Raw genomic sequence first — 144,179 nt, forward strand, 5'->3', positions numbered from 1 at the left:
TGGTAATATTTAAGTTAAAAAAAATGTGATTACTGTATGCTTTGTAAGTTTGTGCTAGCATTTCTTAGCAGATCTGAATACCACTTTGTCAGCCAAGGGTGTCAGATTAGAGAAACAGCCAACACTTACAGTCACTCTGTCATGATTTAAGCACAAAACAGATGTTTTAACATTCTTAAACCAACGTAATCCTATTCAGGGTCACCAGGGCCAGAGCCTAAGCCGGCAGCACTGGGCAGAAGGGAGAAAACAGCTCTGAACAAGGTGCCAGTCCATCGGAGGGTCCACTCATGCACTCTCTTACAGGAGCTAATTTGGAAATGCCAATAAACCTAATCACCATGTCTTTCTGCTCTAGATAACAGAAATGATGAAGGACCTGAATATGAAACATTAATCAGAAAAAATGCAAAGGTCTTAAACCAGGAAATCAAGTCAATCTTACATGAAACCAAAACAAATGGCTAAATTGTAATTAAAATTTTGCCAAAGATTCAAATACAAGAAAAATTAAGTAGGAAAAACAAAGTGCAAGTTTCACAGGGATTTTGTATGAAACTCAGATAAAACATACAGTAGCTGCTCAAGTTGACCTTTAAACTCTCAACTTAACGAGGTCAGGGTAACGATCTCTGTGAACATGCCCCCATCAGCCAGAGGACACATAATAGCAATGGAATCCACAAAATGTCGGGGCCTGCTAAAAAAAAGATAAAATTGCGTTAGAAAGAGACATGTTTTAATTCTAACAGAAAGAATAATATGACTCCAAAAAGGGGTAAAAAATTATCATCATAACATAATCACAATTATTTTGACATGGGGACAATATGCAGACTCCACAAGGATAACAACAGTATGCTGGTTGTTGTGCTTTAAAAATCAAGTACTATGAATTAGTAGGCAACCAGGAGAAGAGGCAAAGTCAAAAACAAAGCAAAGATCAAAACTACTTGCAACTAAAACCAGAACATGAGACGAAATTCATAGTCAGAAAAAGGTCAAAAGATGTTTCAAGACTGAAGAATCAAAAAGAGTATTTTAAGCAAAGAAGCAGCAGGAGCATTTGGGGGAATCTGTGTACTCGGATACAGAAACAACTTTCAGCTGCACTTTTATCCTGCTGTGTTGTGATTGACAGTTCACAACTTCAGAGGACACACCCCTAGCAACGCAGGTGCTGTCCTAGCAACAGGAGCTCAAAGTAGTACTACTAATAAATAAGTAAAATAATCTGGGAAATGATCCATTGCCATCCATAACCATAATCTTTGAGGTAGAAAATGCCTAAATATTAAAACAGGGACCATCACAACCACCATAAAAAACTAACAAATACTGAAGATTCTAACAATGGTGGTGTTGGCCATGACATCATATGCACATGTTAGACACATCCCATCAATGTATACACCAATGTCTAGAAATGGCCACCAAAGCAGAAGTACAAAACAAAACTGAAACTGTGCCAAAATGAATAAAGTAAAAATTAAAAAAAGAAATTCTCAGATCAGCTAGTTTTAAAAACAAAATGTCTAGACAATATTAGAGCTTGTAGCTCGGTTCTAAACAATGGGACATTTTAATCCATTCCCTCAGAATGACTAAAGTGGTTTGAAGTCTCCAAAATGGCCAGGGGGGATGCACACAAAGGCAGCCTGAGATCCACTACCACTGGCTGGCTTCAGTCTATACCAGGGCCAAACTGCACTACTAAATTAAGGTTAAAAAATGTCTTGAAAAGAAATGGCCAAAAAACCCTGGGCTAGGAGACAAAAAGGGCAAAGAAAGAATCTGTATAAATAAAAGGTGAATTTCAAGAAATGCTCTATATAAAAAGAAAGCTCAAAGAGCAGAAAGGCACAAAAGAGTCTGTTTAAAAACAGAGGCAATCCAGTAACAAACGAAGTCTCAAAACACAATCTGAATAGATTGGTCAAAAACAACAGCAAGAAGGTCAAAAATGCAATAATTCAATAACAACAACAAGCAAACTCAACAACAGGCAGCACATATAATGTACCGACCACATTTAACTGCCTGGATCCTTAGGATTGATAGGGCGGAGGGCAGCGCCTGGTGGTGACTGGCAGGTGGCCCTGCCTCTTGGGTGCCACACACACAAGACACATGAAGCATATCAAAGGTAGCTTACATACAATGACGAAGAATGATACACATAATCAACATAAATAAAAGAATCAAGATGTCTCAAAAGAAACCTAAAACAAATTAGAATAACAGCTAGAGATGCGACACACAGTGCTCCTAATGCCAATTTAGGCCCACAGTCATGCCCTTTTATTTTGTAGATTTGTTTTTTCTATAAAGCACCTTTTGTCAGTGTATACTGTGAAGAGCACTATATCACCCACTCAAACATCGTAGAATGTATTTAGACAACTGCTAAAACTAAGGCAGGGTCCAACCCTGAATGTGGTGGCAGATAATTGCAGGGGACACACATGCCATCACTTGTACGACTTTGCTATGCTTGGTGCACGTGACAATGTGATTACTGTTCTTACTACTACTGCTAGTGCCACTAGTGCTAGATCTCAGTTCCTACAAAATTTTCTCATTACACTTAGATATTTCACCAATCTAGGAGGACCATATTTGGTCTTTATCTACGTCATGACCTTTATAGATATCTGAAATACTTGAAGGGGCTCTATGCCCTTACAAAACCCTTAAGTGCCATATAATAAAACAGATCAGTACACTTTTCAGTGAATAATAAAATTAGGGTATTTCTTTATATATAATACACTACCGTGGCTGTTCGTTAGTCTATCCAGGATTTGAAATCACCTGTAGCTCGTAAACTGTTTGACCTATTGACCTGAAATGTGGTACACATATACTACGTGACGTCTACTATTCGCTTTCGGGGTGACCTCCAAGGTTATTCCTCTTTTTATTTTTATTTTATTTTATTATAGAATCAACTCTTGGCAGCAGTCAGCAGGGCGGCCAGCAGGGTGGCTGTGTGGCACATGTATATGAACACCGTTCTCATTCCCTACCACCTTTGGCGTCACTTCCCCTACCTCTTCATATCTTAAATCATTCTTGAGGCAGATTGAAGATTTAAGTGCCAGCTTAAGTGAAAAATTAAAGAAAACATACTAAGTAATTGTAACACAAACACTGACTTAATCAGTTTTAATGCAAAAAGATGTCGACGGAAGAAGAGAAGAAGCAGTGGGCCGCTAGGGTGGAGAAAAGAAGAGCTGCTCAGGAAGCAGCAAGTGCATCAACCTCTGAGCAAACAAATGCTAAACGTACAGAGAAAGAGGGTGAAAACTAGGTATGCTCAAGTCAAGTGTATTCACTGCACGTTATCGTGCAGTGCGCCTTTACTGATAAATTATAAAAACAGAGTAGAGTACAGATAAAAGGGGAATGCTTGTGATGATGCAGGTTCAGCTTCATGCTCCCACTTCCTTTTTGGGAGCTCTTCAACCCAACACCGTTGGTAATGTAACCGGATGAGCTGGACAATGAGGACACCAAACAAAGCAAGGGGAAAGGTGCAATGTGCAGAAGTGCTTTTATTAAAAACTAACAAAATAAATCCAGTGTTGAAAAGAAAGTGCAGTTCTGCAAAACGTTAATAAATAAATAATGCATTAAAAACAGTGAAATGTGGAGGTTAAAATCCAATAAATAGATCCTTTAAAACAGAGGTTAAAATACTGCCAGGAGCGTTAAAAATCTTTGATTTCCCGGTGCTTTACTCTTCAAACTGACGCTTCTTCTACTTATCCTTCATAGGCCTTGCAGCACTCTTCTCCCTTAACCTCCATTCTGTTTTCTTTCTCTCCCCTCCGAATTCATGCTTCTCCTATTTATAATGGGTACGTGACACAGGTGTGGCGATTAGCAGTTCCCAGCATCAAATACGGATACGGATGATTCCTCACCTGTGCACTTAAGCGAGGAAATGCCTGCACCATGTTGCATCCGAGAACCGCTCCGGCCACACTACCATGCCCCCTCTTTAAGCTGCAAGTGCGGCACTTATTTATTTTAAAAACTTGCCTTTTATTCTGAGCTGCAGACCCACTATACCACAATGCTCCATATGGAGAAAGGTCAGCAGTGGAATCCCTCAGGAATCTGACTTTGGACCATTACTTTTTCTGATATATATTAATAACACTGATTCCAGTTATAGTTAGTAAACTTGTGAAATTTGCAGATGACTCAGAAGTTGGAGCGATGGCAGACACCGAGGAGGAATCAAAACGAAAACAAAAAGATCTGGACAAGCTTCAGAACTGGACAAACGCTTGGAAAATACAGTTTATTGCAGAAAGTTGCAAAGTGCTACATGTGGGCAAAAGGAATGTCAAATATAAATACAACATAATAATTCATTACATTTATATAGCACTTTTCTCAGTATTCAAATCACTATCCACACAGGGAGGAACCAAACCCACAATCTTCCACAGTCTCCTTACTGCAAAGCAGCAGCACTACCACTGCACCACCTGTTTGGGAGACACTGACCGACAGGAAGTAACCTCTGAAACGGATTTAGAGGCGTATGTTGACACAAGATTTTTATTGACTAAGCTGTTCACCAAAGTAATTAAAAAGGCAAATTAAATGTTAGGTACTGTAATATCATAAAAACCACTGAATTTAAGTCAGGGGATGTTATACTCAAACTATATAATGCACTCATAAGACCACATCTGGAGTTTTGTGTGCAGTTTTGATCACCAAAATACAAAAAAGACACTACAGCACTTGAAGCTGTTCAGAAGAGAGCAATAAAATGCATTCCAGGACTTAGGGACATGTCCTACTGTGACAGACTCAGAGAATTAAACCTGTTTAGTCTCGAGCAGAGGAAACTGTGTGGGGACCTCATCCAGCTATTTAAAATCCTTAAATACATTGATGAAGAAGATTCAGCAACATTCTTTCAGCTTGAAGGTGAATCACATACTCGAGGACATCAGTGGAAATGATGGGGAAGTGCATTTAAAACTAAAGCCAGAAAGCACTTCTTCATGCAGAGCTGTGGAACTCTGGAACAAACTACCGAGTCATGGAGTTGAGGCAGAAACCTTAACAACCTTTAAGAAGACTCTGGATGAGATTTTGTGACAGCTTAGGTATTAGGCAAACAAACTGGCTTGATGGTCTCCTCTTGTTTGTCAGTTTTCTTTTGTTCTTATGTAAATTACAAAGATGGCTTCTGACACTCATGACCAGTGGGTGTACATGTATTCCAGCTATAGAGTAAATTCTTACTAATATATCTCTCCTGTGGGACTTTCTCTTAAGCCTTCTCTCCACATTTGACCCATAATCCACATCTGTCATCCGCTGACAATTGCCCGACCCAAACTACTTTTAAAAGTCATGCCCTGTGACTGTTCTTGCATGTAACCTACATGTCTTTCATCAAGCAGACTTTTATGTTGCTCACCAAGTTCTCTCATGGGACTCTCAGAGCATCTGCAGCTAATTCCACACATGCAAACCAATGTAATTTGAGGAGTCTAAGCTTTGTTCTTCTTATTGTATTATAGCCAATGCATGGTACATCAGAGAAGTGGTTAGAACAGCTCCATAAATGTAAATGTCTATGTTGGTTCTTGCTAAACACAACTCACTCGCCGCTTACATCCCAAAGAAACTTTGTGTGCTTATCATTTTGGCAGCTCTAATCCGGTCACATTTCTTGTAATAAATTGGATTCCAAATGGGGTTGATTCCTACTTACTGCCCAGATCAGTTCATCTCTTTTTTGGAACTCTTTATGGAATTAACCAGATTAGAAAATGAATGAATAGACTATTGCTCATTCTTAGATTGCCCGTATCTGCTGGTCTCATGTTATTCTTGCCCTTAAGTATTTCATATTCCTCCCATTCTAATATGCCTATGAATACAACTATCAATTTTATTAAGACCTTGGATTTTGCTCATGATTGCCTTGGCTCCATCTTCTTTGCTTCTCTTGAGTATTGTCAAACGTTATCACTTGCAGCTTGATTTACGAAGTCCTGTGCTTAGCACCACTACTTTCAGATTCTGCTGGGGTCATCACGCTGTGTCAACACAGAGTTTTCTCTCCCATAATCCAAAGACTTGCTGGTTTGCTTAACTGCTAACTGTAAATTTTCTGGATGTACGTATGTTTCCTCAGATGGACAGGCGCCATGTCTAAAACTGCTTTTTCACCTTGTACTCAGGACTGGATTAAGCGAATTGGAGAATGATTTGTTGTATTGCGTTATGTTATGTCATACTACATGCATAGAAAATCTTTTACATCTACTAAAGTGAAGCATCAAAGGCCCCACTAAGTTCATTCTATGACAGCAATGTTGTTACAGTAATTGTTCATCCAAATTCTACACCAGATTCCAGATACTCCATCATGATTATGAATTAATGGATCTAACAAATCTTACCCAGCATTTTGGTTTCTCTCTTTTGGGTTCAGAACAGTCAAATCAGAAACATCCTGGCTACTTGCATAAAGCTTAGCGATAAAGTTGTTTTTCACAAGGGAAACCAAGCATTGCCAGCTCATTCCAAGTACTGTGGCCAGAATGTTTGATCAGTTCACCATGTCTAAGTAAGAAGTTTTGTGCTTATAAAAGTATTCACCCCGTCTGATGTTCCTTATTTTATTGCTGTTCAACATTGAACCACAGTGGATTTAATTTGCCTTTTGTTACATTGATGAACAGAAAAAGACTTTTCACTGTTAAAGTGAAAGACGATCTCTTTATCTAAGATAATTACATATATTAAACACAAAATATTTGATTGAAAAAGCAGATGCACCTTCAGCGGCCATAACAGTCTTGAGTTTGTGGACATTGACGTTCTTCCCCATTCTTCTTCATAAAATTGCTCGAGCTCTTTTTCATGGAAATCTTGTGTGACCAGACTTTGTCAAGTCCAGCCACAAATTATCAATTGGAATGAGATCTGGATTCTGATGCAGCCACTACAGGACTTTCACATTGTTGTTTTTAAGCCATTTCTGTGTAGCTCTGACTTTATGTGTGTGCTTGTTGTCTTGCTGGAAAACAAATCTTCTCCCAAGGTGCAGGTTTCTTGCAGACTGCATCAGGCTTTCCTTCAAGATTTCCTCATAATTTGCTGCTCAAATTTCACCCTCACATCCTTGGAGCATGAAGCTGCCACCACCATTCTTTACAGTGGAGATAGCATATTTGTGATAATATGCAAATACTGGCCTTGTGTCAAACATGATGTTCAGTCAGATGGCTAAAAATCACATTTCTGTTCTCAGTGGACCATAGAATCTTCTTCCAGCTGACCTCTGCATCTCCCATGTGCCTTCTGCCAGTCTTTCTGCACTTTTCTGAGCAGTGGCTTTCTCTTTCCCATAAAGCTACTATTGGTAAAACACGTGGACAATTGTTGTCTCTCTATTCTAATCAACTATAACTTCCTTCAGAATTCTCATTGTCCTCTGAATGGCCTTCCACATTAGTTGTCTTTTTGCACAATCACCATGTTTTTGTAAATGGTCTTCTCTAGGCAGATTTACAGCTGTCTCATATTCTTTCCACTTTCTAATAATTCATTTAACTGGACTTCAAAGGATGTTCAGTGCTGTGGATATTTACCTGTCACCATTCACTGACTTGTGTTTTTCAGTCAGCTTTACTTGGAGTTGCTTGAAGTGTTCTTTTGTCTTCATTGTGTTGGTTAGGCCACCATACTGACAAGATGAACCTTTCACATTCAGGTGTGTTTAGACTACAGGGAAATAAAACTGCAGACAGGTAATCTAACTCTGTGACTTCTTAAACCAACTGGCTGCACCATTGATGATTTAGAGTTGTCATATTAAAAGGGGTGAATACTTAGACAATTAATTACTTTGTGTTTTATGTTTTGACTTAATGTACACCACTCTAGATCTTTTTTCAATTGACATTAAAGAATCATGTTTTTGTTGATCAGTGTCAAGAAAGACAAATGAGGTTAACCTGTGTTTTGACAAAATATGAAAAATTCCATAGGAGTGAATACTTTTTATAGGCACTGGAATTAAGAAACCATACAGAAAACCTGATTACCAGGGCCTAGAAAATGGAAAACTGCTGTGAGGGTGGCTAAATAACACTGTACTGCTATAATGATGTCCCTAACCCTAATAATTTGTTTGTAGTATCATAGATTTAAATATCTAGATGGTTGTCAATTTTTGATATTTCAGAGATGATTGAAGAAAGTGTGGAAGCCCAAGTGTTATACTTCAGAGCTCAAACAAAGGAAGCCATATCAAAATCAGTAGATATTGATTTACTTATCAGGACTACAGCTGATGGCAGCTTCTGCTGAAGGTCCCTAGTGGTCTTCTAAATAATTCTGTAAAACCAAAGACTGCCTTGAACTGAATTAAATTTACTTTTAGTTCAGTGAAATAGTGGTGAGCACCACTTTGTAATGTACCCAGTATTTGGTTCAAATCCCTCATCCAAATGTTATTGGTGTAGAGTTTCTCTCCATGTCCCTTCAGAGATTTTCTTCAGGGTCATTTCTCCAAGGACAGGTGGGTTAGGCTAATTGGCAGTTCTAAATTGGTCCTATGAAGGATGATGCTGAGTGAACCCTGTGATGGGCTGATGTCCTGTCCAGGATTGGTTACCTGTCTTCTACCCAATTTTGTTGTGAAAAACAATGAGTCCTGCAACTTTGAGTTGTCATCTAAGAAATACACTGAAGTGGAAAGTTTATCTTAGAAATATTTCTGTTTTTTCCATAATGCATGGAGGTTGGGGTGTGTTCCATTTGCTCACTTTCTGATTTAATTAAATTTGTTTATGTAGAGTTAAATTTATCGTAGTAGTTTTTAATAAAGTTAGAATTACCATAGAACAGGATCAGGTCCAAATGATAGATAGATAGATAGATAGATAGATAGATAGATAGATAGATAGATAGATAGATAGATAGATAGATAGATAGATAGATAGATAGATAGATAGATAGATAGATAGATAGATAATCCATTCATTTTTTTAAACTTTTTCAATCACTGCATGAAGCCACAGTCTACAGTCAGAAGCTCATCAGGGATGCTGGTCTATCTCATGGCACACTAAAGCACACACCCACACTGGACCAATTTTTAGTAAACAATCTGGCACGTCTGAATAAATAATTGAATAATATGTTAATAAGCAAGACCAAGAAGATTGTGTTTAATATACAGTACTTTATATGGTCAAATATCTGTGGATATTTCATTCCAAAACCATTGATATTAATATGGAGTTGATAGCCTCCACTCTTCCTGGATGGCAAGATTTTGTAGATTGTCTGCAGGAATTTGTGACCATTCAACCAAAGATTTGAGTGGTCAAAGCCAAGGGATACAGGCCAAACCCTGAAAAACAGCCCAACACTATTGTCCCCCTTCAACAAACTTTACGGTATGCACTATGCAGTCCAGAAGGTAGGGTTCTCCTACCATCCACCAAACCCAGATTCATCCACCAGACTGCCAGGTTGTAAAGCGCGCTTCATCACTCACATTATCATCACATGGATTACAAGTGACATCAAGGGCCTTTTGCACCAGAAGAAAAGGGCTTTTTAAAAGGCGGTGATCAGCATGAGCTCAAGCACGTGCAGAAGGAACTCTGAGTCCAGCTCAGGGTGGCAAAGAAGCAGTACAGGAGAAAGCTGGAGCAGAAGTTGCAGAATAACAGCATGAAGGAAGTGTGGGATGGGATGAAGATCATCACTGGCTGCAGCTCGAAACGGGGTGCCGCCATCAAGAGAGACGTGGAGAGAGCACACCAAATGAACAACTTCTTTAACAGGTTTGACCACCCTAACCCACTCTCACCTCAGAGTACTGCATCCTCCACCCATCCTTCTGCTGATACCAGCATAGGAGAGAGTTTCCCCACCCACAATTACAGTAGCCCAGGTAAGCAAAGAGCTGAGGAGACTTTGTGCCAGCAAAGCAGTAGGTCCAGATGGAGTATCGCCACGACTGCTGAAGGCCTGTGAGTTGGAGCTGGGGAGTCATCTACAGTGCATCTTCAACCTGAGCCTGGAACAGGGGAGAGTCCAAAGGCTTTGAAAAACATCTTGTATCACCCCAGCCCAAAGGTGTCACATCCTAGTGAGCTGAATGATTTCAGGCCTGTTGCCCTGATGTCACATGTGATGGAGACCATGGAGCGACTGCTGCTTCACCACCTCAGGCCATAGGTCCGCCACGCCCTCGACCCTCTGCAGTTCACATACCAGGAGAAGGTGGGAGCGGAGGATGCCATCATCTATATGCTACACCGATCCCTCTCCCACTTGGACAGAGGCAGTGGTGCAGTAAGAATTACGTTTCTGGACTTCTCTAGCACCTTTAACACCATGCAACCTCTGCTCCTTAGGGATAATCTGAAAGAGATGGGAGTAGATTCATACCTGGTGGTATGGATCGTAAACTATCTTACAAACAGACCTCAGTATGTGCGTCTCAGGAACTGCAAGTCTGACATTGTGGTCAGCAGCACAGGAGCGAAGCAGGGGACTGTACTTTCTCCGGTTCTGTTCAGCCTATGTACATCAGACTTCCAATACGATTCGAAGTCCTGCGAAGTGCAAAAGTTCGCTGACAACACTGCTGTCGTGGGCTGCATCAGGAGTGGGCAGGAGGAAGAGTATAGGAACCTTATCAAGAACTTTGTTAAATGGTGCGACTCAAACCACCTACAACTGAACACCAGCAAAACCAAGGAGCTGGTGGTGGATTTTAGGAGGCCCAGGTCTCTCATGGACCCCGTGATCATCAGAGGTGACTGTGTGCTGTGGAAGACGAATGTTCTCTTCATTCCCTTGTACTAATTCATGTCTGAGAAGTAAGCTTTACGAAACCAAGTAACAGCATGCTTTGTTTTAGCAAACAGGAAAATATTTGTGCAAAGGACTCAAGGTCTGAGCATTCCACACATGAGTCTGCCTTATCACGTTTTCCCTTAGCTTACATCTGAACGCCATAACAAAAGGGGCCAAGAAATCAAGTTGCATAAGGGACATTGAAGGGGCTCAAGGATTGTGTATAATAAAGTGTTGACTGCTACATTTTATAATGATATTAAATTACGCATTCTAGGGGTATAAAACTGGACCCCACCCAACAGACGGGGTTCAGAAGAGCCCTGACGCTGTCATGTATATTTGATTGTCTGTGTGGTGTTATGGGTCCACAGCTCGTTGAGAAAAGGCCATTCATTTTAAATAAATAATCACCGCACCCGAGGCGGCTTCGTGAGGGGGGCGTTGTTGTTGCGAGCCGCGGGGCAGTCGTCGATGTGGGCGTTTCTCACCGTGTGCACAGGTGAGGAACTGCCCACATTCGTGATTGCTCCCGTGGCTAATGCTACAGCTGTGATGGCCCCTCACGTTTTAAAAAGAAGCGCGAGTCGGTTGTGGGTGGTGTAAGAAACGATCGGAGAGAAAAAGGAAAGGAAAGAGGACGGAGGTTACAGGGAGCGAGGAAGCATGCAGTGCAGGAGAGACAGACACGTGGAGCGTGCGTGTGGTGAGCGCGATCGAGCGCTCATGGGCAGCTGCAAGGAAGCTGGGTGTTAGGCCGACACCCAGGCGCTTGAGTTGAGGTTGCTCCCGCTGAGCGACCATGTAGCGGGAGTGATCAGGTGAAAGCGACGGGCCGCAGAGAAGCCGCGGAAATGCAGCGGAAGTCGGGAGGCTTGGTGGTGGAGTCCCCAATGTGTGCGTCCTGGTCATTGGTGGACATCAAGTCTCGGGGACTGGGATGAGTGCCATACCGGAGCCAGGGATCGGGAGGTCTTCAGTCTCGTGAAAGTGTAGAGGAGGGCAGCTGCAGAGAGCGTCTTGCCTGCTGCTTGGCCCATACGGGATAAGCAGGTGAGACGCTAATAAACGATGCACCGGATTTGTTTGTTTTTTTTTAAGACTGCTTCCATAAGAAGATTTTAACCTCTGGTTTTTAAAGGATTGTTTTTTCTATTGATATTGAATGAACTGCACTATTTATTGGAACACTGTTTTGCTTTGATGGACAGTTTTAAATAAAAGCACTTTTGCACTTTTTACCTTCCCCTTGCTGGAATTATTTGCCTCCACTGACTAGCTCACTCGGTTTCATTATCGACGGTGTTGGGTTCAAGGGTTCCCAAACATCAAAGGGAGTGTGGAGCCAGAACCCACATCGTCACAGTCTGCTTTTCTGAAACTCTTCTCACCGTGACTCTGAAAAATAAAGCTGCTTTATAACTGCACCTGCTGTCGGGTCTGAGATTTCGTCCACAGTGCCGAGAGTGCAGACCTATAAATACCTGGGAGTGCAGCTGGATGATAAATTGGACTGGACTGCCAGTACAGATGCTCTGTGTAAGCGAGGACAGAGCCGACTATACTTCCTTAGAAAACTGGCTTTTTTCAACATCTGCAATAAGATGCTGCAGATGTTCTGTCAGACAGTTGTCCTGGGGAGGCAGCATAAAGAAGAGGGATGCCTCACGCCTTGACAAACTGGTGAGGAAGGCAGGCTCTATTGTAGGCACAAAGCTTGACAGTTTGACATTTGTGGCGGAGTGATGGGTGCTGAGTAGGCTCCTGTCAATCATGGAGAATCCACTGCATCCACTGAACAGGATCATCCTCAGACAGAGGAGCAGCTTCAGCAACAGACTGCTGTCACCGTCCTGCTCCACTGACAGACTGAGGAGATCGTTCCTTCCCTACACTATGCGACTGTTCATTTCCACCCGGGGGAGTAAATGCGAACATTAATTTTATTTTAATTTATTTTTAACTTGCACTGAATTTATATCACTATTTAATTAATGTTGTTTTTATCAGTATGCTGCTGCTGGAATATGTGAATTTCCCCTTGGGGATTAATAACGTTTCTATCTATCTATCACTCCAGTGAACATGTTTCCACTGCTCCAGAGTACAATGGTGGTGTATGATGTTACACATAACAATCTTAGGCTGCTGTGCAGCTGCCCATCCATAGAAACCAATTTCATGAAGCAGATGTTGTGCTGATGTCACTTCCAATGGCAGGTTTAAACTCTGTTGTGAGTGATGCAGCACGTGATAGGACATTTGTATGTGCTGTGTGCCTCAGTACACGGTGGCTCTGCTATGCTGAGCTGTTGTTTCTCCTTTACACTTCCACTTCACATTAATAGCACTTACAGTTGACCGAGGCAGATCTAGTGAAGCAGAAATTTCATGTACTGATTTGTGGCAAAGGTGACATCCCATGATAATGCCATGTTTGGTATCACTAAGCTCTTCAATACAACCTTCTCTGTTTGTCAATTGAGATTGCATGGCTATGAGCTGATTTGATGTGCCTTTTAGCAATAGGGAGGATGAAATACCAGAACACAATAATATAAAAAGGTGTCCACAATATTTTGGCAGTACAGTGTGTACATAGGCAAACTCCTTCTTAATTCCTTTTTTTGAAACTAGATAACAGAGATGACTATTTCTTGACTGACACAATAAATCAGAAATGAGGAAGAAATGCAAAACTGAAAACAGGAATTGAAGTCTGTTTACGTGATTAATTCTAGCAAAAGCACACAGCCATCCAACTTCCCACAGGACCGAAACTGGGGGAAAGCAGCTACAAACCTCTCCTTGTGTGGGCATTTCAGTCCGACGTGAGGTGAAACTGGATATCTCAGTCATCCGAGCACTCCAACAGGACACAGGCTTTGGAATGCATAGGTTAGTCCTCCTAGCTTTCCAAGGATTGACCTCGAGGACAAGCAAACATTCAAAACAGTTAAAGTAAAAGCAGCAGTGGGGTGTCATTTGAGAGTGCTCTGTGGTGTGCTGGCGCTGACAGGCTACTCGACACTTTGCATTATGCCGGAAATATCCACTCTTTGAAGGCTCCTGGAAAAACGCTTGTTTTTATTTTCCCATATTTCATTTTGCAGTGTCTGTGAAAACTATTCAGCACCTTAGAAGTGAAAATAATACTTTGTAATAAATATTCACCAGTTCAAGTCAGTATTTATAGGTGACCCATTTACAGCCATGACAGCCTTCAGTCTGCGTACTCAGGTCTATATCAGACATCTACACACCACCATCTTTTTCGTTCTTGTTTGCAAATTTGCTCAAGGTCTGTTAGTCTGCATGGAGATCGTAACAGCTTTATTTAAGTCCAGGTACAAATCTGAAACTGGAGTTCAGCTCGGCCATGCCAGGACATTCCCATTGTTGGTTTTAAAGCCATTCCTGTGTAGTATTGGCTTTACAATTGGGGTTGTTGTCTTGCTGGGAAGCAAATCTTCTCCCAAAGTACAAGTTTCTTGCAGACTGCGTCAGGTTTTCCTCTAGGATGTCCATGTATTTAGCTGCATTCGTTTTACTGTCTACCCTCACAAGCCTTCCAGAGCCTGCTGTAGAGAAGCACCACCATAGCTTGTTGCTGCTTCCACCATGCTTCACAGAGGGCATGGTGTGTTCTTGAAAATGTGTGGTGTTCAATCATGGTGTTTAGTCTGTTGGTTAATTTTGGACTCATCAGACTATACAGCCTTCTTCCAGCTGACTCTCTCATGTGCCTTCTGACAAACTCTAGCCAGATATCCATTGTGTTTTTTAAACAGAGACTATGTCTTTGGCAGTCTCTCATAATACTGTGGTGGGTGAAGCATCTGAGCACCTGTCGATCTCTGCACAGTCTCCCCAATCCTAACCAATGTAGCTTGTAGCTCCTATAGAGTTCTCATAGGTCTCTTGGTGACCTCTCTCACTAGTCTTCTTACAGCTGTGCCATACTGTTTCCATTTCTTAATAATCAATTTAACTGGACTCCAAGGGATATTCGGTGATTTTAAATATTTTCTTTGTCTCCATCCCCTGACCTGTGTTTGTCACTCACCATTTCACTGAGTTGCTTGGAGTGCCTTTTGGTCTTCATTGTGTTGGTTAGGCCACCATACTGACTCATCGCAAGGTGGACCTTTCACATTCAGGTTCATTTAGACTACAGACAACTGAAACCCCCGACAGGTCATCTCCATTAAAATAATCAAACTGGCATGTCATATTTGAATACTTATTTGATTGATTATTTTGTATGTTATTATTATAAATCATTTAGATCACTTTGCATAGATCTGTTTTCACTTGGATAATAAAGGGTCTTTTTTTCTTGATCAATGTCAAAAAGCCCTAAATTAAATCCATTGTAATTCAAGATTGTATAACAATAAAATGTGACAACTTCCAAGGGGGTGAGTATTTTTTATAGGCACTGCAGGTACAGTGATGTACTCATTGGTAAGAGTTAAAAAAATAACTAAACAAAATCAAACTCATTTAACAAAAACTCTTTATTGCAAAATGAAGTTTGTTGATAAAACGTGACCACTTCTACTTCTAAGTCACGCTTTATGATTTAACATAGTTTGCATACAAAGAGATGTGACATGTGAAAAAAACAAACTACAATGCATACGTATATTTTAATATGTACAAAGAAGTGTATAATAAATAACACTAATACAGATGTGACATTTCAACAAATGAATTACTTCAACTTCTCCTTTTTGTTTCTTCCTTCAGTGACTTCAAAGCAGGATGAACATGAACAAAACAAGGCCACCACAGCCTGGGTCCATCTGCAAACTCTCAAGCGTTTGAATTTTAGTCTTGGATTTTGGATGCAAAAGTTTAAGAAGATAAAAAAAATGAAGGGACAGCACAGTGGCTCAGTGTTTAACACGTCTGCTGCACGGCTCCAGAGTCGGAGCTTGAACCCTGGCTTAGTTACTATCTGTGTGGAGTCTGCATGTTCTCCCACTGGCTTCTCTGATTTTCCTCCTACATAACAAAGAAGTTTGTGTATATTGGCAACTTTAAACTGAGTTGTCAGTGTGAGTGGGCCTTATAATGGACTGGTGCCCCCTCCACCTTCCTACCAGGACACGTTTTAAAAGGCCCATGCAATCCACAATTGGATAAGTACGTAAAACAAAAACAAACAAATGAACAAATGAAACATTAGCATCTTGTCTGCAATGGATGAGGGTCTGAGAAACTGTAGTATGCACTATGGCTGTCTCTATTTACTGGTCACCTTTCTTAAAAGGATGGAACGATTTTATAACATTACAGCAAAGTCAATACTGGACGAAACACTAACATTTTTGCCTGAAATAATTAGGTGTTTTCTACTTTAGAGAATGACGTATTTTATTTTGGTCCTGCTTAGCCTTTGTGCTCCTCCTTTGTCCTTCTGGCCGCATCTGCCTCCTGCTTATGTTTTCCTCTAGCTTTTGGACAACTTAAATCAGTACGCTTCTTGTGCCCCACTAAACTTGGTTCTGTATTGTTGATACCATTGCACATTCTTGCTAAAAACTCAAATGCATTGTATGTTTTAGCAACAATTGTTTAGACAGAAATCATGTATTAGTGTTTGCTAAAAAGTGCTTAAGAAGGATCACCAGATGAATCAAATATTGCATTGATTAAAAATGATAACAGAGACCAATAAGCAAAGTTCTTGGGGCAATTCAAAACTTGAGTACAAGTGATATTCAAATCCCAAATCCAAACACTAATTATATTTCCATGTAAGTGGAAATTTGGTGATGGGGTCAGAAATTTGCTATTGAGTCAAGTTAATATTCTGACTCTACCAAAATCAAACTTTCAAAATTACCATGGTGTCTCTATGTGTGCCAGTGGAAAATTGAAATAGATGTTCACTTCATTAAATCACAATTTTCATCAGAAAATAATGACATTTTTGTGCACTATGTAGAGATCCTGGAAGGTGCAAACTTTTCAAAAGAGTAGTTTCTAACATAACATATCAGCCTTGAATGTTGAGATTGATATACATTTAAAACTTGCAAAAATCTTTTTCTGAATAAATTCACCTATCTGTGTTTGTCTTGTCATGGGCTCCACTTTAGATTTACTTTATGTCTGTCCAATGGTAACTGCCATTAAAATTACCTGATTTAACTGGGATTTCTGCAGTCTACTCGGTTTAGCCGTAGCACCCACTGAGTTGTAAAATTTTTTGCACAGGTAGTTTTGGAGATAAATGATTTATTTAAATATACATGTACACACACAGAAGAAGACACAAGTGTACACACACACTCGAAGAAATTTATAAATGAAGATAACTGACGGCTTTTTTTTTTGCTCTAGCAGAGCACATGTTAGATGATGACGATGACGACAATGAAACAGACTCACAAACACACACACACGCTACAGCAGATCTGTAAATGTCGACGTGCTCAGAGGTGATTAGCCAGCCCATACTGATCTTTTTGTCCATGAAGCTTGTTTACTTCATTTGACCCAATGTGTTTAGTTTCAAAGTAAAAAGTATTTAAGTTGTCCATTACATTCTATTTCTGGTTCATTTTACTCTATATTTGTTTGTGTATATAATACATTTTATGTAAGTTAATGTACTTGATTCTATATTATTGTACAGTATAATCGGTTGGATCATATTGTATAATCTTCTGTGGAAGTGCCGTATGGACCATACTACGCCGATTTTTGTATTTTTCCCTTACGAATGACAGTAAACCTTTAGTCCTCGATTTACTTTAAACAAAGTGTGTACATATCTTCATGCGATCAGCCATTTTATATAGAACGACTGCCATGCTAACACAGATAGTGGCTGACTTCCAGTCATGTCATATCATGAGGAATAAGATGTATTGAACCCGTTAAAAGTTTCAGCATTTAATTTTTTTGCAACATTGAATCACAGTACAGTAGATTAAATCTGGAGTTTTTCCTTGTTTTGCAATGATGACTGGGAGAAATCTGCAGCGTCCACACAGAAACCGTTCCACACACACTCGATGCTGTCATGGCCACCAATGTTGCATCTACTAAACATGGACTTGAAAAGGGGTATATACACATGTGACGACCACTTTACAGAGATCGGCTCTTCACTTTGACATTAAACAGTGTTTTTCTGTTGACCAGAGTCAAAAAAGACAAATTAAATCCACTGTTGTATAACAATAAAATGCCAAAACTTCCAAGGGGGGAATACTTCTCATCAGTACTGTATGGAAGAGCATAAAAAATTTGTTTATATGGATATCTGCAGTAAACGTCTGGATTGTAACATTCCACATATACTGTATATACTGTGCGTGTAACTTTGGTCTCCCTGTCCAGATACACCTTTTTGCCCACATCTTCTTCCACCATCCAGCATCATGACGTTGGTTCCTGCCCTTTGTTCCTTGACAGGCGAGTAGACAACGGCATTGTGAATGTGACCTTGTACAGTGAATGCAGGATCAGAATTGAGATGTGTATCATATAAGAAATGATGGGATACCTTATACAGTATAACTATAAATATCTACTATGTTAGCAATTAAGAACATTTAAAATCAACAGTTGCAAACTTTGAATTAAAACCACAGAAATTTTTGCCCTCAATCCAGACTTTCAAGCCTTCATCACCCATTAGCTATTTTCAGCTAAACTTCAATTTTCCCCACAGCTTGAAAGCCCCACATGTGGCGGCTGCTCCGTTTTGCACATGCTGTTTGCCCTGTATTTTAATTCTGATAACACTTTATTTCTTACAAGCAGTCACAGAGGGAAGGCACGTTATGTTGTCAAATTAGAATGGGTGTTTGCAGCTTCATATCACCACAATCGCACATGGGGGCTAAACAGCTTTGGCAGTTTGCAAATCTGCTTGCACTTTGTTCTGATTTCTTCTTTCCCCTCAAGTGATGCATTGATGTGATGGCACACATGTTTCGAGGGTATGCAGATTTGATGTGTTGCGTTTTTTCAGAACACCAAGAGAACTAAAATTAATTTTAGCATTTGGCAGTTACAAATCAAGAAGGACATTAAGAAAGATGTTTATTCCGTGTGCAAACAGATCTGCATAGTGAAGCTGGATCATCTAAAATGGTCACAGCAGTGGCTGTGCTTTTATTTCAGTTCCATTAATGTTAATTAAAAATAGGTTTTGTGATCTGTGTTCACCAGGGGGGCTGAGGGCACCATTTAACATACTATACAGAGTAAAAGCTAGTGTTGTCCCAGTACATAAAAAGGGGAGCAGGCAAATTCTACTAACTATAAGCCAGTCAGCTGCTTGTCTGTCTTAAGTAAGTTACTACAGAAATGCTTGAGCAGGACAGATCAGGAGCAGGTGTATTAGCAAGTTGTCAACACTGTTTATCGATGGGTAAATCTTACTTCACTAACCTGCTACAAGCAACAAAAGGAAGCAACAAAAGCATCTGCTCAGACAGGAGCTTACAATATTATTTATCTTCAGTTTCAAAAATCTTTTGCTACTGTGCCAAATAACAGACAAGTGATCAAACTAAAAGAAATGTGAATTCAAGTGGCACTAAGTAAATGGGTGCAGGAAGTAGAGGGAAGAACATTTTGCTCCCATTTTGAAGGTGGCATCCATGAAGGATCAGTTCTGGGGGCTCTTCCCTTTCTAATTTAAACATAAATTAGCCATGGTAACCATCCAAAACAGATAATGGAATAAATGTAAGAATATGTGAAATCTCTTTCATATGTGTACCTTCTGCACCTTTCTTTAGTATCCTCATGTGTCTGAATCTCCCTTGACCAATACTCTGTCTCTCGAGTGCATTCCCATAAAACCTGTTCCTCAGACTCTTTGAAGACGGCTCTGCGCACGCTTCTTACCACTGTACTCCTCTTTGTGTGCCTCACACTCATACTTTCCTTTTTGATCAAACCAATTAAGTCAAACTGACCAGTTACACCTAAGCCAAACTGACCAATCAGAATGCTCTGAGACACAGGACACACACGCACACACACGCATACACACAGACCTTAGCTGTTTATTATATAGTAGATGATCTTATTGAAAATATAACAAACAAGACGCTAAACTAGGAGATACCCTAGAGCCATTAGAATCATTACAGATGGATCTGGACAGAATTCGGACAGGTAAGTGGCAGATGAAATTTGGTGTAAATAAATGTTAATTATTACAATTAGGAGGTAAAAGTGTTAGATCTGAATACGAAATGAGGATTTGAAGCTTCAAACTACACCTTATGAGAATGAATTTTATAGCTTTATATGTTGTGAGCAAACCTGTAATCTGGAATATTAGCTGTAATTTTGGCTTCTGTGTTACAAAAAGGAGGGAGCAGCACAACAGAAAGTCTTGGGTGCTATGATGGACATTTTGACTAATTTTCTGTATATTGTTTGCATAGATTACTTCTTTTTTACCTCTTTAATGATCCATTTCTGACATTAGCTTTTTCATGCTAGTCTCACGAGTTATTATTTTTTTTATTGGTATTTCCTGATGCAGATTTATTTAATTATCAGCATGACCATTTTCATCAATTTAGCTTTGTGGCTTCCAATGTGAACTTTACCTTCAGTGCACAATATTTGATGTCACCAGAGTTGACAAAGGTCAACGTGCATCCTTTAATTATCTGAGATCTTGACAGTGAAGGTATTCTGTACATTAACTTTTTAGTGTATTTATGGTATAAAAACACGTAGGTTTGGTTAAAGGTTCTTGGTTTTCTGCTCAGTGTTTAGAGTTTGACAAAAGAATGTTTTGATTTCACTGTCATGCACTTGGCACATTTTCTGAACATAGAGAAGAACGTCTAGGTCATTTCCAGAACTGCAAGGTATGAGCTATGAGCAAAGATTGTTTTTCAGGTCTAGCAAATGGGAGTTAAATGGAGACATAAATGAAAAGTTTTAACTTTTATAAGAAATTACAAATTCATCAAAGAGAACACAGTGCCATAGATGAAGCTGGTTAAGTGAACATTTTGGATAAATGTTAGAAAGATTTTCTTCACACAGGGAACCATAGATTTGTGAAATAAATTACAAAGTAAGGTGGTAGATGGTAGAACTTTGGGGACCACACATGGAATGAAGTGTGAAGTTTGGTGAATAAGAATTGATGAGCTACAATATGTTGGGCTGAATGTTCTGTTTTCATCAGAATTTTTCTCAAGTGTTCTCAAAGTCCATTCTTGGATGGTGGTGTAAGATCTAAAAACTGATGTTCCAAGCAGCTCACAGGGAATCACTGTGACCTAAATCAGAAATACAAATCGAATGAAGGCTCATTCACACCTCTGTAAAGGCTAAACTGTTTCATGTGTCCATTCATTCATTTTCAGAATTGGCTTGTGCTGGTCTACCAGTCAGGAGCTAAGTGGTGTGAGGGTGAAATAAACAGAGGGCGCACACATGCATTCACATCAGGGTAATTTCACTGTACAAGGTAACCAGTGTGCTCCTCTATCATGAAAGAGAAGTGGAACTTCATATACAAAACCCCTACAAACTCCACACTGAATTCACTTCAGCCAAGATCTGCATCTTCATTTTTAAATATACCTGAAAAAATGTTATCCTGAGAAGAAATATGCTTTCAGTCACTATATTAAAATGTCCTTATTAGAACACCCCTGAATTTCTGTATCTTTAAAAAGCTCTACCACAGTATAAATATCAAAGTCTCTTCTTGCATTGTTTAAAGTTTCCAGTAGACAATCCAATACAGTTTATTAAAGTGAATGAATTCCACTGAATAATGAGCAGCAATTGTAATAGTACTTCATTTCTTTAAAATATAAATTATGCCAAAGGGTTGTGAATGGTCTGCTTAAGAAGGAACCATCCTCATTATAAATAAAAGTCCTTATTACAAACAAAAAAAGTCAACTTTGGCCTTTCCCCCAAGCTATATTGGTTATTTGGTTTATCTAAGTATGCGGTTACTCACCCTGCACATCTAAAGCCCTAATTTTAATTAAAAGAGGCAAACATATCTGTAATTGAATTTTAATCTACAGTGATGTACATGGCATCAATCAATGAGCACATCTTCCTTCGAAATGAAAATTGCATGAACAGCTTGAAAGACCAGATAATCTCTTATCCATGCTGTATATGCGGCTTTGGCACAGGTAGAAACATCAGAGTGCTCAGAGTGTTCCTCCGCGATTTTGAAAAGCCTTATAAATACAGTGAGTAAAAAAAGCCCCCTCCAAAGGGAAAGTTTCACTTTACGTGGTTTCAGTAATTTCTTGGAAGGCCTTGGCATCTTGTGATCACCACCTTTAAAACCACGCATAACAATCACTGGAATTACAGAATTCCACCTACCTTGGTTGTTTTTACCAAGCAGTACTTACTTGGCTTGCTTAATATAGAAAATGACATGAAGCTTCTCATATAGAAATTTTCAAATCCCACTTTTCGAACAATGATTCTCCATCTATAACCTCAGTTAAACTAGGACATGAAAGACTGTCCATTTCTTGATTCTCTGGATTTGGTATGGATATTATTTCCAAATTAGGTCTTTCCACGTCCGCAGACTTTCTTTCTGAATTAGGCAAATACGACTGAAGTTTCTGTGAACCAGTTGATTGATTTTGTGTCCTTTGGAAATAAGTTGTTCCTTGTTGTGTTTGCTCATTTGAAGTAAACGGTATCACTGATGAGGTAGATGGTTCTTTTTCAAAAGGAAAACTGGTAAGCATAAGGCAGCCATTTTTAACTTCTGTTTGAAGAACCAACTGTCTTGGACTAACCATGATAGACCGCCAGTTACATTCGTTGTTCTGGGATGCATAGCATGGCAGAGAGATTTCAGTGGTACCACCGCCTGTTTCCCAATGATTTTCTTTGTTTGCTGCCTCCAGCACAACTTCACCATAACTGTTACTGCCTGAAGACCTTGTGCTTCCAGAGTTCATCAACAAGGGTTGTGTCTCCACTGCTTGAGAAAGGTAGGAGATTGGACTCTCTGGCTCAGGCTGTTTGGGAAATGCTTTTGGTGACTGTTGGGGTGGCAGTCCAGAGAGCAATGACTTGAAGGGTGGCATTGAGGGATCCAGATTGACAATTGAAACCTGATTCATTTGCTTTGGTCCATGTAACTCAGGGGGCAGCCATACATGTTTACCTTTTAGAGTCTGTAAAGAAAAGAAAGAGAACATGAATATGAAGTAATATGTCAGTTTATTTTTGTATAGTCATGCCTTTAGGTTATGCTATCTACTCAACATAGGGTCATAAAGTCGACTTACATGAACAGAACCTGAACCTGAGAATAAAGTCAAGCAATACCCTGTTATACCTGACTGGTCATTTGAGTCATGTTGTGCAGGTAGATTCAGTACCTGGGGTAGATCATACTGTAATCTGGAAAGCAAGCTTTTGTTGTCCAGCAAGCCTAAAGAATGTTCCGAAACTTGTAGATGGCCAAAAAAGCAGCAAATGAGGCAAAGAGTCTTATCAGTTTTTGCTTAGCAACACCACAGAATGGGCATGGCTAGGAATAAGCAAACTATACAGAGAGGAGCCTGAGGTGGAGAACCTAACACAATGAGATGGAACTCATTTAATATCATGAAAAACATTGCACTTCCCTTCTAATCTTCAGGAATTCTTACTTGTCACTTTGGAAACTAAATGGCACTCCTAGTGAGTTACCATAATTAACAGTCCAGGCCAGAGAAGCATTTTCATCAACATTTTATTAAAAACATCCAAAACAGGAGTAAGTTTTTAGGCTTTGTTTTTCCAGTTGGGCCCTGTGCACCATGACTTCCATTATAAAAAATCAGGACAAGCTATGTATTTTTTAAAATCTATATAAAACTTTGGGGCATAGTTTTGCATCGCAAATCAAATCTCTCTATTATATAAAATAAATCCTGGGACGAGACAAGACGTTTTAGCCTGGGACGAGATGTGACTTTTTCAGGGAGATACTTTCAAGTCCTGTGAGACAAGACTTTGTGCCAAGAGATTTAACCACACCTGGGGCTGGAAATAAAAGACAAAGAGTAGATGACAAAATAGAACGTTGTAAAGAATTCAAAAACATTAGCGCGATACACATGTAGAGCAGGTTAGATATAATGAAAGTACTAAAATTCGAAGTCTCAAAAAAATGAGAGTAAAGATTGCATTAGTGCAAACAAACAGAAACTATTACTCAGTGAATAACGGAACAGTGAAAAGAGGTTGAATATATTGTTCGGATTTAAACTTTAAGTCAAAGACTTGTAGATCGTCTAATTCGTGTTGCTATCAGGAAGAAGTAGTGTTTCTTCCTAATGCAGGGGCGTATACATGAGAATTAAAAGATTTGTTGTTTGGTGAAAGTGAAATCCATATACGCGAGCGGTAGAGACGCAAAGGGGGTTGGCAAGCAAAGCGGTCCGTAATAATAATAAATAGCACTTCAAACTGTTTTTCTCATTCTGCATGAAAACATGAGATGAAGTTTTTTCCTGACAATCAATACAAACTACATTGGGTAAGTAACATATAAGAAAATAAATAATTTTTGGGTGGAGTATTCCATTATATTCTTTAGCTAATTTTTAGTTTCTGTTTTTTAACATAATTATTGTTCTTATTCCTTTTTTAATTTTGATTATTTGTTAATTTAATTATCACCCAATAAACACCTACAATTCAAACATGTATTGGTGTTTGCTTTTTTGGGGAGGACCTTTATTGGTTTTGACTTTGCCCTTGGCGCTAAATCATAACAGTGCATGAGGGGCTATTCTGTTTGATACAGTTTGGAAAATTAAAGCATTACTCAAAGAAAGTACTGTTTTTTATGAATCCATTATTAAAAGTGTTTGCATCTTCTGTGTCACTGCTGAGAACAAGAAACAGGTAAGGGGAGTGGTGTGCACTGGTTCTAAAATGATTGAGTGCCTTCTCCTCAATAAGGGTTCACTTTATTCTTCCAGAGAGAAACATAAATTTATTAAGACCTTGTAAGACCAGTCACACCCCATCCTTTCTGTGTTCACCCTTCTTTCTGGTAAATGGCTATCTCTAATTTATTAAAATTGTTCACTTGCTAACATAGTTCCAAAGGCAGGTAGATAACATTGTTGCTTTTGGGATCTTACAAAATGCCTGAGGTCAAGACCCTTTAATCAAAAGTGGGTTCTTAATCAAAAATCAAATTTGTAATCAAATTGAACCTAGTATTTTTTTGGTTTTGTTTTTCTTTTTATATTTCCTAGTGCTAAACCATCAAGTGTCATTGTGTTGATTACAGTATATCAGCATACAGTATGCCACCACCTTTCAAAACAGCAGCAGCAGCAGCAGCAGCACACTGACAGTACACTTCTCATAGCCATCAGTTCTCATGGCTAGCAACAGGCACAGTTGCCATCTGCAACATGGTGGCACCCATAAAAATTATAATAAAAACTTAAACTGGTGATAAGCCAAATGATTTGTGCAAAATTTAATCTGCAGTGAATCTCAGAGTTTTGATTCACAAAAATAGATACATTTGAATTTCACTTTCAATGAAATTTGTGTCATTCACACAACAATGACATTTAGTTCCTGTCCTAAGGCATTTCATGAATTAATTCTGCATGTCATTTAGTATTTAAATAAAAATCTCTAGTGAGAAGAGTACATATCCACAAGTAGGATAAGGTCATTTACAAGGTAACAAGTAGGTGTTGGCAATGGCGAGTTTCTTTCTTTGTATTAAGTTTGTGATGTGATCAAGAGGCATAACTAGAAACGATTTTACCAGCGTGCTAGAGAATAAATGCATTACACAGCTGCAGTAAAATAACACAGGTAACCACAGAAATTTGAATGAGGTTTTAGGAAACAATATTCCTTGTTTTTCACCTAAAAAAATTTTTTTTTAAACCATCAAAAAACCCATTTCAGAGTTTTGCATTTAACAATTGGGAAATCATGCATGAAACAAATTTTAGTGTCAGTTTTGCAAAACATTATGCAAATCAGCGCTTGCCTATTTCACTCATCACCACTTATAACATTGAAGACAGCAGTAATAATTCCAAAAACTTCCACAAAGTGAATATTCTCTAATAATATACAGTAACAATAGACACAAAAAAACAATGAATCTAAATATTAAATAGAGTTAAACAAAATGTTCTTCAATGAGATCCAGGCACTACTGCGATTAGGACTTGCAGGCTTCATAGTGGCACTTTCCCTATAAGCTGTTGGATCAAATACTAATTTTAGACTCATCAGTGCTCATCTGTTGAATATGTTTTCAAATTTTTTGTTAAGTTGGTTGTTTGTAGGTGTTTGTTGTTGGCGAATCATGATCACTGGCATTCATTTGCTGTACAGTGCCACTGACAGTTTATTGTATGAGCATGGCCAAAGCAAATTTTATGTAACTAATATTTTTAAGCCAAAAGAGTAAAGAATTTCACACAACAGAACTGATGAGTCTAGACGCAGCGTTTCTAGTCTACATCCCCTGATCTGTGCTTCTCCTTTTTCATTCACAAGAGTCTACGATTGCCATTCACCATAAAACATTTCATACAAACCCACAAATCTACAGTAGGTTTTAAAATTCCCTTCTCACAAATGTATTAAATTTCTGCCAAGAATGCTTAAATGGCGTCTGTCTTTTTATGGAAAGGCTTCATTAATTAGCTGTGGGCTTTTCATGTGCTGTACATGAGGGTAATGAGGTTGGAGATGCCCTTTTGTAATACCTTCTATAGGGAAGAATGATGAATTTAAGAAGAGAAAACCAAAACAAGAACTGGCTGAAAAAGAACATAGTTGGCTCATGGCCCTAAATGGTATTGAGTTTTATCGACAAAAAGACAGTTGGAGGACTGGGTATATCTTAAGTATAGCACAAGTAGACATATTTCTGCTGAGAGTGCCACCCTAGATGAACTTTTTACTCTTTTCTTTTGGACCATAGAGGCTAGAAGATTGAGTTGCTGCTTCGACTCTCTTCTTTGACTCTCTTTATGACATTTGGCAAGTCACTCAACCCTCCTGTTAACTAACTGTAAAAATATACACTGAAATAACTGTAATGTATCTTGATCTCATAAGCCACCAAGAGTATGTGTGCCAACTAGAAAACTACAAGTAATAAAACAGTGTCTGGTCCAGATTAGTCAGTTAGGTTTTGGTGGCGCAATCAAAAGAGGAAGAGCGAGTCTTTGATACACAAGCAGGAGAAATGGCATAGGAGGCATGCTGAGAGTCACCTTCAAAGACGACCACCTGGACGTAAGGGGAGAAAAATGCCTTAAAAATAATGACAGGGTCTGAGAAACAGGCTTCATGTGAACACACTCAAGAGAAGAAGCACTGGTCAAGAGTGGTTCAGACATATAAGGATACTAAGGAAAGGCGCTGAAGGTACATGTCAGGCAAGAGATGGCAAATATTTTTAAATTATTCTATTACCTGTCTTCAACAGGTAGCATGACTAGGGTAAAAATAATTTTAACATTGAAAGTTTGTGCCATTCCCAGAGTCCAGAGATACGTATGAGGCAACAATAGCCATCTGTCCATTTTTTTCTCTCTCTCTTTTTGTTAGTCAGGGATTTGGGGAGCAGCAGGCAGGAACCAGTCCTGGAAGGGCACCTTATGTCTAAATTACAAATGCATAATTTATATCAATATGTTCTTCCCAATTTTAAAAAATCCCCTAAGTAAGACTTTTTACAGATAATTGCAGAACTTACATTACATTACTTTGGCTTATTGTAAAATACCAAAGCAGATACTGCCTTTATAAAGCAATACAGGACTGTAATATGGTGGGGTTATGAAGGAGATGTGCTACCAAGTCCAGCCAAGTGTCTGCAATTAACCTTCACTGAGCAGCAGCATTCACGTGGAAATGTATTACAGTATCATTTTGTACACATATTTTTAAAATGAAACAGTTGAAATCTTTAGTTTTTCCTTAGAGTTTTATTTACCTCCATGGTTTGCCAAAACAAAAGCTGGAAACTGAATATGAATAATTTCAGAAGGCTGCAATCTGGCTTGGACCAACTGTTTACAAAACCGAAGCACTCCTCCAATGAACCACTCAGGATAATGAAAGTCAATTGCTGATTGATGATTTACACACTGTGCTCAGGTATTGCTAAATGACAGTATTTAAGAGCTTACATGGCGAGCCGTGGTAATGAATGCAGACAGACAATTTCCTAGGAGAACAAAGCTTCCAACACGCTTAGCTACAAGCCCAAATCGCTGCAATAATGAAACTCATCAAAAGCCCAGCCATAGAAATCTCCGTTTAATTTCCAACATTCAAGAAAGTGACAATGTGCAATCAAATTCCCTAACAGGCACATGGCCGTTTGTTCAAAGGCATTTTAAAGGCTTTCTCCACTTCTCATTTACATAATATGGCACCATGCCCTGTTTTACTTTTTTCAGCCACTCATTCCTCATACTCATTTTGTTCCTGTCAGAATTGTGGGGAGGTTGTTTTTGAAAATTTCACTCAGATAAAACATTGCTGATTTCTTCAAAAGTGGAACATAAATAATTAGAGCCAACAACACAGTCGGTTTTTCTATTCAATTCCATTCCGTTCATTTTTGTGTAGCGCTCCACACTGAATGCAGGAGCAGAGCAATGCGACAAGTTATCAGGTAAAATGCAATCAGACTTTACTAATTGCACAATGAGTACATAAAGACATAAAGTACTTATTATGATCTAACAGGATGGCGGCAAGATCGGACGCAGCGGTTCCTCTCTCTCCGTACCGGTATGTGGTACTGAATGTGTGTTTTAGTGAATGTTTGTGTTCGTTATGTTTCTGTGAGTGTTGGAGTGAGTTGGAGCGTAGTCAACTGACAACATTGATTACAAGATACTGTCGCCATTGCCTTTTAAAACACAAAACCAAACATCACATCTTGGACCAGAGACTTACATAGACGCTTCGGGGCCTGGGACTTCTCCGCCGGACTATTACATCATCAGACTCGTCTGCTGTATCTAACCCAGAGAGGAGGCGTCAGAAGTGGTGTAAGAGAAAATGGAAGCGGGGCAAGTGTGGAGGCATCCAGGCTAGGCTAGCCGCTAGACCGTACAGACCTGCGATACCATCTCTCGTCCTGGCCAATGTAGGTTTACTAGACAATAAAATAGATCACATTCAGCTTCTGAGATAACAGCTGTGTTTTTATTCTTACAGAATCTTGGCTTAATGACAACATTTAGCTGGGCTAACATGCTATCAAGCCGGCTGAGTCTTTATGGAAGGAGGTAAGACTCACGGTGGGGGAGTGTGTTTTTACATTAGCGATGCTTGGTGCAGAAATACTATTGTTGTGCATAGACACTGTTCTCCACTGGCGGGCTTTCCTACAAGAGGAGACAACTCACTGGATTTGGTGTACACAACCTGCAAGGGAGCCTGCAAGGCCTCCCTTCTCCCCCACTTAGGTCTCTCTGATCACATCACCATCATGCTGAGACCTGCATACAGACACAGAGTGAGAACCATCAGACCAACACAAAAGCAGGTACATATGTGGCCAGAGGGTGTCTCCAGTGCTCTGAGGGACTGTTTTAGCACTACAGACTGGGACATTTTCAAACAAGCAGCCACTTATAATGACCACACAGACATTGAGGAGTACCTTGAGGTGGTTCCAGCATACATTGCAAAATGTACTGATGATGTCACCCATTACAAAAATATCACTGTTCGTGCTAATCCACAGGTCCACAGGTTACTGAGAATCTGTGATGCAGCCTTTAGGGCCAGTGACACTGCAGGACTGGCAACAGCCAGAGTCAACCTACCACGTGGCATCAGGGAAGCAAAAAAGCAGTACAGCAAGAAAATATCTGGACACTTTAGCAACACTAGAGATGCACAGTCTCTCTGGCGTGGCATCCAAACCCTCATTAATTACAAACCCCCACCACAGACGTGTGAAGGTGACATCACACTGCTTAACTGCCTAAATGACTTCTTTGGCCGGTGCGAGACACAAAAGAGCACACCGGCACAGAAAACCACCCACGGGGCAAGCAGGCCACACGTCTGGCCCCAGCCAGCATGAAGAGAACCCTTTCTAGGATCAACCCACGGAAGGCAGCCGGACAAGACAACATACCTGGTCGTGCTTTGAAGGATTGTGCTGAGGAGCTCAAGAATGTCCTTGCTGACATCTTCAACATCTCCCTGGATCAAGCTGTTGTTTAAAAGTCACAACCATAATTCCTGTTCCTAAGAAACCTCTCCCATCTAGCTATAATGACTATCGGCCCGTAGCACTGACTTCCACCATCATGAAATGCTTTGAGCGGCTGGTTATGCAGAGCATTAAGTCTATTCTTCCCCCCTCCCATGACCAGTTTCAGTTTGCATACAGGTCAAACAGGTCCATAAAGGATGCCATTTCTGCTGCTCTCCGTCCAGCCCTCACCCACCTGGACTCAAAAAACCCCTATGTACGAATGTTGTTCTTAGATTTTAGTTCAGCATTCAACACAATCATTCTCTAGCAGCTAATACAAAAACTCAGCCATTTGGGATTCAAGACCCCTCTCTGCAACTGTGTGTTGGACTTTCTTACAGGGAGGCCACAAAATGTGCAAGTCGGCAATGACACCTCTAAGACTATCACATTGAGCACAGGGGCCCCACAAGGGTGTGTGCTCAACCCGTTGCTCTTCACCCTGCTGACCCACGACTGTGTACCAATCTACAGTTCCAATCACATTGTCAAGTTTGCAGATGATACAACCGTGGTCAGCCTCATCATCAACAATGACGAAGCCAACTACAGGAATGAGGTGAATCAACTGGTCCAGTGGTGTAAAGACTACCATCTCTTCCTAAACATGGGAAAGACCAAAGAAATTGTGGTCGATTTCAGGAGAGTTCATTCGCAGCACCCCCCACTGACCATCGATGATGTAGCTGTGGAAAGGGTGAGTAGCACCAAGTTCCTGGGGATGTACATCTCAGAGGACATCTCCTGTTCAGATAATACCTCATAACTGGCCAAGAAAGCTAAAACCCGCCTCTACTTTCTACGCAAACTGAGGAAAGCACAAGTTCCACCACCCATCATGTGCTATTTCTACTGGGGCATAATCGAGAGCATCCTCACTAACTGCATCTCTGTGTGGTATGGAAGCTGCACTGCCTCTTGTAGGAAGTCCCTGCAATGCATAGTGGATGAGGCCAATAAGATCATTGGTGCCCCACTGCACTCCCTCAAGGACATTTTCCACACCCGTCTCACCCGTAGAGCCACCAGCATTGCTGGTGACTCCTCCCACCCCTTTTACTGCCTTTTTAGCCTCCTCCCCTCAGGCAAAAGGTACTGGAGCCTCCAGCCCGCTCCACAAGAGCTCTCAGGATGCTGAACTTTGTCCACTACCTTCCCTCCTTGCCCCCTGCCCCTGGACCGTACCAAGAGTCACTATCTACCAAGTACCCTACCTCAGCTGGTATTATATAAGGACTCAATATTACATCTGCTGCTAACTGTCTGTCTTTTTGTACATCTTATAAGCTACTCTACATAAAGCACTTTATCATTTTTTCTTTTTACTGTAATTGGCTTTTGCACTAATGACTATTGCACATTGTAAACAGGTCTACTTTACAAGTTCTAATGTTATTTATCTTATATGTTATACTTTATACTTTTTATATTTTATTGTACTACGAAGTTGAGAGAGAAACAGTATTTCGATTCTCTTGCATGTTCTGCACATATAGTGAATTGACAATAAAAGGCTATTTGATTTTTTGATTTTGATTTTTGATATCTAAATATATTATAGCTATAAATCTCTATTACAAATGTCTGTGCTTACTGGAGCGATTGTTTAGAACTGTTATATATCGTACAGTATCAAGTATGGGGTTTTGAAGTACAGAGAATCTGAATCTGAGGTCAATTTTTGTGCTTTTTGCTTCCTAACAAAGTTGAAATTTTGTTTATGTTTTACACAGATGCCCTTTTGTTTTTCGCCACAGGCGCTGAACAATGTGCAGGCTGTTGCCATGGAAGCCCATCTTGGAATTCCCAGGGTGCACTCATTGGTAATGTCAAACAAGCATTGGTATAAAGTTTAATTCCATTAATTACAGGGTATCGGAGCTGGATAGCCACTTTCCTTAGTGACTAACTAGAAACCTCTTCTTTTGAATTCCTGGTCTCGAATCTCCGCTCATTTTTTTTAACTCTGTATTGTGTTCAAAAGAACTATTAATGAACAATTAAAGTTACTTCAGTTTTTTGTTTTTGAGAAAACTCCCAAATGTGAAATAATGTCCAACTTGTCTTGATGTTAAGTTATGCAACATGTCAAGGTTTCTGGAGCTTTTAGCCCCCATTTCTAGCCCTCTAGACATGAAAAAACATTCTTTGGACCATAGGTTTAGCAAGTAATTACACTCTTATGATCAAGAATAAGCCAATAGGTGTCTTAAATAGAAATGATTGTAAGAATTTGAAGTTGTATATGCCACATCAACAAAACCCAAGGTTTCACTCCCTAATGGAATATGGTAGGCCAAAGGTACTCCTTTGCACAAAGATTTAAAAAAATGGGGATCAGTGAAGTAGACATTTGAAGTGTCATTTTCTGTTATTTCAATATTGCTGATCACAAATGTAATATTTTAGATTGTTTACTGGTGATCCTAGCATTCCTACTCCACTCCAAATAGGATACAAAAGTCAAATTTCAAACATTAGCATGTAGGGTTTCATTTTAGACAATTTAAAGGTCAGTGATTACATCCAGGATTTTATTTTTATTTTTCTATAATAATCAATAATATTTGGATATTAAACATTTAAATTGAAGCACACATTTTAATTTTTCAAACATATGACACAACTATTCTTATTTATTATGTACTTTTATCTCATGAATTAAATCGTTACATTTCTCATGAATACTCCAATTTAGGGTGGTTTAAGGTAATTCAGACTTTTTTGATTGTATATTGGGCTCAGATGAAAGGTTCTTTCATATTATGGTTATCACATCTTCTGGCCATTTTCATATTTTGAGCTTTGTCTCTCTTAGTCAGAACAGCAGTTTGAAAATGACTAACATAAATGGAGCCCAGCACTATTTGTCCATTAATTAATTGTTGAACTGTGGCCAAGTGACACTGGTGGAAATCACCAGCACTTTGGTCAGCGGCTGTTGTAGGTAAAGTGCTTTAAACATAAAGTTGACTTGAATTGACTTGACAAATCAACTCCCAACTTTTTCATCTTAGAAAAACTCAGAGGGGTCCACCACACCAACATGTCTGCATTCCATGTTCAATTCTGCAAAGAAGATGGCTGCCAAACTTCACAATCAAAACCCCGATTGCTCCAGTGTTTCATGTACCCATCAGTTATTTTCTGAATGTGCCCTTTATCTCTGTCTCAGGACACAGTGATGAACAAAACCATTTATTTTTATGCATTAATTATGGAACAAAGTAATAGGAATAAACATCTTTTTGGGGTCCCTTTAGAGTCTTGTTGCTACCAATGTGATGAAAACTTAGAAATTGTCATTGTAAGGATTCTAAGGTTCTGAAATGTGTAGAAAGCACTTCTGTGAGAATTCTGCATTTTTATTTAAATTCCAGTTCATTGTCAGTGTACATAGTACAATGAAATTCTTACTTACTGTACATGGCTCCCTCAGAACAGTTGACCAAAATACAATACAACAAATACACACACCCACAAAAATAACATAATATTGTATTTTGTATGGTGATTTCAATGACGTACTCTGTCACCATTTTGAATTAGAATTTTGATTATGGGAATTATTATTTTGTATTTCTTTCTCATGGCCATGACTGTTTATGGCTGGTTGTTCATTACATCATCAAGAGCAACAGATCATTGTGGTCTCAGTTTCTAATGCTATAAAACATGACAGTGCCCAGCTTATGTATCTAAAAACTTTAGCGAGTCAGTGTAACATGTTTTCACTTCCTCATTATGGGTTATAAAGTGTAGATCGATAGGCAAAAAAGGCAAATGTGTTCACTTAAAGTTAAATCTAGAACATAATAACGTGTGCAAAAAGTGAAGGTGTCTGAATTGAAAACTTCCTGAATCCACTGTCACACACTATCATACCTGCTTGAACTAATTCAGAGTCACAGGAGACTGCAGCCTATTCTGAGAGTATTTCAGATCAGATTTGTGTCCTGCTATTGCTCACAATTTGCCATTACCAATCAGCCTAACCAGCACATCTTCAGAATGTACTGAAAATAATGTGGAGGAAACTCCACACAGACACAGTTGTCTCAATAATGAACAGGTGTTGAACTGACTCTCAATGCATGAGGTAGCAGTGTTATTACCCACTGTGCCACCGCACTATTCTCCTAAGCCTCACCAATGTAATGAAAACACAGAAGACTATTGTTGTAAATGTTGCAGGTGTTTTTTGAGCCCCATTACTGAGTAAGTCTCATCAAGACTGGACATTGTGGTCTATAAGGGTGCATTCAGATTCCTTCTACACCCAAGATTTACCAATACAGGGAAAATGTAGGTGATGGCTACCGTAATGGACATGGGAGCTCTTAGAGCCTCATCCAAGCCTAGGACTCTCCCATTCATTTAATACTTAAACGCTGGCTTTTGCAATGGTTTTGGATGCTCTCAGAGTCTCTGTTTAAGCCTGATCAGTATAATAGTTAGAATTTGAGTGTTGCAATTGTTAAGATACCTTTAAAGTCTTTCTCAATAAAGTGGAGATTGGAGTAATGGTTGAGGCTGCTCTTACAGCCTTTTCTCTGCTTAATCCTCTATGGTATGATGGAGTCACAGATGTTGGCACCTGAAATTTTCTACCTAAGCCTGATCAATAAAATTAAGGCCCATAACTTAAACATTCAAACATATGAGAATGATCAAAGAGCCTTGTCACTGACTTTAGCGGAGAGAAACAAATTGGCAATATTTAGCATGATAAATGTTTTTGTAGGTCATCTTATATAGATTGTCTTTATTAATAAAATTGTTCTATGTTTTTTTTTTTTATATTTAAGCCAGCCATATAAAACATTTAAATTCAAAGTAGAAATGGACTGGCCAGCTAGTTTGGGGGAATATAGGTGGGCTGAGATGAAAGTACAGTCTAGTTGGGGATGTAATTTGGACTGAGTTGTGTTGAAACAGGATTAAATGAAGTAAGGAGTCACATGGCAATTTGATTTGCCATTGTTCCAGAGGAACATGAAGACAGGGTAACAAACACACTGTCTTTCTCTCTCTCTCAACCACCATATTCAGACAGGCCATGATGTCTCTTTAAGCCACTTCATCTAAGGGCAATGCTTAACCACATTGATTCAGAGGCCAATCATCTTACCAAGACAGAAAGCCACCTGGTAGTCTAAGCAAGATGAACTCATTATTACCCAGGTCATAATAGTATTATTTGGCATCATGTACTTGAACTCTGTTTATATTTTGGGCATATTATCTATAATACATAAACAAATGTATATAATTTTTCCCTAGCTTGTTCTGGTACTCTGTCTTGTTGCCTGAGGTTTTAAATGTAACATACTGTAGTAGGGCTATCACAGGGATCTAGGGAAATTTTGGTAAGATCTACATATGGGAATATAAAGGAAAGAAGTGAGTCTCTCTAGGACCCTGCCATGGCAAAAAACACTGACGAAGTCTCAAAATACATTGACAAATCAGAAGATAGGCATTGTAAATGGGGAATGTGGTAGGCCACAGCAAAAAGATGAAATACAGAAGATGAGTATTGTATTGACCAATAGTTCCATCAGAAACCAGGCAGGTCAAAGCATTGCAGTTCTAGGAGGACAATGAAGAACAGTAAAACATAAAAAGAAAGGAAAAGCAACCACTTACAGTTAATGTGTACTGTATTACAGACTAACTTGGCTAATGTTAGACAAAAAAATATGCAAATTAAATACATAGATAGATAGATAAATAAATAAATAAATACTGTAGTTCCAAAAATGGACAACAGAAAAAAAACAGAGATTACCGTGATCTTTTACTGTAAAGCTGGCAAGAAAGTAAAACAGCGAGTGGGCTTCGAGGTCCCATTAAGTATTTTCTATTTATAAAAGGGAGCCACCAGAAGGAAGAATATAAGGTGACTTCAGGCCCATACAAATCAATGCCAGTTGCTTAATACTTTTCACTTATGATAATAAGAGCTTTCTCTTTTATTCTGTATGCCTGCTTGTGCTTTTTTATGTCATTCTTGGCAGCTGCTCAGTCTCTCTATTGTTACATTTTCAATTCAAACAGATAAAGATTGTCTTGTATCAGGTGTTACACATCTTTATGAAAGTCATTTTTTTTTCTATTGTATATGCTAAGTATTTTAGTTCATTCACTCAAGACATATTTACCACTGAATTTACTTCAATTGAAACACTACAAATGTGGGATAAATATAGTGTTAATAAAACCCATCCAGACCCCAAGGTTCATCTATGGAAATGGAAATTTAGTAGAAGAACTGAGAAATTGTACAGACGACCCAGATTGGAAACTAACAGCAATGGGGTTAATGGAGTAACTGAATAAGGAAGGGGAGAAATTCAAAAGGGCAGATGATAGCAATGAGCCAAGTGGCAAATGTTAGTCAGCCACAAAGCATGCAGTGTTCCTAGTAGTGGTAATCAATCGTTTTATAACATTATTATGTAAAAAACATGTTGAGGGCATTGAAGAAGAAAGTTCTAAGTAAAAAACAAGAGAATATGTTTAGGAAACAGGAGAAGTCTTATTCACAAAATAGACTACAGTCTAAATACTAGAAATTTATTAAGGGAAACAATCAGCAAATCCAAAATGCTAAATAAGAAAATGAGATCAAAAGAGTAAAGCAAAAATTCCTAAATTATAGTCTGTGTGGAAGCGCCTACCTTTAAAAAAGAGGTGTATAATAATGAAAAAGACCCACAGCTCTGACACTGAGACATCTTTTATAGTGATCACGTTGTGATTTGTGGTAAAACAACATGGCATCCCCCGTGGAGAAAATGATATCAAGGCATGACAATGACAAAAGCAAAGTAAATAATGGCCAAAAACATGACCCTACATATAAGTCTATGTTTATGACAAAACACAAAAATAAGATCATTGAGAAAGAACCCTACACACACACCAAAGAAGTGTCTGCAAATGTTTGTTTTTTGTCAATTTCAAAGCAACTACTTATGAAGTATGACTTAAAATTGGGAAGGAAGGTGATGACATTGCAATAGATTTGTAGGAAGGTAGCATTAAAAAAGACATAGCAGCATCTGAAGCTGGGCAGAGGAGAGCAAATGTGCTTCGTACTTTGACAGGCCCAGGCAGTTGAAATTCTTTAGTCTTGAGCAGAACAGACTTTGTGAGGACCTAGTCCAGGTCTTCAAAATTCTCAGACTCTTTATACCAAAGAATCTCGTACTCGAGGACACCAGTGGACATGAAGGAGAAGTGCATTCAGGACTGAAGTCAGGAAGCACTTCTTTATGAAAAGACTTGAGGAAACCTGAAACAAACTACCGAGACATGGAGTTGAAGGAGAATCCATTACCACCTTTAAGAAGAATCTGGATGAGCTATTGGGATAACGTAGCTACTAAAAAAACAAATGAGCTTGATGGACTGAATGGTCTCCTCTTGTCTGTCAGATCTCTTATGTTCTGGGGCAGGAAGTGGGTGGCATTAGCAACATCTTCTGTAAATCAGTAACATAAGCATTTAAAATGTAAGAAATTCTTACCAAAGAATTTGGCATCTTTATTTTGACCTTCAAGTATCTGCTCAGCATCAAGATAGAAATATTGATCAGGAACACCAGGGAGCATGAAACAGCAATTACTGTTATGGAAATCCATGAGGTATCTATAAAAAAATATATATATTATTAAAAATTGAATTGTTCTTCAATTTGTTTGGTTAAGGTGATGGCCTGAGTAGACACTTACAGAGAAAAACAGATTACACTTTTCATCAAATGTAGTAGTCTCCAACTTCTCCTGGAGATTTCCCACATGTTTCTGGGCCATCCCACCAGTAGGTACACCCATGGAAAAACATCCGGTGGGTGTTATGTGCTACAAACCAACTTCATTAACACCTTACAATCCACAGAAAAAGCAGTTCTACTCTGAAGTTCTTCCATATCAATGAATTCTTACTCAATCATAGGTAGAAAGCCCAGAGCAGGAATCTAATTTGTGCACATGGGTCTTGTTTTTTCAGCAGGTTTAACTAAAGCTTGTGACCATGGGAATGTAAGTTGATGAGAATATTGTAAGGTTTGTCTAGGAGCCTAGTGCAGACTTCATCACCACAGCCTGCCTAATGTTTAAAAAACTTTCATCATTACATTCATTTGTTGGCCATCTTCACTGTCAGCTACATTTTAATTTATGGAAAACAAATTGCAGCTTCTTACCCCAGCCTGCAGGATGGCCCTTCTGCATTGGTAGTCCATACTGATGAAACAGGCAAGTGTCGATTCAGGAAGGTGACACTAATATTTGTTTCTTATGTAATTTTTTCAAATGTTAAACAAGAAACTAACTAATAATGATTTTTGAGGGTTAATGTTTTTTGGTGGGAAACAAGGCTGCTACTGAAATGAAGGCCCCATTCACACTCCTGTATTTACCTGCATCATCATTTTCTCTGGTACACAGAAAGTCTTCACGGTCAATCCACATTTAACTGATCAACAGCCTTATCCTAGCTCAGGATCTGTACACTTTCAGTAATTATTTTTATTTTTTATTTAAATCTTCTTATATAATACGCTACTGTGACTGTCCGCTCGTCTGTCCAGGATTTTAAATCACCTGTAGCTCACAAACCGTTTCACCTAGTGACCTGAAATTTGGTACACATATACTACATGACCTCTACTGTCCGCTTTCGGGGTGATGATTTTTATTACTCTTTTTATTTTTATTTTATTATATTGTAGAATCTACTCTCGGCAGCAGGGCAACCATGCGGTGCATGTGTACAGGAGCCGTTCTCATCCCTACCACCTTCGCCGTCACTTCCTCTACCTCTTCATATCTTAAATCATTCTTGAGGCAGATTGAACACTTAAGTGAAAAATGAACAAAAACGTACTAAGTAATTGCAACACCAAAACTGACTCAATCAGTCAGGGACGTTCTTAGGCAAACGCGAGCTACGCATTCGCATAGGGCCCCGACTTATAATTTTTTTTTTGTCGGGCTGTGGGCCTGGGGCCCCCATCATGCCCCTGGCACTGCATCCATCTGTGCCAGTCCCAGGAAATTCAGTTCAGTGCATCTCTTAGTCTTATTAACAATGGTAATTTATTATCCAAATTACAATCTTCACCTAAATCCCTAATAATATTGGCACGCCGTCAGTAACTTTGCCATATATATATATATATATATATATATATATATATATATATATATATATATATATATATATATATATATATATATATATATATATATATATATATATATATATATATATATATATATATATATATATATATATACTATAGCAAACGTTAATTTTAGAGATTCGTTTCGGATTCATTCAGAGAGATCCCCATAAAATCATGAAATATCCCTATATTACCGGCCTTTACCAGATCCAGAACAAAATCAATATTTTATCACTCTGCATTCACACAAGTGTACATGTAGGCCTACTAATCATGTAAGGCCTGCACCTCCGGGGCCTGCACATTTCTGAACCGCGTAGGGCCCCCAAACTTCGAAGAATGGCCCTGAATCAGTTTTAACACGAAAAGATGCCAACAAAAGAAGAGAAGAAGTGGACCACTAGGGTGGAGAAAAGAAGAGCTGCTCAGGAAGCAGCAAGCGCATCAACCTCTGAGCAAACAAATGCTAAACGTACAGAGAAAGAGGATGAAAACTATAAGTCAAGTGTATCCACTGCACGTTATCATGCAGTCCACCGTTACTGGTACTAAATAATAGCCACATGCATGTGAAATTATTGTCTGAAGATGAATCCAAACTCGAACTAGACACCTTTCTTCCTGTGTGAATAAAACTAAATTTGCTCAAAGTGAAATTTAAACCACTGGGTTTTGCTGTGAATTCAGTTTTGCACAAATCACTCATCGCTAGTTGTCCATAAACCACCATAATATTTAGTGAACCACTTTATTAAAGAATTTCATTATCTACAATGACAAAAAAATTTGAATCCTTTACTATCCATTTACCTAAACTTAAGGTGGTCTACACTGCTGGTTCACAGTTTTAGGAGACTAGGTTTGAACGCTGTCCTGGTTGCAGCCTGTTGGAAGTTTGGATGTTCTCCAGTATGAGTTTTCTCCAATGTCTTCCTACATGCCAAAGGTGTATAGCATAGCTAGAATTAGGCCAGGTATGAGTGAGTGTGGGCCTTGTGATGGACTGGGATCCCTTACTGCTTTGGTTTCAACTTTTCATGTAATAGGCTTCTAACCTCCACAATTCTGGCACTGGAATAAGCAGATGAAGAGAAAATGTTGCACGTCAGTATCAGTACGGTGATGGTAAAGCAGGAGGAAAGTATTTGGATGAGGCTTTCAGTTTTCCAGCAGGCCTACACTCCCTTCTTCACTTAATTTCAAAGTCATGGGTAGTGGCTGAAGAAATGAAATCGTGAAGTTCCTGAGCAGAGTTGCTAGACTCACATTCTAAGATGAAGTGAGAAGCCTGGAAAAACAGGAGGAAGTCAGGATTGAGAGGTGTTCACTAAGATGGTCTACACATGTCATTTGGCTCCTCTCTCAAGAAGTGTAGCAAGCAAGACTCATGGAGAAGAAATCAAGGACAAGCTGGAAAGTGCCCTGGAAGTGAGCTGAAGTGCATTCAGAGAACACAGGAATGAATAAATGAAGGTGTGCGTTCCTGAAATCAGATTAGCTGGGTTTAGTTCATGGATAAATGCATGGATGATTGAGGATATAATGTGAAAAAATGTAATTTGGATGATGCAAATCACATACTTCAATAACACCTGGACTTATTTCTGTTTGGCTTACTGCTTCATATTAATCACTGTGTTTTAAACAAAATAAAGAAGAAGCAACTGAATAACTGATGCTGTTTTTGCTTCATTGTATTGCAGATTATAAAAGAATAAGGCTTGGTAGTAAAAATCCATATTCAAATGCCACTTATCAGTTTGCTAACTCCATAAAACATCATAAATAAAACACATCATGAACAGCTCAAAGCAGCCTGACATGAGTGACATAGATTTAACATGGGCTTCTGCTATCACCCACCAAGAAACAAACCGGTGACCACAGCAGGATGACATTTTGGCTAATTCAGTCTGGCTTCATGACAAGTTGTGCATCTCCTGTGACCCCCTTTCCACTATGGAGCTGGCCCTAAAAATGGATCATTAATATGTACTGAGGCAGCTGTGGAACAGAAGGGAAAGTCACCTTACAGTTGGCCACTCCAAATTAATAACATCACAGGCGCAAAGCCTTCCAGAATTAAAGAGGTCAAGGGATGAGTATTTGTCTAGCAGTTGTATCATACAGAAAACAGCAGAGTCTCTCTTTATGCAAAGTTGCAGCACATGACCCCATTGAAATGCCAGCTTTTATGATAGTTAGGACTCAAGTCAAGATAAACCACTTCAGGCCTTTTTTACTGTTAATAATAGCTTGCAAATCCACATTTAAAAAAAACAAACATTTGGACTGTGTTTAGGAAGAATAATAATAATGAAAAAAAACTGTTCAAGTCCTTGCTTATATTAATGTGCTTGTCACCTAGGGCAGCCGCAAGTGACGTCAGTCCTACAGCATTCCATGCCATAGACCCATAGGTTTTATGGGTCCTAATCATAGTTCCTCGGACCTGCTGTTTTTCATATCCTCTCTGCTTGTGGTGCCTGTTGCCTGTGTGTCATCTGTTTCCTTATTAGACACAGACTTTATAAATGGTGGGGTGGGCTGTTTTGGTCCAACAATGGCAGCAACAGAAGGTAAAGATATCTACAGTTGCTTAATAACTCGACTTCCCCATACTTCAAGCTGTTAATTATTCCTTGTCATACATAAGGCCATGCAATAAGATCAATGGTATTTCAAAATGTTACTCATTCTTAAATAAGGAAGAGATTCCTTATTTTTTGAGAATGTGCAAATAATCACAGATGTTAGTATTATACTCAGGCAGATTTGGAAGTGAGCAGCAAATGGTAGCTCTAGAAGCCAGACGTACATGTCTTGAAGGAAAGATTTGTGATGAATATCTAGGGATAGGGACTGGTCCCCCTTGAAGTGCTTGCAAGAGAGATGACCCTGTGATGATTTTTGATTTGCCATAGCTTTTCTCTTGTCATTCAGGAACATATGGAGAGCTTTCACTAATAAAGTGGTTAGTAATGCTGCCTAATGGATCCTGTGGCCTGAGCTCAAATCCTCTACTTGATCATCGTCGATATAATGTTTCCTCCCTGTGTCTGTGCAGATGTTCCTAAAGATAATATAGTTGTCCTCCCACATCCACAAAGGCACATGTGGTAGTTTAATTTGTGACTTTAAACTGTGTCCAGTGTGGGTGTGTGTATATGTGTGTGCTGTGCAATGGACATGCTCCCTGGCCAGGTTGACCCATAGCAGCCACGAGAGCTTCCAGCCATCACGACCTTGATTTGAAGTAAGCCTGTTTAAGAATATGTATATGTACACTACCCATTAAAAGTTTTGAATCACCTAGAAATGTTAATGTGTTTGATAAAAATTGCATACTTTATCTTCAGATACCGATAAATTGATTTAAACATATAGCAAAGAATGTTGGTAATGACTATTACCGTTTGAAATTACTTATTTTTAATTTATTATTCACATATTACTGACTGCAAAGCCTGATTTTTAGCAGCCATTCCTTCCATGTCCTAATGGTCAACTCCCTTAGCTTATTCTTAATGAGTCCTGTATAAATGCTAATTGGTTATTAGAGAAATGTTCGTAGTTGCATTAGCACCGCTGACACCTGTTATTCAGTTTACTTGGAGTTACATTTGTAAGGTTCACCTTTGAGTTCAAAAAATGGCCAAAATTAAATGAAATAAAAAAATAATAATTTCAACAGTAATAGCCATTAACACAAATGTTATCGTTTAGCTGTATTTTTAAATCAGTTTAATGGTATCTTCGTAAAAAATGTATAATTTTCTATCATAAATATTGGTGTTTCCAGGCTTTTTACTGGCAGTACATGTATGCATGTACATATTGTGAAGGACAGCCGGGTCCCATGCCCAGCAGGGACGCCCCTGCTGCTTATGCTCCGGGGGAGCCGCCATGGGCAGTTCAATACCTCCCCCGGGACGCTTGGTGGCAGTCTCCCTGGCTGACGGTGATTCCCCATGGGAGATGGAGTCCTCCACAGCTTGGTTGGGGCCCGGGGTGGCCGCTAGGGGGGGTGCTGTCTGCTTCCCACAGCCCGGCTGGACGAGTCTTCAGCCCCACCCGGAAGTGCAATTAGGACCAGGTGGTTAATCACCTAGAACGCTTCCGGGTGGGCTATAAAAGGGCCACCACTACTCGAGGAGCCAGGGTCAGGAGGAGGAGGACTAAGCTTGAGGAGGAGTGGTGGAAGAGAAGAAGGATTGTTGGTTGTGTTTATTGTGCTTTGGGACTGTGTTTGGGCTGTGTGGCACGGGGAAGACGTGTCCCACAGCTGAAGAAACAATAAAAGTCTGTGTTTTTATACATGCCTCCTTGTCTATCTGTGTCGGGTCAGGTGCCTATATAGCGCCTTTGTTACAATATATACATTCTAATGCAAAAATATGATGGTTACATGTCAGTAAGATCCCAGAGTCCTTCTATGGTAAACCAACCCCGCCCACTAGTACATGATCCCGCCTCTCAATCTAAGTGATTTGGCCACATTAACTACAAGGCAGTCATACGATGCATGGAGGTGTACAGATCTGAGTAAACTTCCTGACTAAAGTCCCTTTGCATCTTTGTATCTTCAGGGTTATCTTCAGAGTCTCAGTTTGTGAAGCTCTTGTTCTTTTATGCATTTCTCAGATGATTTCCATGTTTATGCCTTTACTTTTTTTTTTTGCTAATCATCTAACACTCCTGTCCAGTGGTTTTACATTTCATGGTCTGTGCCTTATTTTGACCCTAACTCTTCCCTTTGATTACCTCTTTTATTTTCTTTTTTATTCAAAGATACCAGCCAGCTCTGGGATGTGAGCCTACAGCTATGCCACTCACTGTTGCGTTTATTTATGTCACAGGTTATTTCAGACATGTACAGCTTGGCTTCTGCTTTCATCTTCGGTTACCACCTTTATCTTACAATTGGACTTCTTGTATTATAGAGGACATTATTGTTCTTGACCTTGTTATTCATCCATTCCATCAGTTTTCCAAACCTAGCCAAGCTGAAACAAACCTGGACATTGTCAGGCACACTTAATCACAATAAGCCAACTTAGTGTCATCAACCAAATTATTTTCCACATCTTTAACATTTGGGTGGGAATTGGAATACCATCAAATATTAACATGGAGTCAGTTCCACAGTACAAAAAAATACATCTTATCTTTGAGCTGAGGAATTTAATTGGAGAACCCAGAATAAAGGCCATGGTAAAATGTGGAGAATGGGTAAACTCCTCACAGATAATAACTAAAACTCAGGGCAAAAGGACAAAACCCTATGACTCTCTGCCACTCACTTCTGATACTTTGAATAATAAAACTAATATTTCAGTTCTGGTCAGGTGTATATAATAGAGAGTTTTTCATCATCTATCTGTTTATAGTACACCTCCAGTTGTCTGTTTTCATACAAAATCTATGGTTGTGTGTAGAACCTGTAGTATATTTTAACAAATTAGTAATGTTCTTACCATGTCTTTTTCAACCATGCAGTGCACCTTCCTTGGTCTTGGATCCTTTTCTCGCTTGCCTGACAATTATAATTAGGATATAAGGAGATTTTGTGCTTCAACAGACTCTTCTTTCTCCTTTCCATTCTCCTAGTCTCACTACACATGTCTCCTTTACTCCTCTAAATATCACAGGTTTGTAAGGTTGACCCTAAGCCCTTATGTGTTGATCTCCTATACTTTGACTTCTCCATCTGTTTTTTTTTTTTGCCTAAAACTCCATCATAGGGATCTTTCCACTTATTTATTGTTGGTATCCAAAATGCCTGGGAACAGAAGTATTTTGGATTTCAAATATTTTCCGATTTTGGAATATTTGCAAATACGTAATGAGATATCTTGGAGATGGGACTGAAATTTAAACACAAAATTTAAGTTTCATATACAAATAGCCTGATGGTAATTTTATACAATTTTTTTTTATTTAAATTTCTGCACTTAAAGCAGCAGCAGCAAAATACTTGTAATAAGCTTTTAAACAACAGCAACAATAAACAGTCATAGGATTTCAGTCTCCATCTATGATGCTTTGTTTTGATTAAGAGGTTAATGTACACAGAGAATGAGCAAAAAACACAGTGAGTGATGCATGATGGTCAGGCGGTGACTATGGCTGATAACAAACTCATGTGCCATGCAGCACTTTTGAACTACTATGCAGCTGTTATCTTGCCACTAACTCCCCCTCTTGCACGCCAGTTTACAAGTGTCATGCAGCTGTTTTTGCCCTTTGTTATGCTCCCGAATCTCCATTGGACACCCCATGGTCGTCGTCCATGAGGTGGTGCTACATGCTGTTTGATACTTCATGAAGGACCACCTGTCGTTTGTGTAGTGGTGCTTCGCATTGCTCAATATTCAAAGGGGAGATTGGAGAATTCGGTCATAAACAGTAAGTACCAGCTGATGTGTTGTTTAATTCCACTCCTCAGGAAAAAAATTTTAGGGAACATTGGTCTGAGTCCTAAGGCAAATGAGGTCAGGTGGGGAATTTTCTACTTGTGGTGTCATGTCGGTGCTCAAAAAGTTTTAGATTCCAAAGTTTCAGATTAAGGATACTAAACCTGTATTGACTTTTAGCTTGTCTCTTGGTTACATTTCTTGTACTCTACTTTTTTAGCTCTGGCTTCTGTTTTTGACGATGGCTTCCCATCAGCCATAATGAAACCCTCAAATTCAGTTCTAAACTTAGCTGATGTGGAATGGTTTAATATATCAAATCTTTCTATATAATAGAAATATTGATTTTCTTCTGCCAGACATGACTAATATGTGACACAACCAAGTTTTTGTCTTCCATAATTGCCACTAAAACTTGTTTCCATGCAATTTTGTAATTGTAAAATAAGAAATGCACTAAAATGAGGATTTAGGGTGTGTAAAAATCTTTGCCAGGATTATTGATCCTAAAGGGTCTCCTTCCATATGGCTCTACATGCGTTCATCTACCATGTGTATGCCACCAGTTCCACCTCCCACCTACTATTTTGTCAATCCAAGCCAGGATCTTTCCAGGGACTTGCTAGGATCCATGTGCCCAAACCAATAGACTTTAGCAGTGGAGATGCGCCTCTGAAGTGCTTGCAGGTAAGTGCTCTCTTGTTGCCCACCACTTTCTCTGCTCTACACCAGAGCATTTTTTCCCATTCTTTTGCACATGGAGAAAAAGTTTCTAGATGAGATGAAATATATATTGTGATGGATGGCCGGCCATTTATCCCGGCCAATAACCCCAAGCCGCCAGGTGGAGCCCTCCTTGCAGCGTGGAGGTCCCCAGAAGACCAGCAGGGCATCATGGACATTGGAGTTTTTATGCAAAGCCCTGCTGGATGCCGTGGGGGCCACAGGAGGGAGCTGCAGGGAGGACCGAGGGCTTCTTCGTGCCCTGTGACCCGGAGGTTCGTCACAGGAAGAGCGACGGACTTCTGGGTTGAAGAAAAGAGCTTTTACCTGACCCGGAAGTGATTGAGGATCACATGGACTGGGGATTGAGAACACTTCCGGGTCAGGGATTATAAAAGGGCTGTGGGAGCTCCCAGACGGCGAGCTGAGCTGGGTGGAAGGGTGGCAACGCGTCTGGGAGCTGGAGGATTGTGTTTATTGATTGTATTTGATTGTATTGGTGATTTATGAGTATTGTGGTGGAGAGTGTGCTTTGTGCACTGTGGCGACAAAATAAAATCAACTTGAGGACTTTTACCTGGTGTCTGGAGTCGTGGACAGGGGTTCAAGGGAGCGAGAGCGCACCCTATCATTCACAATATGTTCTAAAAATACAAATTTTGTTTGTGTTTCACAAGTTTATTTTGTAAAGTTTTGTTACAAATTCAATTTTTATGAATCATTTCTGACAACTGGATGACAGCATCACAATTACTCTGGCATCTTGAGAAAGAAGTAAGAAACTGATGTTCACGAGGTCCATAATTAAGATCTCATAAATGGGTAAGCAGCACCTTGGGAATAAAGTTCAGCTTCTTTTAAGAACCTTTCTCTATACTCACTGGCAAGTGAATTGTCACCTAAGCATTGCCAGAGTCTGAATGGCCAACATGAACTTTACAGGATGCAAGTACGCTTTGTGTATTTACTCAGAACTTATCACTCTACGAGATCTCCTACTCTGCTCTCCTTAGGTTTATTTTAAAATTGTCACAATGCACTTGTGACCCCTTGAATTGCCTTATTTGATTTTATTTCTTTAAGTGAAGGAACTGTAAAAAAGGGGAAAAAGAAACAAGGGCTGGTGCCAGGCTGCCTGCATCCCAGTGCCCTTTCCTAATCTTTATCCTGCGCTGGCTTTTGTGTCCTCTGGTTTGCTTCTTTACTCAACTCAGCCAAGTCAAACAACAGCCCACAGGAGCTCTTTTTATGATTCTTTACAAATGTTTAGCCAAGTCCAAAGTTCAGAGCCTGTTGAGTGTCTCTCAGGGTTAAGTGCCTTTCCTTAAAAAAAAAAAAACATTTGCCTTGAGGTGTACCAGCTCAATTCAGCTTCACTTTACACCATTATGAAGTACATTATATAATGTTAGAAGAGGATTTTTAAACTCTGAAGGAAAAAATGGTAAAGCTTATTACCACACTAAAAAAGAAGGTTAGAGTCAGCTGTATAGCCTTCATTAGGTGATTAAGCATAAGAATGAGCGTAGCTTCTTCTGTTGTCCTGTCAGATTTGAACAGTGATCCTTCATACGGTGAAAGAGAAGAGTCAGAACTCATAGGGTTGTAACAGGTAGAACAGGAGAAGCTTCTTCCTCTGGCTTGTTGGGTTTGTTCTCCATATTGTTGTTGATGAAGTATTAAAGCCTGGGATTGTGCAGACCTGATGAGATTAATGACAAAGGCAATATGTTGCAGAACAATGCAATTCAGAAAGTCTGCAGCTCCCGTGATGGTACCATCTGTCAGCACAAATTGTTGCTTCAGGGGATGTATGGTGAAATGTTGGACAGTATGAGCTTGAGGGATGGAGAAGTGGGCTCTTCTTATTTTTCTTATATAAATGTGCCAATAGCAATACATTTTTTCTGGTCTCTTTAGATACCATAATATTAAACAGTAGACATCCTGCTAATCTATTGCAGTATTTCTTGTAGAAAGTGTCAGACCATCCACATAAGTGAAACATAGAGATGACTTGAGGTTGTTTCCAGGAAAAAACATACACTTGTACACCTGCTTATCCAAACAATTATCTAATCAGCAAGTCATCTGGCAGCAGCGCAATGCATTAAATCATTCAAATACAGGTCAGGAGCTTCGATTAATGTTCACATCAAACACCAGAATGGAGAAAGATGTGATGGCTGTAATTTCAACTGTGGCATGATTGTTGGTGCCAAACAGACTGGTTTAATTAATTCTGTAACTGATCATCTCCTGAGATTTTCACAGACAAAGCTCTCCCAAGTTTATTCATCATGGTTCAAAAAACAAAATAAATCCAGTCAACGGCCATTCAGCGAATGGAAATGCCTTGTCAATGAGAGAGGTCAGAGTAGAATAGCTAGACTGATTCAAGCTGGCAGAAAAGCTACAGTACTCGGATAACCACTCTGTACAACTATGGCAAGCAGAACAACATCTCAGAATATACAGTACAACACGTCAAACACGGAGGCAGATGGGCAACGTCTCTCAGCCATGAACAAAAAGCTGAGGCTGCAGTGGGCACAGGATCTCCAAAACTGGATAGTTAAAGACTGGAAAAATGTACCCTGATCTGATAATTGTCAATCTCTGCTGAGGCACACTGATGGTGGAGTCATAATTTGGCACCAACAGCATGAATCCATGCACCCAACCTGCCTTGTGTCAAGAGTCCAAGATGGAGATTGTGCAAGATATGTTTTCTTGACACACTGAGGGCCAATCGATACCAATCAATGATCACTTGAATGCCATGGCCTATTTAGTGATTGTTGCTGATGATGTGCATCCCTTCATGGCCTCAATTTACCCATCTTCTAATGACTACTTCCAGCCTGATGATACAAAGCAAAGGTTGTCTCATACTGGTTTCATGAACACAACAATGTGTTCAGTGTTCTTCAATGGCCTTCCTGGTCACAACTTTGGAATCTGATAGCAGACATCCGAGATGTGGCAGGAGAGAGAATCGTAGCATGAATGTGCAGCTGACAAATCTACAGACATTGCATAATGCAATTATGTCAACATGGACCAGAATCTCACAGGAATGTTTCCAACATTTTATGGAATCCGTGCCACAATGAACTGAGACCCTACCCAGTACTAGTACAGTGGTCCTAATGATTTTCTCATGTAAATGTACATTTGAGCTCTAAAGATGTCTAATATAGAAGAGTTCACATCTCTTAATACTAGGGTGTTGTACCGTGTTAGCCATCATGAATGCAGTGAGAAGTCAAACAAAATGACACCTTTTATGGGCAAACTAAAATGATTACAATATGCAAGCTTCTGAGGCAACTCAAATGTTCTTATTGCCTGAAGAAGGGGCTTGAGTTGCCTCAAAAGCTTGCATATTGTTATGTTTTTAGTTTGCCCATAAAAGGCTTAATTTTGCTGGACTTCTAACTATACCTATAGATAGATAGATAGATAGATAGATAGATAGATAGATAGATAGATAGATAGATAGATAGATAGATAGATAGATAGATAGATAGATAGATAGATAGATAGTGTGGACTATGCCTGGCAGCTTATCCCGGCCAAGACCCCCAAGACGCCAGATGAACCCTCCCTGCAATGTGGAGATGCCCCGAATTCCAGCAGGGCGTCATGGACTTTGAAGTTGTAATACGCAGCCCTGCTGGATAACGTCGGGGCCGCCAGGGGACGCTGCAGGGAGGCACAGAGACATTTGGTTTTCCTACAGCCCGGAAGTACTTGCAGGTCACGAGGACGGAAGGAATAAAGTGCTTCCGGGCTGACAAAGAAAGAAGAGTTTTGATTTGACCCAGAAGTGCTAGGAAGTCTCATGGACTGCAGGTTAAGGAGCACTTATGGGTCTTGAACTATAGAAGGACTGTGGGAGCTCCCAGATGGCGAGCTGAGCTGGGTGGTAGAAGGGCAACGTGTCTGGGAGTGGAGGATTGATTATTGATTTATTATTGTGTTTCTTTGTGAGTATAGTGTGGAGTGGAGGGTGCTTAGTGCACATAATTATTATAATAAAGAATTATTGCACTTTTACCTGGTGTTTGGCGTGGTACCTGAGGGTTCAAGGGAGCAATAGTGCCCCCGACTATCTGTCACAATAGATAGATGCTGTTTGCACCTTCTCTTGTCTTTCATCTCCCTGACTTGTTCCCTCTTTCCCCTCCTAGATATGTAACCTGCTTTTTCCTTTCTCTTCACCTCCTTATGATGGCTACACAGCCAAAACACTGTGTTTCTAACCCTCTTTTCTATTTTTTTTTTACGGTCGGAATAATCTTTACCTTTTACTTTGCAGATACACCCTGATGTAGCCTTCTACCATTCCCATCTTTAAATTGTTTTCAAACTTCCCTGACTATTGCTACAGCTTCTTAACAAATCTTTGTCTCCTGTTGAAATGACTCAAATCAATAGCTGAATCTGCCTAAATGCTGTCTTTTAATGTCCCTTTATAGGTGCCTTTAAAATTCTCTTACAGATGTCTTGATTTCCTCTGACATGCATTCCCTTGACAGTCCAGCCTTTTCTAAGTTTGGGCTGCATAAGTCTTCTTCTGTCAAGTGATATTATTCACATCAGCCTTGCTAATCAGCAGGGAAATGAGGCCTAAATATATAAACAGTATTTGAGCCGATGAAGTGAATCCGTTCCTAAAAATTGAAAGGCAGGTTTACTCACACTAAAGCTTGGTTAAAGTTTCCTTCCATGCAATGGGCTGAGTGCATTTTAACATCTTCTCTAATGTGCTGTCTGTAGGACTGTCTAATGAAAGCTGCTCCTTGTGGCACCATTTCCATAAAGCAAATCGCTTGTCATTAAGTTAAGGCTGTGCACTGAGTTATTGAATTATTGTTTTTTAATTAATGTATTTTATTCACTGGGCAAAGCTCTCCCTCTCTGACCTTTTATTCAGAAATAATTTGTAGTAACATTAGACTTATAATTCATTTAGGCTAAATAATATAACGACCTATCTATTTTCTCTGTCTTCTAGTAGAGGACCAGTCAATAATGAGGGGAACAAAATGTTTTGAGTTTTGATGTGTGCTAAACACTTTTGGGGTGTGATGTTTGCAATGAGCAAATATTCAACCGTGAATAAATCCACACATCCATTTCTGATCTTGTTTAATCCAATTAGGGCAGGGTGCTGGAAGATACCTCAGCAGGAGAGGTTATACAAGACAGGAAAGATCCATGCCAAGCTACCAGTCCATCTTAGGTACACTCACACACCGTAGACCAAATACAAGAAACCAATTAACCTAACATACACATCTTTGAGACATGGGAGGACAACCCACAGAGACACCAGGAGAAACATTCAGATTTCACACAGACAGTACATTAGGAGCTAAACCCATTCACCTGAAGCACTAACCACTATATCAGCGCTTCTCACACTCAGCCACATTCACAATTTGAGAGTCAATGGTAGTGGTGCTGCCTTGCTGCCAAGGTTCAAGTCCTGGTTGCTCCCTGTGTGGAGTTTGCTTGTTATCCTCATATCTGCATGGGTTTCCCACAGTCCAAAGACACACATGTTAGGTGAAATCAGCGAAGCTACACTGGCCCCTGATTTGTGTTGTGTGTTCACCCTGTGATGGTGTGGCATCCTGTCTAGTGATTGTTCCTTGCTGGTACTGACCGTAACCTCCCCATGACCCTGCTCAAAATAAGCATGTTTGGAAGATGGATGGATGAATAAATCTCATAGTCAAAATAGCTGATCTTATTCTATATTCAGAAAAGCGCCTTAATGTGTAATTTATATTTATACAAAATTTACAGATATTTAAGGTGTTTTTCACACTAGTAGTCCAAAGCAGGAGGTGATTCATTACTTTGTTTTAATTATCAGTTAGTTTGGTTACATTTTACACTGAAAACTTTGAAACCCTTATGTATTTATTTTTCTTTACCGATAAATGTAACTTCATTTCTCCTGTACTTCTATGCTATTTTTCTGAGGTTAGAGATTCCTTATAAGTCTATCTATCTATCTATCTATCTATCTATCTATCTATCTATCTATCTATCTATCTATCTATCTATCTAATCTTACCCATTTTAGATAAGACATTTAAGTATCACATTAAAGATATTTCAGTCCTTTGTACTGGTACTTTGTTGCATTAATAATGAGTGTGTTTACATGCACACAAATAACCAGATTATGGTGAATTACCCATTTAATACAGAAACCTGTTTTTTTTTTTTTTTACAAATCCTCATTTACATGGGCAAGTAATTTTTTGGAGATCACCTTTTTCAAAATGGTCCAATGCCTTTAAACTGCACAGAAAAGAGTTAAATGTCATCACTGGCTATCATGAATCTGAAAATATGCATGATGCGTGTGATATCTTTCTTATGTTTTATCAATATGTTTAATCAAATGTACTCTTTATTTATAGGTTTCTGTTTCCAGAAGGCATGCAGCGCATTTTTTTTTCGAGAAGGACCCGGTATGTGTGCTTCTTGCCTTACACCCAGGGCTGCTAGAATACTTATAATGCAGCTATTTTCCTTCAATGAGATAAGTATTGTGTTACTTTAAAAGAAAATTGGACTATGTAACATGTGTTGTGTTTACTGAGATATCCTACTCTTCTCGAGGTTGTGTAGCTGAGTTTAGATATACAGTAATTCCTCCTCAATCGCGGGGGTTGCGTTCCAGAACCCCCCGCGATAGGTGAAAATTCGCGAAGTAGAAACCATATGTTTGTATGGTTATTTTTATATATATTTTAAGCCCTTAGAAACTCTCCCACACTGTTTATAAATATTCTCCGCACAGTTATACAGTAAACCCTCATTTATCGTGGGTAATCCGTTCCAGACAGATAAATGAATTTCCACGAAGTAGGATTCTTTATTTATAAATCTAATATTTTCACAGTTAGAGCATAGAAAACCTGTTTACGACCTTCTAAATACGTTTTTTAACATTATTAGAGCCCTCTAGACATGAATTAACACCCTTTAGTCAAAAGTTTAAACTGTGCTCCATGACAAGATAGAGATGACAGTTCTTTCTCACAATTAAAAGAATGCAAACATATCTTCCTCTTCAAAGGAGTGCCGTCAGGAGCGGAGAATGTCAGAGAGAGAAATGTAAACAATCAAAAATCAATAGGGCTGTTGGGCTTTTAAGTATACGAAGCACCCGCGATAAAGCGGCCGCAATGAAGGGATCAATGTGCAGGTAGTCTTTCAGCATTTTTTAGAGGAGCGTCCGTATCTTCTAAGCAAACAGCCTCTGTGCAAACAGCCCCTCTGCTCACACCCCCTCCGTCAGGAGCAGAGGATGTCAGAGAGAGAGAGCGAGACAGAGAAAAGCAAACAATCAAAAATCAATATGGCTGTTAGAGCTTTGAAGTGTGCGAAGCACTGCAAGGGAAGCATATTGTATATCATTGAGGAGTTTTATTTAATACGCAATACATGCTCTGATTGGGTAGTGTCTCAGCCATCTGCCAATAGCGTCCCTTGTATTAAATCAACTGGGCAAACAAACTGAGGAACCATGTAACATAAATTAAAAGACCCATTGTCCGCAGAAATCCGTGAACCAGCAAAAAATCTGTGATATATATTTAGATATGCTTACATTTAAAATCCGCGATGGAGTGAAGCCACGAAAGTCGAAGCGCGATATAGCGAGGGATCACTGTATACATTCAACATATCAACATAAATTCAGCTTTTTCTAAAATACTGAGACAAATGTCTGACAGGACAGGAAATAATGCGATCGCCTGAACATTTGCCTCTGGGTATGTATTTTATAGATGCTTCTACTTGTAGCTACTGAAAGTTTGTGTAGAGGTAACACATGTGCAGGCTGACAGAGTGCAATAGACATGTGAAAACTACAAAATCCTTAACAGCAACCCGGTTAAGGGTTTACATGGCCAAATAATTGGGTTATTCACAGTGAAATCTGTCTCTTTTAACCAGATTTGTCAGAGGATAATAACCAGATTTTTCTGACTGGACTAAAGGTTTAACATGGCAGTTCAGAAGTCAGGTTTGAGAATAACGGAGTTATTGAAGTGCATGTAAACACACTGAGTGACTGTTGCCTTATGTTTTATTTGGTGAATGCCCAACAAGTCAAGTAATGATACAAACATATAAAATAAGGACAATAGTAATCATCCAAAAGCCCTTAAACAACTAGTAAAACACAAAACCATTTACATATATACACTACATTGTCTCCAAACCGCATACAAAATTGAGGAGTACAGGCCATTAAGTCTAGAATAGCTTATTCATTAAGTGTTGCCCTTCAATACATTTTCTGAACCTTATGAGTCCACTGCTGGGTCCTTGGGAGCCGAGTCATATTGAGGCACAAGCAGGCAGGGCCCAACTCTGAATGGGATTCTGGTGTCAACCTACCAAATTCATTCAATTACCGTTATCAAAGTGGCATGGCACAACTATGACATATAAAATGGCAACATGGCAAGAAACACACAGAGTGTCCTAGTGTACACGTAGCCCTCCATCATGTGCACTTTGATTCACTTTGCCTATTAGTGCTTTTGCCCTACAGAATATTCAATCAAATTCTTACCCTCCAGTGTTGTGATGCAGAAGTATTTGGGCAGGCTTGTCTTGCTGTAGGATCTGCTGTCATAGGTCACCACTCCACAGTATTTTGTTTCCGGAGAAAGATTTTCAATCTCAGATGTTCTGTTTATCTTTACATTTTGCTGGTGATAATCAAAAACATTTTTAGAAAATGTTATTAGCCCGAACGCCTAATGTGAAGTCATGCAGATTTCAGTCATTAAAAATCAACTGAAGTCCATGAATACATTCAAAGTTTCCAGATTAATAGCTGCAGGCTGCCAGCTGTTTTAATATCATTTTATCATCTTGTTACAACAAAACTAATGCTATAAAAACAGGTCCTTGTTATCAGAGTGTTGCGAATAATGGGTTTCACTACCAGAAACATTAATGATAAGAAGTACATAAAAGAGCTGCTCATTTGGAAGAAAAGTTCTTAAATGAAACTCATCATGTAAAGCACAACTTTCTAAGAATTCAGTAAATGAATTCCCTTGTTATTTAGCAGCAGTAGCTTGTTTTATACCCGTGTGCTGACCATCACATAAACATTCATGTCGAACTATCAGCCTACATGCACATCATGATGTTAGTTACCATAGTTTACACTTCTTTAAGCCACTTTTTGAAAATGTGTCTTTTAATATCCAGGAGAGAAAGGATTATCTCCAAAATCTGTAAAATGTCGGACACTTTTCATTCATCATCGTTGAGCACTGTCTTCAAATTCCAATCGAATAAAGCCCCAGCATGGCTCCCTTGGCTTATATGATAAATTATAACTGCAGTAGGCTTTGAGAGAATTAAATGATGTCCCAACCCCTGATGTAAAATTCATGTTTCTATATATGTGATGTATTGTGTCAGTCTTTCCACGTAATCATGTTTCTTTTTAAAGTGCTCAAGGATAAAGTTTGGAGTTGTAGTTCATGATGCCTTTAGAAGACATTAAATGTCAGGGCAGCATGAAGAAAGATGCGCAGAGGTATGAAGTGCAAATGCAATGTAAAATGTAAATTCTAAACTTACCAATTATTAAAATATGTTTCACTGAAAAACTTAAAGGATATGATTTTTAAGTCAAACTTATTTCTTCACAATCATACTGTATATTAACATGCCATGTGAAGTTAAAATATTCTAAAGTGAAGCATATTTTATAAATTGAAAAAAAAAACATAATTAGCCCACTCTTTCATTTTACAATGGAGCTTATGGGTACCAGGATCCCACTGTAAGTAAAAGGCATACAGTTTACCAAAAATATCTGCTTTTTCAAGCCACAAATATTATCAAGTATTGATCCACATATTTCAATACAGTGTATTTATGTCATTTTGAAAAAGGAAAAAGAAAAAAAGGCAAACTATTCTTGTGAGATTCAGTCATTTTAAAAGGAAGATTTGTCACAAATCTTCCTCCACAGAACCCTTTTGAGGCCAGGAATGTGGATTTCCCATGGAAAGTCAACACCAAGTGCCATTATTGCTATTGAATTTAGGGGTGGCTGTCATAACTCCACCCACAGCGCCCACCGTGATCAGACAGGGCAGGAAATGTGTCTTTGAATCGAGAAAATAGTGCCAAGAATCTGTGATAAAATCTGTTACTTCCAGTTCACTTTTGTTGTCCCAAGCTTCCCTCAGAAACACAGACCCTTTGCTATGTCTAAGTGTACGTAGCCGGTCATTTCTAAGGTCTTTTTTCACATTGGGGCCTAGTACTTAGCTCCATTATAAAATATAAGGACAGGCTGGTTATTTTTTTAAAATTCATAAAATATGGTCCTGCGGTGGGTTGGCACCCTGCCCAGGATTGGTTCCTGCCTTGGTCCCTGTGTTGACTGGGATTGGATCCAGTAGACCCCCATGACCCTGTGTTTGGATTCAGCGGGTTGGAAAATGGATGGATGGATGGATGGATAAAATACGGTACACTTTAGCTTCATGTAGCAAATTAATATATACCGTGAGGCCGAAAAAAATACCTAAAAACATCAAAAATGCTGAACTTATCCTTTAAATCTACAAAACTGCTTAATTTTAAAACAATGAATGTACTCAAATTCATTTATAAATATTTCTTTTGGCATCACAGATCATTGAAACACCAGGATGCACACTAAATTATGAAGATATGAACATGAAAAATTATATTTTCTTGCAAAACAATTCAGAACTTTGTCCTTTTTAAAATTCCTTACCATGTGATTGGAGAACTTCACATAGTATGTAATGTCTTCGTAAATGCCGTCCAGTGTTTGTTCCGTGTAAGGAATCCAAGGAAGCTGTACTGAAAACTTTATAGATCTCTCAGTTGGTATCACGGTCACATCAGGAGGGCCAAAGTTTGCTGAAAATAATTTAAAGTACTTACTCTTAAAATCAAAGTAATTATGCACATACATTTTTTAAGAAATAACATGACCAAAAAATGTCCTAGTTGTAAACTGCACTTTTTCTGGTTACAGAATTGTGGGAAAGTGGAACCAGTACTAGTGTCATTGGACACAAGGCAATAACTGTCCTCACATGGGTCACCAGCCCACCATACAAATGTGCATAATCATGAGTCTATAATGGGTGGGCAGTGGGGGCAGCTTACTTGGGTGTCGCCTGGCCCTTAAAAACACAGTTGAAGTCCTTTGTTGCAGGGTCTCCACAGGTTGCCAGAGTGAGAGCTGTGGGCTTAGTTCTGATCTCACAGAAGTAATTTACAGTTAGGGTTATAAAGAACTACCTGCCCCATACAAATAAACGTGCAGCCAGGAGGTTATAGGAGGTAGATGAAAAAACTGGATGTGGAAGAGAAAGGCCAGAGCTGGTGAAAGAGGTAAGGGAGATGACAATAACAAGTATTTCAGTGGTACCTCTGGCTGAAAAGAGCATAAGGCAATCCTTTGTTAAAGAAAGGTGCAAATCTCTCTCGATAGGCCTTGGAGGACTATAGGGTATTTGCTTTCCATGTTACTCATGGGGTCTACTCTTACTTTGTACAATAAACAAAGTTTTTAATTTTGTTCCTGTCATCTCTTTGGCTTAATTTCTATTTACTCAAGCGCACTCTTAGTGATCACACACATGGAAGTAGGTACTGTGGCTTAGAGAGAAAGTTCTGGATCCAACTTTGGAAATGACTCCAAAGAGACAAGCTTGGGAACGGGGCTAAAAGAGGCTATTTTGGATATTCATTCACACACCACCAGCAAAAAGAGAATACCTTCAAAAGTTAATATTACAGTCCCAAAGTCACTAGGTATGAAGTGTATTCCTTCATGTTCAATGTAAGCTAAGGAAAATGGAAACTTTTGTATATCTTGCATGTGTACAGTAGGCGTTCTACTAAATTTTTAAGAAGCCTTCATCACTATTAAATAGGATTGGTGTAATGTGTAGTCTTAGTGGGCACTGGAGGGCAGTATGGTCTGGTGGTCAGTAAGTTTAGAGATGGTTACTGGCTGCATGATTCATTCTGTTCTTGGCCAACAAGAGACTTGTGGGTGGAACTCTAAAAGGAGCTAAAGTACTAAGAGCAAAGTAAGGGATGAAGACTGAGGTCACTGCTAGGCATTATTTTGCACCCTTGATCAAACTTATTAGTGCACCAACCGACTGTTTGGTAACCAGCCCGTACAGCTAGGATTCCCCACTTTATTATCTGCGCCCTAGGAAAATCCCTAATTTGCCTTAATGGTGGCACTGGGTTTGCTACTAGGAAACTAAGGAGGGTGATTAACTTTTCTATTAAGATTAAACAGTATGTTGTTATACTAAAGATGGCTAGCTATCTCAGATGCTGGCCTGTATTCTGTGTTGGATGTGCATTTATTGTGCTGGCAAATTTCATTTATCTTCCCGTATTCCTGCCCTTGGATGTAGATGCATCTAAAAGAAAAAAATAATGACTGAGTCACTGAGGATCCTGTACGGTACTGTTGCCACCATCATAAACCCAAGATATAAATCTATTAGATGTTTTTAGAAATTATTTATTTTCTGTGATTTCTAGAACATATTGTGGTGAAATCTGGTATGAGCTTCTCTGATGGCTATCAAAGTTCAAGTAGCAGAATGTTAAAGAAATAATAAAAATAATTACATCTGAAAAGAACAAGTTTAGCACACATTAGACATGAAAAAGTGGTTTAAAGTACACCTGGAAACTGTGTTTCAATTTGACCAAGAATCTCAGACGAAAAACCCAAAATGTTTCGAAATCCAAAGCAGGTTCATTGTGTAACTCAGAGAGATATACAAGATGGTCAGGAAATCCAAAACATTTGCACATTGTCCTTAAGAAAGCACCAGATTAAAGACACTTGGATTCTGAACAGAAGCAGACTTACTTTCACGTTTTGAATTAAATCTTCCTGTTTGCATGATCTGTGTGACTGTGTCCGAAACCATAATAACTTGAGCACAATAGTCTTCATTATAGTCTTGAGTTTCCATGGTCAAGTTGCACGAATGTTCTTTAATTTGGTAACATTCAGGTTTTTCTTCCCACTTCTTGTTACCATACCTAGAAAAGACATTCAGATTTCTTTATTGCATTTACAAAATCAAACTTCAGCAAGTGGCAAGGAATGAGTCAAACAAACATTTATTCATGTATGTTTTTGTTAATTTATTTATTAATCAGGTTATTGGCCTTCATTTTATTCATAATTAAAATTTGTCTCTACCACAATCAAATATCAAGAAAAAAAAACATACCTGTATACAAGTTTTTGGGTTTTTTTCTCATTTACACTTTTCTTCATAGTGTTCTTCCCACTTTAATGATTAGTTATAACTTGAATAGTAAATAAATCTTTCTGGCTGCAGCCTGAGCCCTGACCCTGGTCTTTGCTTGTGGGTATAATTTGCCACTGGTCCCTCCCCTTTCTATCAGTTGCTAGGAAACATTAATTGAGCCACAATCATGTGATGTGAGTAAGGAAGATAAAAGAGAGAGCCTGACTGGAGCTCAACACTCAAGCATTGTTCCTGTGCCTCTGTGAAAGCCCCTGTTCCACCTTAGTGTTCAAGTGGAATTCACCTCTCAATCTCAACCAAAGTGTAAATATGGAAGGGTTCTGAGGGGACTAAATCTTGTGGACCTCCTGAAAGCCTGGGGGAGGCCCATGAAAATAAAATTTAAAAGCATGTTATACAGTACTAATAAAAATCACTTGATGCCCATAACTGATTTTGCAAAGAAATATTGCAGCAAAGTGCAGAGAAATCTTTGCCAGCCACACTGGAAGGGGGTGGTCTGTGAGCTCTTCTTAAGGTGGATGGACTGAGATGAATGTGATGCTAAATATTTTACTGGCAGCAGCCAGCAAGCTAGGAAGAAGAGTAGATCCTTTAAATTAGGAGACTTCAAGTAGGAGGAGACATATACTTTTATGTACAAACAATAAATGGCAATGCCATGGAGGCGTTAGTGCTTGTCAGTATGGGGCATCATGTCAGTGATGATGAACAATGTAACAGCAGTTGCTGATACCGTGATACTGACAGTACTCAGCTTGGTAAAAACATAAGCTAACTTCTTCTTGTTCCCTGTTTGTATTAGTTTTGGAGGCATTTCTTGTGGTCCATTAAAATGAGAAAGCAAAATCACCAATCTTATTGGGCTATTAGAATACAGTAACAACAATAAGAACAACTATTTATTTATTTATTGTAATAGCCTAAAATCACACAAGAAACACTGCAATGGGTTTTAACAGGCCCTGTTTTTTGACATTCCCCAGACTTGACTCCCTAAGAAGACAAGAAAAAACTACCAAAAATAACCCATGTTGATATCTTGGGAAAGGCAATTCAGAGGGAGAGAGACCCCCTTCCAGGTAGGCTGAGCGTGCAAGGGGTGTCAAAAAATGAGGTAAATACAACACTCAAAACAGAACACAAGTTATCCTCTTCACAGAGCTAGATGAAGAGTCTATCATTGCCACCTCAGAAATACAATACAGTAGTGGCAAAAATAGATTACAGCACTCACTAAATACAGAACTATCACATATGAGGATACAGATTTGTTCAAATACATAAAAAAAATAGGAAATAATTAACATAAATGAAAAACAACAATAGCCGTCCATCTGCTAATAGCAGAACCAGAATCAGTTTGTAGAAAAGGAGTCAGACAAGCCAGACACAGTCAGAGCTCTGGAGACCTTGGCCAACAAGCAGCCTCCTCCATACTGGACATTAGACAGCTGAGTCAATGCTGGGCCAGCCATTCTGATGAAAGGACCCTTCTACGCAATATGGCCTATAGGGGACACTCCAGCTCCCCAAACCCAACACAAGACACAAGTCCAGCACAGCACACAGGGTTTAATTTAGCGGTGGAAAACTCTTCCCAAATGTTTCCCGCCTAAACACAGTACAAGAAGCATAAAGCAGCCCACTATAAAACTTTGTCTTCTCCTCTCTCTCTTTCTTTCTATCTCTCCCTTGCTCTTTTACTCTGCCTCCTCCTTCCTCCAGCAAGCTTCATTCCTCTTCCTCCCAACATCATTCCTTCCATCCTCCTGACTGCAGGATTTTAATTCTATTGCAGACCAGGCTTGTGTACATTCATCGATTTGTGTCAACATCTAGGTTTTTATAACTTGCATATTTGCCACCCTGTAATAAAACTGAAAGTTGGGTAGTGCCACGCCCCCTTCTGTCTAAGGTCGTTGTAGAGTCACCCTTTGTGGATGTTTCGATTTCCCAATGAATGAGGTTATGATTGAATCTAATTTCCTAAAAAAATGGTTTGTTAACATATATAGGGATGCTTTGAAGTGAAAACAGAAGCTTGGGAAGGATGTTCATCTTGAATTGCTTTTTTATATTTTTGAAAACCCTAACTCTGTTAGACCAGATGAACTGTGACACAAAAAATCAAACATTTAGTAAGCTGTGAAATGTATGTTTAAGTTCTTTTTAACTTAAATGATTTGCCTCTCTTCCCCTCTTACAGGCTCCATTGAACCATGCTTACACTATTGAATTTATGCCAACAACATTTTCTGAAATGTTAAGACATATCCACCCATCTATTATGGTCCAGATCAAATTTATTGTCAGAAGTACACGGTACAGTTACATTTTTACTTTATACAGTCTTCAATAGACAAGTGACAGTGAGGCAGTGTCAGCAACAGACATTGAAATCAACATCATTGGGTACAATAAAAGTAACATCAGATAATGTATACAAGAAATACTCACACAGTGGCCGGTGTAAGTAGCTAATGAGTATCCTAATGACCAGGGGATACAATTTGTCACCAAATGTTAATGATCCACAATGAAGAGCCTAGGTAGAGTGTGTTATGCATCTGTTCAAAGGTATTTGTATTTTATGTTTCATTGTTTTCTTTATTTTATTATTTTTATGTTATTTCCATCAATATTAATCATTAATTGTCCAATTTTTAAATTCTTTATTTTAAAGATTCCTTTATCTAGGGTGATGTACAATACAAAGCAAGTTAGGGTGTGCAATATCAGTAACTGGAAAATACAAAATTCATAAGCAGAGAACAAAAGTAAAAGACAAAAAGTGTATTATCACAAGAATATATATTACGGTAGAACTCAAAACCAAAGCTGCTTGATGGCTGATCAGATCAGCACAACTGAAGCGAACCACAAGGAGTGCAGAGACAGATAGAAAGTCAAAGTAACCCCATGAAACTCTGAAAATAAGTGTGTCTTCAAGAGGTGCCTGAACATCAGTAGATTTGAAGCAATATGGTTAATTCAAAGCATGGGAGTGAGAATTGCAAAGTGTCATTTAGTTTTAATAGATTTAATGAGAGAACAAACAGTGAACAGACTGGCAGAAGCAGAATGGAGACTTCTTGAAGGGAGTTAAGGAGAGCCCAGAGACTGAAGTCAGAACCAGAACTATGTACTACACTAAATACAGCAGTGTAAGAGAAGCTTATCCAGGCCACAAGTTAGTACGTTAGGTCAGACAAAATGCAAAAATGGAATCAAATTCTGAATCTGCTAATGCATTGAGGAAGGGAATAGAGAACTCAACCAGATCACAGCATAGTTAAGATCAATGGGGGCATCAACCTAGTAATGGTGCTGCCAGCCTGTCACAGACCACCTTACCTATATGCAAATACTATATCTGGATCAATTTAGAGTTATCAGTTAACACCTTTGAGATTTTGAGAGTATCTAGAGAAAGGGCACACATACACAGGAAGAACCTGCTAACACCACACAGTATTTTCCCAAATCCTGATTTGAACATCAATGTTCATATTGCTTACTACACGTCACTATTGCTGCTACTTCTTTGTCTTGTCTTTGCACAAAGTCTTGTCTTGTTTGTGTTTTAATTTTAAATTTAATTCTATTTTGAATTTATTAATTGCACTTCATGTTGTTACACTTGTATATGGTTGAGATGACAATAAAGTTCGCTTTGACTTTGACTTGGGACTCTGGTGCTATAAGGCAGTAACACTAACCACTACACTACTGCGCCACCCTTGCAAGAAATGGAAGTTTTTTTAATTTTATTACATAAAGAACACTATAGATGATGAAAACATAGCTGACATACAATTTCATTTGAGAATCTTAGCTTCTGAAGAATTATCTCATCTGCAATTACATCAATGAAGAGCCTAATGGGAAAAAAGCCCATCAGAGTAATACATTTTTAATTTTCACTTAAATCATTTAACATAAATTATTAAAAATGCACTTTTGTGCTGTATATGTCTTCACACCACTAGACACACTGGCATGTAAAAGTTGTTTTTATAAATAGGTTTATAATGAAAAATCTTTTCATGTAATCTTTGTTAATTGTGTTGCATGTATTAAATGACTAAATATATATAAATGTTTGTATAAAAAAAGAAAATAATTTAGACCATCAAGTTCGTTTGGTTCACTAATAGCTAAATTGTCTAAATATTGAATTCCATTTCTATTCAAATGTTATCAGGGCTTCCACTTTACTTGATTCAGTAGGTGATTCCAGATTCCTACCATGCTTTGTGTGAAGACGCTCTTCTTGGCTTCAAACTAAAATGCTTTTCTCCTTAACTTTCACCCTTGCGCATGTGAGTTCCTGTTCAGTCAGAAAGATTTTTCTGTAATATCAATGCTTTAAAGTAAGCTAAAGACCTGGTGAAAGACATTAATCTGACCAATGTGATTTTTGGCTAGATCTGGAACTGAAAGTGAGGCATTTGAACAGCAGATGAAGGCACTAATGAGGGCTTAAATTAAAGATAAATAAACTGTAAAGATGATGGTTTCATCCAAAAGTCAAAACAGCAAGCAAATGAAAGCAAAATGAAAGACCAAGGTCCATCTATTCATTATCCAACCCACGATATCCTAACTACAGGTTCACGGGGGTCTGCTGGAGCCAATCCCAGCCAACACAGGGTGCAAGGCAGGAAACAAATTCAGGGCAGGGCGCCAGCCCACCGCAGGGCACACACACACACACACTAGGGACAATTTAGAATCACCAATGCATGTATTTATTTTAAGCATTTCTTAAATTATTTACTCATTTTTAAATAAAACTTTGTAACTGCAGTATATTTCTGCATGTGTGATTATAAAGAAGGAGAAATTTTTCAGAATACAAAAATAAAATAAAATGCCACAATAGGATAAATATAAACAACAGTAATCTTTCCACCCATTTTTTCAAAATTAAAACTGTACATTGATTATGAATTCTGAACATGTATATACTTTGTCCAAGGGGATTATCAGTAGATGAGCTTACAGAGACCATGCTTTGATTACAGTAATCTTTTCTGCCTAAGAGTAAAGTGTTCACCAGGTTTCTGCTATCTATATTTTTGAATTTCCAGAACATGTCAGGCCATTGGTTTTGTATTAAGACCAAGATCATGGTTTTAGTCCAATTAGTATATGAGTAATCATGTGACAGACAGACAGACAGACATCAACATGTTGTGTGTATATATATATATATATATATATATATATATATATATATATATACACAGTGGGTAATGGAAAGTATTCAGACCCCCTTCAATTTTTCACTCTTTGTTATATTGCAGCCATTTGCTAAAATCATTTAAATTATTTTTTTTCCTCATTAATGTACACACAGCACCCCATATTGACAGACAAAAGAAGAATTTTTGAAATTGTTGCAGATTTATTAAAAAAGAAAAACTGAAATATTACATTGTCCTAAGTATTCAGACCCTTTGGACCCAGGTTGGATGGTAAACGTTGGTGGACAGCCATTTTTAGGTCTATCCAGAGATGCTCAATTGGGTTTAAATCAGGGCTCTGGCTGGGCCATTCAAGCACAGTCACAGAGTTGTTGTGAAGCCACTCCTTCGTTATTTTAGCTGTGTGCTTAGGGTCATTGTCTTGTTGGAAGGTAAACCTTCGGCCCAGTCTGAGGTCCTTAGCACTCTGGAGAAGGTTTTTGTCCAGGATATCCCTGTACTTGGCCGCATTCATCTTTCCCTCGATTGCAACCAGTCGTCCTGTCCCTGCAGCTGAAAAACACACCCACAGCATGATGCTGCCACCACCATGCTTCACTGTGGGTACTGTATTGGACAAGTGATGAGCAGTGCCTGGTTGTCTCCACACATACCGCTTAGAATTAAGGCCAAAAAGTTCTATCTTGGTCTCATCAGACCAGAGAATCTTACAGAGAGTCTTAGTAAACTCCATGCGGGCTGTCATGACAGGCCACTCTGCCATAAAGCCCTGACTGGTGGAGGGCTGCAGTGATGGTTGACTTTCTACAACTTTTTCCCATCTCCTGACTGCATCTCTGGAGCTCAGCCAAAGTGGTCTTTGGGTTCTTCTTTACCTCTCTCACCAAGGCTCTTCTCCCCTGGTAGCTCAGCTTGGCCGGACGGCCAGCTCTAGGAAGGGTTCTGGTTGTCCCAAACATCTTCCATTTAAGGATTATGGAGGCCACTGTGCTCTTGGGAACCTTAAGAGCAGCAGAAATTTTTTTGTAATCTTGGCCAGATCTGTGCCTTGCCACAATTCTGTTTCTGAGCTCTTCAGGCAGTTCCTTTGACCTCATGATTCTCATTTGCTCTGACATGCATTGTGAGCTGTAAGGTCTTATATAGACAGGTGTGTGGCTTTCCTAATCAAGTCCAATCAGTAGAATCAAGCACAGCTGGACTTAAATGAAGGTGATCTCAAGGATGAAAAGGAAAGCACCTGAGTTAAATATGAGTGGCACAGCAAAGGGTCTGAATACTTAGGACCATGTGATATTTCAGTTTTTCTTTTTTATTAAATCTGCAACAATTTCAAAAAATCTTTTTTTTTGTCTGTCAATATGGGGTACTGTGTGTACATTAATGAGGAAAAAAATTAATGTAAATGATTTTAGCAAATGGCTGCAATATAACAAAGAATGAAAAATTGAAGGGGGTCTGAATACTTTCCGTACCCACTGTGTGTGTATATATATATATATATTAATATACTGTATAGTGATTGGCGGCCACATCCAACTGTATGGAAGGACTCGGAGAGAGAGCATTGGCAGGGCAATACCTCTCCCCCTGGATGTTAGAGGGCTGCTGTGGCACCATGGATTCCCACAGGGTATGCTCGGAGTTCGAGTCTGGCACAGCCCTGTTGGATTCCATGGGGACCACAAGGGGGAGCTGCAGAGCCCTTCACTAGACTGACACACCATCATAAAAGGAGCAACCTCACTCCATTCAGTGAACCAGAGCCGGGAGGAGGTGGATGAAGCATGCCCGAGAGGGAGTGGAGGTGGAAGGACTGAAAGGGAGAAGAAGAAGAGAAGAGAACAGAAGAGTAAAGAAGAAAAGGACTGAACTGAGACTTGTACTGTGGTGCACTGTGCTGTGATCTGTGGAGCAAGAAAAGTGGCTCCCCTCTGTAAATAAAAAGTGTGTTGTGTGCCTCTGTCGGTCTGTTTGAGGTTAGGGCAGCTGTACGTGCCCTGGTGGTCCACTATATATATATCCAGCAGACCCCCGTGACCCTGTAGTTAGGATATAGGGGGTTGGAAAATGGATGGATGGATTAATTAAAGACTTTAAGCGAAGATATACATTGTTATAAAATCAGTTTTATTCCTTTTCTTTCCCATCATAGACTATTTAATTGTTTATGTTCCAAATAATAATGCAAAGAAGCCTCTGAAAGTTATTTAAGATGTCTTAGCAATAAAAACCTTCAGAAATGTTCTGTGTGTCAAAAGTCCCTGTTAGTTCAAATCTTTGGGTGTAGAATTTTGAACTGGAAAGCAGAAGAGAATATAAAAATAAATGTTCACACAGAACTGCAAACACAAATGCTGTGGTGAGAAGGATAAAATCACACTCTCTGGACAAAATTAATCAGATCATAAGAGCTGATGTTAGAGTTTGTAATATTTTCTTCAAAAGGTAGTTCATGTGCCTTAAAAACAAGGACTGAGAAAATCCTTAAAAAAAATGGTGACAAGCTGAGTAAGTCACGAGCACAGGGTGAACTGTTTGCCTGTCAGGCCAAGCGTAATTCAGTTTCTTAAAGGAAAGTCTTTGTCATGACTTAATTTTCCTCATTTCTTGTAGTCTGCTTTGCATAGAACAGTCACTTCCTTGTAAGAATTTCCCCTGACATTCCTTTTTCATTCTAAGGAGCAAATGTGCAGCATGGTGTCTCTCCATTAAGATGTTTTAATATAGCCTATCATTATGGCTGAAAAAAAATGCTGTCCACATATTTATAATGTCCTATTTTTTTTTCTATTGAACATCTGGAGCAGCCAAGGGCTGAATGTAAGGGAAATCCCTAAATGAGTTGCCATTTTCTTTTTTTTTTTTTATTTATTAATTTTATTACAATCAATACATAGCAATCAAGTTTTACAAAAAAAAAGAATTATGCTAAGAACAGATCGATCCCCACCCTTGAGAGAGAGAGCAAGCCAAACGGTGTAAAATTTAAGGCTTTTAAAAATACCTAAATCAACAAATTCTCTGTGCTTTATAAAATCATTTCAAAATATTACTGATTAGATCCTGCCATGTTTTGAAAAAAGTCTGCACAGATCCTCTAACTGAGTATTTGATTTTTTCCAATTTTAAATAATATAACACATCAGTTTCCCACTGACTTAAAAGAGGAGAGTTTGGGTTCTTCCAGTTTATCAGAATAAGTCTGCGTGCCAACAGTGTAGTGAATGCAATCACAATTTGTTTGTCTTTCTCCACTTTAAGACCCTCTGGAAGAACCCCAAACACAGCTGTTAATGGGTTAGGAGGGATTGTGAGTCCAAGACTGTCTGAGAGGTAATTAAAAATTTTTGTCCAGAATAATGTTAATTTGGAGCAGGCCCAGAACATGTGACCTAGTGAGGCTGGGGCTTGGTTGCAACGTCGCAGGTTGGATCATGCCCTGGAAACATTTTGAGAGTTTTAGTCGAGACAGATGTGCTCGATATATAATTTTGAGTTGTATAATTGTATGCTTTGCATATGGAGCTTGAGTGAATTCTCTGCATTGCTACTTTCCACTCCTTTTCTGATATATTAATTGAGAGGTCATTTTCCCAGTGTCCTCTTGGATCTTTGAAAGGAAGGGATTGTAAAAGGATTTTATATATTGTAGAGATGGAGTCTAACTCCTTGAAATTGAGCAATAATTTTTCCAGCGTGGATGAGGGTGCAAGATGAGGAAAATCTGGAAGGTTCTGTTTAACAAAGTTCCTGATTTGAAGATAGTGAAAGAAATTTGTAGCTGGAATGTTAAATTTGGAATGTAATTGTTCATAGGATGCAAAGACGTTGTCTATATAAAGATCTCTAAGCAAGTTAATTCCAAATTTTTCCAGATATTAAAAACTGCATATGTTTGTGAGGGTTGAAAGAGGTGGTTCTTTTGCAGGGTGCCACAGAAAGAAGCTTCTCCGTCTTAAAATGCTTTCTACATTGGTTCCAGATTCTAAGTGAGTGGAGCACAATTGGGTTATTAGTGTATTGCCGATAACGTGTGTTTATTGGAGCACAAAGCAAGGAATACAAAGAAGTACTGCAGGATTTTACTTCTATTGCGGTCCATGCCTGTGTATGTTCTTCTATTTGTGTCCAGGTTCTTATCGACTGTATATTTGCCCAGTAATAAAACTGGAAGTTAGGTAGAGCCATGCCGCCTTCTGCCTTTTGTCTTTGTAGGGTCGCTCTTTTGATGCGTGGATGTTTAGAATTCCAAATAAATGAGGTTATTGTTGAATCTAATTGCTTAAAGAACGATTTATTAATGTATATTGGTATGTTTTGAAATAAAAAGGAGCTTAGGAAGAATATTCATCTTAACAGTGTTAATTCTTCCAGCTAGTGTGAGATGAAGGGTTGACCATCTATGCAAGTCTTGTTTAATTTTTTCCATACAGACGATAAATTTTGTTGATAAAGAGCTTTATGTTTACTTGTGATGTTTACCCGAGGTATTTAAACTGTTCTGCAATGATAAAAGGAAGGGTGTCTAATCTAATATTATATGCTTGAATTCACCGGAAAGAGTACACTTTTATTCAGATTAATTCTGAGACCAGAGAGCTTTTGAAATTCTGTGAGTGCTGCTAAGACTGCAGGCACAGAATTTTCTGGGTCCGATATATACAGTACCATGTCATCTGCATATAATGAGATTTTCTGTTCCAGTCCTTCTCTGCTAATCCCCTTTATCTGATCAGTATTTCGACAATGTATTGCCAGTGGTTCAATGGCAATTGCAAACAGCAGTGGTGACAAAGGGCATCCTTGTCTTGTGCCACGCTCTAGTTTAAAGTAGTCTGAGCAAATGTTATTGATGCAAACTGAAGCTTCTGGGTTAGTATACAGTAATTTAATCCATGCACAAATGTTGGGCCAAACCCAAACTTCTCCAAAATAGTAAAAGGTATTTCCATTCAATCATGTCGAATGCTTTTTCTGCATCCAATGATAATAATATTTCTGGGGTGTTTGATTTAGTTGGTGAGTATATTACATTAAACAGGCGTCAAGATTTGAAGATAAGTGTCGGCCCCTAATAAATCCAGTTTGGTCTTGTGATATTATTGAGGGAGCACTTTCTCCATCCTTCTAGCTATGATTTTAGAGAGTATTTTAACGTCGTTATTCAGAAGTGAAATTGGTCTGTATGATGCACATTGTAATAAGTCCTTATTTTGTTTTGGAAAGACAGTGATTAGTGCTTGGCGAAAGGTTTGTGGAAGAGATTGGTTATCTCTGGCTTCTGTAAATGTTGCTAATAGGAGGGAGCTAGCTGAGCGGAGAATTTCTTGTAAAACTCTGCAGGGTAGCCATCAGGGCCTGCTGCTTTTCCACCTTGGAGTGACTTTATAGCATCCAGTAATTCTGATAATGACAGAGGTTTATCGAGCTCCTCCACACTAATAGCGTCAATTTGTGGTATCTGTAATTTATCCAGAAATGCATTAGATTGTATATTGTCTTCTTTAAACTCAGTAGTATATAGGGATTTATAGTAGTCTCTAAAAGTGTACATTATATTTTTGTGTTCGATGATTTTATCTCCATTCGTGTTAGTAATTACGAGATTGCGTTGCACTTCTTGCTTGTGAATTTGTTGCGCTAAAAGCTTATTAGCTTTTCTCCATGTTCATAATAATGATGTCTGGATTTGTAAATTAGTTGTTCGGTTTCTTTAGTTGTCAAGAGGTTTAATTCTGAATGTAGAGCCTGCCTCCTCTTATGTAGAGTCTCGCTTGGTAGTCTGGCATGTTCTTCATCTATTTTAGTAATTTCGCTTTTTATCTCTGCTACTTTCTTCGCTCGGATTTATTTCTGTGGGAAAGATATGAGATAATCTGTCCTCTTAAGAAGGCCTTAAGAGTTTCCCAGAGTATTCCTGCAGAGATCTCAGGGGATGTATTTGTCTCTAGAAAGAATTCAATTTGTTTGGATATAAATTCAGTACAATTCTCGTCAGCTAATAGAAGCGGATTGAGACGCCATCTGGGGTGAGTGTATGGGGCTTAGTAATTTCAGCTCCAAGATCATCGGAGCATGGTCTGAAATAACAATAGCATCGTATTTACAAGATTTAATCTTAGGCAAGAAGTTATTATCTATAAAGAAGTAATCAATCCTTGAGTAGCAATGATGTACTGGTGAGTAGAAAGAATATGTTCTTGAATTTGGGTTTAAAAACTCCAGGGATCTGATAAGTTGTGATCAGTTATAAACTTTGTAATTATCTTTGCGGTGTTAGTTGCGTTCCCCTGTGGAGGAAGTCTTATCTAAAAGTGGATTTAGAACACAATTAAAGTCCCCAGCCATTATAAGTTTATGAGTGTTCAGATTGGGAATGGATGCAAATAAATTTTGTATAAATTCCTTATCATCAACATTAGGTGCATAAACATTTATCAAAATCATTTTACAGTTAGATAAGTCTCCCATGACCATCACATATCTCCCTTCAGGATCCAATACTACATCTGATGCTACAAATGGTACTGTTCTATGTATGAGAATTCCCACCCCTCTAGTTTTCTTTGTAAAACTAGAATGGAACATTTGGCCAGTCCAGTCTTTTTGCAGCCGGAACTGATCCTTACTTAGTAAGTGGGTTTCCTGTAAAAATACTATTTTAGCATTTAGACCTGTTAGGTGAGAAAGTACTTTCTTTCTCTTTAATTCGTGATTCAGGCCTTTAACATTCCAGCTTACGAAGTTAACTGTCCCATCATGGAGACACTGATTCTGAGTTTTTGGTGTCATATTATAGTCTTAACTGGAAGTGAAATAGTTTAGGTCTTAATTTCCTATTCCCCCAAGAGTTGTTGCCATGCAGCTTATTATTACGTTGATAGTTATAATTATAAAGATTGAGATGATAGATTAGATATAGATCAAGCCTGCTCTCTTTCTCTTCCCCCCTTAACCCCCCACCCTCCCTTTTTGCCTCCCCAGGTGAGGCTAAAACCCACTTCATGCAGTCCCAGTCCTCTGACATACCCAGAGACACAGCAGAAAAAAAAGCAGAAAAAAAATGCTGTCCACATATTTATAATGTCCTATTTTTTTTTCTATTGAACATCTGGAGCAGCCAAGGGCTGAATGTAAGGGAAATCCCTAAATGAGTTGCCATTTTCTTGCTGGACACATGCATTCAGTCACGCACACAGGTGATTCATGGCTTTCTCATAAGTAAAGCCCCAGGATTATGAAAAGATATTAATGCTAAGAGTGAGTTTGGGTGTCACTGAATATCCAGGAATGGATGGGAGCCTCATTCCAGATTGTTCCCTTGATGCCCCCAGAATGCTCAAATAGATAAAAAAGAAATAAAAAAGAATGGATGAATTTTTCACCATGGATGTTATTTCTCATTATCAAGGCCTTACAGCACCCCACTGTGCCTTTAACAAATGTTACACACGCATTCTCATTATTGTGCCTTAAATTAAAAAAGGTTTGTCCTAAAAAGAACAAAAGGAAGACTGTCTAGGAAATGATGAATGAGTTTAAAGGAGCAGACAAAAAATATGGTCAAAACACAGTCAGTGGTTCGATACCAGAAGATTAAAGGTTCAAAACAACAAAACCAAAGCTTGAGTATAAAAATCAAAGATCAAAAAGAGCAAAGCAAAGAGTCCTAACTGATACTAAAAATCCTTTCCATTAACACTAATTGAACCAGGAATCGCTGTTTGTTTTTTACTTAATCCAAGAACCTGGACAATGAATACTATGGGTTGACATCTTTTATACTCTCAGGAAATGTGGTTATGTTGAGATGCTGACATCGGTCGCTGACAACCATGCACACAATCAGATAAAGGCAAATTACAAACTGAAGCCAAACTTGAGGAAAAGTCCAGACTCGGCCACCCTACTTAATCTTAACTGTCTTGCCTCACTTCTACACAACCTTTCTAGTTGATGACAACAAAAGTCGTAAACAAGTCAAAATAAACGTTTTGTAAATATAAAATGTATATTTACAAGCTGAAATGTATTATTTACAAAACAATTTTTCAATCTCGAAATAAAGGCAAATATGTACAGAGATAAAAATAAAGCAAACGTAAATCAGTCCGACGACCCTTTCCTTTACTATCAGTGCATTGACGTGCACCTCAGAAATCCAGTTATTCACCGAAACCTGATTTCTAAAATGCCACGTAAACCCTTCTTCTGGTTAGAGAAATCGCATTATTGGCCTATAAGAAACCTGATTAACAGAGGTAGATTAACTTGGTTATGTGGGCAAAAAACATGTTTTTGTTAAGGATTTTGTAGTCTGTTCATGTCTGTTGTACTTTGTCAGCCTGCACATGTGTTACCTTCACACACGCTTTTAGTAGCCACTGGTAGAAGCATCCACAAAATACATTACCAGAGGCAAATGTTCAGGCGATTGTGTTACTCCTTCCCCTGTCTAACATAATATGTCTCAGTATTTCAGAAAAAGCTGAATTTATGTGGATGATCTGAACATGCAGTGCTAAGATCAGCAGCATAATGTCGGGAGCAACGTTAGGATAAGGAGCATTTTATAGTTCGATTACTTTTTAAAGTAATGAGTAACCAAATGCAGTACTTACCTTATTGAAGTAAAAATACCTGCCTTGCTATTATTCCAGCAGTGTTGGCTATAAGGCAAGAAGCACACATAACTGTACTGGAGGTCTAACAGTCAAGCAGAGAAAAGCGAGCTGTGTGAAGTCCAGTAGTAGAATCATATATATAAAGCACCAATTCGACTAAACATATTTATTAAACACAACAAAAATATCAAAGGCCATCATGTTTTTTTTATCCAGAATCATGATGGCCAATGGTGATGTTTAACTCTTTTTAGCACAGTTTAATGACATCGGACCATTTTGACAAAGGAGAGTTCCAGAAGATTACCAAAACAAAGATTTTTAAGAAATCAGGGTTCTAGTTTCTCCAAATGTATTAAAATATACAGTATATGATCAACATTAAAATGAATGTAAAGATTCATTTCCAGATGACAAAGTAAACTGAACTCCAAATCCTCATAACAAATCCATCTATATGGAATTGGGTTCAAATCCTGACATCAAGTTTTCAATGGATTTGCATGTTTTAAGCGGCCTTGGAAACGATTTGACCCGTTTGCAGTGATGTGTGTGTGTTTGTGTGTCGAGATATGCATTTGTAAACACTCAAACTCTTCACTCATTCATTTTCCCTTTTTCAGATGCATGATAATGCCGCAGCATGCTCTATTCCCATCAAATGAATATTCACTTATGAGGACGCTCAGGTTTTTAATATTATATGTACATTGAGAGTTCAGGAAAATAATGGGAGAACAAATGTTAGATTAATGTTTTACAACTATTAAGTAAAAAAGGAGCGACACATTTACTTTGCTTGGTAGCAATCTGTAGGCGTACTTTCTTTTCAAACCTTATCAGGTTATGTGCACTTTACTCGTGCTAATTTAACACACAGGCTTTACTGTTTAAACCCTCTTTTTTGAATATGATAGATCTTTAAGGCCATGCATTGTTCAATTCCCCCTATTTGTTTTCTAAGTTCTCTTAATCCAAAATGGGGAATGTTGGGAGGCTGGAGCTGATTTTACTCAAATTTCTTGCCCTGTCACTATTGAAGGGGTGCTAACAGTGTCGGCCATGGGATTTATTGCGAAAGCAGCTGGTAAACTGTTTGCCTTTTGCACATGTATAAAGCATTCAAACTGTACAAAACACAGTTTACATCTGTATAGGTAAGCAACACAACAAACACCATAATAAGCAACTCTGCTGTGTCAGCTATGGTTTTCTTCTATGAAGGGTGACCAATCAGGAAATGACACATTGTAATGAGCAGAATCCAAATCAGAGCGCAGTTAGAGTCTATGATTTCAAAACTGTACATTTCCGCCCGTCCACACTGAAACAAAGAGCTAGTATTTTCAGAGGTACATGCATCTGGAGAGCATTTTCAAAAGTCTCCTTTTTCAGGCCTAAGAACATCAAAGTAGTGTGAATGAAAGGTGAAAGCAGTGACTGATTCTGCAATTTTAAACAAAATTGTAGCAGTGTGGTTGTAGCCTTAGATTATAGATTTTTTTCTCCAAGGATATCAATCAAGTGACTTGTGGCTCGGGGTTGTCTTATCCCAAGGTACAGATTTGCAGACTGCGTCGGTTTTCCTCCAGGAGTTCCCCATATTTTGCTGCATTCATTTACCCTCACAAGCCTTCCAGGGCCTGTTCCTGAGAAGACTTCTCATTGCACAATGCCACTATCACCATGATTTATGGTGGGAATGTTGTGCTTTTGATGTTTATCTGATGGCCAAAAAGCTTGATGATTGATTTAACTGAACTCCAAGGGATATTCAGTGACTTAGACATTTTCTTGTCTCAAACCCCTGACATGTGCTTTTCAGTCTTTTCCTTGGAGTGTCCTATTGTCTTTGTCTTTGTGTGAGTTAGGCCACCATATTGTATCACCACAAACTCTGCCTTCCAGACATAGAAGCATTTAGAATATGACTAATTGGAACCATCGACAGGTGACCTCCATTGAGATAATGATGTGACTTCTAAAATCAGTTGGCTGCACCAGTTGATTTAAGGGTGAATACTTATACAATCAATTCTGTTGCATTTTAAATTTGTTAATTTCTTAGTCAATTAGACTACTTTGCAGGAATACGCTTTCACTTTGGCATTAAACAGTCTGTTTCTGTTGGTGATTGTCAAAAAAAACAAATTGAATCCAATGTTGCATAACAATAAAATATGAAAACTTCTTCCTCTCTTCATCTTTCCCCACATTCTTGGTGGATTGATGTGCCGGATCAGCCTGCTCCTCCTCACCAGTCAAGATCTTTTCCTTCAAACTTTTTTACTTTATCCACCCACCTCCGCTTTGGTGTCCCTCACTTCCTCTTCTCCTGGTCTTCCACTTCGATTTTCCCCACATATTCAGTGTCTCTCCTCATCACACGTCCATACCACTTCAGCCTAATTTCTTGGATATCACTCCTACTTCTTTTGTACTTCTGATTGTCTCATTTCTTATTCCAACTTTTTTTTTAACTCTGTACATTCATCCCAACTTTCTTATTTCTGCCACATCCAACCAACTTCTTCTTCTTTGCCCCCTTTTTTGATCATGTCAAAGCTCTTTATATCATTGCTGGTCTTACCATTGTCTTAAAAACCTTACTTTAAGCCTTAAGGCTTCGATCACACAATGCTCCTGATATCTTCCTCCAGTTATTCTATCCACACTTCACTTTATGGGTTGTCTCTGTATCTAATTCTCCGTCATGGCCTACCACTAATCCTAGATATTTAAACTTATCCACTCTTTTTAGTAGCTCTCCCTGTAGGCTGGCTTCTGAATCCTAATCATCATTAAACCTCAAATCTTCTGTCTTCATCCTATTTATTTTCAGTCTCTTATGTTCCAAATCCCTTATTCATTTTTCCAACTTCCTCTCCACTTCCTCCTTTCTGGTGTTACACAATGCAATGTCATCAGCAAAAAGCAGGCACCAGGAGGATTGGCCTTTTATCCCCCGAGTCAACACATCCATAACCAGACCAAAGAGGTAAGGACTTAAAGAAGATCCCTAGTGCAGACCTACTCTAACTGAGACCTTGTCTGTTACCCTAAGGGGGTGAATACTTTTTATAAGGACTGTTAACAAGCCCAAAACCACTTCATCTAGTCCAGGATTTTGAGCACATACCATTTCTCGATGGATTGCCATTTTTTGGGAGAGCCCACCCATCCACAAGTCCATAGTGCAGTATGAAAATGTTGATAAGAATATACATGTAACAATTTCACATAATGACCTCTGTAAACTATCGATCATAAAATTCACATCATACACAATTTGGCTTATCTTAAAATCCACATTACAAGTACAGTTTATTTTCCCCTAAATAGATCATTCATTTCTGGCTGTTTCCTTGCTGTCCTGGTTTTACATTGACTTTGCTGAAAGAGTTCAAAGCAATGTGTTTTCTTTTTGTTTACTTTGCTTTAAGCAAAAATCAACTCACTTTATTTCCGACCGGCCTCATGACTCAGATATTGATGTTTCCCCACAAGGTGGAACACACAGGGACAGTGAGTAATTACAGGTCTGGCGTTTCAATTGAACTTCATGGTCAATAACCTAAACTAGCATGCTATTGTATTTCCTGCACTAGATGCCATTTGCATAGCAACAGCTATTCAAGAGTCTTGTTGACGTCCCCATTATCCTGTCCTAATTAGAGTTTCTGCTTGGCATAAATGCATTTTCATAATTAATAGGTAACCTTTAGGAAGGCTTGCTTATAGTTTTATTATACTGTTAGCTAATTAAATGAAATGCTTGTCAACATTTATAAGAGAGCTAGCATTTGTGTGGCAAGAAACAACTGAAATGTTCCTCACTGAGAATACTTTGAGACAGCGATGGTACTCATACTTGTCATTACCATGACACGCAAGCACGTGGCATATTGTGGCTTAGATTTAATACTGTAGGTGCATATTCTACTGCTGTTTGACTCTGGGCTGCTGAACTATACACGTTAAAATTCTGCTTAATTCATAACATCACATTGTTTAGTTAGAAAACAGCTGTTAACAATCAATGAACATTGTATTAATCATGCTATTAATAAGATTAAATTTGCAGTAGAAATAATGAGAATCATGAAATATATCATTGTCTTTTTGTCATTGTTTTAATCCAGCTCCGGGTCGTGGGGTTGATGACTACATTAAAAATACATCTGCCGATGTTATCTGGTGTCATTGAGTGTTTTCTGTCTTTCAACATCACTCATCCTAACCCAGGAAACCTAGCCAGGGTTACTCAGGCACAAACATCTGTCTAAGTAACATTTGTCCATGGATTACTCGTATTCATCAATAGCCCCCTTGAGGTGTTCTCCACTGCTGCTCTAATAGATCTGATGGCTTTCCTCATGAGTGCTCCCAGTGATACCTAGTGTTATGTACTAGGGTGTCCCAAAGCATAAAACCTTGAACGATGACTAGAAATGCCCACTAAAGGAAGAAACCAGTCAACTCCCAATAGTCTTAAAAAAGGGCAATGCAGTAAATTCACGAGACTGTGGGTTTTCCTTATCCTTTATAGGGCTGAGAGTAGTCCACTGCAGTGATGGGCAGGTGGTCCTACCTCTTGGGGAACCAACCTCAAAATACATGTAACATAGCAGAACACACTTTGGCACATGAAAACTAAATAATCCACAAATGAACAAAATGGACAAAACAGACAGAAATTAGACATTTTAACCACAGTAGGGAGGAACCTTGTCTGAAACACACCTCCCATTAGACTGAATGCATTATAGGGGGAATAACCAACAAAGTTTCATGTTCAGACATGGTTCACACCACCCCTGTCTCTGACAGTCTTCAACCAAATCCTGATACTTGGCTCACTTTCCTTCATAGACTTCTTCCATTCTGTCATCGCACGGCATTGCCAGTTCTAACATTACCACAGGCCTTGTTGTTTCTGACAGCATCACAATGCCTAGCTTGAGTGTTATCATGGTAATAAGAACCAGAAAAATTAAGTTGCTTGCCCTGGTCAACCTCTGATGGCTTTCTGAGAAATCGTAGTTATTTCCTTTCCTGAAGAAGCACTGGGTGGTGCAGCCTGTAACAGAAGATGACCGTAGAGATGTCCCCAGCTATTGCGTTCAGCACCTGATCACGGTGCCGAAGGTCTTGCACCAGTACTGTTGCTGAGGATGTGCCCCAATTCTCCTCGCTTCACACACATTAGACAACAACAGAAGGAACTGAATGGACTAACAAGGACTTGGTAGATGGATCCAATCATGAACTTAGCAAGATTGGATTCAGCCTGTAATAGCTAATTATTAAAGTAAAAAGTTACAGAGAGCTGAAGGCTATTGAAGCAGGTGAAAGCTAAGAAACCACCCCTGGACACACGTGTACACATACACCCACTTTCAGTTATACAGGGATTTATTGTCCCCATTCAACCAAGCCTGTTCTTCATTGTAAACTGTATTGTAATATAGCAGTTGGTCATAGTGTTCTGCAAGAAATAAAAAATGACTGATTCCTTCCATATATTCAAAGATCACAAATTAACCTGACTTGTATGTCTTTGCAGATACAGTATGAGAGGAAAGTTCATGAAGACATAGGGAAAATGTGCAAACACCAGACTTATAATATCAGCCACAGGACTTAAACCCATGGGGAGGTTTCTGTTGCCCCCCTGTCCGGAACTCTCTTGGTGACATCTCTTGTATGAAAAAAAAAACAAAAACAGAAATGTACAAAATCCCAGATTTGTTAAATGTGTCCAAGTACTAAGTAGGAAACAGTAAAGACCTGATGGAACAGGAGCTGACAGAAGAGACATGTATTTTACATTTGACCTGAAATGTTTAAATTACACAAGAGTGGATCAAGTAAATGTATAAATTATGTAGCCAAACTGATCTAATTATCTCATCCACTCATTATGTAAAAGATAGCCGAGTATTCACTTCATTGTCACGACTTGACAGTTTAGCCTAGACTCTGTTACACATCTGTTTTTTAATGCTTCCTGCTTTTTACCTTAAATTCCCTTTCTCTTGTGCTATGCTGGCTCTAGCTTTCCATTCTAATTTAGAAAAGGACAGAACAAATCAGAAAATGTTGAGACACTTTCACATTAATAAGCGTGTTGAAATATTGTTCATCTTAATTAGGCATGCTGGCATCCTGATGGAGGTGGCAACCTGGCAGAAGATGGATTTATGCTTGTGTTTTTTTTTTTTTTTTTTTGCTATCTGTTTACAACAACAACATTTATTTATATAGCACATTTTCATACAAAAGTAGCTCAAAGTGCTTTACATAATGAAGAAAAGAAAAATAAAAGACAAAACAAGAACTTAAAATAAGACAACATTAGTTAACATAGAAAAGGAGTAAGGTCCGATGGCCAGGTAATGATGTTAATGACATGCCAAAATAAAGAGAATGATCCACCAGATACACTTGCTTCTCAAAAAATAATTGTATTTAACACATGAAAATGTATTGTGTAAATAAAATGTTCATTGACCGCAGGTGCCAAGCTGGCAATCATCTGCCACACACTACTGAAAGCAACCTTAATTTAAAGGAGACTTTTTCTCTTTCTGCCCTACATGTAATGTAGACGATTGTTATAATGTTGTTTCTTACTTAATTTTTCTGATCTTCTAAGTGAACATTTGTTTCATTTACCTCACCCATTTGGGGTTTTTGACCATGGAGATAACTTTTTCTATGTTGTATTTTTTTTTGTTTCACCATTTATTGAAGACCAGTAACGGCGCACTGCATGATAACGTGTAGTGAACACACTTGACTTGAGCATTCCTAGTTTTCATCCTCTTTCTCTGTACGTTTAGCATTCGTTTGCTCAGAGGTTGATGCGCTTACTGCTTCCTGAGCAGTTCTTCTGTTCTCCACCCTAGCGGTCCGCTTCTTCCCTTCTTCCGTCAGCATCTTTTTGCATTAAAACTGATTAAGTTAATGTTTGTGTTGCAATTACTTAGTACATTTTCTTTAATTTTTCACTTAAGCTGACACTTAAGTCTTCAATCTGCCTCAAGGATAATTTAAGATATGAAGAGTAAGGGGAAGTGACGGCGAAGGTGGTAGGGAATGAGAACGCCACCTGTATGGACGTGCCACGCGGCCGCCCTGCCGATCGCTGCAGAGAGTTGATTCTACAATAAAATAAAACAAAAATAAAAAGAGGAATACCCTTGGAGGTGAATTATCACCCGAAAGCAGATAGTAGATGTCACGTAGTATATGTGTACCAAATTTCAGGTCAATTGGTCGAACGGTTTGCGACCTACAGGGGATTTAAAATCCTGGACAGACAAATGGACAGCCATGGTAGCATTTTATATAAGAAGATATTTAAAATTACTTTTAAACTTTTTCACAGGCACTGTAATTTGTTTGCTTGATGCCTCAGATATGAACCAGAATTTTGCATCAGTATTATGATCTTAGAGCCCCAGTAGTGCTTGCCAGAGGGGGATATCACTTGTAATAAGAGCAAGTGCTGAATCTTTATTTTAAAACTAGGGGCTTTCGCCCCCTGATCGCTTCGCTTGCCAACCCCTCCAGCCTGAGCTACATGCTAGCCACTTCGCCTCTCTGAAGCTCGTATGTGGATTTCACTTTCACCAAACAACAAATCTTTTAATTCTCGCAGATAGGCCTCTTCATTGGGAAGAAACACTACAGTACTTTTCCCTGATGGCAACACGAATTAGATGATCTACAAGTCTCCGACTTAAAGTTTAAATCCAAACAATATATTCAATCGTTTTTTGCTATTCCGTTATTTCACCAAGCAATAAGTTGTGTTTGTTTGCGCTAATGCGATCTTTACTATGATTTTTTTCAAATTTTAGTACTTTCATTTTCTCTAACCTGCTCTGCATGTGTATTGCACCGTTTATAAATTCTTTACGACTTTCTACTTTGTCATCTAGTATCTGACTTTTATTTCCAGCCCTGGATGTAGTTAAATCTCTTGGCACAAAGTCTCGTCTCGCAGGACTTGAAAGTATCTCTCTGAAAAAGTCTCGTCTCGTCCCAGGATTTTTTTATTATAATAGAGAGTAATTGTTTATTGCACACAAAAAAGGAGTTACTAGCAAGGGCAACCTAAGGCAAACAAGTCCCAGAATAGAATACAAGGTCAAATACAGGGCAAACAGGTTACAAATCCAATAATTAACAAAAAGCACAGAAAAGGACACAAGTAAACTCACCACTTCCTGGCACGTTTGATGTGAACCACCAGGAACTGTGGGAGACCTTCTGGATTCAAAGGGTGGAGAGCAGTTCCTGGCAGATGGCCCCACCTCTTGGGGACCACCCACAAAACAAAGACTAATACACATAAATAGCATAACTCAAAGAACCAAACTTAAACATAAGAGACATCAAACATGAATCTGAATCTCAGCCGAGGAGGAACCCTTGCTGAGACATGAAGACATGACAGTCAGGGCAACAGGTCATCCCCAATGACCTTTCTGTGTCTGAGATTGCAAATATTCTAAATTTCTTTGTTGTTATGACCTGCAGTTTTTTAAAATTGTTTACAGTTTCTCTTTGGCCTCTAAAAATAATGAAATTGTCATTGTGGAAGTTTTAGAGATCAAGGAAGTTGGTTGTAACATTGAGTTTTGTATATGATGCATTTTTAATGGTGTTTAGAAGTAAATACTTTTTCCCACGGGGGAATTTTATTTTCAATAGAGGTGTCAGTTGAGCACCCATAGTTAGGGACGTGTTCACGGGATGACTCATGAGGCGGAAACATGAAGTGTTCATTGTCAAAGATTGTGTTATATCTGCGCAAAGACTGAATTTAAGATTGGACCTGGACATAGAAGAGTAAATACGAAAAGGGCCAAAACTGGAGATTAAAAACACAAGCATTAAAAGGCAAAAGAAGGCACAAAAATCGTGATCAAATATTGAAAGGAAAATGTCAGAACCATGAAATGTTCTGAGAATTTGTTTAGAAAAAGCTGCTTTAAAAAAAGGTTTTTAATCTGCAACTAGGATAAAGAAGTAAATTCCTTTATTATGTTATGTTGTTAACCGAATGTTATAACCTCCAAGGACACACCCCTAGCACCTTGTAAAGTGGTCCTAATGATGGCAACCAAAAAAAACGATTGTGAAAAATACAAAATATGACAAAACGGTCTAAAAAATACGATAACAGAAATGCAAGGGAAGAAATATATAAAAATAGAAACAGAAACCAAAAGCCTAACAGGTTATGGGTACAACCTAATACATAGCGTTTCCTACTACCTGGTGTTAAATTCTTTTCTGCCCCTGAACTAAGATTTTAGCTTTGACTCTACTCAATATTTTGAGGTTTGAACATTTCTGCTATGATTCTCTACTAAAGGTTTTTGTCTCCCATTCTGAGCTATGCTACTAAATCTTGTCTAACCATTTTTGACCTTGTCTACTTATTTTTTACGATCAGCCTTCTTATTACGCCTCTATCCAAAATGACTGCTGCTCTGTGCAGTCAGTATATATGTACTTCTTGAAAGAATCTTTGTTTTATTTTGATCTCCCGGTTTAAGATTTTTGCTCATCCTTCTGACTTTGACTTTTGACTCTCGTTTAAATGTTTTGATGCTCGTGGTGATTTCCCGGTTGTAATTGTTGCCTAACTCTTTACTGCATCTCTTCTAGCATTTCTCGCTGTTAGTGTTTTATTCCTAGCAGAACAAGATTCAAGATTTGAAGATTCAAGACTTTATTTATTTATCACATGTATACACTCAAGGGGATAAAGTGAAATACAGCTCAGTGAGCAGCCTGTGCACTTAAAATAAGAAATATACATTAAAAATAGATATAAAATATTAAACGGTGCAGAAGGAGGTATAATAATTGTTTGATTATTTTAAATTAATAAATAATAGTTAAAAAAAAACAATATCAATAATAGATGACTGTTTTTGCAGTTTTGAAGAATGACTGACAAGATGACCATTTGTTATTTTTATCTCCTGGGACTGAAGTTCTTTCTGTTCGTGATTTGAGGCAGAGGAGGCATCTGCCAGATCTTAACCATTTAATCGGACTGTAGAAATTGTGAATATTATTATTTGTACTTTTTCTTTATTTAATAAAATAGTATTAAACATAGTGCAAAAACAAAATATGCCAAAATGAAAGCAGCATCCAACCTTGGAAGCGAGCCATCCATTATAAAGCCTACTTGGACACACACACATACATCCACACAGTGCCAATATGAATTCTCCAATCAACCCTACCCTGCTCTGATTCTAAGGTTTTGGAACATACAGATTGCATGTTATGCACATTTTGTCCATTAATATTTTGTTCTTTTGCTACTTATTTTGATTGTTACTCTAGCAAAGCCATTTTGTGTCCTCAATGTCGCCACCATTTTGTGGTAGTTTTTTATTTTTGCGGTCATGTTGTGTATGATCACTATGCTATTGCTAGTCATGTAACACAGTGGCCACATGACAAGGTGTGTCATCATCTCCCACCTATATAAGAGGGTGGTGTGCTATCAGCAGCATCCAAACTTCTCGATCAGTGACTGTAGGGTAATGTGATTTTATTCTTGTGCTTTGAAGTGCTATTTATTATTATTACTGACCGCTTTGCTTGCCAACCCCCTTTGCGTCTCTACCGCTCACGTATATGGATTTCACTTTCACCAAACAACAAATCTTTTAATTCTCATGTATACGCCCCTGCATTAGGAAGAAACACTACTTTTCCCTAATAGCAACACGAATTAGACGATCTACAAGTCTTTGACTTAAAGTTTAAATCCGAACAATATATTCAACCTCTTTTCACTGTTCCGTTATTCACTGAGTAATAATTTCTGTTTGTTTGCACTAATGAAATCTTTACTCTCATTTTTTTGAGACTTCGAATTTTAGTACTTTCATTATATCTAACCTGCTCTGCATGTGTATCGCGCCAATGTTTTTGAATTCTTTACAATGTTATACTTTGTCATCTACTCTTTGTCTTTTATTTCCGGCCCCGGGCATGGTTAAATCTCTTGGCACAAAGTCTCGTCTCATGGGATATGAAAGTATCTCTCTGAAAATGTTACATCTCCTCCCATGCTAAAACGTTTCGTCTTGTCAGAGGATTTTTTTATTATAATAGAGAGATAATGCATAATAGATTATTGTTTATTATTTATACACACTTTTTATGTTGTTATAACTGAATTTTTATTCTATGCATTCTTTTATTTTGTTTTACACTTGAACTTTTGAACTCAGTAAAAGTAGCTTGTCGACCACAGAAAGAGGAAGTGTTAGTTAAGGCAGCAAACTGAAGGCCAAACTCTGAAAAATGAGTCTTGCCACCATGAAGATGAAAGGTCCAGACCTTAAATGGTAAACTGGAACCATTGTGCTGATATTTTTTGTCGAAATTACATGGACAGAGAGGGGCTGGGAGTATTCACTTTAACCCTGATAAGCTTTAAAAAGTCAGCTTCAAGCAGGAAGTGAAAAGAACCGGGAAGGAGGAGAAGAAACCAAGAAGACCCATAAAATAAGATGCAGAAATGTAACCTGAAGAGACTCAAAGTCATACACATTGGGTGTGTCAGCCAGCATCACCTATGACAGCTGCAGATATCACCAGTTTGTATTGTTGATTTTGACACACACATTTATGCTTTCACTTTTTGGTGCATTGTATTCAGGGTATTAGAACTTGTGTGTGTTATTTTGACTTTCATTTTTGACATTTGTTTTGGGCTCTGGGTATCCAGTATTTTTTGAGTGTGTGGTTTTTGACCCATGGCTCACACAGCTGAGTTTGAGTGTTTACCAGGAAAGAATAAGTTCAAAAACAATATAATTCAAAATCTTTAGGAAAATCTCAAGAAAGTGTAGGATGTGGTTAGCTTAAAAAATGTAGCTGCTGCAAAGTACACACATTATGTGGACCTCGATTTGATACATTTAAGTGCAGCAAGTAGAGCCAACAGTCAATGAAGAACTAAATGGGGTCTTTTTTTCTCGTTTACAGATGCAGAAAAAATGTAATAAATGTATCCTAAACCTTTTTAATTATGCTTCATTGTCTTAGGCATTATGTATCATGCAAGCAGCCATGTAAGACGCTGATTAATTCTGTGACATTGTAAGTTGGTTGAAGTAGCTAAATATCCATTACTGACTCTGAAGAAGCTCTTCAAAGTGGGAATTTTAAAGCATTACAATAATGAAAGAAAATCATACTGATTACTTTCCATTTGTATTTATGAGAACATCATAGCTTAAAACAACAGTCAGTATTCAAAAGCCTAGAAGTAAATCAGAACAGGATCTAATGAAGAACAACATTTTTCAGAAAACTGTTTAGAAAAATGTTTCAAATACCAAAAAAAAAGGATGATGGGAATAAAAAAAAACTGTTCCAAAACTTTGCTGTGAAGTAGTGTGGCTTTTATAGTAATGAAGATAATAAACTAACCATTCAAAATTCTAAAAAGGAAGTGAAATGCAAAAACAGTATCTGTAAAATAATATACCATTGCGCAGTATGTCTGGAAGGACACAATGCTAAAATGACTGCAGGTAAAACAAACAATTATTCTTTTACAATCAAATGGAAGTCTTTGCCTTGCATCCTTTTTAAATGAACTCAAATTGTACTTGAAAAGTTGCATTCGATCTGACAGCCCTAATACTTACCATCATATACGAGAGCAGACCAAGTAGGGCAGAATTGATTCAGCTAGATGCATGAGCAACATTAGCGCAGAGATACTCTTATTAAAACGCTGCTTAACATTAAAATCATTAGTAACAGAAACATTTATTGTGATACAGCCCATTCCTTGTCAATTAAATAACAACAACAACATTTATTTATATAGCACATTTTCATACAAATGATGTAGCTCAAAGTGCTTTATGTGATGAAGAAAGAGAAATAAAAGACAATATATATAAGAAAATAAAATTAGACAATACTAATTAACATAGAATAAAATTAAGGTCCAATGGCCAGGGAGGGCAGAAAAAGCAAAAAAAAAAATCTGCAGGGGTTCCAAGGCCACGAGACCACCCAGACCCCTATAGGCATTCTACCTAACATCAATGACCTCAATTAGTCCTCATGGTATTCAGGGTTCACATGGAAGAACTTGATGACAACGGTCATGTGGACTTCTGGCCTTTAATCCATCAATGTAGGGACATCACGGTGCTTTGATCAGGTGGTGGTGGCACAGATTGCGTAAGCCTGGATGGCTTATTTAAATTGGATTCTAATTTGATCTATTTTTTTTTTAATCCATTCGTTTCTGGGTTCAATTGAGCAATCCTGCAAACTGGTTCATTTGCACCAAGTATGAAGAAAGGACTCACGTTAATAAACTGATCTTTCTGTTGCCTGCTCTTCTCTCTTTCAAGCTTTCATTGCCATTCCTTCCTGCTACTCTGATTCAAGTTTGTTTCATTTTCTGGAATGTATAATTTGGCTTTGACATTTCAATTAAGTAAAAGGAAGACGCATTTTTTTTCTTTTTTGCTATCTAATGTTTTTTGGACTTTAAATAACATTAATGCACAATATAAATAATTACATTAACAGGTTTCACATAAAATAAACAGTCAAGAGAACACAATTGCAAAAGCAGTAATAAGAGTAAACATATACAGTAAGCCCACACCCACATATTTTTACCTGTTGAAAAGACTAAAAGAAAAACAGATTGAGCAAAACCTCGGAGGAAACGCCACTCAAATGCCAAACCACACTAAATCAGTTTTTAAGAAGCAGAAAAAGAAGAGCAACAGCAGAATTTTCATAAGAGCATACCATTTTGTAATATGTGAAGTGGACGACCCTTTGATTACTGCCTCTGAGAGTTCTAGGAGAGTAAGATTGAACAATGAAGATTGCCAAGAAGTGAAGAAGATATACACATCAGATTGCCAGCGAGAAGCTAAAAATGTCTTCATAGCTACTGTGCAAATACAAAAACAGCCTCCACTGGAGAGAAGTAAGAGAGAGAAAGAGACGAGAGGTCCACTAAGAGAAAATCCTAAGGAAGGGAAGCAATATTATTGTGAAGAACTGATGAGAGAAATCTAGCGATAGACAACCACAAAGTGGATACTGGGGAGGCACTCTCCAAACATAAACAAAAGGATACCCGGGATGCTCGCCTGGCAGAACGGACAATAGGGATCAGTGGCCAGACCCATGACAAAATGCTTTCCGGAAGTAAACTAAGTGTGATGACCAATCCTAAATTGAATGTCTTGAAGGTTGGGATTCTTAGAGAAAAATAAAATACTACTAAAAATAGATTTCCAAGAATGTGGGCATGTAGAGGGGAGGTGAAGCTGCCATAAAGAGACAATTAGTAAAGGTCGATATGAGGCTCTGCACAGACGAGTATATAGAGATTCCCACAGGTCTCAAAGAAGAGGATCAAGTGTTACAGAAATTATGAAGCGGCTGAGAAGGAAGACGATTAGGGATACATTGCAAGTTTTGAAAATAGACCTTAGTTGTAAGTAAAATAAAAAAAAGTGGAGGGTGTGATTCCAAACTAAGACCTCAGGGACTGAAATGGCTGGAGCCCAGTCTCATTAAAAAAATTCGACAAGAACTAAAATGCCAAGAGAGGCCCATGAGGGGAAAGAAATGGGACAAACAAAGACACGTCTAATGCTGGCTGGCAACTGGAAGACTGCTACTCTGATTCAAGTTCATCAGGAGCAGCCTGAACCATTCTAGCTAAAACAGAGGGGAGAAATGAAATGAAATCGGAGTGTGAATTGCTACTTTTGTTAAAATAAAAACAGTTTCTAAATTATAATTAATTTAATTTTCTAAATGTATATTCACCAACAATATTTTTGAGAGCCCCTGTCAGTCAAAGGCCCTTGGTATCACCCTAACTCCCCCTGATGGCACCACTGTTTATAGCCTTCCACTTTTAAGGTCAGATAGCACATACACAAATGTGTTGGGATGGAGAGGAAGAATGGAGTAGCCAAAGAAAACTGACATAGTGACAGCGATTGGACAAGAAATTCAAGTTCTGGACTTGGACTTGAGAGGGAGCAGTGCTAACCACTCGGCCAGTAAAGATTGTTAGAGAAGATCTCATGTGTTTAATCTGTTAACAAAAGTAAAAGGTCACTAAGCTGAAGACTTTAATAGTTCTTTAAGGAGATATGGGTTAAATAAAAACCATGAGCATGATATTTGTGAAAAGAAGTAAAATGCATAGCTACTAGCCATATCAAACGGTAAAGAGACATGTAAATCTGTCATCCCACTCTGTAATTGTGTAAAGCATGCATACTATTGCAATATTTAAGACATAACTACAGATGGCATATTGAGGACAAGACTCTATTTATGGAAGTGCTTTAGAAGAATCTTTAAATCTATTAGAATGATCCATATGTCTTTATATTTGGGCTTGAATCAAGAAAGCCAAAAAATATGTTTACTGCAAAGGACTTTCGTGGAGCATTCCACACAATGGTTTTACTTATCTTTCTTCTAATTATGAGATTAATCATTGAGCAAAGCATTGCAAGGCCTAAATGATATGCAGCTTTAAAGGTCATGCTGTCACTCGTGACACTGATTAACCATTCAGTCTGATTTATTTGTTAAGTCTGAAAACTAAACTGTTGCCTGTGGCCCTCTGATCAAATGTACAGTACGACACAGCTTAACAGGACTGAAATAACACATACAGGAACATTACAGGGTCTGACAAATATGAGACACATCACAGTTGTTACTAACTTATTCTTCCAGGTGCCAAAATGGTGGCAGGTTTATACAGACGCTTTGGGTTCTCTATCTGTTTTTCTTTGTGGTTAGTAGTTTTAACTTTTTTTAAAACAATAATGTTAAGATTCAATGTCATTTGGCAACTGGCTGGTTGCTATAAATTAAATAAGAGGATTTTAAATTGATTATATGTAGCCATTATCACAAACCTGAGCATCAGCTTGACTCAAATGTGACAAGCTGCAAACTTGAGAGAAGTAACAGGTAGAGTGAAGAGGATCTGAAGGCTATGTTAGGTCTTCAAAGCCTGAAAATTTAAGAGACTCTGAGAAATATAAAGTGGAGCATATCAAATGTTCCTGTAGTGTTCTAGTAGCACTGCACTCACTAGCTCCTAAGAAGCTTGTGGTGGACGGCCGTGGCACTTGTTCTTGTGGGACTGTATTGGGAAGAGTTTCCCATAGCTGAATAAAAGCCTGTGCTGTGTTGGACTTGTGTCTGCATCTGATTGTGTCGGGTTTAGGGAGCTGGAGCACCCCCTTGCAGGCCACACGCTCTTTTACACCTGATCAGAGAAGCAGCTTACCCAAAGACAGAAAGGGCTGGCTTGCCTCCAAATAATAAGGAATGTTCAATCACTTTCAAATAAGATGCCTAAAGTGCCTGTCACATCTCATGGCAGGTCACCATGTGTTCAGGTACTGTGACATTTTGTGTATTGCAGAGAACTGGTTTAACTTCTTATTTAAAATGCCATTTTAATGCTGGTTGGATTTCATCTGATATGATCAGAAAGAGTAGAAAAAGGTAGAAGGGGGACTGGACATCTCTGTGAATGGGCATGGTGTAAAAGTAAGCACATTACAATTAAAACTAAAAGATGTTCTCGTCATGTATTTCTTTAAAATAAACGTTCCAAAGTAACTCTGCAAAGGTGTATATATATTATTGGAACTGCACACATAGGGAGCCATTTCAAAGTCTGGGTATGGTCAGAACAGCACAATCCCAGTGTTAGGTAACACGGTCAGCATTCTCCTTCTCCCCCATCATCTACAGAAGCACAAGAGTAAAAGGTCCAACCCAGAAGTCCCACCTCTTCTACTCTGGTAGCTATTTAAGAGATTGTCAACCCAAATGCTGGAGGTCAGTACTGAACCCACCCCTGAAGAGGACAGAGCTTCTTCAGCAGGCTTAAGAAAGCCTTCTTAGGACATGTGGTTTCCAAATTATTGAGGTTTGGACTTCTGTACCTTGTCCCTCACTTTTCTTACAATATTTACGTATTCAGTAGATCTATTAGAGAGCAGCAAGTGAACTGTTCATTCTACTAGAGTCACTCTGACTAGGAATTGAGATTCCCCAGCTCATATACTGTACATATAGACAAGGAACAAATCTAAAAAGTAATAAATCATCCTAAGTAAACAACTTCTCACATGATTAAATCCACATCATCTTTTAGTTGAGGCCATGTTCCTTCACAGTAGTCCAGACATTGAAATATAAGTTGTCAAAATTCATCCACATTATTTCCCTCTTTGCATCATACATCAGACAAGTTACACCATCCTTATTAATGGTTATATTCCTCCTTCAACAAACAGGGACTCAGCCACCAAAATCATTCACTGTGTTACCAACACTTTAATAATGAACCATTCTGACCCTGGAATGGTGGTGACTTCAACCATGAGAACTTTGGTAAAAATAAAAAAAAAAACTTCCAGGTATGGGTCATGTTCTACTTGTGGACAAAACAAGTTGGATCTGCCTTATTTAAATGTTAAATGCCTTTAAATGAAAACCTGTGGTACAACTGAGACCCATATACGTGTTACTAGACAGCAACAACTTTCACTATTATCCAGGCCAGAAGTTCTTCTATGTGTTTGCTGGTTTGTTATATTATCTATGTTTCTTTAACTTCTATCTATCTATCTATCTATCTATCTATCTATCTATCTATCTATCTATCTATCTATCTATCTATTATATAGTGCCTTTCACATCTATCTATCTATCTATCTATCTATCTATCTATCTATCTATCTATCTATCTATCTATCTATCTATCTATCTATCTATTATATAGTGCCTTTCACATCTGTCTATCTATCTATCTATCTATCTATCTATCTATCTATCTATCTATCTATCTATCTATCTATCTATCATATAGTGCCTTTCACATTTATCTATCTATCTATCTATCTATCTATCTATCTATCTATCTATCTATCTATCTATCTCTCTATCTATCTATCTATCTATCTATTATATAGTGCCTTTCACATTTATCTATCTATCTATCTATCTATCTATCTATCTATCTATCTATCTATCTATCTGTCTGTCTGTCTGTCTGCCTGCCTGCCTGCCTGTCTGTCTGTCTGACTGTATTCCCATGTATTCCATTTGACTTTATTCCAATGTAGCAGGGCAGTGTAGAGGTTCATACCCTGGTCGATTGAGAAGGTTCAAATCTCCCCTCCATATTACCTCATCAAATTGTGCACCAATTGTGAACAATTGTACTGGAAAATAAAAGCAGAGATGAAAATCTGAGTATTATGTGGTCAGTCTGTGAGAAAAAAAAAAAAAAAATATATATATATATATATATATATATATATATATATATATATTTAGGTATGAATCTATCCCTGAAGAATGGTGGATGAACATGCAGGATAGACATGTGGACTTGTGGGCAAAATAGCACAGGCTCAATTCTCATGAGGTAGTTGGACTTGTGAGTAAAACATCACAGACTTCATTACCTACAACTTTAGCTGTAGGCAAAATGTAACAGACTCTGTTCCCATTAGCCAATTGATTAAGTTCAAATTTTGACAGGTTGTATTGTGCTCAGGTCATTGGACCAGTGGACAAGACATCACAGGCTTGTTCCTTAATAGGCAGTGGTGTTCATTCTATCTGCAATATGGAGTGTTGCCTACTTTCCTCTTAAAGCACACTAAATTGTTTCCCGTTCCTCATCGGCATTCATTTTGCACTCTCTTAGTTTCTTGCTAACCTTTCTAATATCAGTAGTCTATTGTCCTGGCTTTTACCCTAACAGTCGCCTAAGTGATCTATTTTTAAGCCTTTTTAAAAATGTCTTTTAAAGGGTTACACGATGGAAGGCTGCCCCAGATAATTTTCCGAGGGGTCATTTAGTGATTAGTAATATTCTGCCCATCACTGTGCTACTCAGGCTTTCATCCTCTTTTCTGCCTTCTTGATACACTACTGCTCGGTTGTTCCATTATGCCAACCCAAAACTGATGATAACATTCACTCAATGAGTGCTGTATTTGTGCTTTTGTGAAGGAATCTTTTGATGTACCACAAAAACCACTCAAAGCAGACCGAATGTAACTTTCTAACAGTTTCAAAACAGGACTGCAGCAAAGATTCAATTTTTAGAAAAATAGCAGTCTGTCAAATGATCACAGTTACATAGAAGCGGTGGTAGCAAAGAATGAACAGCTATCAACGGAGACAGGGAGTGTCACACAGAGGAGAGGGAGACTTCATAAGGAGTGGATGTAGGAAATAAGCTGCTTTTCTCAAATAGTCATGGTCAACTTTTTTGTATTATCAAAGCTAAAGAACTAAATACAGTCCAGTATCAGGCCTTTTTTTTGTATTTTATTGATTTTATTAAAATCAAATAATATTTCAAACAAGCAAGTCAAGTTTATCAACAAAGTCAGAATCCAGAGAAAGCACTCCAAAATAGTTATTGGCTCCATCCAAACACTGCAACTTTATAGCTGCGTTGCTTAAATATCTGTAACTCCCTGTAACTTCATTACAACAGATGGTCAGATGGCATCACAAACATTAACACAGCTTTTACAAATCCCATACCAAATACCATATAACAGGGACATATGCTTTGCAATTGTCATTCCAAGAGATGATACATGAAAAATATTTTTTAGTAATGCATTTTATTACTACAAATATTTTTGATGCACCATCTGTTGGAATGACAAATGTAAAGTATTTTATTATTATGTGTATTGCAAAATGTGTGCACATCCCATTTTAAATGGATATATAAAACTTGCTATCGCATGTGGTACTGAATTCTGTTAAAATTCCCATGTGAATTTAAACAGTCAGATCACTTTATGGTATGAACCGCTCATGAAAATATTCATCCAGAACTGTGGAAGGAAAACCCATGCAAAAATGGCGAGAACATGCAAACTCCAAAGAGACAACAACGGGACCCCAGATTTAAAGGCAGTCATATTAGCCAGCGTACCCCATTCCTCCCAGGCATTACACAGTTTATTTAATGAAAACACCATTGACAGACATTTGGGCTTGAACCCAGCATATGCAGGCTTAAAAAGTAGAACCTGCAAATAATAAGTAAGGCTTTATGACTAACACCCTCCGAAACGCACCTCATCAATCCCTGCCTCCCTCCCATCCACCTACCCTCCCCTCCTTATTTGCTGTTTATTGCCTTGGGTTCCTGTAAGTCTACTCATTTTCCTCTGATGATGATTCCTGGTAGGAGTCGAAAGCTTATGAATAAAAAACAGTTTTAAGATACTTAATTCATTTGGTTCCTTTCTGGATTTCCAACTATAAACATGCAAACCATATAACAGTTAATCTATACTAATAAAAGGCAAAGCCCTCACTCACTCACTCACTCACTCACTCACTCACTCACTGACTCATCACTAATTCTCCAACTTCCTGTGTAGGTAGAAGGCTGAAATTTGGCAGGCTCATTCCTTACAGCTTACTTACAAAAGTTGGGCAGGTTTCATTTCAAAATTCTATGCGTAAGGGTCATAACTGGAACCTATTTTTTCGTCCATATACTATAATAGACTTCTGCTCGATGGCCGTGGGAGGCGGAGTTATGCCTCCCACGTAATTTAGTGCCTGCCCATATAAGGCTGTCCGTCAGTGGCAATCCAATAGAAACACTGCCGCTAAATATTCATGGGTGAAGGACTGTGCTTATGCAGAGGAAGATGAGATGGTCAGGGTGGTGTTTGGCACAAACTCAGCGAAACTGCGAGAGAAACTTTTAAGTGCCGGGTCTTAGCTAACTTTAAATACAGCCGTGGACATTGCACGAGATGGCACCAGCACAGCTGGGAACCTTCGATGCATGTACACCAAGCGGCTCACATGAACTGACGCAGTGCACAGCCAAAAAGCAACAGTTCCAAAGAGTGCTGAACAAAAACACAATTACACAATTGAAAAGGCAGCAAAAAATATGAAGCGTCTGATACATACAAGCATATTCATAAATCCAACTTCTGCGGAAACAAAGCACATGGTGGAAAAAGTCAATGTCCCGCTAAAGGAAGACAGTGTAAAAAAAAAAAACCTGTGCATGCAGTGTGTCAGGTCTCAGATAAAGAAGAAGACGAGCTGTTTATTGATGCAGTAAGAAACGAATCAATGAATGAAACCTGTCATCTTTACAACGATTGACAAACACGGAATGTAACTTGAACACAACACATCCTACAAATACGAACCTGATTGAAAGAAATAATGATAATCAAATCCTTGATGACAGCAACACTCATAACACTCACAATACAATTACTGTATATTGACAATCATATTACATTATTTTTATAACTTCTTTAACACACTACTTCTCTGCTGCGAAGCGCGGGTATATATATATATAACCTCTAGCGAGGTTCGATTCCCGAGAGGGGGTGCAGTGAGTATGTACGCCTTATGACCCCAAAATTAGGGCGAAACACATGTTGCGTACTCTTTGCATTATTTCACAGTAAAACTATTTCTATATATATATATATATACATACATACATATATATATACACACACACATACATGTATATCAGCGCTTCCCGATTCATTTTAGCCTCACATCCCCTTGGTTTGAGACGTATGAAAAAATATGCGGTTAACGCAGAAACACAGATCACCAATTGAAGCTTTATGAATAATGGATACTTTATTCGCGATCAATGATTGTTTTGGTAAAGCCATACTCAGTGTAATCATTAGATGAACGGTAAAAAAGTAAGAGCGAGGGGAGGGTGACTTATTGAGGCACACAGGCAAAACCACAATAGCACGCAGGCTCGATGTAGTGCGCATCAACTCGATCTGAATTATGCGATCAAATTCAAAAAAATATATCTTTTCAAGTTCTATTTGGTCGACACAAATATCTTTGGTTGGAATGTAAGGCGAATTTACTCTTTACATTTCTATGGTGAAGAAAAAATTATGCAATGATGCCTACATTTAACTTACATTTCTACCAAAGATATTTCTGTTGACTAAATAAAAATTCCTTCTAGAACTTGAACAGATACGATAGTTCATAATACCCACAGCAGACTTGCACGTAAGAGCGGGAGTCATCCGTTTTAACAAGCAGCGTATTGCACTGATACGAAATAGCCTGCCCATTTAATTATTTAGGAATGGATAAATAAATTAAGATTTTGTACAAATAATGTTTATCATTTTTCTTCTTTGATGGATTCTGGCACCCCCAGCAACAGTTGCTCGCACCCCAAAGAGTGTATATATATATATATATATATATATATATATATATATATATATATATATATATATGTATGTGTGTATATATATATATATATGTGTGTGTATGTATATGATACAGTACTTCTCCGCATCGAAGCGCGGGTATTTTGCTAGTTTAGAATAAATACTCATTTATCCAGTGATATTTGCACACATGGGGAGAACATGCAAACCCCACACAGAAAACAATTGGATGTGTGATTTAAACACAAGGCATAGCATTCGTGAGGCAGTAGTGTGAACCAGTGTGCTAACATTCGGCCACAGCACCACACAGTTTATTCCGTATAAGTACGTACAGGCCTGTCACTTACTCAGTCATATCGCTTTATCACCTGACCAGTGATCAGCACACAACTCACCCCTTGCAGGTCTTTTATGCATTCAGCACGTCAACATGTTTGCCAAGAGAGCTGACCCTCACTTCAGTTTTGGGTCTATGTCCTTTTCTTCCAGTCACCCACTGAAATCTCGTGCCTGCTGGGCATAACACTTCTCACTTTTTTGAGCACACTGTTCATAACAGAATCAAGAAAAGTGTCATGCAGCTTTTCTGTCTGTAGCATGGCAGCACTGTTGAGTTCCCATGATTCACATGCTTTTGTTAAGCTTCAAAGTGCAACCAAATTTAATTATCAAAAACTTGATGTCCAGGCTGATTACAGCAAATGACGCAAATGTGCTGTCCTTGCAAAACACAGGGATGCCCCCCAAGATGTTGTTTCAGCTTCACTTTATAGAAAGTAGCCACCAGTTGTGAGCTGCACTCAGGAATTGTTTTTGTCTTTAATAAATGCTGAACCTGGAAATCGATTTGCTATTTAAAGCTTAAACAATACTATTGTCAGCACTGTCATGCAGTTTTGCTTTTGCACGTAAATGGGATGATGATCCAAAGCTGCAGCGTCACCTTGGCTACTGAGCTTGGTAAACAGGCAGAGTTCATGAGGTGTGCTACATACTTTTACAGCTGAGTATATTTAATCAGAGTATACCATCATCAAAGTCCTCAATGGATACTCAAGACAAAAAAGGATTATATACAATGGAATTGCTTGGTTTAAAATATCACATTTCAGGGTTTACTTTTCCTTGCCATTTGGTAACAGTAGAGCCGATTTTGCATTTGTCCAACAAGGCAGAGAAGGTAGAAACATTAACTGAGAGCCTTGTAGTTTATGAAAGCATAACTGATCCAACTTGTTCAGAAAAACTCATACATAAAATTAATAAAACATAACATTCTTAAAGCCACTTCTTTCGATTGAGGGCCAAGGTGGCCCCAAACCTATCCTGGCAGGACCAGCCACAACACCAGCTTCAGTTGTGGATGGGATATCTGTCCACTGTAGACCCCATGCACCTGTAACCCACCCAATTTAGAACATGTGGAGGAAAACTGGAAAACAGCAAGGATACATCAACAAGGACACGGCGAGGGCATGCAGACTCCACACATGCAATGAACAGACATGGGGTTCACACCCAGGATGCTGGATCTATGAGGCAGCAGGACAAATCTCTTCAAAACATGTATTTTTAACAAGAGACTGTAATTAACTGGTGAATTTTAAGGTCATTGCAGGAAAGTAAATACAAACTCCATGACAGTCCCAATAGGATCTCTTACAAAGGGTTAACTAAGGTCTTGTAATAAATGGCCAGCACCCAACCAACATAAGAGATAAAAATACTTCAAATAAAGTCTTGAAATGAGTAAACAAACACACCATTTGTAATAAACTGCTTAACCAACTCCTTAATAAAGCTGGCCAAGGCAGAATGAATTCACCTGAGAGCACCTAAAGCTGTCCATGCCCCCTCAAATCCACTTGGTCTTTCCAAATTCATAAACAGTGCCCACCTGTGTGCCAGCAAACGTACCCACATCAGACTCCAGATTGCCAAATACATAATCCCTGGCCTGCTCACATACGCATTGTGACCATGGTCAGCCACCTCTACTACAGATATATAATACAACTGGAATTCATGAAAGCAAAATTAGATAAATGCAAGCTAATACAGAAAATTGACTTCAGAAGACAAACCAAATCAGCGAAAACTGGCAGCTAGAGCATCTAATCCCCGAACCTGAATAAAAGTGAAAACAAAAACGATATGCAATTCAAAAGAGAAAACAGCTAAAGAAGTAACTGCTTCTCTTTCATTTTTTACTCTATTGTGATTTACTATAAAATGTGTAAACGTCAGACATATTAACCATTAGTTTATTTACAGCACACAAAGGAAATCACAAACGTGAGACTGAATATCAAGGTCGACCAGGTTTAATATGTTTGCCTTCAGATTCCTTTAATTAACTTTGCTTCTGATTGATGTTGTATAACAATCCATGCATCTTTTCAGCACACTTGCAGTCCCTTAAAAGTCTGGACTGAGAGAGAGGAGAGGGGTTGGGAGGATGCGCTGCACGTTGCCGCACCCACCGCACGACAGACCACCCAGATTGGGACCCGTGTGCAGCCATGCAACACCTCAGCGCCACACTGGAACGGTGTGAGGTTTTTTACAGTCTGGATTGTAATTGACACTAGGCAATTGTTAGGATGTCACACTAAGAATTTCAGGGCCAGTTAGTGTCACCAATTGACCTATGCATAAGACACATGCTTGGGATTGTGGGAGGAAACCAGAGTACCTAAAGGGAAGCACTGAGGTGAACAAGCTTTGCACAGCCATTGGACTGGCTGTGAATTGAGCTGACATGCTTGGAGCTGCAAAGGAGTAGCAGTCCTACTGCTATCCTCCTCTTAACTTAAGCTGGATATGTTAAAGTACATTTTTCCCATTGTAGATCATTAAAACATATTTATCTTACGATATATACTACAACCCTGTTTCCAAAAAAGATGTAACACTGTGTAAAATGTAAATAAAATCAGAATGTGAAGAACTGCAAATCATTTGAATCAATATTTTATTAAAAATAAAACAAAAACAACACATTAAGTGTTGAAGCTGAAAAATGTTATTGTTGTATGACAAATACACACTCATTTTGAATTTGATGCCAGCAACACGTTTCAAAAAAGCTGGCACAGGGCAATGAAAGAATGGCAAAGTTATGTAATGTAAAAATATAAAGCACACCTGGTGGATCACCTCACAGCTAATGAGGTTAATTGGCAATGAGTCAGTCACATGATTGGGTATAAAAAGGACAACCCAGAGAGGCGGAGTCTCTCAGCGGTAAAGATGGGGACGAGTTAGCACTCTGTGAAAGACTGCACCGGCAAATGGTGCAACAATTTAAGAATTACTGCGGTGGGTTGGCACCCTGCCCGGGATTGGTTCCTGCCTTGTGCCCTGTGTTGGCTGGGATTGGCTCCAGCAGATCCCTGTGACCCTGTGTTCGGATTCAGCGGGTTGGAAAATGGATGGATGGATGGATTTAAGAATTATCTTCCTCACTATAAAATTGCAAAGAACTTCAGGATTTCATCATCTGCAGTGCAAATGATTTAGAGAATCTATGCAAGGGACAAGGCTGAAAATCAGCATTGGATAGCCAAGATCTTTGGGCCCTCAGCTGGCACTGCATTAAAACCAGACACGATTCTGTAGTGATAACCACTGCATGGGCTCAGGAACTCCTCCGAAAATCATTGTCTGTGAAGACAGTTCATCTCTGCATCCACAATGTAAAGTAAATCTCAACCATGCAAAGAAGTAAGTACTGTATGTATAAACGTAAAACAGATACACTGCCATCACATTCTGTTTTTATTTATATTTTGCATGGTGGGCCCCCTACGTTGGAAATGGGTTTGTATATATATATTAACTTATATAACTATCTACCTACTGCTTTAATAAACTCACAATAATTTAGGTTTATGTAATAAAAACTAGTGTCCTGTTGCATAATGACACTTGATGCCTTTTGTAATTTAATTCTTCAGGTGCTTTGTCAATTGTCTTCCTTGATGGACGGTAATTTTTCACATAAAATTTTATCCCTATCAAGTATATTTAAAGAATGAAGGAACCTCAGGTAAGTCTACTTTCACTTGTAGAACTTTATAACTCATATTGTTACCACTGAACACAATGAGGACATTCTTAGATATCAATTAATTGTGAGGCGCAACAATGGATATTCTTAGAACTCAGAAACATTAAATGGACACTGACACTTACTTTTTGTACTGTACTGTGTAATTGTATCCTGGGTCCTCACTTATCTTCCAGTTTAGAATATTCTCCAAATTTACAGATGTAAATGCCACAATGTTTTTAGGAAGATCATCTCCATGAACAACAATGATGCCTAAAATTAAAAAAAAAAATTACAAATCAGATATGAAGGATGAATGGCAATTCAACATGGGTTCACATATTAACTCCAGTAAACAAAATCCCTTTTGATTCAGAATATACAGTGCATTTCCTCCTTTGGTAAATATTGTGAGCAAACTCTGTGGGATTATTTTTATATGCTTTAAGTTGCACAGTATTATTCAATGGCATTAAAAGGTCAATTAGGATAACTAAACCACCTAGGTGTGCAAGATAAGACAGTACAGGCAAGCTTTTGTGCAATGGGAATGATAAACAGTAAGTTTGAGCAACATAGGTGTGGGTAATCTGCTAAGATGAAATGTGGCAAGGACGCACTTTAATAAAGAAACTTGGTATGGGGCAGTGCTTAGATTCTGGTAACTTTTAGTCTCGTATGCTGGAAAAGGTATGGGGCGAAACTTAGAGTATGGTAACTTTAACTCATGTCTACTGAAAAAAATTAGGTCATAAAAGGTGTAACATATTAACGAATCATTTTATATATTAAATACATACACTCATAAATCGGCTTATCTCATGCCACTCTAAAAGATATAAAAATATATGAATCACTTTGTTCAGGAAGACACTCTGGTCAGCTTTCTGAAAGGAGGCGCTCCCTTAAAATAAAGATGCATTGATAAGCTTCCTCCTGCCTGGCTACTTGACTCATAAAAAGAGCAGTATTGCATAGTGACGTCAAAAATATGAATAAAGCCATGACACAGTTCAAAGAGCAACACTGGCAAAACACATTAGATTTAAGGTGGGCTTTTAGGGCTTGCTAGTGGAGCTCTTAGTCAGTTACTGCCATAAAACACAAAGAACTCTTTGTTAAGATCTTGTTACGTAGCCATAAGCAACTATAGTGACCTCCTATTCTAAATGTCACTGGTGGTTTTAAGTCTTAATAAGATTTAAAATTCATTAAAAACTTCTTACACAGCAGCAACAGCTAAAATGGCTTTGGTGCTTTGTGTTATTAAGTGAAACCATTTGTTCATTAACTCATTTACAAACACACACACAAACACACGTATATATTTATATATTTTGCCTCGCACATGTTGTGGGAATCTGTTAGAGGTTCTGTGCAAGAGCGAATAAAAGCCTTAGAATGAAGGAGGAAACTTCAGAGGAGGGGTGGCATCACATCTGGCCCTGCTCAGAAGTCATGTGAAGACACAATATTTACAATTGAAACACCCAGAATTCGTCATTCAACAGCCCAAAGGAATATCAAAGCCTTAAGAGAAAGTAACGGACAGTCCTGGCTTCTTGTTTTCTTTCATTTCACTTGAAATAGCACTATTACAATTAAACAGTGTGCTCCATGATAGCCCAGCCTTTTCTGTTTGTTTTGTTTCAGTTCATCACAATATACCATGTATATTCTTTTACTAAGTGAACGTGTAAGTTTTGGCTGCGGCAGGTCAGTCCTAATCGGCCTATCCAAAGGCAGGACTTGCTGAACCTAATGCAAAGCTGGTTATGTGGAGATTCTTTCAAGTGCAGTATAGAAAAGCTTGCTATTGACAGCATTGTCTGGGATAAGCGATGTTCTCTGTGATGAAATGCTCCAGAGTGATGTTGACCCACTGTTGGATTTGACCTGCAGATTGGAAGGGGCCCAAGCCACTTGGAGGCAGATTGGCTAAACTTAGCCTGGCGCCTGCTCCTGTCCGATGGCCAGTCGCAGGAAGCTGCTTTCCTGAGGCCAAGCCTTTGGCTCATTCTTTCCTTGCCTGGGAGCAACTTGCAGTTACAACCCCCTCTCCAGTCTCTCAAATTTAAGCCCAGGCTCCTTGGCGCTGGAGGGGGGCACTCAGGCCGGCGCCCAGGGCAGAAGACACTATTGAGGAAATTCTGTAGCTGGGACAAAAACAAAGCGCTTTCATTGTAGCCAGCCTAGACATCTGGCTAGTGAGTTTCACCTCTCACCAAATCAATCTATGGAGATCGACTTGGCCAAGATGTGTTGCTTTCATGTCCCATCTAAAGATAACTTCAGGGTCTCTGTTGGCTTGGCTGGACACGAGATTCTGGCTCTGTTGGATACTGGTTGTGATCTCTGCACAGTGGACATTCATTGTGTTCATGGAGTTGTTAAGTAGTATGAGACTGTTCTAGATCCTCTTAAATATAACGGGAGGATCTGGCAGGTGGTACCAAAGTTAGAAAGCAGCGCCCTCTTCTTTACCTCCCTTAAAGGTTCTTAGACCACACATACACTTGTTTCCACAAAATATTTTCATTGCTGTGTGATTCTTATAACATGCTAAAAGTGGCAGTAAAGGTTTTCCAGAGGTTGATTCAAACCTTAACCCTAATCTACTGCTTTGATGTGTAATTTCCATATCCCCACTGTCATCTGACAGGACTCATTGATGTCTTCTTCTAAATGGTGCTGTACATTGTGTTCATGACAGATCCAATAAATGTGGTCTTGTCAGTAATTGTAGACATTTCCACCAGCATCCTGTCATCATGCCCGTTGTCATCTTTACAGTCTATTATGTATACAAAGTCCCAACTTTTTTGTTTCATTCTGTATAACAGAAGCTTTGGTTATAGATAGATAGATAGATAGATAGATAGATAGATAGATAGATAGATAGATAGATAGATAGATAGATAGATAGATAGATAGATAGATAGCATAAAGAAATTAATAAAGTACTAATAATGTGCAAATGAACTGGAATTCTAATTTAAACTGTCTCCTAAATGAATGTGCAGAAGCAAGTCAGGCATTTGAACTAAGAAAAAGCAATACCTTATTGTGATTTTCACTGATTATTTTATCATTAAATTGGCATTTTGTCAAGGCTGGATTTTTGGGGACCTCAGGGGAAATTAGATAGATCAGGCAGTGAAAAGCATTTTTCTTTTGGTTGTCTACAGATAACCAAGAAAGTCTTTTTCAGTCAGTTAAAGAGTTAATCAGGGACATGTAGCTTTATATATATATATATATATATATACTAGCCATACCCCATGTAGAGGTGGAACAGAACAGTAAGGAGGGACCTGCCCAGCTCCCTACTCCTGACGTCACGCTTCCCCCTCTCCTCGGCCCACAGCCTCTGTCTCGGATTAGCGTCAATATATCGCTCCTGCAAGCAAACTATGAGGCTTAGCGCAATGAGGGAAGTCACAAAATGAACTAGAATGTTCAAGCAAATTCTAGAAATAAGCCCAATCTAAATCCGTTAAGTAGTTCTTGCATGAAAAGCGGACAGACATACAAACAGACAGACATTGGATTATATATATATATATATATATATATATATATATATATATATATATTGTCACGCACGGCGATTAGGAGGCCTGGACTGATTCGAGAACACCTGGGAAAACATTACGCCAGGGAATGGCGGGTACTAACTTTCTCCCTCTGCTTCCTTATAGAAAAGAGACCTTCCAGCACCATAGGCCTGGTTTGACGCAGTCGGTACTTCCGCCCTTCCTCCGCCATCTTGCCCTGACGTCATTCTTCCCATCCTCCCTAGCGGTCCTTCCCAGCTGTCCTCCACTTCCGCTCCACCCCTATAAAATGGCGCGCCAGGAGACGCGCGCGCTATGAACTGTTTAGTTTATGCTTTGACCTGTTTTCTTTTGAGCAAAAGTTCTGTACAATATACTGGGGCCGGAAACCCCAACCCTTATTGCTGTCTCCTCGGTCCTTTACATATATATATATATATATATATATATATATATATATATATATATATATATATATATATATATATATATATATATATATATATATATATATATATATATATATATATATATATATATATATACTGTATAGTGGGATAGCCCTCTTAGTATGGTTTGACTTTATTTTGCCATCTATCCATCTTTGAAAGCCGCTTATCCAGTGGCTTTAACTTGAAGCCTATCCCAGCAAGCAAGCATCATACTGTATATATATATATATATATATATATATATATATATATATATAGTGAGACATGCCCGAACACCATCAGACAGACACCGCATCTTTATCAAAACACATACGTTTATTCACAGTTCTCTCTGCACAACACAATAGTCCCGCACAGCACACTATGCTCCTAACACCAATCACCACTCCTCTGGGCTTCTCTCTCTCTGTCCTTGGACCAAATTTCCTCTCTCCACCGGAGCTTCATCGCACTCCCACTCCCGACTCTCGCTCTGAATGAAGGGAGGCGGCCCCTTTTATAGTCACCCGGATGTGCTCCAGGTGCTTCTCGGCCATCTTCCGCTGGTACTCCCCAGTGTGGTGGAAGTGCCGGCTGCGCACCCAGAAGCACTCCGGGTGTCCCCGGTCCTCTTCCCCCCAGCACTTCCGGGTGTGGCGGAAGTGCTGAGGTCCAGGGCTCTGAAGGCAGCGGGGCGACCATGCGCCCCTATAGGGTTGCGCTTCTAAGCTCTCTACCCGTGGTCCACAAAGCAACCAGGGCGGTCGCCCCTCGTGGTCTGGAGGAGGTGCAAGCCGTCCTCTGGTCCTCTTGGGCATCCCGGCTGGGCAGCAGCGCCAGCCATTCACCACTATATATATATATATATATATATCGTATCATCCTTGGGCCAAACCTAAGAGGAACACTTTTTTTAGGTGACCTAGGACTACAAAAGAGGTTTGGCTACCCTCGAGAAGCTGGCCATAAAAGCAACACCTGAGAGCGTGGAAGTGGGGGTGAAGACAGATCACTTAAGAGAAGCACTTATAGAAGACCATGGCTTGCCTACTCACATCTATTTTCCTGTTGCACATGGTGGCAAGCCATAGGAGATGAAGCTGTAATTGTGTATATGCAGGCCTGGGAAAGGATGCTGGGAGCACATGGAGCTTCACAACATACTACTTATAAGTGTTCACTGTCTGGAGCTGTACAACAATGGAGTGGTGCAGCAGAGAGCCCAGGAAAGGAATCTGTCGGTTCAGCTGCGAAGGGACTAGTGGTTCTTTTAAGGATCAACTACCACTAAACCTGTCAGAGTGCAAAATCCATTCCTTTGTCTCTTGCACCCTGGCCTTTTACTATATACATTATACAGTATACTGAATATGAATGTATGCGGCAGCATAATGATGCAGTGGTACTGCTGCTCCCTCGCAATAAGGAGACTGGGGACCACATCCTGGGTCCTCTCTGTGTAGAGTTTGTATGTTCTCCCTGTGTTCATGTTGGGTTTCCTCCCGCAGTCCAAAGACATGCAGGTTAGGTCTAAACTGGCCGTAGTGAATTGTGTGTGTGCGTTTGCTTTGTGATGAACTATAGTGCCCTGTTCAGTTGTTTGTTCGAATGACTGCTAGGATAGACATTAGATGCCCTGTGACTCTGCTCAGGGTAAGTGCATTTAGGAAGATGGATGGATGGATGGCTATTTGTTGCTTTGGCATTCTATGCAATATATTTGTATGTATCATGCTAGCCATTCGTCCATCCACCCATTGAATTTGCCTATTGCAATACAGCCCTGTGGAAGCTTTGTCCATAAGGAAGGATTTTACCATCATGTCCATGGGATTACTATAGGAAAGTGGAGTGCAAAAGAGTTCATCTACACTCTTAAAAATTATGCTTATTTTAATGACATTATATGGTTCTTTACTATGTTGTATTGTTCCTCGTAGCTTCATTGCTTGCCCAAGCACCATTTCATTCTGGGACGGGTTCTTTGCAAATGGAGTTGGTTCTTTGTGCTTTGAAAAACTTCCCAATATGTAGAAAAAAAACAAAATCTTTAATGTATCATGGGCTGCAGGACACTAACAGATTAAGAAAACCTGGACTTAGCCCATTTTACTGGATGTATGCAGTGAGACCAATTGGTATTTCACAAATCTGTTACTACCTATTCATGGCTATTTACTGTATGCAGCCTGTTAAAAATGTAAATAAATAAAGGTTCTTTCTGGAACTTTCATTTGGATGGGTCTTTTGGGAACTAAAAACTGTTCACTTGGCTTTGTTCTGAAGAACCGCTCTGGCAACTTTATTTTTAAGAGTATTTATGGACAACAGGAAACATGCAAACTCCACACAAACAGTGACCAGTTATAGGTAGTGCACCAGTGTGCCACCATGAGTCCTATAGTCCTATATAGCGTATGAAGTGCACACTCATACTGTATAGTACTTAACTGAAAGAAATGCAAGGAGAGCAACAGAATACCCAGTATGTTTACAGTTCTAACAGTGCAGAGAGAAAAAGGAATATTTCTGGAGTAAATTATTGGGGAAAACAAAGGCATTGATCTTTAAACTAAAATAAACATAATTTACAGAAACATTTAAATGCATCTTTGCATAAAATAAAATCTGTCAAACATGTGAAACCTATACCATCAAAGTACACTGATATCTGTTCAGATATGAATATCACAATCACAGTCTTACTATACAAGCAGGACCTCTTAAAAAAAAAAAACAGTTTAACATTTAACAGGAAAACACAAAAGTGCAATTATCTGCCGCAGTGTTTAGTTGTTAGAAACCGGGCCTCTTTCTTGGTGTCGATAACGACTCTGTGTTTTTTACCGTTACCATAATTGCACTCCCATACAACAGACAGTCCCCTTTTTTGTGTTCAGGTTGTCCCGTGAAAATCGAATGTGAAAGCCCTCGGCGCGTCTTCACGGCTACCGCAATCGCGACGGAGTCTCCCACGCTGGTGAGTTTCGATTTCTGTAAGGTCATTAACGGCTTTATCGGACCCGACTCACTGGCACCAGGACTATCTATTATATAGTGCCTAACATATCTATCTATCTATCTATCTATCTATCTATCTATCTATCTATCTATCTATCTATCTATCTATCTATCTATCTATCTATCTAGATGACAGATACCCTCTGGGGGAACACTCTGTGTCTGCATGGAGCCCATTGAGAAAAGAGTTGGGGACCTGCAGTTGAGGATTCTACATGTAGCGGTAGCCACCAATTCATTCTTAAAAACCATTGGCGCCAGCGCAACAGATTGGTGTCCATTTTGCCTTCAGAAAGAAACAATTTATCATGTATTTCTGTATTGTACCAGATTAAAACCATTGCTGAATTTCCTTGCTTTATTGTTGATGGATTTGGAAATTATATTTAATGAACTCATTTATATTTTTGGAATGTCTGTGTCAAGAATTTGTAAAAGAGAATATTTACTTTGCAATTTTTTCTTAGGCCAGGCCAAGATGGTAACTTTAAAAACAAGAAGAAATAGAGATAAAGATCTGAAAACCACTGATGCTCTATTAATGTTTAAGGTCCTCCTTCAAAAGAGATTAATGATTGAATTTGCATATTTTAAACTAATTAATCAATTAGATATATTTAGACAAAATCTGGGCTGTAAAGATGCTTTATGTTCCATGGAAAATGAATGTCTAGTACTACAGTATGAGAGCAGGAAAACTTTGCTTTTAAATGTTGTTGAATTTTGGCTGTTAATTTGACTGCAATTGTGTTATAATTGTTAATAAAGGTCAGTTTAAAATAAAAAAGTATCTATCTATCTATCTGTCTATCTATCTATCTATATATCTATCTATCCTTTATATAGCTCCTTTCACATCTATCTATCTATCTATTATATAGTGCCTTTCACATCTATCTATCTATCTATCGATCTATCTATTATATAGTGCCTTTCGCATCCATCTATCTATCTATCTATCTATCTATCTATCTATCTATCTATCTATCTATCTATCTATCTATCATATGTTAGTTAAATAGGTGAATCTGAACTGACGTAAGTGTTGCCGAGTGCCCCCTATGACGGACAGATCGCTGCCTTTCGTTCAGTGCCGCCGCTACCCTAACTTGGCTTATGCCGGTTGGTGAATGCTACGTTACACTTATGAAAATACACATTTTGATCAAAAAACTGATTGTACGGGAACAGGGAAAAACACCTCGATCTTACCATTGATCTTGTGCTTCAAATTCATTAAACAATTTTTTTTCACTCAACTTTTTCACACTGAAAGGCACATTTCATGCTCCGCTAATTCAACAGAGTAATTTTATACTCAATATCCGAAGCGTCACATTTGATGTATTTCCTTTCAGAAAAAAAGAAATTGAATATAGGCGCTCAAAGGCTAATACAGTGCATTTCTATTATTCATCTGATGCAGATCCATTTTATCTAACAGCCTCAAAGATGCGAGACTCAGGTTGCATTTTATTTCCTGTGTGACTATTTAATTAAAATTCAAGCTTCTTACAAAGTAACTTGAAAAGTCTTAATCGTGCCTATACTGCGTTAACATGTTTGGAGATCCCAAATCAATGATTGAAGTAATGGACTCATATTTGAAAGGTATGACATAGTATTGTTAAGGCCACTTCGCCCAGGTCACACCCTTTGCAGCCTGTCCCAATAGCTCGGGCACCAGGCAGGACCCAGCACCAGCTCATGGTAGGGCCCACGCACAAACGCCAGGGTCCATTTAAAATGAAAAGTCTTTATAACTGTGGAAGGAAGACGCACGCACATCTGGGGAGAACGTGCAAACGCCCCACAGACAGGAGGATTGAATCGAACCCTGAAGGAGATGGAATGCGTGAGGCATCACCGTTAATCCCATACCCACAGCTAATGATTAAAGGTCCACAGTTTCGACAAACACTTTTCAGATTTGTGCCTCTCTGTAATCAGCCAGCCATCTGCCGGACATTTATGTTACGTAAAAAACGACCGTGTCTTACCTGCCAGAATTATGAGATGAGAAAACATTATTCAGAAATTAGTTTGCTGGCAAAGAAGAATAAAATTCCCAGTTCCACAAAAAGAGGTGGTCGATCTACCAAAGCCCCTCACTTGCTCGCTGTGTCTTCTTTAGTTTCTTCCAGTTTTCTTTCGAGTTAAAGTCCTGCCAGTTTCACTACGTATGAAAGGTGATCAGCTTTGCGGAGTGAACTTTGTAACACCTACTACTATATCTCCTCCTCGCCAAGTTCCTGTTTTATTCACACGAGGTACATTTTTGACACCTGAGCCTGCCCTTGAAAGGCGCCGTTCCCTCCGCGTTCCCGCTGTACAGGTTTGGTCGGGCGTTTCAAGTCTTAGGCACAAAGATCAAGACACCAGAACAAGGTAGACATTACAGCGACTTGTAAAAGCGAAAGCGCGTCGTTTACAAGTGTGGCTGCACCTGCTGACAGCCCACCTGAGTCACGGTGCCAGTTTCCTAATAGCAGGTGCCGAAAACGAAGTACTTTTCTTTTTGGGTGATGTTGAGATTTGATCTTGTGATGGCACTTTGTATTAACCTGTCTGGGTGCATTCCTATAATAGCAGGAAATACTGAAATGTCGTTCCGAGCAACTATATCAATCGCGATTGAAGTACATATATATGAAAGTATTATTTCTTAAAAAAAAAAGAAAGAGAAAACAGGTTGTGTCATAAATAAGCAGTTAGCGCATTTAAGCCAATGGGGCAACTAGTAGCCAAAGGACTCCAGTTGAAAGGAACGTAGCTGTCCTCCGCTTTTCTCTGTTATACTCGTCTTTCATCTTGAGCCCCCAGTGTATTCATTTTGATCTGGTAAAATGCAATAAAACACAATACCGCAAATACAACTTATTTTTGTATAGCGCTCTTCACTGAGTGCAGGCACAGAGTAGCGTGAAAAATTCTAAGTTAAATACAAGTATAGATTAGACTAATTACTAAATACAGAATTAATAAGCATAAAAATACAGACTGGTCTGTCTGCTCTGCTCTAGTCAAGACTATTCAGCAAATAAAATATACAGAATGCCTAAAAGTCCATGTGATCACCTCACCTCTGCTTATATGTGGGTATGGAAAAGGTGGGCTTCTGGACCTGAAAGTCATCTACTAGTTAGGGATATCTTTAAAGAAAGAGAGACAGAGGCACGATATGATACTGCAGGAGGAACATGGACGCCGTTTGGCCTTCAGCATTAATGGAAGCGTCAGGTTAGCTGTGTAAGATTTGCATCGACAAGCAAGTTATACTGTGCTCTGTGACAGACAGTGTGTGGTGGAAGTGGGAATGCCGAAATGAAAGTGCCAGTGGGGCACAGTGGCTAAAAGCCAGATTTAATTTCTCTGTTCTTCTTCTTCTTCATCCTTTCCCACTTCTATATTTCTCTCGGTCCTGTACCTCCTCACCAGTCAAGCTCTTTTCCTTTAGATCTTCTTTTACTTTATCTATCCATCCCTGTTCTTCCATTTCCATCACTCTTTTGCCCACATATTCATTGTCTCTCCTCATCACATGTCCATAACACTTCTGCCTACGTCCTTGTACTGTGTTAGGTACCTCTCCCAATTTTGTTGTACCTCTGATTGTCTCATTTCTTATTCTGTCCTTCTTTTCAACTCTACACATCCATCTCCATATTCTCATTTGAAACTTCTTCTCCAGCACTGCCTTTACTGCCCATATCTTAGCTCCGTATATCATTGCTTGTCTTACCACTGTCTTAAAAACCTTGCTTTTAACCTTGGCCTTAATTTTTCGATCAAGCAATACTCCTGATATCTTCTTCCAATTGTTCCATCCACACTGTACTCTATGGGTTGTCTCTGCATGTAATTTTCCATCTTGTGCTACCACTGTTCCAAGATATTTAAACTTCTTTTCAGTAGCTCAAACTGCAGGCCTGATCATCAATAGCTTTGTGTATTTTGTCTTCTTCCTATTTATCTTCAGTCCTCTATCTTCAAAAGCTCTTCTCCATTCTTCTAAATTCCTCTTTCTGGTGCCACTCAACAAAACGTCATCAGCAAAAAGCCTGCACTGGGGGTTTGGTCCCACAACTCAACACATCCATAACCATAACCTTAACTAATTTAGTAAATTGTGTTCACTGTAAATCTACCAATCTGGCACAGGTACTAAAGATAGAGGGCAGAGACATCAAGTCCAGCCTTGAGCCCAACTCAATGTTAGCCTCAGCTATCTGACAAAGGCTGCTCCTAAAGCATGAGTGATGTACTGGCCTGGCCTGTACGGAAACAGGAAGGCTCATCCCTGACACTGAAGTGTGACACCAAATCCTCCCTCTTTCACTGTGTAATCTGTGCCTTCCCATCACTAACAGTCAAAGTGCACGCGGAGAGCCTCACTACCTGAACTGAGGTTGTTCCAATTAAATTCAGATGTTGGACAATTGAAGGATAGAGGAGCTGCCTGAAGCAAACTGCACAACAATTTAAGTGGGGTTCCATGACTGTACGCTGTAGTGCGCAGAACACCAAAAGTTAAACGTGTGACGATGAAATCACAAAAGGGCCTTTGGACACCAGAGGGCGTTTCATCTCCCCAAACCCAACACAGACAGATGCAGACACAAGTTCAGCAACACACACAACTTTTATTCAGCTGTGGGAAACTCTTTCCAGCTGTTTCCCACCTGCAAAGTTCAGTACTCAAACACAATAATAACATTTATAGAGTACAAAGCAGCACTCCTCCAATACTTTGTCTTCTTTATCTTTCTCTGTCTCTTCCCTTACACCTCCACTCCTCCTCCTTCAGCAAGCTTCATCACGCTTCCTCCCAACTCTGGCTCTGGGAGTAGTGGTAGGAAGCTCCTTTTAAGTAATCCCTTGTAGTACTTCCTGTGTCTTGAAGGCTCGGCCCGGGAGCACTTCTGGGTAAGGCTGGAGCCCCACGAAGTAGGGATCCCCAGTCCCCGCAACTCCCCTTGCTGGCACCCAACAGTGCTGAGTCAAATAACCCCAATATCCATGATGCCCTGTGGGAAACCATGGCACCGCTGCAACTCAGGGGCAGCTGCTATCTGGCGGTCCAGGGGAGGCAGGGCCCTAAAGAAGCTGTCTTCCCCCATCTTTCCACCCTATGGGCATCCCAGCTGGGTAAGGTTACAGGCCATCCCAGTTTGTGCCAATATCTGTAATAATCACTGGCCACAGGACAGACATAACACTGTTAAACGTGGCTGAGTAGCTCTGGGACAACAAAAAGCAAACCTCCATTTCTGTGAAGACCCACAGTATTGTCAGAGAATTTATATTGTGGAAGCAAAGAAGTGAAAAGTGGTGTGTCGTTCAGGTAGACACTTACACATAGAATGAAAATGCAAAGCACACTTAGCTAAGCCAAAAGGAATGGACAAATAAAGAAGATGGACTAAGAGAAGAAAAAAATGGTAGAGGAAAAAATTAAATATGAGTCATTCATCTTAGGAAATAACCATCCTGATCGAGACAAGGCTTGGGCCTATAATAGAACAGACAGTTCAACATGAGCAGAAAAAGTCCAGCAAACAGACTTTGTCAGTAGACTGCCAGGATGCTCTGGCAAAGTGGGCAGTTGTTCTCTGTGGCCTGCAGCTCAATGACAAATCTAATCTTTGCAACATCAGCACAGCACAGTTACACCATTCCAGACAACAAAACAACCAGGGGGATCTGGTCAACAAAGCCACACTACACCACCTTAGCTACATTGATTTAATCCAGAAGGCACTGCCCAAATTTGGTTTGATGCTCACTTTGTGCCTAATGCAGCCATGATGGAAATCCACTACTAGATACCCTGAACTGGAACTTGTTGGTTGGATGACATGGATGGATGGATGACACCTTCCCACTTTATGCCCGACATAACCAGTGTTGTCATCAGCTACCAGCTACCCTGAACTGGACAATCAGGTTACAATACAATACAATACAGTTTATTTTTGTATTGCCCAAAATCAGACAAGAAGTGCCGCAATGGGCTTTAACAGGCCCTGCCTCTTGACAGCCCCCCAGCCTTGACTCTCTAAGAAGACAAGGAAAAACTCCCCAAAAACCTTGTAGGGAAAAATGGAAGAAACCTGGGAAAGGCAGTTCAAAGAGAGACCCCTTTCCAGGTAGGTTGGGCATGCAGTGGGTGTCAAAAAGAAGGGGGTCAATACAATACAATACACAGAACAGAACAAATCCTTAATACAGCATAAAATAAAAATTTTAGAAGTAGCAGTTTAACAGTAGATGATATCACATAATATGATTTGGATTTTTTTAGAGTCCTGGAGACCTCATCCATCAAGGTGCCTGCCCCATTTGGCCATTCCACGGCTGAAACAGTGCTGCAATCCGATGAAAGGACCCTCTTTCCCATGATTCCTGTGATCCTCCATCAGGGATGACTTTACCATAGGCAGGCAAACAACTTGGCAGGTGGGCGTGGCACCAATGCCACATTTGAGTACCGAGAAGAGAAACAGAATAGGTGAGGGTTAGTATTCAAATATAACTATCATGTTACTTATGTTTTAGTGCTAATGACTAACAACAGAGATGCCATCTGTACAGTTAATCAGCAGCTCTAGTCAGGATATGCTAAACTGAAGTAGTGAGTCTTCAGTCGGGATTTAAAAGCTGAGACCGAAGGGGCATCTCTTATGGAAGCAGGAAGACCATTCCACAGTTTAGGGGCCCTGTAACTAAAAGCTCGACCTCCCACTGTTATTTTATTAATCCTTGGAATCCTAAGCAGACCGCATCTTGAGATCTTAATGTGCGCTCAGGTTTGTAAGTCATGATAAGTTCAGACAAGTAAGCGGACCTTGGCCATTTAATGCTTTATATGTTAAAAGGAGGATTTTGAAATCTGCCCTAAACTTAACTGGGAGCCAGTGTAAGATTTAAGAACTGGGTTATGTGTTCATATTTTCTTGTTCTTGTAATAATTCTTGCAGCGCATTTTGGATTAACTGGAGGCTGTATAGAGAACAGTTTGAACAGCCAGTGAACACCGCATTGCAGTAGTCAATCCTACTAGAGATAAATGCATGAATTAATTTCTCACAATCCTGTTTATTTAGAAAGCGCCTTAATTTCCTAACATTTTTAAGATGGAAAAACATGTTTTGGACTTTGTAATATGCTTTAAATGACATGCTAGAGTCAAAGATAACTCCTAGATTGGGCTGATTCAGTAAAATTAATTGGGATTCCAACTGAGTTAAATGATGACAAAATATTGCTGTGATCAGCGTCCCATTCCCTCCAACAATTAACATCTCTGTTTTATCTGTATTTAAAGACAAGTAGTTCTCATTCATCCATTCCTTTAATTCACTAACACAACTAATTAAAGACAACATCGGAGAAACTTCATTTGATTTAAATGAAAGGTATAACTGGGTGTCATCTGCATACAGTGAAAATTAACATTATGTTTCCTAATGAGAGATCCCAGTGGAAGCATGTAAAGTGAAAACAGTAAAGGTCCCAGTACTGAGCCCTGGGACACCATATTGAACTTCTGTGTATAATGATGGAGTACTGTCAGCACATTTCTGTACATATTGGAATCGATTTGATAAATAAGAACTGAACCAAGCGAGCACGGGCCTGTAAGCCCAACATCATTTTCTAGCCTGTGCAGTAAAATAGAATGGTCAATGGTGTCAAATGCTGCACTTAAGTCCAACAACATAATTACAGTGGAGTTTCCTTCATCAGAGGATATCAGAATGTCATTTACAACCCGTGTTAGTGCGTTTCTGTACTATGACCAGTGAAACCAGACTGGAATTTCTCAAATAAATTGTAATGTAAGGTGTGACTGAAGCTGACTGGCGACTACTTTTCTAGTATTTTAGAGAGAAATGGTAAATTTGAAATAGGCCTATAGTTATTTAGTATGTGTGGGTCTAGGTCTGACTTTTTAAGTAAAGGTTTAATGACTGACACTTTTAGTGCATCAGGTACTGTGCCATGCAATAATGAACTATTGATAATGTTTAGAATAGGCTGCAAGAACATCCATTGCACTTTTACTAGTTTTGTTGGCACTGGATCTAGGGAACAAGTAGTGGGCTTCATTTTAGAAATTAAAGTTAAGACTTCCTGCTCAGTTACAGGATTAAAATTACTAAAGTGCTGAATGCAATGTGAGCAGGGTCTGCTAAGCTAGTATTTGGTTTGTACTGTGATGCTGAGATCTGGGATCTTATATTTTTAATTTTCTCATTGAAGAAGTTCATAAAGTCTGTACTGCTAATATCTGTTGGTATTTTGCACTGTTGATCTGAATTTCCATTTGTTAATTTAGCCACTGTTAAAAGTACCCGAGGATTTTTATTATTGCTATCTATTAATGTAGAATAGTATTCTGAGCGAGCTTTAAAGAGGGCTTTTTTATATTTATTAACACTCTCTGTCCATGCAATTTGAAAGACATGTAGCTTTGTTGTTCTCCATCTGCTCCAGTTTTCGACACTCTAATTTAAGAGCTCAGTGTTTTCATTAAACCAGGGAGAGTTTCTATGTGCTTTGATCACTTTTGTTTTAGGGGAGCCACTGTGTCCAGAGCATCTCTCAAGGTCACATTATAATGTGATGTTAGCTGATCTAAATTGTTTTCCACGTTTACATTTGATGTTAACTGATCTAAATGGTTTTCCACAATTACACTCGACTTACTCAAGGTATCTATAAATTTTGAAGCAGAATTACAATCTAGATGTCGCACTGTCTTTGTTTTAATCTGTGAGTGCGTTGGCATGGGCAGAACTAAATCAAATGTAATTAAGAAGTGATCGGAAATAACTACATTTAATGGAGTAATATTTAAATTTTGAATTTCAACTTTGTAAGTTATAATTAAATCTAATGTGTGGTTATGATTATGAGTTGGACCTTTGACAATCTGACAAAATCCTACTGAATTTAACAAATAAGTAAAACATTTGCTAAAAGTGTCAGTTTCCACATCAATGTGTACATTAAAATCCCCATCAGAACTACGTGATCATAATTTATAGCCAAATCAGACAGAAGGTTGCTAAATTCAGTCATGAACAATGAATATGGCCCTGGTGGTCTGTAGACTAGCACTATAATTGTGTTGGAATCTGTTTTAATATTTAAAATGAATGCCTCAAAGGATGTAAAGTTGCCTAAATTTTTAGGAGTGATTTGCATTTTGTTACAATGAATTATTCCAAGGCCTCCTCCTCGACCAGAATCTCTAGACTTATGAAGGAACAAGTATCCATCTGGTGACGCCTCAGCTAGGGGCACAGTGTCACATTTACTAAGCCAGGTTTCAGTAGAAGACACAGATCAGATTTTGTACTTAATATGATATCATTTACCAAAACAGCTTTAGTGCCAAGAGAGCGAATGTTCAATAAACAGCATTTAAAACTGCATGGTTCTTTCTGAACTGCTGATATATTTTTTGTTTTAATTTGAATTTCTATTACACATGCCCCTGGTGGAGGGTCTGGTTTTAACCCTTGGTCTAATTATACATCTTATTTTTTGGTTATCAATTAATATAAGGTTTGTATCAAGACTAAATTTGCTGGATGCCCCACAACAGAGATTTTGGGTAACAGCTTCAGGATAGTAACAGGTGGGATAAACAACAGAATGTGATTTAAGATCACATGACTGCGGCCTGGATGGTGCTCTGATCAGTCAACCAGGCAGTTTTGCTGCCATATTTTGGGATAATACATAAGATCCCTTCAAGTTAGGATGAAGGCCATCTCTTTTAAAAAATCCAGGCCTTTCCCAAAAATCATCCCAATTGTTCACAAACACTATGCTTTTATTTGCACACCAGGTTTCTAGCCAGCAGTGAAGGGAATACAATCTGCTATAATTCACATCCCCTCTATATAATCTTGGTAAGCTTTGGTGCATAGAGAGATGAAGTTCCTCTTTAATACCTCAGATTGCTGTAAATAAATATCATTAGTGCCAACATGCAGCAGTAAGGTAGATACTTCATCGTTGGTGACACTGTCCAATGTGGCCTCTATGCCAGAAATCTCGGCCCCTGCAAGGCATTTAGCATTAACTGCTGGTTTAGCATAGTTTAGAATTCTAACATTCCACACTATGGAATCACCAATTATGAGCACTTTGTTATTCTCAGTTTCCACAGGCGCGCTGTGGAGTGCTGAGAATCTGTTCTGGGTCCGAATTGATGACCTGGGTGCTGGGATACTAAATTTTAGCTTCTTAGACCCCCGTCTTACTGTTACCCACTTGCACTGTGGGTTAGAAGTTGGATGAATGGATGGCTTTGTGAATATGTTCACTCCAGATGGTGCTGTAAGTGAAAGTATTTGGTGACAGGCCACAGTACTTGTGTCCAAGCTACAGTGTGAGATGCACGTATTGCACACTCTGCTGCTTCTCAAGTGTTTCTCCATCAGCTGTGGTACATCTGTGTAATACATACTCTCTCCTCCTTCATTTAATGCTTAGCAACAGGAAAGTCATACAACAAACATAACCCTTATCCATCACTTAAGGAGTAATTCAGGCCATCTTATCTTATACCAAAAGTGAGTAATTAAGTAGGGCACAGTTCCAAAGTCCCAGGCAGAAGCCTCACTAATAACCCTGTGGTGCTCAAGTATATCCTTCATGTTTTTTCCCTTGCCAGTTTCTACCTTCAATAACATTTTATTTTCAAAAATGTAGTTATGAAACTTTCTGGCCCCAACTAAAGCCCGTCATAGCTACAGGTCCTCTATTGCCTTTTTTTCTATAGCACTTTAATGACAAATGACTCATTTCTTGGCTTCTTGTGCTATTAGTTTTCCGTGTTTTGCAAGTAATGGGGAAAACAATTTAGTGCAGCATTTATCAAAAATGGATCATGAAAGTCGACCGAGGGACAGGTGGGTGACAATTTATCAGCATTTCTAATAGCCTGTTTTGCAAAGAGGGCAGTTGATAAATTGCCATGCTAACAGAGCATTAAGAGGGAAGGCTTTCCCTCATCTTTTTGTTTGTATTTTTCAGCATTAATGCTGCCTTTCTACATTTCTATTTATTTGCCTGGCTGATGGTTTTATCTGAAAGCGACTTTCAAGTCACAGTCCATTTTTTTTCTATATGGTATCTCTGGCAGGTGGAGTGACTCGCTCTCAGTCACCCAGTAAGTCACCTCTCTGTTCATAAGGTGTGTCCTTGAGAGGATCCTGGTCCACCATCTGGGGTCTGCATGCTTGAGAATGTAAATGTAAATGAAATCATAATCTGTTTATCTGTTTGTTCTCCAATCACTTAAAAATGGCTGAAATGATTTTCTTGAAATTTTGCATGTATGTTGCCCCAACTTAAAATACAGACTATATGGCATATTGGAAAGAGGGTCTCAACTCAAAACCCAATGTTGACACGGGAATTACTATTATCAGCACTCAAAAAGTTTAGCACTGGTCAAATTGGGATCTCATCTAAGACTGCAGATACAGCTTTTTCTTCTCAACTAATACGTGTAATAATTTCATTGCCTTGCTGGATTGCAGCCTTTGTCTTAAGAATACATCATTTTGTCCCATCATGGGTTGAGTTTAGCCATGCTGACTTTCCGAAAGATTGTTTTCCCCCATTTATCTTCATTTGTAACCTTTTTTTGAGAAATATAAAGATTCAAAAGGTGTGTATGGTGTTGCCAAACCATTAAGGAGAAATGTTCAACTGCTCCAAAAACCTTTGAAACTTCAAAACACCACTTAAAGTGACTTTTGCAGTTGTGAAATCATTTATAAAACAAAGTTTAGGGTCAATTTCACAAAACTGTACGCAACAGAAACTCAGATGTTTCACTCTCTGGAAGGTTGCCGGTTCATATATGGGTACTGCCAGATGGGATCCTACTGTATTGGGCCCTTTTAGCAAGGCTCTTAACCTGAAAATGGCTCCAGGAGCCTCTGTACAATGGCTGACTCTATGCTCTGACACACAAAGTAAGTCTTCTGAAAAACCAATTCTATATCAAGGATTAACAAAGTATATCAAATCAAACTCAAAAAGAAAACGGGTTCCCTGTCCAGGGATTGTTTAGAGAAAGTATAGGAATCATTAAAAAATTTGACCTCGAGATTTTGCTGAATCTTGACATTTTAGACATTCCTGAGCTGAAAATACCATTTTTGAAATTATGCCTGTGTGTCTGTCTGTGTGTAAACATGATAACTCAAATGCTTTGACCTCGGTCAGTGAGATGTTGTACCCCTGTTTTATATCAAAAATAAGGAATCCTATCAACATTTGTGTCTCTTCTGGCATCCAGAAGTGGTACTTTAACTGAATACTTTCACGTATTTTCAAGCAAACTATGGTTATAATTACAGACAGATGATTCAAATTTTGTATAGATATTTATAATGACAAAAAGCAAACAGATATTGAATTTGAGAAAATCAGCGGGTTGGAAAATGGATGGATGGATTCAACTGGAAGTAGTTTTTTATTTAAACAGCCATCCAGATTTTGGTATCATGGAAATATAAATGCATGCACAACATTAAAAACTGTATTTAATATAATGCATATTCTTTCAATAAATTTTATCAATTTTATTTTAATTGATACATCATCATTAACAATAACGTGTAAACATTGAGCATGCCATGTAAATATAAAGATGTAACGGGACCAATAAGCTGCATGTCCCCATTGTGTTCCTGGTAATACATTTAACTTTATATATTTGTTTTTTTTTTTTGTTTTCTCCTTCATTGTCATAATTAAATGTAGCTGAATGTAGTTTTCCCTATAGCAATTTATTGCAACAAATATTATATAATACTAACATTTTTTCTATGTTTTTAGGTGACTATACTTTTTTACTGTGTATGTAATCTAGGTAATGCATATGTAATCATGAAAAAATTCCACCACCGTTTTTGACCTCCCTAAGTGCTAAAATATAATTTTAATATAAAGTTTGATTATAAATAGAGATACAGTAAATGATTGTATATCGATATTATCAATTAGTTATGATAAGAAACAAAGAAATATGGTGTTAGAGAAATACTGGAAATGGTTCTGATGACCTTTTTTCCTCTCTCTCAGTTTACGAGAAAGTCGAGGGGAGCACACTCGCCATTTTTTTTTTCTGAAATATTTATGCAGAAAGAGGATGTGCAGCATTTTCGGAATGGCACTCAGTTTTGTCTTCATTGTTTCTTTCAGTACGACTTCCGGGGGGTCCAGAGTGGGTCCTGTAACTGAGCCAGCACTTTTACTTAGCTTGTTAATTCAGGGGGCCTCTCTTGAAGTGATGTTACCAGCCCCACACACCACAGCATGGACTATCTCACCGGCCATCATGGATTTGGATGGATTGTAAAGGATGCCACCTTCCAGGCTAAAGGAGCACAGTTTCCTAGGGAAACAGAGCCTGCTCTGCTCTTTCTTATATAGTTGCTCTGTGATGTCAGACCAGTCTAACCTTTCACTAATGTGGATTCCCAAGTACTTGTAGCAGTGCACTGCCTCTACATTTACTCCCTGAGCAGTGACCAGACCTAGAAAGTCTTTGGTGCAGTGAAAGCCAATAACCAGTTCTTTGGTTTTGCTGATGTTAAGGTGCAGACAATTCTTTCTGCACCAAGAACCACAAAGAAGTTCTTTTCCTGGAATCCTGGAGATTCCACATGATGCCTCTGCATTTGTTCCCATTCAACTGTAGGATACTAAAACAAAACTGTGCAGGAATCACTTAGGAAAGCAGTCATCTTAACTTTATCTTGATCTTCACTGGCTGTTCAAACTGTTCTCTATACAGCAAGAACAAGAAAATATGAACACATAACTCCAGTTCTTAAATCTTTACACTGGCTCCCAGTTAAGTTTAGGGCAGATTTCAAAATCCTCCTTTTAACATATAAAGCATTAAATGGCCAATGTCCGGCTTACTTGTCTGAACTTATTCTGACTTACAAACCAGAGCGCACATTAAGATCTCAAGATGATGGTCTGCTTAGGATTCCAAGGATTAATAAAATAACAGTGGGAGGTCGAGCTTTTAGTTACAGGGCCCATAAACTGTGGAATGGTCTGCCTGCTACTATAAGAGATGCCCCTTCAGTCTCAGCCTTTAAATCCCGGCTGAAGACTCACTACTGCAGTTTAGCATATCCTGACTAGAGCTGCTGATTAACTGTACAGACTGCATCTCTGTTGTCAGTCATTAGCACTAAAACATAAGTAACATGATAGTTATATTTGAATACTAACCCTCACCTATTCTGTTTCTTTTCTCAGTACCCAAATGTGGCAATTGGTGCCACGGCCCACCTGCCAAGTTGTTTGCCTGCCTATTGTAAAGTCATCCCTAATGGAGGATCACAGGAATCATGGGAAAGAGGGGTCCTTTCATCAGAGCAACATTTCAGCTGTGGCATGGCCAAACGGGGAGGCAGCTAGATGGATGAGGTCTCCAGGACTCTAAAAATATCCAAACCTAATTATGTCATATCATCTACTGTTAAACCGTACTTCTAAAATTTGTATTAATATGCTGTATTAAGGAATTGTTCTGTTCTGTGTATTGTATTGTATTGTATTGTATTGACCCCGTACTTTTGACACCCACTGCACGCCCAACCTACCTGGAAAGGGGTCTCTCTTTGAACTGCCTTTCCCGTGCTTTCTTCCATTTTTCCCTACAAGGTTTTTATTGGGAGTTTTTCCTTGTCTTCTCAGAGAGTCAAGGCTGGGGGGCTGTCAAAAGGCAGGGCCTGCTAAAGCCCATTGCGGCACTTCCTGTGTGATTTTGGGCTATACAAAAATAAACTGTATGTATGTATGTATGTATGTATGTACGTAGAGCTGGGTCTGACCAGTATACGCTTGGAACAGGAGGACATGCTAACAAATGAAGGATCTCTATTAAAGTATGTTGATACTGAACAGGTGGTGACTGTTGTGGTACATCACATTAATACAATTCCAACCATTTATCCATACTTTATTTTGAAAGCAATCCGTCATAAGAACCCACCACACAGGACTCACTCATACAAATTGCTGACCAAACCAACCCATAAATCTTGCACACACAACATGCAGAATTCACACAGACCACACAAACCACACTAGGATTAGAACCCTGGAGCTAAGGATCTGCACTGGTGTTTGGTGGGACTGTCAACTGCCAGCAGGCATCCAACTTAACCTGAAATGCGCTCCAGGGTCGCTGTACAATGGCTAACCCTGTGCCCTGACCAAACCCAAAGGTCATGTGAAAAGATAATTTCCCCTCTGGGTTTAACAAAGTATATCAAATCAAAAATATATATACAAGTACAATGAGTCTTTTTATTATGAAAATATTTCTTATTTTTGATTTGTTCACTTTGTTATATTTACATGAAAAACATGTTCTTAGTCTGAGAAAATTTGCCTAGATAAACTTTCAACCAGAGAACAAACTGTTCATTTATATAGAGCTATAAGCGCTCTCAATGAAAGCAAAGAGAAATGCAAAAATGGGGGCTGTGCCTACATGTGGGTATCTGCATGTGCTGGCAGAGTTGTTTTGAAGACTTAGCAGTGGGTAATATGCATACAGAAATGTGCTGTACAATATGTACTTAGATAAGAGGTGCCACTAAAGGAGTGTTAGTGAATCGGTCATGTCTTCCATGATGCCCACTTGTATAAGGAGTGCACATCACAGAAAACACCAGTTTTATTGAGACAGACGAGGTTGTGCAGGGTATTCTAGTAGGAGACATGTTTGAACTGATTCCTTACCTCTTGATCAGTTGTCAGAAGAATATCACAGATCTGTCTGCTGTATGTTAGTTTAAAATGTAATTGTGATCTATTTCCAGAATTGCACATTTATAAAAACTGTTTCATTCTGGTGTGCCATTACTCTATTTGCGAAGAAGGCATGAGACTGAACACACTGTATTTCTCTCAGAAGCAGTCCTTTTTTGCTCATCAGAGGAGTATCATAAATAAGGTAGTCTTGTCACGCTTGAAAGCACATTTTCAAGTAGCACTCCAAGATTCGCCATAGCTAGTGATCGGCAAAACAATTCACATGAAATTGAATTTGCAGTAAAACTTCAAGTTTAGCATCATAAACAATTCGCAAAACAAATTGTGTTTCACAACCTGCGAAATTTGTGCCTTCACCCGTGTATTTTTCATCTCACCTGCAATCTTTTCTCTAGTCGCAGAAGCATGGGAAATTTTATTCAGGTGCAGAGCATGGATAAGAGGGTGCAGGAAGAGAGAATTTACCTGGAAGTATTTCAGTGTGGCTGAAATCCATTAGCTTTGGGGTGTCACTGCCAGAAAGACCCCAGAAGGTGCCTGATTTGGACCAGCTGACGAAGTTAGGATTTGTGAGCACATATGGTGCTACCTCTCACACAAAATGAGTGGTTCAAAGGGGAAGGCAGGCAGTGTGTTTGCAAATTTGGAACCACATGGAAGGAGTCGTGAAATATCGAAGTGGCAGCATCAGCATTGGAGGGAGGCTGAAGAAGAAATACAGTTTCAACCGCGGAATAAACAGTAGCAAGGAACTGTCGTGAACCTGGGGAGTTCCAAAGCACAGGTACCCAAGCACTTTCTAAAGCTGCCCACTAGAAGGGGAAAACACCGTCAAAGACTCTGACTGGAAACCAAAAGGGGCCCTGCAAAATCTTAAAATAAAATAAAAGGTTTATTTTCAAAAAAGGCTCTGCAATACACAAAGCTCCAAAGAGCCCAAGGAATTCCCTGAAAAAAGCAAGGCAATCCACAGTGAACAAAGTCCCAAAACAGAATCCAAAGACATCAGCCAAAACAGAGCAGGAGTTCAAAATATCAGTAAGCACAGTTCAAAACAGAATCTAAAGCCAAAGTCAAAACACTGCGCACAGGGTCGAAATACCAGAAAATGAAGACGCAAAAACTCAAAGCACAGTAATGTCAAGTAAAACTCTACTCCTTAGCACTATCAAAGTGAACCACCAGGAACTATGGGAGGCCCTCTATTAAATAGGATGATAGGGCCATGACTGGCAGGTGGTCCCGCCCATTGGAGAGCTACCCATAACGCACAAGGGTCATAACCAAGGGTTCATTTAACATTCATTTAAAAACAAACACAAAGAAAAAAGTACATAATAAACAGAAGGAACAAAAATACAAATAGACGACATAGATGCCAAACAAAAAACTGAATGAATAACAAATTGAATTATGCAGATGCCTCACGGCCCATTTAAATCCCAACCTGGTGTAAAATGACACAAAGAACACAGATAAGGAGTTGGGGTACCATCCATGTAATTTGACAGTTTTGCGCGTAAGTAAACACACAGTTAGTTGCAGAGACGTCTTTACAGACACAATTCCAAACAGAAGCGAAGTAGGTAACTGGTTTGCCAATTTTGAAGGAAGATGGTAGGAAGGGGCAGGTCCAGGAGGACAGACGCCAGGGATGGCATCAGTGATGGAAGGTCCATCAATCAGTGGTCTGCATAAGGAGAAAGAGAGAATGGATCAGAAAACAGTGCCAACCCCTGGCTCAGCAGGTAATTACATTTACTAGAGCCTTTAAGTTGCCTCCAGTGTGCATGTGTGTGACACTGTTTAATGTCTCTGTGAAGTCTGCATGTTCTGCCACGTCTTGTGGGTGCACTCCACATTACTAAAATCACTGTGGGATTGTTCATGATGGTGTCCAGAGTGGAATCGACATCCTGTTCAAGCTTAGCTCACATTCGAATACGAGCTACCTACAGTGCCAGTGTTCATCACTTACTGCTGTGTAACAAGACATTAACAAAAGGCTTTGTTTCTTTTATTTAACAATAAGTGACTCTCAGCTACACTACAGCAAACTCTAAAAGTTTTTACTCTGAAGTGTTAAAATAAATATTACTTTCTATTAAGATACTGCATGTAATAATTTAATACTTATTATTTATAGTCATATATAAATAGCATCAGAAACTTAAAAAAGCCCATCAAGTTTGTGTCTCAGGAAGCAAATCTTATTTTTCACAGTAATGTAGAACGAAGAGGATTGGGGAGTCTGGCAGAAGCACAGCCATGATTAATAATGTTTGATTTCTCCTAGACTGACAAAATATGAGGGGAAAAAAAAAATAGACGACAGCAATCAAGCCACCCTGTGAGTAGAATTAATGGATTATTAGACAACTTGAGGAAAAGCTGGTTAAGGGGATAATGTGAAATGAGGGGACACGAGGATTAGCGGGCCAAGTGGAACAACTGCATGTCTGAAGAAGCGGAGACTCAACACAGGTGCTAACTTGGTCTCCTGCCTAGAATGCCAAAAGGCGGCTATATCTGGTAATGGCTGTCATACATTACAAAAGGCTTAGGCTCAGATTTTCAGAATGATATGTAGGTCAGCAGTGGATTAATAGTAAATGACAATTAAAAATAGGTGAGACGAGAATGCCCAGGGCGTGCAGGTCCTTGTCTAATGCAGGGATTGTTCTGTTTATTTTCTGTCACCTAGAGCCCACACTCATTACTTTCCAACGGGCTTGTGAGCCATAAAATGAAGTAAGATGTTTTGCAGGTTTGCCTCAGGCCAACTGCATTGTTATGGTGAATGGCTTGCCTTTAGTCATCTTTCCAGTTTAACATTCTTGACATTGAAGTAAAGCGGTCTGATAGGAAAATGTGGTGGGTTGGAGGGGCATTCCAATTTCCTGGAAGCTGTTTACTATGAACTTCAAGTCAGTCTCATTCAATAGTAAGAAAAGTTCTCTGAATAAGAGCATGTTCAATGTTGTGGGTAATGTTGTGTTCCTCTGTGGTTGCCCGATTAATGGTTTGACGACAGGCAGCCATTGTTTTGCTGTAGAGAGATGAAGGACAGCTAATCAGTAGCAGAGTTTCAGGGTATTAGCACAGTCTAAATGCAGCTAAATTTAATTAACCATAATGATTTTCTTCCTAAGGCATTGAGAAACTCCTCAATCTCAAAATAACCAAAGCCAGCAGCACTGTTCAGTAGTGTGGAGAGATGTGTCAAGCATAATCAAATGGCGCCCAAAGGGTGGCAGGGTGTAATAATGTGCAGGTTGTCTTCTGTGTCTGGTCTCAAGGTCAATAGGTACCACTGGTTTACCATATAAGAAAGCAACTCTTAAAAGATGTGTAGACGGACGGATTAAAGAAGGGGCAGAAGAGTGGTATGGTTAATGCTGCTGCCTCATAACTCTAGGAGACTGGATTACATCCTAGCCTGTTCTCTGTCTATGGGAAGTTTTTATGTCCTCCTCTTGAGGATGGACCTTTGTGATTTACTGCCTTATTTTAGAGAAAAGCCAAGCAAAATTACACCTTTTATTGGCTAACTAAAAAGATTACAATATGCAAGCTTTCAAGGCAACTCAGGCCCCTTCTTCAGGCAAGATGTTTATTTACTGCCTTATTTTATATATTATACTGTATAAAGACATTTTTGTAGTGATAAAGCCTGTATTTAGGAAAACTTTCACTAGTCAGAAGAAAGACATTGTTTGTAAGCCCGTTCTACTCAGGGAGTACTAGGACAGAACCCACATAAAACTAAGCCCTAGGGTTCTCTACATGCACATTAACTCTTTTAGGGTTGATGTCAACTTTTTTTGACACAGGGGGTTAAGTCCGGATGTCAACTAAAGTCGACATTCAGGAGCAGAGTGCAAAATAAACCAATAAACGTTAATAAAACTCACTGTAATGTTATGGGTAGGCTCTCATACTAGCAGGACTGGTAGACTTGTTGACTTGACATCACATTGCTGTGTATACGTGAGTAGTGTAGAGTAAACAATGTCCAGAATGGAATCGACATCGGGCAAAGGCGAAGCAATTACACAAAGCAAAATACTCTGTGTGTATTATTTATTTATTTGCTTGTTTGCTTGTTTATTGCGCATTACTACTGAATCAGACTCTGATTTATCAAACTCTGATTTTGATGCCAGTGATCTGGAGATCAAAAATGAAAGGCAAGTTCCTAGATTAGCTGATCGCTGTCCAGCTGATTGTAGAACAGAATATGCTTGTGTAGCTGACGTGCCACAATGTTCACCCTGGGAGACACACTGGTAACTGAACTTCATCAAATGACGTGGCGTGTTAGTGGACACTATGGATTACCAGCCTCTTGACTACTTCAATATGTTTTTTTTTCCTGAAAGTGCTGTGATGGATGGCCAGGACCCATGCCCAGCTGGGACGCCCCTGCAGCAAATGTTCCAGGGGAGCACGCATGGGAAACACAATATCTCCCCCGGATGATAAATGGCAGAATTCCTGATTTGAAGCAGTGCCTCGGACTCCTGCAGGGCTTCTTGGGGGTTGGAGTTTGGTGCAACCCTGTTGGGTTCCGCAGGCGCTGCCAGGGGGTGCTGCAACAGGAGCTGCTGGACCTATCTGGGTACTGGTTTCGCCACATCTGGAAGTGCTGCCGGATGTCGGCAGTCAAGCACCTGGAACACTTGTTGGTGCCCAATAAAACGAGCCAGCAACCATCACTCAGCGACTGGAGTCGGGTGGAGGAGGACAAGGTTGCCTGGGAGGAGTGGTGGTGCAGAGAAAGAGCGCTTTTATATTGGTGTATTGTGCTTGGGTGTGTGTTGTGCCTGTGGGGATTATGAGGAAGGCGTACCCCACAGGTGAAGAAAATAAATAGTTTATTTATTTTATACGTGTGCCTCCGTGTCCAATCTGTATTGGGTCAGGAGCATATATAGTGCTTTTTTACAGCGCCTTATGAGCTTATGAGTGATGAGTTAAACAGGTATGTAATAAATATGTGAATTTACATGCTAAAGGGGCACATGGAACATCAAACAGACTGACATTTGTCATGAAATAACTATTTTATGTTGATTTATGTGTGCAACCATTGCTTCTTGTGCTTTTCAGAAAACTTGAGTTTTTTGGAAAATATTCAGCCCTGAGACAAAAGGGAAAAAATTAATTAGCCCTAAGAGACATAACCATGAGTTGTTAGTCTGCAAGGACAAAAACCTAGTCTGACCTAGCCCGGGGCTGCTCAAATCAAATGTAGAAGTTTTAAAGACAGATGTCATGAAAGTTCAAAACCTGAGAAGGGAGTGGCCCCCTTTGGTCAAAGAGATGCATCGTTGAAGCATAAGACTGGCATAAATTCAGAGCTATATAGACGCTCAAGGTCTCTTACTCAATTGTTTCTTCCAGAGTTCATACATGATTGGATTACTATGAAGAACCCCTTGGCCATCTAGGAATATTGGGTGCCTGGACTCCTAGCAGGAAGTGCTTCTGTCGATCCAAATTGTAGTGGCAATTTGTCACACTCATTTTAGTTTGCTTCTCTTTCAGGCACATTAGTAACCTGAGAATGCTAGTCTGAGAATGCTAATCTGTAATGCGTAAATAAAAGCTTAAATCTTCTCTCCTGCTTGTTTTGGTGCTCTGTCTTGTCACCTGGATAAAACAATCCTCATGGGTCTTTATGAGTTTCCTGAGGGTACACCAAAACTCTAAAATGGACCGGTACAAGTGAGAGATATAAGAGAAAAAGGGAAGTATTTAGCCACAGTATCAGTCAACCCTGACGGTGACTGTACAGTAAGTGGAGCTGAACATTCCAGCTCATCTTTGTGACAAGCTGGTCAGTGTAAACATATGAGGGCTATAGTGGGGATTTGGGAGACTCTGTTCAGGTCCACATAGTAAAGAGTCTGAAAATGAGAACCATTCCACAACAAAAAATCCTCATGGGTCTTTATGAGTTTCCTGAAAAACTGAAGCGAGTGTACATTACAGTGCTAATAAGGCAGAACTGAATTCTAGATGGAGTGCCAGTACATGCCAGGGCACACCCACACTCATATGATAGATAGATAGATAGATAGATAGATAGATAGATAGATAGATAGATAGATAGATAGATAGATAGATAGATAGATAGATAGATAGATAGATAGATAGATAGATAGATAGATAGATAGATAGATAGATAGATAGATACTTTATTAATCCCAAGGGGAAATTCACAATTCACAATGTGGCTAATTAAGAGTCTTCAATTCACAAAACCTTGAAATGTTTACAATGTTTAAGGAAAGTTAGAATGGATGGAAGAAAAACATTGCATGCATAAAGAGAGACGTAAACCCCATATGGACAGTGACCAAGCTAGAGCTGTAAGGCAGTGGCACTAAATTCTGTGACACCATGCTGCCCAACAGTCCAAAAAAGGTTATTAATCTGTTATTTATTTACTTATTTATATTTTACACGGTTTTACCACACAATGTCAAACTTCCTAAGCACTGAACCTCAAATCTCACAAAGCATTAATTACATCGAGCTGTACTTGTGTCAAAATCATGTCTACAGTATTTTAACTTATCAATTTAATAGTTGTAAAACCTCTTCTTAATTCTGGGCTGCTATACATAAATAAACATGCTTAGTGGAATAACTTTACAGACAGCAATCATCATTATCCTCATTATAAGCTGCTGCCCCAGTAAAAGAATTCCAGTACCTCAGGGTCTAATTAATTGGGAAAGGAAGAGGAGATCGTGAGATTGACCAAGAAACCTGTGCAGTGATGGAAGCTCTGAAAACAGTACACTACAATATATGGATTAAGAAGGAGTAAAAAGTTGCCAATTTACCAGCCAGTCTACATCCCCATCCTCACATATGTTTAAGAGATCGGGATAATGACTGAAAGACAGAGGCTGTCAGTATAGGCAGCCAAAATGACGTTTTTGCATAGGGTTGCTCAATGAGGTGAGGAGTCCAGCAATATGGGATGACCTTCGAGGAGCACTACTGCTTTTCTAGGTCAAAAAGAAGCCTTTCCAAGTGGATTAAGTTTGTAGTTAGGATGCTTGAGAGAGCCTCACACTGGTTATGTACTTCTCAGTGGGGAAGACCAAGGAACTGGCTAGGCAAACATTAAAATGATCCTACGTGTCAGCTGGCCTGGAGCCATCGGGGAACTCATCAGGAGCATTTGGGAGACATTGCTGAGGATAGTGTGGTCTGCTCAGCCCACCAAGATCCTCACCATGGAAAGCAGAGTGAAACTAAACTTGATACTACTACTACTACTACTACTACTACTAATAATAATAATAATAATAATAATAATAAATCCTATTGATATTCATGTATCTTAAATCTCAAGGCCACTGCACATAAAAAGAAAGCAGACATACCAAGCTAGTGCTCCATTTATGTTATACGCCTTGTGCATTGTACCACACCAAACCTGTTGTGATTATTGCTCTGCAGCTACAGCATCAGAATCAGTGTTGCCTCTGCCATGACTACCTTGTATAACTTTGTGACACATGTGTCTTTTTTTCTGCTGGTGGATGACATGCCCAAGAGTTTCGACATACTTCATGTTTGTGTCAGAGCCAACGCCCTCTCTAAATAAACACCACTGACCTTTGTGATCTCCACTCGCATACTTCTGCCATAACTCAGTGTTTATCTTGATTGAGCCCTTGTTCAGTTTACCTCTAATTTTTTAGTGGATATCAAAATAAATACATTTTTTCAAATAATCTACAATTTATATAGAAATATAGACAAGCAGCTTCCCACAAAATAAATATTATTGTCACAACCGCAGTTTTAAAGACGTTGCACCCTGGATTTTTTCCATTGCAGACAGCCTGAGGGCACTCTGTTTTCTCCTGCAGCCCCACCTCAGTCCTCCACCATTGTTGTTAAGTTTGTAGTAGACACCACTTAAACAACCAACCTGCCGGTTCTCTGAGATCTGTTCTTGCCCTGTCTTTTGCATGACTGCATCTTTCTGCTGTCTTTCAAGATCTCCTACTAAAGATCACCTGCTGTGCACCCAGCTGCCCCTTTTGTTCACATTTTCTCCACTCAGGGGCATCATCCTTGGGCACTGTGCCACAGTTCCTTGTGCTTGTCTAAATGCCCATGATGTTTCAAGTGATTTTCACTTCTTTTACATGATAATACATAATAACTTTACATAAGTTGGGACAGTCGTGGTGCACTCTTGTGACCGTCAGGCCTGTAGTCTGAAATACCCAAAGTCTCAGTCTGAGTAATCTGTGACTCGCCCTGACCGAAGTCATAGAAGTGGGCTCTGTGTGTGTGAGAGTTGAGTACCAATGAGTGCTCACACAGAAATACAATGCATACAATATAATCCAACTACGAGGTGTAAGGAACACATGTGTTTGACCTCATAACCAGAAGAGAGGCTTGTCTGTCTGATGTCTCATGTTTTACATACCATAACATTATGGGAAAAAAAGCAGAGATTGTGTGTTAACTTTCCATACCTGTAAAGCATTCATACAGAAGCACAATATTATAGGCTTCCAGAATAAAAGATCAGTCGTTGCAGAGTTGCATAATTTTGAAAGCCCTGACTTTGTAGTTTTATATTCTGATATACTCAGGGGACAAGATAAGCAACTGCAGACATCAAGTTTGATATCCTTTCCAATAAGAAGTCGCGTAATATGCCACCAGATTAACCGGCATGTTATAATACTTTTGATGATGTGATAATATTAAGTCAGATGGCAATACGCTTTATTCAAAAACAATATTTTTTTGAGTTACCAATTACTTGCTGCACTTCAATGGTATTCTCTCCCAAAGACGCTGTTATTGCTCTCACAGTGAAAGGGACAATATAAAGCCTGTTTATTGACAGACTCAACATCTGTCCAACACACAGCAAGCATACAGCCAAGTTATGACTAGGCACAATGAAATAATGAGATCCCAGCTTCTAAAATGATCTGCTTGTAATGGAAAACAAAATTAGGTTCTGATCACGACAGAGATGTCAGGGCGACAGCACATTTCACAGCCTGCTCAAATAACCAGTGCCTGGTTACACTATATCAGGTTTCATTCATTTTCCAAATAACCTGACATTTTCAGTAATGTTTTAAATCCATCAATTTATATTGGATACAGGAAGAAAATTAACTGTTCCTATATGCTGTGTACACTGAGACAAAAAAGTTCCTCCCATAAGCAGCGGTCAATTTGTATGAAATCTGAACAGTAATAAATGATTCCAAGGCCAGAGGAACCCAGTGACCTATTGGTTGAGAACGGCAGTACATGAGAAGATCATTAGCTGTGTATGAAACCTCCACAATTCAAATGGGCATGCATCAAACAGCTGCTGAATGGTCTCCTTTGGCACATCCAACTAAACATTGTACAAGTACTACGAGAAGACAGTGGGGCAAACATCATTTAGCACTCTGGAACACCTCATATGTAATTTGTTGGGTCATAACAAGGAAAGAAGAGTGTTAATGACCAGCAGGCATTCCTGGGAAATGGCAGCCATGAGTGATCATCTATTGTCCTGCTGTAATCTTATACAAGGCAGACCACCTACAACTGGTCTCCGCAGCATAGCCAAACCACGTGTGACAAGTAGCAGAGCAGTAACACTAAAAAGTAAAACACCATAACAAGGTGCTTTATAAAAGAAACAAAACGATACATGGTGGCACTAAACAACAAAAAGTAAGATGTTTCTCAGAACCCAAAAGAGTGAGAAGTGACAGTCTTTTAGTGGCTGGACTTAGCCTGACCATAATAGTTTTAAAGTAAAAACTCACATATGAGTTCTTACTGTAAGGTTGAATTCATTGTGTTTAAAAACATTTCAAAACATTCCTGGTCTTGTTGTTGAGCTAGATCAAGAGAAGTTGGTAAGGGGTGAATGGATAGATAGATAGATAGATAGATAGATAGATAGATAGATAGATAGATAGATAGATAGATAGATAGATAGATAGATAGATAGATGGAGACAAAATCCTTCTTCAAAGCTAAAGTCTAAACCCAATATGAGTCCTGTCTTTCACTAAGTCCTGATGGGGCCAGTGCTGTTTGAATGGTTTACAGATACGTCAAGTTCAGATGCAATCTTGACCCTTTCCTTTCCTTTTTTTTCAATTTTGTTCTGGTATGTAAAACACAAAGACGAGCCCTTACTTCTGTTTGTGAGGTCCAAAATGCCTACGTTTCTTATTCCTCATTGCTGCATTATATGCATTGTACTTCTAGCGGGACGCTCATTGGCTGACACTCTGATGCACAAGTGAGTTGTGGACTGGCAGAACTGAGTCACTTGGTATGTCACAGTATGTGACAACCGAGTACAGGATCACGGCAACTCACTAAGATTACATAAATGAACCATGGGACTTAAAATTGATGGAAAAAATCAAATAATGTCACAGGGCCTTCAGCACAACATCATGGAATGAGCCACAGACTAAAGGTGCTCCATGATAACAACTCGCACAGATGCTTAAAAGGATTAGTCAAGATGGCCTCCAGTTTTGCTATCATCATCATTTCTCTGCCATCTTCAAGAGAATCTCATAATACACGTGGTCTTCCTGACCAGTTTACAAGGATGTCTAGTGGTTGTCCTTCAGCAGACCACAGCCTTGAGGAACACACTAGCTGTTGCAGACTGTTTGATTTTACATTCTCTTTATTTATTCACATATACTTTGAGAACCTTACAAATAAAAAAAAATCAAGCTGTTTTTGACTGCTAGTTGTATTTTTTGCTACTGTAAGTTTATATTAAATCAATAAATTATTAAAAAGAAGCCTCAGTGTATGTTTATGTAAGCATGGCTTTTTAGTCAAAGGTCTGCACGCTTTCCAGTGTATACGGCCACCTTGTGAGCACTTACCCACCGCCATGCTTGTGAAAGTGTCCACTTGTGTTTAGGGGTTTTCTGATTGTGTCAGCACGTGTGCATTTGTAAATGACAATTGGTGTGGATGAATAAATAAATGTGACTGCAGTTCTGAAATGTCAGAAAATGACCTCCATCATTGCTGCCAATATTAACTTAGACAAACTTGACTTTGCATCTCATTACCTCAGCGTAAATTATTTATGATCTCCAGATTGCAAGTCAGACTCCCTGGGGCTGGTAGACTTCGGAGTTTTAGTCTCACTTACTGTAACAAAGAGTCAAAGATGCCATTGTAATCAGTGAGCGGCTTCATTAGCAGTTGGGCTGGAATGAAGGCTTTTCTTCACGAAACCCAGCTGACTGGCATGTCACAAATGTTCTTATCATTTGCAGCACGGGAAAGACATTTTCTTCAGAATTCCTTCTTGTTTAATGAAAGTCATGTTCAAGTCTGGGGGGACATCAGCTGAATGCCGTGGTACCGCTGCCGAAATTACTGAGGGCACCATAGACACGACTAGCTAATGAGATAATTATCTTCAGTAATATAACCTCTAACAAAGTCATTAGTCCTGTGCATTTTAAATACATGGGAAGTATTATCGCCATTCTGTGGTAAAACCAATATTTTAACACATATACTGTGTAGTTATAAGAGGAGGCCTTGGTTTAAAACAACAAGGCTGCAGCCTTTCTGGACTTGTCTATCAGGAGGGGTGACTCCAGTTACCAACTACAACCACTTCCCTTCTCACAAGCCGAAACTTCTTCAATCGCAGCCTCTTCTTCTCATTAGTAGGGCTGTTGCCCCAAGTTCTTTTCTGAAAATTGGACATAGTGCTGGGGGGCAAGGAGGCTATAAACCACCAGGCAGGGTCACTTCTGGGCAACCCTGATGATGTTTCAAGTACTCTCACACAGTCACACAGATACCTGATGTCACTGTACTCTTTACAGGGATGTCCTGCTCTCCATTTCCTTAAAATGCCCACAGTTCTGATCGCGACTCGGTCCCCTCCACTTTATATGCATGTATGTGTACATTGTCTTGTGCATTTTCCTTTAAATCAATTGAAAATGCATAATATAAGCTTACTATTTTAGGCCGTTGTTATAATGCTACGGGTGCTGCAACATCAATAAATAAATAAGTACCTGTTATTAAAAACAAATAAGATGACATTCAATACCCATATTATTAATGTCTCTCTTGACAGAACAACTTGCATGGCTGAATATTATTTCCCAGGGCACATTTTCACTACTGTATTAATACAATTTATTTGAAAGTAAGTATAAAGTATACATTACCACAAAGACACAAGATGACAAGTCTGAGAGCAAAACTGATGGAATTAATGCTGATGACACAAATACAGCAAAAATGCAGGAAGCAAGCAAAACACAGAAAAAATAATGATAATAAAAGACATTATGGTGACTTTAGTACTGGGAGACTGAGAAATCCAGAGGGTCTCTGTTTCAAAGGTGATCACTAATTATGGGAGGCATCAATCTGCTTTAGAAAAAGTCAACAAGTTATGACGTCAATGTGTATAAGCTAGTATTTATAAACCAATCAATAAATTATTCTAAATCTTCCTTCTTTTGTTATTGCATTGGGTAGTTGAGTGGTAAAGTGGTTAGCACTGCCGCCTCGCAGATTCAACCGTTTAGATTTTAAGGCCTGTCCTGTGGCCATCCATGTGGAGTCTGAATAAAGTCTACATGTCGATGTTAGTTTTTTCGCTGGCTACTCAGGTTTTTCCTTCCACTTCCCAAAGACTTACAGGTTAGGTTAAGTGCCAGTTGTAAAATGCCCTGAGTGGGCCCTCTGAAGGACTGGCATTTTGTCCAGGGTTGTTTCACTGCATTGCCACCATGACTCTGCACCGGCTGAAATGAAAAGACAATGGTATGGTGCTCTGCCACATTGGCTTTATAATGCAACTAAAATTCAAACTGGCAAAGCTCATAACTATGTAAACTATGTCTTTCAAGAGTGCTTAGCTGAGCATTTTGCTGTGTTAGTTGCTGATTTTGCAACACAGTAAGGTTCATTTTAAGGCACATTATACCTACTAATTTAAAGTGTGTGACCACCAGGGCTGTGCCAGCTCCCCAATCACCCAACACAGCAGTCACAGACACAAGTGCAGCATAACAAAGGGCTTTTATTCTGTGGGAAACATTTTCCACTTGTTTCCCATCAGAACCCAGCACAGTATAAGCACAATTCAAACACTTTTCTTTATCTTAATTCCTTCTTTCTTCATTCTGCCTCCATTCCTCTTCTTGCAATCTTCATCCTCCTTCTGCCAACTCTGGCTTCCTGAATGGAGTGAGGTGTCTCCTTTTACAGAGCACCTGGAAGTGCTCCAGGTGTCCTATGATCTCCTTCTGGCAGAACTTCTGGGTGTAGTGACATTCCTGCCATGAAGAGCTCTGCCGTTTTCTGCACTCCCCCTGGTGGTGACCAACCGACCCTAACAGGGCTGAGCTTCCAAACTCTGAAAAGCAATGTCCTAAGCCAGGGGGGCTGTCCTCTGCCCGCCCATACAAGCTCTCTCCCCAGGGTTCGTCCTTCATGCAGGCGTCCCAGCCAGGTAGAAGCCCCAGCTATCCATTACAAGTGCTAACAATAGGTTTATAAAATTTAATGCATAACTTTAAAAAAAATCATTTAATATTTACATTTTCTGAAATGCTTTTCTAACAGAATTGGAGGGTTAGGAACGAGCACTAGACAAAACACTTGTTTAGTATCCTTAGTCTTCTGCATTCTCAGTACCAACCTGGCCATTTTTCTGATTTTCTTCAACTCTTAGTGTTCACAGAAGCCAGAAGATGCTGTGGTGCTCAAAAAAAAAACAAGACAGGAGGTGTCATTATGCCACTGGAGTAGGAGTTCTGGTCAGCAACAAAAAACAAGGGCAGTAGCCAGAAACAACAGCTAGTAAAAATAATGAAGGGAGTTGGCAGGGCTGTTGTCTTGAAACTGGCACAAAGTCAACATAGGGAACCAACAAACAAGAACAAAAATGTGAAGCAAAAACATGACAAAAACTGAGGTAAAGGTTAAGTCTACAACAATAATGTTCAGAAAAATGTTGTATAAAAAGAAAGTCAAAACAATGCAAAGAAGGTTACAAAATAAACAAAAAAACAAAAATAAAAAGAATAAAGCAGAGAGAGGCAGGATTCAAAAACAGTTTGCATTTGAGCAAGAAGGACACTGGCCTCCCAGAAGATGGCGCTGTTGTGCAGAATTAAATAAGTGGTAAACTCAACTTGTTAAAATGTTTATAGCAAACATCTTTAGTCTTAGTGAATAGCAGTGAAATCTACCGCTGAAAAAGCTCCGCCCACTGAGCTTCTTTTTAAAACCCTGCCTCCAATTTCCTGCAGTCTGTCACTTGAAATGTTCGGAGTTGCAGTGTCCCATTTCTCCTCATGTATTAGAGAACTACTGTATGTTAATACATATGGAAAGATGGGGAAAGAGGAAAAGAATAAAAGACTTGACAAGAAAATAAAAATATAAAACTCCAGTTATCAATTTAGGAAATCTGTAACACAAGGTAATTGAAGCTTGATTATCTTATATATACACTTGTATACGTAGAAGTGTGCGTGTCTGGCCTGGAACTGAGAGGTGGAGTTGGGGTAAGGGCTCCACCTCAGAGGAAACAGAAATTCACTTAGCCACTAATACACAAGCGAGGCCAGCATGTCACCAAAACGAAACCTCCGAAGAAAGTCACTCACTTAGCTGATTAATTCTGAAGCGAGGTGTGTACATTGGCAAAATGAAACCTCCACAGAAAGACAAAGTGGCTTAGCTCTGCACAAGCGATGCAAGCATGGCAGCAGAACAAAACTTCCTAGGAGAGAGATGCCCAAAGTTTTTCTTTTCCAATTACCTGACATCTCTACATTTCAATTTTTTTTCTGACATTTTCAATAATTTCTAGGACCCCAGGCTTTTTACAGCATGGTCTTACACAGCTAGTTATATATATATATTGCTGTCATTTTGACTATTGCATCAACACATGGCACGAGAGCAACAAATAGTGCTTAGAGAATATTATGGTCTATACACACCTAGTCCTGCCCACATCACCTGGGGAAAGCTTCACCTCTTCCACCCAGGATGCCATAAAAATGTGAAGTCCCCAGAAGGAGGAATTCATTTTGGACCTGAACTTTAACAGTGACAGAGCTCTAGCTGAAGTACTGTACCTTTGGGATATTGAAAGGCACTGCTGAGGGTACTAACATTTCTATATTTTTTTATTTGCTTAAACAAGGTTTCCTAGTTGGAACCCCAACATTTTGTCTGGCATCCCTGGTCTGTTTCACCTGGTCTCTCTCTCTCTCTCTCCCTCTCTCTTTATATATATATACATACATACAGTGCATCTGGAAAGTATTCACAGCGCATCACTTTTTCCACATTTTTTATGTTACAGCCTTATTCCAAAATGGATTAAATTCATTTTTTTCCACAGAATTCTACACACAACACCCCATAATGACAATGTGAAAAAAGTTTACTTGAGGTTTTTGCAAATTTATTAAAAATAAAAAAACTGAGAAATTACATGTACATAAGTATTCACAGCCTTTGCTCAATACTTTGTCGATGCACCTTTGGCAGCAATTACAGCCTCAAGTCTTTCTCAATATGATGCCACAAGCTTGGCACACCTATCCTTGGCCAGTTTCGCCCATTCCTTTTTGCAGCACCTCTCAAGCTCCACCAGGTTGGATGAGAAGCGTCGGTGCACAGCCATTTTAAGATCTCTCCAGAGATGTTGAATTGGATTCAAGTCTGGGCTCAGGCTGGGCCACTCAAGGACATTCACAGAGTTATCCTGAAGCCACTCCTTTGATATCTTGGCTGTGTGCTTAGGGTCGTTGTCCTGCTGAAAGATGAACCGTCGCCCCAGTCTGAGGTCAAGAGCGCTCTGGAGCAGGTTTTCATCCAGGATGTCTCTGCTGCAGTCATCTTTCCCTTTATCCTGACTAGTCTCCCAGTTCCTGCCACTGAAAAACATCCCAACAGCATGATGCTGCCACCACCATGCTTCACTGTAGGGATGGAATTGGCCTGGTGATGAGCAGTGCCTGGTTTCCTCCAAACGTGATGCCTGGCATTCACACCAAAGAGTTCAATCTTTGTCTCATCAGACCAGAGAATTTTGTTTCTCATGGTCTGAGAGTCCTTCAGGGCAAACTCCAGGTGGGCTGCCATGTGCCTTTTACTAAGGAGTGGCTTCCATCTGGCCACTCTACCATACAGGCCTCATTGGTGGATTGCTGCAGAGATGATTGTCCTTCTGGAATGTTCTCCTCTCTCCACAGAGGACCTCTGGAGCTCTGACAGAGTGACCATTGGGCTCTTGGTCACCTCCCTGACTAAGGCCCTTCTCCCCCGATTGCTCAGTTTAGATGGCCGGCCAGCTCTAGGAAGAGTTCTGGTGGTTTTGAACTTCTTCCACTTATGGATGATGGAGGCCACTGTGCTCATTGGGACCTTCAAAGCAGCAGAAATTTTTCTGTAACCTTCCCCAGATTTGTGCCTCGCGACAATCCTGTCTCTGAGGTCTACAGACAATTCCTTTGACTTCATGCTTGGTTTGTGCTCTGACATGAACTGTCAACTGTGGGACCTTATATAGACTGGTGTGTGCCTTTCCAAATCATGTCCAATCAACTGAATGTACCACAGGTGGACTCCAATTAAGCTGCAGAAACATCTCAAGGATGATCAGGGGAAACAGGATGCACCTGAGCTCAATTTTGAGCTTCATGGCAAAGGCTGTGAATACTTATGTAAATGTGCTTTCTCAATTTTTTTATTTTTAATAAATTTGCAAAAATCTCAAGTAAACTTTTTTCACGTTATCATTATGGGGTATATATATATATATATATATTGTCACGCATGCGCAAGTAGGAGGCCGCGGATGGATCTCAAACCGCTTTGAAAGACGTTCGCCGGCGGGGAGTGGCGGGGTACTAACCTTTCTCCTTTGTTTTCCAGAAAAAGAGACGCTCCGCCATCATAGCCTGCCCGCAGTACGTCCACTTCTGCCCTTCCTCCGCCATTTTTCCTGACGTCAGCAGTCCCATCCTCCCTCACGGTTCCTTCCCAGCATTCCTCCACTTCCGGCCCGCCTCTATAAAATGGCGCGCGCCTCTGAAAGGCGCGCATATGAACTGTTTTGTTTATATTTTGACCTGTTCTTTTTGAAAATTTGTGGAATTGTCTGCAATATACGGGGCCGGAAAACCCCAACCCTTTATACTGTCTGTTGCTCTTTTTTACAATATATATATATATATATATATATATGAGTAAGGGCTGTAATGGATGAACAGGGATTGGGTGGGGTGAAATACGCAGCCAGAATGTTATTAGGCAGGAATCATGTGGATGGACGTAGAATCTGGTTGGGTTGGTTTGTGGTCCTCATCCCACTTGGGGAGTGGGAATAATAGATGGACTGAGGAAATCTGAATATCAGGGACAATTCATCCCCCTACATGAAAAGAAGTCTAATACATTGTGAAATGCAGCACCTGTCATTTTTCCCTTACATGACCATTCTTCCATGACTCCATCTGGGTGCCTCCAATTACCTTTTTTCTGCTGTATCCCTGCTTGCACTTTTACAGTACCTGCTCTTCCTCTAACTTTTTTAATTGATTTGAATTTAATGTCACACGAGAGGTTCCCCCTTTATTTTGTTGCACTAGGTCCCATCAAGTTCTGATCATGTCACTATCTCACACAATGGAGAAGGAAGGGAGCAGATTGGTATATATTGCCTGATTGTGCCTTCCATGCAAATCTTCTTCTGAACAAGTGGAGAAAAGTTAAGAATTTTAATATTTAAATAGATTTGATAAGTTCAAAAATGGTCTTACTGAATCATGTCTATGTGTATGGTGATTCATGAAATTAAATTGATTGATCAAAAATGTGAAACTTTTTAACTAGAATGTTTTGCCAAAAAAATGGCATACAAACATAGACATACAAACACAGACTGTGCTTCAATGGAAAACCTGTTTAAACACTGAAGTCCTCATTTCATTTACCTAACTCACATAATAATGACTTCGGTCAGGTGGTGCAGTGGCTCCTCCCCCTCTATTATTCCATTTGCTGGATTCAAATTCTGTGTCCGGGTTGGTCCCTGTTTAGTGTATGGGGATCCTTTAAACTTGTCAACTGACAAATTTCAGATACTTGACTGATGCCAAAAAGACTTGTCAAGCTGGACATGAGTGAAGTGTATTCTGGGAAAGTTAAAAGGAAAAGCAGGACCTTAGAGTGTTTCATATTGCCAGTATGTTTGCAGCGTAGTGCAGATTTTGATTCCTATGGCAATCTACCTTGAGCTTATGTGATACATTTTCTACATTTTGAGAAACTGTGAAAATTATACCCACTTTGCTAGCGGACAATAAACCATGTGCTTGATTTTAACAGAAATGGGGAGGGAAAAGGTCACCTTTAATTAGATTTTTTTTACCTTTTCAATAAGAGTCTTAATTCAATTTTCAGTACACTTTTTAGTTTTAGGTCATTTGGTGTTTTGTTGCAAGATGGAGTGTTTGGTTGCTGACTTCCTGACACTTTAAGAAGTGCCACAGTCATTTAAATAAATAGAGCTTGTTATCTGCTTAGCTGCTGAACACTTTTCAGAGAGCTCTGTCTCTGAAAAGAAATATATGTTTACATTTTTCATTTCGGATATATAATTGGGAAGTAAAGAACTGCTAACTGGGAAATGTCATCAGGGACTGAATGACAAGTGCATGAACCCTATCAGATTGTATAATTCTTTGTATTGCTTATATTTGCTGCTATTGGCTATAATGAAAGTACATATAATTTTTAAATAAAAACTTAAACTCAATGTCTCTTCCTGATTATTGATTTCTAGGATTGCAGAGTGCTGGATTGTTAATTGTTTGCTTAGTTGTGGTCCTTTAAGGGCACAAACGATGCTTTATGAAGTCCTCTATTGGTGGTAAACTGAGTTGAAGTAAAGGAGTGAAAAGAAAAGACAGTCCCTGTCACCGAGCAGCCTGCCATTAAGGGTCCATACGGTTCATACAATAACGATAATTTGATCCTGTCCCTCATTAAGAAAAGAAACTTAGTGGTTAGTTGGTACCTGTTGTGTTAAGTGGTCCGAGGTGATAACCTGATAATGTGATTGCACAGTTGGTCTGCGTGGAGTTTTCAAGTTGTCCTAATTTCCATGTGGGTTTTCCTGTCCTAATTCAAAGACGTGTACTATCGGGGCTTTTAAAGTTTTGTGAGAGGGTGGTATGTGTGACCTTGCGAAGGCCTGGCACCCCATCCTACCTTGTGTGTAATATGGCTGGCATACCCTCTGGCTCTCCTGTGACCCTGAATTGGATTAAGCAGGTGTCAGAACGTCATATTGAATTAATTTTGTTATCAAAGCTTCACAAAGACTTTTGATTATCTGAAATGAATAGTATTGAGGTAAATTTAATTACTGTCACTGCTAAAATGGCAAAAAAAAGATAATTCTTTAGAATGCATTTTTTTTTCAATTTATCTCTCTGCTTGCTTTATATGAAAGTAAAACACATGGGACTAGTAAAGTAGATTATGAACATTGTTCTTGTAAATATTCCTATTATATATCTTAATGATTTTTTAATCTGTAATTTGAGCCTTTCCTGTCAAACTTCTTTTCAGTTTTGCTTTCTGTGTGTGTGGTTTTTTTTTTTTCATTTAATATAATATACAATTCTACGCTTTGCCCTGAATATGCTTATAAGAAGCTGAGCCTTGGCATGCTGTGTGATCTAACTGGATGTCACTTAGCTTAACCCAGCATGGCCCTGAAAGACATCAAATGGATGGTTCATTATGAACATTCAGTTTGACAGAGATGTGCAATGTAATATGAAGCTGGAGAAGACAGATGTTCTGTTGGCCTTCCAGGCATCAATAGAAGTGTCTGGCTGGATCAGATAAGATGTGCATCTATCTACAATCTGCTGCTGCAGTCTTTTGTTGCATCATGTATACCAGTGAGAGAGCAAAGCTTTGGGGAGGGTATGGTATATTAGTGGGACCTTTAATACACCAATGCGTCAGTATTTAGTAGATACACCTTTGCCTGCAATGACAGCTTAGTATCTGTGTGCAAAGGCCTCTCTCTATCAGATTTAAATGTCTGAAATCTGCCATGTTTCCCCATTTAACTTTGCAAAACTTCTCCAGTTCTGTTAGGTTGCATGGGGATTGTGGGTGGACAGTTAAAGTTTCAGCTGGAATGAGAACTGAACTCTGACTCTGCCAATCCAAGACATTAATATTGTTGTTTTTAAGCCATTCCTGTGTAGCTTTGGCTTTATGCTTCGGTCATTGTCTTCTCCCAAGGTGCAGATTTCTTTCAAACTGCATTAGGTTTTCTTCCGGGAGTTCCCTGTGTTTTGTATTTTCTTTTTAATCTCTACTTTTACAAGCCTTTAAGGGCCTGCTACAGAAAGGCATCTCCAAGTATGATACAGAAACCAACCATGCTTCATGGTGGGAATGGTGTGTTTGTGGGTCTGATGGCCAAAAAGTAAAATTTTGGTCTCTTCAGACCACAGCACCTTCTTCCAGCTGACTTCAGAGTTTCCTATGTGCTTTGTAACAAACTTGAGCCAAGGTGCCATTTGAATTTTATTTCAAAAGTGGCTTTCTCTTTCCCACTCCCCCGTGAAACTGTGGCTGGTGGAGCAAAAATTTGTTTTCTACCCACCCTCTCCAATTCCAGGCACTGTATTTGTAACTCTCTCAGAATTCTCACAGGTCTCTTGGTGGCCACCTTCACTAGTCTTCTTCTTGCATAATCACTTAGTTGCTCTAGGCTGCTCAACAAGTGTGCCATACTCTTTTCAGTTCTTAATGGTTGATTTAACTGGACTCCAATGGATATTCCGTGACTTTTGTCATCTCTTGACTTGTCTGCTTGGAGTGTTCCTTTGTCTCCAGTGACTTACCACAAGCTGGTCCTTCCAGATGAGGTGCATTTATATTACAATGAATTGAAACCCCAGATAGGTGATCTCCATTGAACTTATTTTGTGATCTTGTAAAACAAATCAGCAGCTCCAGCAATCATTTAGGTCTGTCATATTAAAGGGGTGAATATTTATGAGTTCAATTACTTTGTTTTACAGTGCATCTGGAAAGTATTCACAGCGCATCACTTTTTCCACATTTTGTTATGTTACAGCCTTATTCCAAAATGGATTA

The 144,179-nt window shown here is 39.1% G+C and overlaps 1 protein-coding gene across 1 annotated transcript; it reads right to left on the bottom strand.

The window, feature by feature from the left end:
* Positions 1-15,367: 15,367 nt before the first annotated feature.
* Positions 15,368-109,544, bottom strand: LOC120517386 (interleukin-22 receptor subunit alpha-1-like). The gene is made up of 7 exons (XM_039739675.1): positions 109,097-109,544; positions 100,231-100,360; positions 59,442-59,617; positions 57,300-57,448; positions 55,098-55,236; positions 37,680-37,801; positions 15,368-23,042 (listed from the first exon to the last, which is right to left on the bottom strand). The coding sequence occupies exons 1-7, from the start codon at positions 109,122-109,124 to the stop codon at positions 22,293-22,295; spliced, it is 1,494 nt and encodes a 497-aa protein (XP_039595609.1). The 5' UTR covers positions 109,125-109,544; the 3' UTR covers positions 15,368-22,292.
* Positions 109,545-144,179: the final 34,635 nt, after the last annotated feature.

Source organism: Polypterus senegalus, chromosome 17 (assembly GCF_016835505.1).
Source record: "Polypterus senegalus isolate Bchr_013 chromosome 17, ASM1683550v1, whole genome shotgun sequence".
NCBI lineage: Eukaryota > Metazoa > Chordata > Cladistia > Polypteriformes > Polypteridae > Polypterus > Polypterus senegalus.

Coding starts and splice junctions, on each gene's coding strand:
- LOC120517386 (XM_039739675.1), bottom strand. CDS start 109,124: ATGTTTTCTCATCTCATAATTCTGGCAG. Junction 57,449..59,441: donor ATTTAATTCAAAACGTGAAA/GTAAGTCTGCTT, acceptor AATTATTTTCAG/CAAACTTTGGCCCTCCTGAT. Junction 37,802..55,097: donor CTGCATCACAACACTGGAGG/GTAAGAATTTGA, acceptor ATTTTTTTATAG/ATACCTCATGGATTTCCATA.